This window comes from Choristoneura fumiferana, chromosome 12, assembly GCF_025370935.1.
Source record: "Choristoneura fumiferana chromosome 12, NRCan_CFum_1, whole genome shotgun sequence".
Lineage (NCBI taxonomy): Eukaryota > Metazoa > Arthropoda > Insecta > Lepidoptera > Tortricidae > Choristoneura > Choristoneura fumiferana.
The window spans coordinates 15,824,897-15,969,075 of record NC_133483.1 but is presented as its reverse complement, the minus strand read 5'-3'; the positions used below and the strand labels follow the sequence as shown (position 1 = coordinate 15,969,075).

The 144,179-nt window shown below is 37.5% G+C and overlaps 1 protein-coding gene across 4 annotated transcripts; it reads right to left on the bottom strand.

The window, feature by feature from the left end:
• Positions 1-27,322: 27,322 nt before the first annotated feature.
• Positions 27,323-128,469, bottom strand: grn (GATA binding protein grain). 4 transcript variants are annotated; one of them, XM_074095555.1, is made up of 8 exons: positions 128,188-128,469; positions 113,083-113,473; positions 89,446-89,988; positions 79,581-79,732; positions 52,859-52,993; positions 30,979-31,189; positions 29,585-29,724; positions 27,323-28,680 (listed from the first exon to the last, which is right to left on the bottom strand). In XM_074095555.1, exons 2-8 carry the CDS (start codon positions 113,333-113,335, stop codon positions 28,654-28,656), a joined length of 1,461 nt encoding a protein of 486 aa, XP_073951656.1. In that variant the 5' UTR covers positions 113,336-113,473; positions 128,188-128,469; the 3' UTR covers positions 27,323-28,653. The 4 variants fall into 4 exon arrangements, with proteins under 4 accessions (XP_073951656.1, XP_073951660.1, XP_073951658.1 ...); XM_074095559.1 differs by having other exon boundaries at positions 89,611-89,988; XM_074095557.1 differs by having other exon boundaries at positions 79,587-79,732; positions 128,188-128,468.
• Between the last annotated feature and the right edge of the window lie 15,710 nt (positions 128,470-144,179).

The window sequence follows — 144,179 nt, the reverse complement described above, 5'->3', positions numbered from 1 at the left end:
TTATCGGTATCCCCCGTGAACTTTGTAATTTTCTGAGATAAAATTATTGTATGTCCTTCCTAGGGTCTTTTAAATAGGTTCAGTGGTTTAAGCTTGAAGAGGTTTGTTTGTTTGTTTATACTCATAATTGTACAAAAAGGAAAAACAAAAAGTACAAAGGCGGACTTATTCCTGAAGGAATCTCTGCCAGTTAACCTTTGAGTGGTAGAGAAGAGCAGTCAAGAAACAAGTATCGACAAATAGAGCAAAACATTTGAATAAATTTAAATGCATATGTAAACCACAAAATACCTATATATCCATACTTAATATTATAAATGCGAAAGTGTGTGTGTTTATATGTTTGTCCGATAACCGAATTCCACGCGAGCGAAACCACGGGCAAAAGCTAGTATACAATCAAAAACAACACATAAAACATTACGTTGCAAAAGGTATCAGATAGTCAGACATACTTTCGCATTTATAATTTAGTAAGGATTTGTAAAGGGATACAAATATCAAAAGTAAGGTATACTAGTATAAAACGAGTACCGAAATACTTTATTCTTCACATTATTGTTGATTAGCTTGTTACCCGCGACTCCGTCTGCGTATAATTCGTTTATCGCTATCTCGCGGGAACTATGCAATTTTCCGAGATAAAGCTATCCTATGTCCGGGGCTCAAAATATCTGTACTTATACTAAATTTCATCTAAATCAGTTCAGTGGTTTAGACTTGATGAGGTAACAAAAAAACAAATAACTAAACAGACTTACAAACTATCGCATTTTTAATATTATAAAGTGGGATATAAAATGGGATAGTAGGATTTATTTCGACCTTTTTTGTCCTTAAATACGGTTATATGCAAGACAAATGTACATAAGCGTGATTTTCAAAATCTTAGCTTTATCCACCTATCTCATATAAAATTCCTGTAGTAAAATTCTTTAAATTATACGGAAGGGCTCAGCTTTAATGGAGGGGAATTTCTCCCACGTTGACTTATAAAGTACCAAAGAGGAATTCTCTAGTTGAAGATGTAATGCTACGTGTAGAAATGTTTATGATACTATGTGTAGATGTTTAGGGCTTGTGCACACTAGGGGAACGCGGCGAGCACGCTGCGGTTTCTCCGCGATTATTTTCCGCTCGCGTGACGCCGCTGTGACGCCGACTGTATATGACCGTACGTGGCTTCCACGCGACGGCGCCGCGGCGGCTCGCAGGCGGCGAATAATCGCGAAGATACCGCAGCGTGCTCGCTGCGTGCACGCCGCGTGCGCGCCGCGTTCCCGCTTCGTCGAGAAACCGCCGGCAAAAAACGCTTTTGGGTGAATATTTGAGCGTTTTGACCGCTCGGTTAAACATCATTAACATCTTACGTTTATTAACACAAGCAAAGGAAAGACTAGTCGCAAGAATTTTGATGACACTAATTCAGCATCAGTATTGTCTTTACTCTTCATAAAAAATTAACCCTGAGCATCATCTCATCAAGGTCGCTCAGCGAAGTATGGAGCTATGGAGCTATGGAGAGCTATGGAGAGACAAAGGTGTTTCTTTGAAGGATAAAATCCGAAATCACAATCCGATAAAGAACAAAAGTCACCGACGATGCTCAGAGAATTAGTTCGCTGAAGTGGCGTTGGCCTGGCCACGTCTGTCGCAGGACTGATGAACGGTGGAGTAGACGGAGTCCTCGAATGGAGACCACGAACGGGAAAACGTAGTGTAGGGCGTCCTGAGGCACGGTGGACGGACGACCTTAAGAGGGTCGCTATGGCGGCGGATGGATGCAAGGGGCTGAAGACAGTGTTGTGGCGCGCCATGGAAGAGGCCTATGTCCAGCAGTAGACTGCTGTAGGCTGATTTAGTAGCTAATTTGTAGGTATTATTTCTATCCCACTAATATTATAAATGCGAAAGTTTGTTTGTTTGTGTAGTTTTATTATAATTTTCTTTTACAACCACGTCGTCTCATTTAACTCTCCGAATGGCTGCTTACTCGTCGGCATACTTCCCTATACATACGTAGGTTGATTTTAGTTTTTATATCTACCCACGGTTTTTATATAAAAATATACCTATACCCAAAAGGATAGACAATGTTAATGACGTGAACTTAAAAACATATTTTTTACGGTTGTAAAAGGATCCTTATTAATTTCCTAATAATTTCAACCTTTTCCTGAGAAAATAGTCATTATAAAACGATGCACAGACGGATAACAAAGTGATTCTAGGTCATTTTACTATTTGAAGCACGAAACTAAACAAAAATCTTACCTCCGGTTCTAGTGATCATTGTAACCATTTCATTGCAACACCAATCAATATCTGAAACAACAAAGCGTGCATAAGTATATCTGAAGGGTTTGATTTATTTCTAGGTCCAGTAAAAGGTTTCAGATCTTTTTACACGCTCCGCTGTGTCAGATTAATGCAAGTGACTATACCTAACATTCACATAGCAGGGTGTGAAGTCCGTAATATTGTTTTGGATTAGTATAACAAGACGCGGCACAAACTAGACAAAGCTGACTCATCGGGGACTCAAACCAAACAATACCCACTCTGCCGGTCCCACGGGCCCGCTAGCCCGCGAACTGAACCACAGTATAAAACGTAAGCAATCTACAAACAACGAGGTGATTTTGAACCAGCAAATAACCTGCCAGTTGGAAGTTGAAAACCAACTCTATATCAATTTATCGTGTGATAATTTTGAGGGCTCATTTTTTTATTTTTTTTTTTTTTAATTATTTATTTTATTTATTTATTTTGGAGAACCAACAGCTTAAAAATACAGATTAAAAATAACAATAGATACAGAAAGCCAATTACAGGTTCTCGTCGGTAATAGCAGTGTAGGTACAAAAAATAGCAGAATGCCCGCACAGAGTTCAGTTGGGCACAAAGAAAGTACCTAACACTTAAGTAATGACGAATTGACAGAGAAGAAATATTCTACTTAAATTTGAATTGAATTAATTTACAGCATAAACGACAAGAAAAGGTCTTAAGGCACGCTTTCAAAATAATGGTTCACCAGAGTACATCTCAAGCTACGGGTGTTAACATTGAACACGTCAATATCAAGCTCCCTAGTAAGGTTGTTTAATTGTCTACTTGCACGTATACGAAAACTGTTCCGCCTATAGTTAGAAGATCCGAGAGGCACAGAAATAGGTGGCACATGTCTTTTCGGTCTGGATGGAGTTATCTTTATAAATATCGTGCGAACGAAAGAGGTATACTTAAATCTATTTATTGCAGTAAGTAGACCTTTAATTTTTATTTACTACGATACAAAAATACAAACAATTATGAACAAGTTTCAAATAGTATTTTCATTCAAATTTAAAGTCCGAAAAATACGGCTTCAATCTTCGCAGGAACCTAAAAACTTAAAATTTCAGGACAAATCCAGAGATATTGCAACCCACCCGTATGTACATATTATACTAGCGCACTCCTCGATAAACTGTTACGGTCTATTCACAAAAAACTCAAACATTGAGGCATGTGTTAAACTTTTTGTTCCTCGGTTGTCTTATTTGCGGACGTGCTTAGTTATTTCTGTATACTGTGACTGAACCTTCATTTGCAAATAGTTTTTATTACTCATTTAAATTGAGATAAAAAGTATTCTAAAGCGATCTATTGAAGCGTAAAAGTATGATAAGTAGATAAATCTAATCTCCGTTATGTTATTGTCAATTGGGGTTCCGGAAGGCTAACAAGGTCCGAATAGGTTGTTTGGGCAGTTAAAAAACATACGTGTCCGTTAGTTTAGACTACTCTCTAACATATTTATATATTTATTTATTTGCCAATAAAAATTACAACATGACAGTAAAACCTGTAAAATTCAAATTAAGTATAATTTTTTTTTTCATTTTGACAGACTTTAGACATTTACCACGGGGATTTTTAGACCTAACAAGTGGGTGTTATAACGGTTTTATTTCTTGCATTGCTGAACTAATGTAACGGTAATTTAATTATTAAATACTACCTATTAATAAGCATGGTCCAAACATGATTTCTCCCGCACACACACATACAGTGGCCGTATTGTTTAACGTACGGGCGCATGCGATTGCACCATCACCACCATCCACAGCATCTCATCGCCATCTCTTTCTACCCTTAACCTATACCGTGTGAGAGAAAGAAGTAGTCAAAACTATTATGATTCCGAGTGTGTTACACAATAAAGCCTCTGGTCAAAATCATATTAGTACCTAAAACAATTAACATATTTCATTCCCATTGCACTAAGTTGGCCTACTATTCAGCAGTCAATTATGCTTTCTTTTGCCATAAATCAAGGTCGGAACTGCCCAATAACGTGTCACTAGTGGTGATAAATTACCGATTGTCCGAGGATCGATAGCGCTCTCGTTAGCTTTATCTTCGGGGCGTGCGCGAGCGCTGCTTCGCGGTGTAATGTAATTATCCGCGACGCCATCGCCATTGCGCGTTGCGTAGGATGGGAAGTTAGGATGTATGAACTTATTTCGGGACTTCAAGATAGTTTTATTCCAATACTAGCTGTTACCAGAGACTGCGTCCGCGTAGAAGTATGAAAAATACTTTACGTTCTATTCTTAGACCTACCGAATATATATAAAGAATTTCATAAAAATCGGTCAAGCCGTTTCGGAGAAGTTTTTTTACGAACACTGTGACACCAGAATTTTATATATTTCATTAGAAGAAAGAGATATTACTTAATCGTGAAAATTACGTGAGTAAAAAATAGAATGAAAAAAAAATTTAAACTTAAGGCCGGGTGAAAAGAAAACCGACGGCAACAATTCTTTAAGATTTTGTAAAATTCTCGCACAAAATACATACGAGTACCTACATACTTACTTATATCAATGTTTGAAGTGAAAACCTTTAGCTTTAATGGGTTCCGATTACACCGTAAATCAAAATCACACTATAATTGGATTTGTTTTAAACTCAAGCTTAAAAAAATGTTTTCAAATATTTTTTTTGTTATTCTGGGCATTGTCAACTTAAAAACACTTAAACACCTGCAATATATACATTTGTTATTTTTAGTGATTATAGTAAAAACTCGTTCATTTACGAATTACGAAAATATTTGAACAACAACAACAGCGAATTATCTATCAGTAACAACAACTTCAACTTCTTATTTGTTTATGGCAACTTGTTGCTTTGTGTTAACAACCCAACTTGTCATTATTTTTTCGAAATCATCCCAATTCTGAAAGTACCTACTCGCGTCTTACAACGTCTCACCCACCTCCAATACCTTCCCAAGTTCTCGTTTCGCCAACAGACCGGAGCTTAACTCTCCCAGCTCCGCCTACATTAAATTTTCGTACGCAGCTTGTTTATCTCTTGTGAGGTGATTAGTTCTGGGGATTGTTCAATAAATAACGTCTCATTACAATGGCAGCTCGCGGCTGCGGCCGGTATTTCACGCGCCCTCCGTAGGGCGACTCGCAGGGATGTAGTTAGTTTATCCGCTTTTCTTACACATATATAAATTATAAAGTTTTTTCTGCATATCTAGAATAATATTAAAGTAAAGATGTAGAGATAGTAGCCAGTATTGTTATAAAAATAGGTATCTGTAATTGCATAAGGTGTCAAAAAAACCACTTGGGAATTTATGTTTCTGTAGCCACACATTCATCATCCGTTCTTTTTGCTTCTCCATTTGTGATTGAAATAATAATAATACTTAATAATATGCTATGGTATAGCCAGTTAAGATGCTCAACAACAACAAATTCTTCCTTCCTCTTTCGGGTTTGGCGAATGTTCGCCAGATCATGATAATGTGTTAGTCAGATCTCATAAAGATAAGTTATAAATTATGACTAGGTGCACTTAAATGTCTCAACAAAGTGAGCCAAAAAATATATTTTTAATACACGTTTTATTTCTGACTGTATTTAACAGTACTAAATTATAAGTCAATCCGAGCACTACGATGTAATATTAGACTAGCTAAATTTAAAGCCAACGTACATGAATGCATGCGATAACATAGAACGTTAAGTAAAAGCTGAAAATAATGGCAGCCCATACTCTTTTACCTCTGATACCTACTCCTCAACACAACTTTTGCTACCTCAATCTCATGCCACCATCGGCCATAATCCGCCGTTTCCCCGATCCGTTCCTGGCGGGGCGTGGCGGTCGTGCGGGCCGCGGGCGCGGGCGGCGCGCGCGCACCAAACGGCCCCCGCCGCTGGCGCATGCTCTGCTTCGCGCACCTCAGTGCCTAAACCCTAAAAGCTAGTTCACATTAGGTCCACCGACACCTTTAACATAAATACGAAGGTGTCCGATGCATCCTTATAAAATATAATAAATTCAAATATGAGCAGTTATGTTTATTTTTTACGCTTTCTCGCTTTAAATATACAACCTATCGTGACAAAATTTAGTATAGAGATAGTTTGTAACCCTGAACAGGACGTGGGATAGTTTTTTTCCCGGGAAACAGTATAGTTACCGCGGACGCACGATAAATGAATATTCTTCGGTGTCGAAGTCACAGACAATAGCTGTTAGCGTAAGAGAAGGGTTGTGTCCAGCAGTTGGACGTGTAGTATCTAGGCTAGAAATAACAGGAACACAATTTCAAGGACGATTCATGCCTTCATACACATGCTTACTGATTAGAAAGGGGTGTACGCTTGTATCACTAACAACGTATATTCAAATAGCTCCATTGCGTGTTCAGGGGCGTCGGCTACTTTACTTAAGCAGTATCGTCTCGGACTCTAAGGACTCTAAGGACTTTTGAATTTGTTTATCTAATACAACTCTATCAGAAAACATAAACAACACTGAACGTACATTCCCTGATACTCGCTCAACCATTCGGTGCAGACCGAGTATTAGATATCTAAAGTGAGAACGTGATTTACTTTTATTGCTTGTATTAGATTATTGCTTCGGGATACATAGACAGGAGTAACCTGTTGCGTGCCGTACTTTAATGTACTTTACTTCGTAATAATTTTCACGATATGAAAAACCCACTTGGCTTACTAATAATATTTGCACTATCTGCTAAACAATCGCGTTGAGAAAAGGATTTTATCTAAGTACAAAATAAGTGAGTTTAGTCTAAATAAGTTTAGTTGAAAAATTAATGTGGTGTATGTATACAATCGGGATAGTGCTCTTTTTGGGTTATCATTGTTTTTATTTAGGTTTCTATTACTATCTTCAACGCTGACAATACGCTTAAAATGAAATGAATACCTACAAAATAAATAAATGAGCTTCAGAGGCGAGTAAAAGCCAATAGGTTTTTTGATTTCTGTCAAAAGCCACAGTTTTCAAGGTACAGTCAAATTAATTGACTCCCAGTTGTGTTACAATAGAGAACTGTATGGCGTGACATTTTAATATTATTTAAAGTTAAAATTAATTCCTGATTTACTGTAAAACCTTTTTGACTTTATCTTTCAAAAGGTTCTACAATGAACCACAATTCAGTTGATTCGATAGTACATGCCTTCATTCTTAGTGTTCTTACACGTGTAACTTTATGACACTAATATTATCATTGCTTTTTACAAGAACTTAACACCGACTCGCACATATCGGCTTAACACGAGTACACAGTAGGGTGTGAAATATAATTTCTTTCTTCATCGAACACTTCAGTCGTTAACAACGATTCGTATCGATGGTATTATCTGCGGCCAGTACTGAGGTGCGTCTGGTTTAATAAAAGGCGATAATTAAATGTTGTACCGGAGTTGTTTATGCCGCGTACGAGAAGGCCCGCCCCCGTCTTGTTGCAAGGGATTAACGAGTTCGACAGCTACATATGAATCCATGTACCGTTGGTGTTGCGATTGCTGACGCGCATGGGCTTCTATTGCCGATCCTTATATTTTTACTGCCGGGGCTAAAGCTTTAACCCTCCAATCATCATCAATGACACCTATCGCTAGCGAGGAACCTTCATCATTTTCGTTGTTTAACCCTGGGAGTAAAAGAATTGTGAGTTAGGTTTGTCTTTACATGCCACACCCCGCAATTGGTATACTCAATCTGCCGCCCTATTATTAAAATAGTACTTAACGATATCGACTAAAAGTTAACGCAAAGCGTAAGATACTGTAGCTAAAGACTGCCTTTTCACAGATTCACAGATAATCTTGCGCGAAATATCCATATTTTTCTGTCAGATCATTATTCTATATATCTATAGATAGGTTGATAGCCGCCAAATCCATAAAAATATCTGACTTTTGCACCGCATTGCTGATCCAATTATGTAGTTCGCATTATCATCTCCGCCCACAAATGAAAATAGATTCTCGCAAAAACTCAAAAAACACGAAACAGAATTTTTAAGTCATTTCTGTTCCAAATCTTCACCATATTGCTAACAAATCACAGCGAATGGGTCGTTTAGCCGCCATTTGTTGGCCTCGAGAGACGCGAGCGTATACAGTGTACAACAAAACGAAATGTACAAATGGCACCAATAATAGCCCTTGCTACCAAGTGTTAAAGGATTTCCTTGCTAAGTAATTTTACAAGTAATAATTTAATACTTTACTACCAATTCACTACCCTTTCCGCTCTTTTCCCGTTATGTATAACATGCTTAGCGCTTGTTGCCTGGCAACATTTCCTCTTCTGTAAGAAGGTTGTAAGCATAAATCCTGCATTTAATATACAAACGTATAAAATGCCGTTTATTTATATAATGCAACAATGCTAATGCTCATAAAAATTAGGAACTTAAATTAGGACCTAATGCTGCTAAAGTTTATTTTTACAATTTAAGACGTTTGAGGAGTATTTTTGCTGTAAGTTTGTCTGATAGTAAATACAGTACGACAAAGATGTTTCTGGACGTGAGGGCGTTTTATTTAATTAAATTATTAATAATAGCTGTATAATAATAGTGCTTTAATCTTAAAATAAAAACTGAAAACCACGAAGAAAAGATACAAACAGCGATATTCACGGCGAACTGTAAAAAATTTAGTTTTGTAAAATACAAGTAGGTAGTCACTTTAGTTCTGCTTTTTGTCACGTTCACTACGATCATTGTCGTACTTTAGGTATGAAGATTAATTGTCTTCATACAATTTTAAATAATTGTTAGGTATTTCTAAGTATTAAAAATATGCCAAGGAGAACGAAGTCAACGCAGCAGAAACTGGTGTCATAAAGATCTGACAGATAATCCAACATTTTCTGCATTTCTCTTAGTTACGGTTGTAGTTTGATATTGTTTATTTCACCAGATTTGTTAAGTAAGTGAATTGATAAAATTCCTGAAACATTTCAGTGAGTTCACGAAACACGACTAGAATGAATTTTGTTTAACATAAATTTAAAGTCAAAATACTACAAACGGGACTTATCACGCTAAAACACACGAGCAATATTTACCTCGACGTTTCGACCACATTACAGTGGCCGTGGTCACGAGTCGAAACGTCGTGGTAAATATTACTCTTGTGTTTTAGCGTGATAAGTTCCGTTTGTGCTATTTTGACTATGAGTGAAAATCACGAGTTATATAAATTTACAGTCACCAATAACTTGCTTATTTTTTGCTTTGTTAAAGATGTTATCCAGTAATACCCCGCTGTATGCTCATCGGAAGGCAGCATCCCTAACGAGCTCGAACGTTCCATGAAACTCTCGTAAAAAAATAATAAACAATTTACTTTCCTCGACACGCACAGCTATTACCCTGCATTAGCCATCAGGGATTTTTCCAAGCGGCATGAAAAACATTTGGTTTTCTTAGGAACGAACGCGAAGGTAAAACTCCTATTATTATGCTGTACTGTATGTACTTAATGGAATTGCTACAGACTTGATTAATTAATCAAAGCTAGATATCATTTGATCTTGTGATCATTTGATCAATGATCAATTATAAAAATTGTGCTAGTAAGATATTAAAAAATACCAGCAGGACTACATTAAACATTAAAAGTAACCGATAAACGTAAATTCTATACATACGAGTATACCAAGAAAATTATAATGAATTTAAAAGTAAAAAGGTTCCACCCTGGTATGCGATTTAGTTTCCACGACGACACTGCTCGTACGCCATATTCAGTGACTAAGCTAGGTACGATTTTTCCATTTATAATTCGCAGTTTAGGGTCCGAAGGCCCCTGAGCATGAGGGCACCGGTGCACGACACCGCCTAGCCCTCCGATAGCTGGGTACGCCACTGATCGACAAGACTTGTATTGTATTGTCCAAAGTTGCTCCATTTTATAATAATATTTTTAATAACCTAATACGGTATTTGACTACTCCTGATTTTGCCATATCTTAATATTATTATGAAAATATAGATATATAGATAGTGTTTAGCGAAGAGAAATTTTTAATCGGTTGTAAATTGGATTTAAAGTGATTTTTTGTAAAATCTATATACCTGTCTCTTTCACAAACGCTTTTCTCTATGCAACAAGTATGGCGGTACTGGCGTGTGACGTCACATGCCAGTATGTCTTTCTCTGTCTTATCTTGAATTTGAAACGTTTATAACTTTGTTATTTTTTAATGTAGCTTAAAAAATGGTTTTCTATTCGATAACAATAACAGGCATTGTGTAGTTTTAATTAATAAAACATATACAAAATAGTCAAATACCGTATTCTTTGGCCTTAAGGCGACTCAACCCTCTGGTGTTGCAGATGTTTATGGGCGGTGGTGATCTCTTACCATCAGGAGACCCACTTAAGATTGGTTTTTTGGAATCTTTTTGTATTTTTTATTTCAATTCCAAATTTTTACTTTTACGGTCATCCCGTAAAACCTAAATTGAAAATACAAACTGAAATATAGATGCACAGAAAAACCAGAAAAATAAGACCATCACTGGAAATCGAACCCAGGTCCTCGGTATTCCGTACCGCGTCCTATACCGCTACACCACGGATGGTCAACGGTACCGAAACGAATTTCCCCTATGCACCTCATATCTCAGCTTGTTTGTTTCTTATTTAGCCACTTAAGCAGTGACGCTAGCGACATCTATGCCGTAGCCCTCATCGAGAAACTTTTTCGGCACTCCATTGGAACTAACCGCTCACCCGGACAAGAGATATCGTTACTAAGCAATCAAAGATTGGTTTTTTGGAATCTTTTTGTATTTTTTATTTCAATTCCAAATTTTTCGTTTGCCATCCAGTCGAATAAAAAAAAAGTTTTTGATTACGTGTGTGCTTTTTTCTCTTTGATGATGAAACGGCTACACGGATTTTTATGAAATTTTAGCATGTACGCAGTAGTATACCTAGATATTGGGAATAACACATAGGCTATTTTTTGTTCCAATTTTCTCACACGTGAACCACTGCTAAGTCTTCCTCAGATATGTGGCACGAGTTCATGCAAATTTTAATGAAAATCACTGCGTAGGATATATTCAAAGATGCCTTGAGAATTCCACTGCTTGCTTCACAAACCAAGAAATGATTTGATTAGGTTATTTATTTTTCCGAGTCAAGTGATACAAAAGGAACGAAATACGTATTCAGAAAAAAACAATTAAACTACTATAGTGCCGTACCAATCCAACACATGTTAGTTAGTATAAAATCATAAAACCAACATAATAAACGGTAAACCAGAAAAGAAAAATAACTAAACATCCACTTTCCTATTAAAAAGGCAGATGTTGCCAAAGATACATTAGGAGTATTAACGACATAAAAAAACTGTCCCCATGCGACTGCAGCAAGTGTATAATTCTCAGAATACCTAACAAATGTTAAGTTTTTTCGTCGTCGAGGCTACATGGCCCAATTAAGGGACACCGGCGGCCGAGGAACGGACTCTCTTATAATTTATTCGCTGTGGATTTTGTTTTGTGCCACGTTTTTGTCTCGATTGAAATCGGGATCGTAAACACCTTGTTTAGTCGTCCCCGAGCTTTGTTGCGATGATAACGATAACAGTTTTATAACGATTCGGATATTAACGAACAGGAATTTGAAGAGGTCCGTGCAGTGATTTGTAAAAAAAAAGTTTGAGAAAACGCAATGCGAAGGGTCGTCAGCCGGTAAAAAGACAGTAAAAAAAACTAAGTTGTTCCATATTTGCGACAGCAGGAAATGACAGATTAGCCTTAACCACAAGAGCTAGAAAATTTAAATTGGCTGAGTACGTATGCTCCTTGAGGATCATACCTAAATCTTTATTATAAAACAAAGTAGTGTAGTTACATCATTTATAACTCAGGAACTGCCGGATCAATTTTTATGATTTTTGTGTTTTTTATTTTTCTTCGTCAGGAATAAGTTAAGAGGTATTAAAAATATTGGAAAATTGACGAAAAAATAAAATGAAATATTATTTTAATGTAGTAGCGTGTTTTTTCAGGAAGGACGTTTGCCGGGTCCGCTAGTGTGAAATAAAAAAAGGTTTTTTGGGATTCACGCGAGAGAGAATCAGCCAATTTTCATTAGGTATTTCACGGAATGTATTTCAGTGGAGGTATTTCAAGCAATAGTAGGATAAAGTTAGTGGTCGATAATTAAAATGACAGCGGACTGCAAATGGCAACCAAATCGACTTTACATTTCGATTAAAAAATAAACCAAACCACTAAACATATTAAAATACATTTGTATATTTCTTATGTATGACATTAATTGGGACTTTAACAATTGTTATTTTTTCATGATTTAACGCACTTATATTATTTTTGTTAGCTACCCCGCGTATCGCGCCCGACTGCGTCCGCGTCGCTTCTCGGAACGCTTTAATTGCACTGCAGCGCAGATCGAACGTTTAAAATCGATTTTTTATTCGATTTATTTCATCTGAGGCAAGCTCGGAATCTTGTTTTTGTTTTGCGTTTGTGTTTATGTAAATTTTACACGCATGCGCTGAAACTACTCAATTAATTAAGGAGAGTGTTGGGAAAGCTTGCCAAATTGCTTGATAAGAAATCATTTAACGTCATAATATAAGTTGTTAGGTGAGAAGGTGCTTATCGTTAGGTACTTCGAACTTTTCGGTGGCAAAATGTCTTGTTTTCTAAGACGGAATTTATACCTTCCGCCGCCTAACTTTGCCTAAAAGTTCATTGCCACGACTAGTACCACAAAAACTATAAATGTATAATTCCAATAATTGAATAGGCACTATACCGTTAAGCGATTCGAACACAATCCGGGAGTAACGTAAAGACGTCGCATGAAAAATGTATCTCAAAAATGCGTCAAAACTGAGTATTAAGTAATGAACTTTTAGGCAGATTTTTATGGCGCCTGGTATATTCGCAGTTTGCGAGTGATACAAAAAAATACCCGCTTGACATTTGCAATGAAAAGGTTCCATCCTGGTAAGCGATTCAGTTGCCTCGACAGTACATGGGCTTGGCTTTAGAGTCTAAGAAGCTCATTATTACTGTCACCTAGCCTCTGTATCATCTCCAAATAGCTTGGGATGATTAGTAGGTAAAAGACATATGCGTTTTTTGAGCTGTAATAGGCACACATTTACAATCTAATCGCCGAGAGTTAATAAGTAAGTATATACTGTTACGTCTCGGAAGTGCAACTATCGCATACTGTACATATGAAGGGCGTCGCTTCTCACCACACGCATGAGTTTCGTGGTAGGTGATCATCAGCCATTCAATTCTTGTTAAACTGGCGCCCGAGCGAGCGAGTGAACCGAGCGAGTGGACCATTGTAACCATTTCGTTCTGAAATTTGCTTTGAGTGTGTGTGTGTGTGTGTGTGTGTGTGTGTGTTATTTGCGCATTTTCTGTTTTATACAGTAGAATGCAACTGACATACTTAATAACTAATATACTTTTAGTGTAATGTCACATATTTTTGAGAGAGAATGAATGAAATAATTGATGTCAAGAAGGTTGACATCAATTATTAGTGCGATCCGTATAGTTGTGTAAAGGTATAAAGAGATATTTTAATTGGAGAGGTAAGACTAAGCACTGGGCCAGTGCCAGTATGCCGATGAGTAGAATTGCCGCATTCCCAAACGGCATCCCAGGCCCGCGCGTGTCTTCACATTTTAGCATTACAGAGTATCCAACACTTATTAAAACTACTATTAAAACCTTTACACAACACCTTAGAATTCAATTCTGATTGCTCCAAACTTACCAATAAGATATACAATTTCAGAGCTCGACTTTAACACTTTAAGTCTAATTTTCTTTACGAAGATGTTTGCAGCCAGTTTGATGTAACACAAGTTTAAGTAAACTAAATCTTATACACAGAGTTTAAGGTGTCTTTTGGATTTTAACGATTTAATTTATCATCTGAAAATTGACTATTGGCGATACCTATTCGTGCGCGTAATGAGGTGAAACAATTCAAAACGGCGAGGCAGAATATCTGTCGAGGGAGTTGCTCTAATGTGAACCACAGCCACAGGTAACATTAGCACATTTATTAAATTGAAATGAATAGCTAACAAATAGCAGAAGGGTGATTTTTAATCCCCGAAGCAAATATAGTGGTGTTATAAATTTGACGCCAATGTCTGTCTGTCTCTCTTTGGCATCGTAACTCAAAGAAATGAACAGCTTTTGATGCGGTTTTTTTTTACTTGAAAAAGAATTTCTTTGCGGTGGTTCTTAGCTACGTTTTATTTTAAAATAACAATGTCGGGGGTTTTTAACTTTTTAACCCCCGACGCAAAAAGAGGTGTTATAAAGTTTGACCGCTATGTGTGTGTGTGTCTGTCTATGTGTCTGTCTGTGTTTCTGTATGTGGCACCGTATAGGAGAGTCATTCATGATGACGCGTGCCGTGATTCTTATTACAATGTCATTAATGTCTAATTTTGACAAAATCACGCGTCTTCGTGGATGGCACTAGGTATAGCTCTTAAACGGGTAGACCGATTTAACGGCGGTTTTTTATTTAAAATCAGGTTTTCTAGCAATGTTTCTTAGACATGTTTTATCAAAATCAGTTAACCCGTTTTTTAGATACTGAACTTTGAACTGACAAAGTTGGGGGTTGGGGGTTTTGTAACTTTTTGTTGGTTGGGTTATTAAGTTGGTTAGGTAATGATCTTTGTCTGATTCCTCTATTTTTTTCTACATGTTCGACCCATAACAGTTGGCCAGTTTCATAAATACCCTTCGGTATGCCAGTTGACATGCGAATGTTGTGAAAAAATCACTTGTAAACTTAGACTTTATTAAAAAAAAAAACCTACGAACATTCATAATCAGAGCCCTGTAGAAGCACTCAGAAACTCAGAAACGAAATGAGATATGGGGGTTGATTTTGAAAATCATATCTGCTACATTAGGTACTTGAAAGTGGAGAAAACCCGTCTTGAATTTGTAATGAAAATGGAGTAAAGTAGAAACAAATCACCTCCCTAGTTCATTTTAACGACAGATCAAAATTTATTTTTAAGTTGTAGCAGTGTGTTGGTTCATGTAAGTGATTTAAAAGATCTGCCGTCACGTATAGAAAACTGAAAATGATGTAAATATAATATAAAGTTTACCAGTCAAAGTTTAACCGATACCATCACATACGATATATATCGTAAATTAAGCTTTTATTATGCCAAGAGGAAAAAATATGTCCAAAGGGATGTATTCACATATCGTACCTATTCTTCTTGATTACCAACAAACCCAGACCTAGATCTGGATGATATTCGACGGCACGGAGATCGAGGATGGATGAGACTGGCACAAGATCGCCAAGAGTGGAAGAGGAAAGAGGCCTACATTCAAGCTTGGATTACCAAAAGGCCACCATGATGATGATGATGACCAAAAAGCCATATTTTTTTAATTAAAATATAGGTAAACACGAGCTAAGCTCTTCATGGCTTGTAGTGCCAATAGGCTGACAAATAATGTACTTAGTGTTTTTTATTATCACGCACGTTTCTACTCTTTCCAAATGCCGCAATGAAATCTGCATGTCCACACTATCCAAACAATGCATGTATTTCCACAGTTAAGGTCAAAGAGATAATCCTCAAACGTCCGTTAGCCGTATAACCAGCGGCTCAGCTTTACATCCATCCTTTATAATCGCCATTAGCTGACCGAGAGACAAAGACAAACGTCTCGGACAAAGCGAGAGACAAGGACAGGTGCGCCAACCGCTCACATTCGAAGCAAGGTGCAACAAAATCGATCAGGTGTATTTGTTTAAACAAGGTGCTCCATAAACGTCCAAGGAACTGTCATAAAATTAATAATTTGCTTTCTGTGTCGGACCTTTAACAGACAACGAATTAAAATGATTTTATGCCGCTGTTACGGCAACCTTTGCCGATTACACTTTTCATTTGAACTCCGTTTCATTTTAAAAGATCCTGTATACCAAATTATAATCGTGTATAACTTTTATTGTGCCGTTTAACTGTTATTTTAATTAAGCTTAATGTAAACACTAATTAATTCGCTAGCTCACAAATCGGCCGGCGTAAGCTATAAGCACTGCTTAAGGCTCTTATGAGGAAGCTAAACGGGCACTTTACTCCAATCTTTATGCTGATTACGATTATAAGAAAACATTACGATATTAGCTTGAGATGTTTTGATGATTATGGTAGTTTACATGTATGTCGCGAGCGTCGTAGTCCTCTGCAACAGTGTAATTATGGTTAATTCCTTTCTTATTGTTTGCTTATCTCTACGTGCGAATTTCTCCCCATTAACATCAATCATCATTATTGAAATATCAAATTTAGACACATTTAATTTGCTTTTCAGTTTTCAATTCCGCTTTTAACAGACTTCAAAAAAGAAAGAGCTTTTCAATTCGGCTGTATTTTTCTGATATTAATTGATACACAAATGTGTGGAGAGTGCGTGTTGCGGTAGCCGCCGAGTCGCGTGCTCCTGAGAAGGGCTACGAAATAGCCCGAAACATGTCGAGCAGAACTCGGTTTAAGACGTGAGTTATCCGTTACAATATCATATAATATGAGTGAGTCTCACGGTAGTTTCATGTTTAAAATTGTATTTTTCTGATGATAATCTGTCCAATACCTCAGATAAAACCGTCATTTTTAATTTGATTTAAAAGTTCAATTTTTTTATTCGTGTGGTGGAGTAAACTACCCGCCAGGTACCATTTTAGTTTAAAAAAATATATATGAACCCCTAGGGAAGCTTTTAAAGTCACTTTTGTTTCGTTAAAATTATTCGCCGAGTAAGTATATACTTTATACCTTTTACGCCTTGAAAAAACGCAAATAAAAATTGAAGTTAGTAATTCAAGATTGGTCCTACGAGTATCAAGGTGTAGAACCACGTGTGTGACATCAGAATCAGCCTGTACGTTGACAGATCAGGTGCGCGTGCGCCGCTGACGCGTGTAATCTCGACGCGACGTATCACGTTGCGGTCATCGTCTAATGTCCTGCGGTTAATAAATTCCTATTATTATTCATAATTAGTAGAAATATTTATAATTTTTGAACCTTTTATTAGACGTAAGGAGCCTCGGTTAATGTGTGATGCAAAGAAAAATGGAATTTTAAAATTATTCATGTAATCAATGTTAAATGGTAGGTACTTGTTATACCTATTGACTAGATTTGTTTTTGTTTATCACTTGTTTAGGTATAATCTTTATACGATCATAATTAATTATGACTCAATTTTGTTTGATTATTCTTGAAGTTGGCTAACAGCACAGACTTAAGTTTCCATCTCCGAAAAACGTATCTGCAAACATACTACATGTGGTGGAGCCTTACTGTAACCACTTGCTAACTGCAGCATGAATGGGCCGGCTCGACCGGGTTAGTACCACACTCCCACAGAATACCGGCGTGAAATAGTAGATTTGCTTCTGTGTTTCGTACGGTGAGTGGGAGATCCGGAGGCCCAACTAGCCTTACCCTTTTTAGTCCCCTCCCCCCTTCCCCCCTACTCAATCCCCCTCCCCTTTAGGCCGGCAACGCACCTGCAGTCCTAATTATGCTGTAGGTGTCCATGGGTGGCGATGATCGCTTACCATCAGGTAACACGCATGCTCGTTTGCCAGCTATTTGATATTTTAAAAAAATACTACCGAACTAACTGAATCATGACCAACTGTGGAATCTTTTCGTAAAAAAGTCATAGTAAGTATCATCACGTTGCTTGACAAGAGAATTCATTATGAAACTGTGAGAGCGTTCTACGGGTGGGGCAGGAATCAAAGGGTTCGACTGTATATGCAAACCTAGATGTGCCAAGCAACTAAAAAAATTAAAATACAAAGTAACGATCTTGGTCTGCATGCTACAAGTCAACACTCATCATCATTATCATCATCCAGTTAAGTCCGGTCAGTCCCGCCCCGCCACATTGCTGGGCAAGCGTTCTCTGGCAAGGCAGTATGACAAGCCAAGTGCGAAATGAGGGCTATCGCGTATGAATTCGCCGCTAGAGGCGCTAGTGTAGCGTGAGGTCTCCGAAATGTCAAATCTCATAGTTTTTGGGTGAGCTACGCGGGTTTATTTATAATTAGAATAATTTTGTGAATATTTTGCATTACCTGAAATTAATTATGGCAATTATGCGATAAGGGGCAATGAATGTCTGTTTTGAGACAATTTTGTCTTTCGAAAACTTTTGTCCTCCCTTTTTTCCGAACAAAATGGGACTACGCAAGACTGTGGTTGGTCTATATTTTTATGGTACGGTTTTAAGATGTATTAAATATGATTTTAATCTAAACTTTGTTTTCACGCCCGTAATGACAGACTTTGAAAGCCACACTTAAAAACCTCACGCAACATTGGCGCCATCTAGTAAGACAAAAAACGATAGCCCTCATTGGAAACTTCACAAACATCCTAGGTCAACTTAATTTTCGATTATGTTAAGGTGTGAGCTGAAAATGCCATTTTACAAGCTTTTATTTAACATGCCATGTGGTTTGTATGTGTTGATTAAATTTTGGAAGTCGAATCTAACCCATCTCTACTAGTAATCGGATTGACTTAATGTTATGTAAGTTGGAATATAATGCAAGCACATACTCACATATAATATTGCAAGAACGTTCTTTTAACAAAAACTAGGGACCCCCATGCACTTATACATGGGAATATGGAAATAAAAATTAAATATTCTGTCATACAACTATATTAGTCCTTACATGGATATTAATTACGAGGATTACAAAATGTAAAAAACAATCGTAGAATTAATATATTTTTTATGAAGTTGTATATAATCAATTAAATAGATTATCAAGAATTATGCATCGAACAACATGCAATTCTGTGATAATGAAAACACTGTAAGTAGATATTCTTTAATAACGAGTTACGTACTAATTTATAATTCTTAAAATATTGTGTACCTAAGTTTTATATGAATTGAAATGTTGACCTAAGGACCTACTTGTTTACATCTAATGTTTAAAAACACACCACAAAAAAAAATTATTAACACATCAATTACCAAAATATGTACAATAATTTAAACCAGTTCATTAACTTTTTCTGTCTTTGTTTTAAACTTATTGTAAAACACCCGTTGCGTCTTCAAAGTCAACAATGTTCATAAAAAGTTAGATTTTTCCATGGGGTGATTATAGTGCCACAAATGCACGGTTGGAGTCGCAGCGATAGGCGAGCGTGCTAACTGGAGGAAATGGCTACATGAGCTAACGCAAGGGGTCTCACACGCTTGGTTTTATCGCGGACATAAAGTAAATATCCTTTTCTACCCAGCAGCGTGTGTAAGGGACGGATACATCATGCGTTTACTAGTCTCAGAAACGTAAAACTTTCGCGAATTGACATTAATATATCCTGCCCTATTGTTTTAATTGCTGTGCTCGTATTTAGTTTAAAAATTGTGCTTTTTAACGACTTGTAACATTAAAGGAGTGTTTATAATTATAAGATTTTATGTTTCTGTATTGAGTTAGACTTTTAAGGGTCGTAAGGAATATGTTTACGGCAGTTTATCTCAAATAAAAAACGCAATCCTTGTAGAGTCACTTTAATCATCTATCTGTCTGACTGAATGTCTGTCGCCCCTATTTTCTCAGGAATGGAGGTATCGAGTTTAAAGTAATGTAAATATTAATGCGTAGGTATGACACTTGTACCAATATAAATAATTACGTATCATAGTCCATATGACCAAAAATATATCCTTTTTAAAATAAACTTTAATTCAAAAATCAAAACTTACAGAGTAATAGGTAATCGTTGATATGGAAAACAAAACATAATGAAAAGAATCCAAAATGCACCAAAATTTAACTTTTAAGCAATCACACGATTATTCCCATAATATATTATATATTTGAAATGATTCTAGGTAAGGTATTATTTTATTAAATGTTTTGAAGCAAAACACTACTTTATATTTGTCTATATTTTCGTAAGTACCACTAAATCACTATAATTCTCAATTTTACCTTTCTTTATCTTGTATGATACAATTATCATATTTGGTAATAATAAAAAAATATAGTATCATAGTTTTTTTCATTAGGAGTACAATACAACATACATGATTAATTTATGGCGTGTAATTAAAATTATAATAAGGTTCAGACTAACTAATGAACGTAAGAATATCTGGATCAATGGATTACAAGACATATTTAAAACAAAAGCTTCACTACGCCAAACCATTATTAACCTAGCACTTGAAATTAATATAATACTTAAACAGTAAAAGGTGCGTAGTGCAGGAAATACTTGCAATCAGAGGCAATAAAATCGTGCGCAGCTTTCCGAACAGGTGCCGCAACGCCTGTGTTTAAAAACTTTGTGGACTTTAAACCTTTGTTTTTAGATATTACTGGTTAGTTGCCTGGATAATTAGGAGCTTTGCATTGTTATTAGGATGGTGGGTTGTGTTTTATAGTGGAATTTGAATTTGAATTATTTTGTGTTTCTCACTCTTGTCTAGGTGAAGAGTTTTTAAACCTATGGTTATTTGTATTTCAGTATCTACCGGGGTACTTTTAGTCAACATAGAGGTATTTACAGGTAAGTGACACTGTCACTGAATGTTTGTTTAGGACAGCCATAGTAGACGAGGTATATTATTAAATTATTAGACTAAATCATTGTTTAAGGGCAAAATATGCCAAAATACTAACTTGATTAGCTTCAGTTTAAAACTAGTGAACGTTCGCGGCTTTGCTTCCGTCGCAGAATTTCTTATCATATTCATAAAATATTGTATTGTTAAAATATTTTTGTGTAGAAACGTAATTTTCTCTGTTATTTAGCACAGAGAGAAAGCTAGATTGATTAAACGGACAACAAAGAGTGGGTCAAAATAAAATAAAATGAAAATAAATTACTAACGAGTTTAAATGCGCACCCAAATTTCGTCAAATATACTGTATTTACACTATATATTAAGTGCATTACATAGCCATATACCTTAACATGACCATAACCTAATAAAAGGTCAGGAAACTACGAATAATATAATGTAATATTATTTATTAAAAGGGCCAATTTTTATGTTCTTGTCGATATCTTTATTTTCTCAGATTTCAATGCAATTTGGTGAATTGGTAAAGTTGCTTAATCTGACTATGGTAAACCCAATTTCACACTACGTTCTACAAATTTTTCCATTGAGTGACACGAAATGTAAGGAAATTTCGTAACTAAACTGAAAAATATAAATCATGACAGTGACAAGTGTTCCTCATACAAAAATAAGACATCCTATGGATTGTACCGATGGCCAGTGTTAGGCTCCGTTTCCACCAAACATGTGTGAGGATGTGTTGCTAGGAATGTGTTTTTCATGAACCAATAGAAACGCTTCATTTAACAGAATCCTAGCACAGCACATCTCTAGTGGAAACATCTGAGCGGAGCGAGGCGGGGTAAAAGAAGCGTTTCTATTGGTTGATGAAAAACATATTATTATTCCTCGCAACACATCCTCGCACATCTCTGGTGGAAACGGAGCCTCAGGTACATTCAAAAAATTCCAAAAGAAGTCGTCCCCCATATTTTGTCCATCCCAGCCTATTTACGTCCCACTGCTGGGCACAGGCCTCCTCTCAGAATAAGAGGGCTTGGGCCGTAGTTGCCACGTGGGCCCAGTGCGGATTGGGAACTTTAACATACCATTGAAATACAGGTGTGTTGCAAGTTTCCTCACGATGTTTTCCTTCACCGTTAAGCTCGTGGTAAATTTCAAATGTAATTTCGCACATTAATTTAGAAAAACTCAGAGGTGCGAGCCGGGGTTTGAACCCACGAACCTCTGCTTGAGAGGCGATAGGTCAAATCACTAGGCCACCACGGCTTTTAAATCGTCATCATATTTTATTACGAGTACAAGCTTGTATTTTAGACCTAAGCGTAGACAGACGGTTTTTGACTTAAACACGCGATGACAGACCAAACACAGTTACCTAATTAAAATTTTATTAGACATCCTTACGTTCTGTAATGGCCAAGGAAACTAAGATGAGAGTGCCGAAAGACATTAAAACTTTGTCATCGACGAATACCTATTCATTATTTTGAAATTATTATAATCGTTGCGTCAAGTTCTTGTTAAACACGGCTATAAAATAGAAGGAGAAAGAACACGTTATAAAATTGACCTCCTTGATTTGAGTGTTAAAGATATCGTATATTCTGTCCATAGGTTCCGTACCCATTGAGATTGTATTAGGACCTATGGCTTTTCTATATACGTCCGTATCTTATCTCTTAGTCCTTATATACTATGTAAGTTACATAGAACTTAGTAGATACTATGACCGTGATAATAAGGTTGATATTATATACAAGGTGGGCCCTGTAACAGGAGCGAAAAATTAAAAGGCTTCCACTCTTCATCTCGAGTTAATTTAGTTCTACAGCTTTTGAAATTGTATTGTGATTTTTATTATAGTTTCAAGTTTAATTGGACTAGCATTGTATCGCGAAATCCTTCATTTTGTTACGTGACAGGCAATGTCATTTAGGCTATTGGATGTCGTACAGTTACCAGCACCAATATCTGACACAACAAGCGGGCATAAATATCTGATACGACTCTATTTCTAGTGCCGGAAGGATGTGACAGATATTTTTGCACGCTCCGCTGTGGCAGATATTAATGCTGGTGACTGTACATTGAAAATACCATTCAATTTGTTTGGAATAAACATAATGATAAAATTACTTAATTTTTGAAAGTTGCAGAACTAAAGTCATTTGAGTAGCAGAACTTGTGTTTTAATTTTTTGCTCCTGTTACATGGGGCCCACCCGGTATACACATTATTATATACTGAATCATTATTTCGCTGGTTTTCGTAGATAAAATTGTAGCCTTTTCGACACTGTTTTATTTTGGATCTATTCTATTTTCAAACTAGTTTTTTATCAAAACCTCTGAAAATTAATAAAACAAGCAGTCAGAGACACTTTCACAGCTGTATTTTTATTTATCATCGGCTTATAGGTGATTACAGAATACAGTATATTTCCCACTGCTGGACCCAAGCCTTCTGTTAGAGTCCGAGCGGGAACGGTGTGGACTGAGAACTTCACACCCACCATTGATTGTCTTCGCAATAGTTTGCCGGTTAACTCATGATGTTTTCCTTACCTCGTGGTTTTCAAATCTTATGTCGCTCATAAATTCCCATAAATTCAAACATACCAGCCCACGATTGAACTTACGATCCTTGAGGGTTGGGTTAAACAACCAGGCGACCACGGCTTTATATATTTGTTTCAATCAGACATATATAGGTACCTTTAGGTACAATTATTCATAACTCTAAACAAATGGCATACAATAAAAAACTTACGTGTTCATTACAAATTCGTATTATGGACTCATTAGGGGTGTTAAGGTTTTAAGGAATAAGAAACCCATTAATGTAACAGCTATGAATATTAACACCTAAATATGGTAATGTATTCTAGCCGTGATGTTGAAGGATTTACTTACCTAATATTTTGGCAGCTTTGGTCACGTCATGGCTGGTCGCAATGAAAACTTACCTTGCATTCTGTAAAATCTATGAGTAAGATGTGAAAGTTAGTAAAATAATGACTTTCATCATCGTCATCATTCCATTTACTTACTCGTAACCTATATCGGCTGTAATCTGGTCGAAACGTTGTGGTAATTAATCCAAGTGCAATAGAAAACTTACTCTTCCGCCAATGCAAGCCTGCCCGCAATGTCATTTAAGGTACTTAAATAGGTAATAATATTTTTTTAATATTTGGCAACGTTTAATGGCAAGTTATAAAAGAAACATGGTGCGTATTTTACGTTGAAATACTAATTTCGTTTAATCAAAATTCCATTTCTTTCCACATCACCTGTCTTAGCCCTCTACAGTCCCTACAAGACAATTAGCATACTTTAACTGTACAAAAACTCCTACCCCGATACCTTAATATTCAATACGGTTACACCAAATAATAATTACAGCAGTTCGTCTGCCGAATGCGTTAAGGGTCGTTTTCTCTGTATATATTATAATATTAATGTCGGACAGGGCGCGGGCAGGTGGACAACGTTATTAAATTACTGACATCTAAAACCTAACACACTTTATTATCAACCGCGTACGTAAATAAAGTATTATAACACGTATAACTTACACTCTTATAATCTGTATAATGCGGATGTCGACGGCTCTTAGTCTCAAGTTTTTTGTAAATTTTATCTGTAAATTACTCCAGTGTAGGATTCCGTTGGACCGGTAAACGTTCCTGTTTAATTTGAATCTTTGATCTGTTATCTAATAGGAGTAGTTCCGAGAAAACAAAATCTACGATGCCAGAATGTGATACCACATGTTTCGTCATTATTTTATTAGTTTATTAAATAACTTCCAGCCGAAACACGGTTATGAAATAATTTTAATTTTCTTTAGTTTGTATTTGATTTCGATTTTGATATTTGTTTATATCTGGCTTGTTTTGTGAAGTGTTAAATTCATCGTATATTTTAATATCTGCATTATGACTTTGTTAACTGTTATTTTCATATGTTCTATGTACAATAAAGGGTTATACAATACAATATACTTAAACCTTATTTTTACAGCATTTGTTTTCTGACATTGTTGATCTGGTGCGGGTCGCAAGAATCCTATGGACGCGGGCGGCGCAGGATCGGACATTGTAACGTTCTTTGGGAGATGCCTTTTCCTTTGCTGGATAAAGGACGTATTACGGGTTCAGTAATGTTTGGCAACCTGATTCATTTCGCAACTTTTAATTTCGCAACTGTTTAATATTTCTGAAACTAAATATTTCAGGATCTTCATAAAACTAACCTAACCTTATCTAAAGGGCTCTACACAATGGCCCTGAAATAAATCCTGAAATAATTACAGTTTTAGAGTTTGCGAAACGAAAAGTTGCGAAATGAATCAGCTTGCCAAACGTTAGTTGCGAAATGAACGGATACCCGTTTCACGGCTGACAATGACGATGATCAAGAATTCTAATGTTCTTCCCATCAAAATCCAATAATAGTACTGAAGTCATAAGATCGCGATAAAGAGGCGTTCACACTTGATTGAAGCGTGATCCGGGTCCACGCCGGGCAGCGGAACGGCACTAACTTGCCGAATTATGACCGGATCACATGCGGAATACACTTCCTTCATATTTACCGCCAATACGTATGCTTCCATTGTTATCAATAGTAAATGTAGGTTTTATAGCTTGCCATTTCTGAAAATTTCTAAGTCATGTTGTTGAAGTTTTTATCCTTAAATAAGCTTTAGAAATATATTTTTTATTTTGTGGGACTTCTGTTTTTTCGTATATAATATAGATAGGTAAGATTTTATTACTTGTCAGTTATCATTATTTAGCCTACTAATACTGTACCTACCTATTTGTAAAGTTAATATAAAAATGACAGAGCGTGTTACTAAGACGCATAAAATATACTGAGCGCCAAAAATCTGGCTCTCAAATGTATGCAGTAATAGGTAATTTTGTATGTAGACTGGGGTACATTTTGTGCCATTGAGTATATATCAATATACTTCCAAACAACCTATAACCCTGTAACGGTAGTAGCCGACATCACGCTAGACTAAGCAATTCACTCAAAAAGCACCAGCCCAAATTCGAAAGCAAATCAAACGCGTCGTGACATTAGGTCCGGCGCGGGGTCAGCGAGATAAGCCCAAGGTAAGTCCGAGATTGATTCCCGGATCAGGCGGATAGTCGCACTCGCTCGAGTGTAGAAGATCCCTTACTCACGACCCGCTGCTCTCTATGACTGGCTTCTTAAAGGATTTGAGACGTTATTGACTCGGACACTTTAAATCAATAACAAGTTTCGGGCAACGTTTCGTTTTGTTTATTCATAGCAGTAACAATCAATCTCAAATATTTGCGCTGGCCGAGTATTTCTGCGCTCCGAAATGCCTGCAGCGTTTACTTACTCGTAATTTAGCGAAGTGCGAAGTTCCGTCGCAGAGGGGGGCACGTGCATTCCCTCGGGTGTGAAGAACATCGCGTAAGTCTCGAATATTCCGAGTGGCCGCGCTATAAATCGCGTAGACTGATGGCGCGCTTTTTGTTGTGGGACATTTTTTCCCGCGCTAGCACCGCATATATCACGCCGGGACGAGGTGACTTATGCGCCAGTGTCTCAGCTCGCCTGCTTAAAAATATCCCACTATTTTTGCAAACGCTTGCTTATCTTTTTTGGCTGCAACTTTGTCCCCTTCAACCTTCATTCGTTTACTATTATACGGTCACGTGCAAAACGGAAGTTTGATGTATAGAGTAGAGGTAGGTACCTATAATGTTTAAGAATATGGGGAGTTCAACAATTGGTCTTAATCCCGGTGATCATAGTGCTCTGAAGCGTGATTGCTTACAAAGTTACCGTAACCTCAAGGAATCAAAAAGACCAATTGCAAACATTAATTGTGTCGCACAATAGGGCACCCTTGGGATCCGGTCTGTATTAAACCGCAAATAAAATCTCAAGCTCACAGCGGAGCGGGGAGCGTTTTACGTTTATCCGATGGCTATTCTTCTGAAATGCGATTAAAATTGAATAGGTCCATATGTCGCAGGCAGCCCGTTGCGTCACAATCACACGGCCGACTGCATTTTCAATTTGCCGCGAGATAAGCGCGACTTTCGGACGACTTTTTCTGCAAAATGGCGGAATTGATCCGGTGACTTACGGCGACGGAGAAGGACGCCGTAATTGGATGGTCAATTGATTTGCTTTCTGGTTTAAAGCTGTTCAATGCATTTGGAATCACTTTGAGCGATAGGGGACCGTTCACACCCATCTCATTTCATTTAATGCTCCGAGCAATAACATTATATTAAATAAGTTGTGTTGTTGTTGTCAATAAAACGTACTGTTTAATATCAATATTGATAATTTATTCACATTTTATTTAAAATACACAACTTCACAATGTTTTGTTTTAAAAACTAAAAACTTTAGGTACTGGATATCGTTACAGGCTGTTTGCAGTGACCACTAATAATTTACAAATTTATTTCTGATAGTCTTATAATGATTCCTTTATTTTTTTCTACAGGTTTCATTTACAATTCTTATTATGTACATATTTTGAAAATTCAAGATCGAGTTTGTGAATGGAACTTAGTTTTTTATCTCTTTGGTCTTCAAAGTGTTTCTTATGGACAAGCACTTCACTAGAGACGTAGATAGACTATTCATTCGTTCACATACTCGGTCTGAACATAATTTATGGCCACTCAATTTCTTAATTTTAACAATGGTACGTAGGTAATATGAAACTTTACGATTCACGTGAGATATACAATATCGTTATTTAAATACCAATGAGCTAGTCCGATCCAGTGGCCCGTCGCTTACGCGCAAAAACTCCAATCAATGATACCCATAAAAATCAGTTCTGAAATACGTCACTAATTAAAACGGCTATTATTTACAAATTGCATGATTTAAAACTATGACATAAATTACTATTGCATTTCATTCAATATCGACTATGCTAATAAAATGTACAAAAGAAATCTCTGGAATAACTTTCTGAACACATCACAATTCCTATAGCGAACTGAACCGTTCAAATTAAATATAAGAAGGAAAACAATTTATACAGGAACGAAATATAACTTAATAAGAAAGATATGTACAAATACACATGTGTTTCTCGAACAATACTTAATAATTATATAAATCATCTAAGCCGACTTCTTACCGACCTTACCTATGTTATAATACTGTACAATTTCGCTAGTCACTTCATCATTGTAAAACAACTTATTTAATACTCGTAGGAAACTGATAACGGAATATCAAAGTCTTTTATTGGGCAACTCGCGTCGGGAGCCATCGCATCAAGTCCCGGGTTCCACAGTATACTATTTATATTTCAAATCGAATAAAGTAGCGAGATATCTTGATATTCGTCGACGCTTTAGCGCCGCCCTTTACTAGGAAGTATCTTGTTCTCTACCAGACATCTTCAATTCAAACTGCCGTATAGTTTGTATAAACTGACAAATCAATTCTGTTTACAGTCTTATAGATTGTGTGATGTGCTGAAGTGTCATTTTGTAATCTACTTTGTAGTAGATCGTGAAATCACAGCATGTTTGTGTTTCCTCTACGAAGGTCAGGCCCGCCAGGGGGCGGTGGTGTATTTCCTTGATCAACATATCTCATACATTAGCAGGCTTGGATTTGGTTGACTTATCACGTGTACTCACTCCTCCAGCCAGTCTGTAAAGAATAAAATGTCAATGTTAGTTACTTTCAGGAACTTCAACGTGGCATACATTTTCGTTAAATTTATTGTAACTTGTGCTCTTGAAATTCAATTAAGTAATTTCTGATAGAAAACTTTGCAATGAACCGAATATAGGTAGTTCCTATGCAGTAACATTAGAATATAAAAGTAAACTTGCAAACAGTCGACTCTGATTGTGACAAGAATCGATTTACTTGCGATTATTCTTTTATATTAAAAAGCTTAAATTACCAAGATATTGACATAGCATAATTTATCTAGATTGTAAGTACCCTAGGTACCTAGTTACTAAATGTTATGAAAACGTGTTTGATTCAGGCGTTTCTTTCTTTACGGAAGTTCCTATTAGTGAATTACAAACTTTTATCTTTCTTTTGCAGGGAAATGAACTTTATGTAGAAGTGTACAAATACTATATCGAAAATACAAACTGAGACATGGATGCAAAGAAAAACCAGAAAAAGAGACCAGCACTGTTTTGAACATGAAACTACCGTGAGACTCACTCATATTAAATATATTGACCCGGATAACTCACGTCTTAAATCGAGTTTAGCTCGACATGTTTCGGGCTAATCCGTAGCCCTTCGTCTTCAGAGCAACGCGACTCAGTGCGCGTGTTGCAGCAGCCGCTGAGTCGCGTTGCTCCGAAAACCCCTTCGGCTACGGATTAGCCCGAAATATGTCGAGCTAAACTCGATTTAAGACGTGAGTTATCCGGGTCAATATATTTAATAAGACCAGCACTGTCACAAATACTGTGTCTGTAACTTCTGCTTAAAATGCATAATGTGTGTCGTACGTGCACGTTGCATGTGTAGCGGAGTTGCAAGTAACATTTTTAGTTATTGAAAATTTATAAAATAATTATCTTACCATAGAATTGAGCTGGGCGAGGTGGTGATGGTGGTAAGGGTTGTGCGAGGAGGGAGGCGGCGCAAAGCCCTGGTGTGGGGCTCCGTACCAATGAGACATGTGCGCCGCCGCCGGGTGCACCAGACCCACTTGGTGCTGACCTGATGGAGGAAGGTACAGTTAGAAATTGTCTATTGATATTGCAATACAAGATATTTTGAAATAAGATGACGGATAGCCTAGTTGTTAGTGAACTAGTGTTGTGTTGTTTTTGGTCATTTTTTGATGATGCTTTGTTTTACTTTTTAAGGTCTACATCACAACATTTAACGCAATAGGTAAGGAGCTGAGTCTGAGTTTGATTTTTTTAAACCGACGCAAAAGAGGGGTGTTATGTTTGATGCCAATGTTTGTCAGACTGTGGCCTCGTCGCTCTCAAATGGACCGACTGCAATGCGGTTTTTAGGGTTCCGTAGTCAACTAGGGACCTTTATGGTTTTACCATGTCTGTCCGTCTGTCTATCTGTTTGTCTGTCTGTCCGTCCGCCTCAGAGAAGGTTAGTACTAGAAAGCTGTAATTTGGCATGAATATACAAACATAGCAGTCACGCAGAGTCACGCCGACAGTGGTACATAAAAAAAAAATTTAGGGTACCTCCCATAAACGTAAAGTGGTGGTGTTTTTTTTTCTCGACTAACCCTATAGTGTGGAGTATCGTTGAATAGGTCTTTTAAAACCATGGGGGTTTTCCGAGACGATTTTTTGACTCAGTAATCTGTTTGCGAAATATTCAACTTTAAAGTGCAAATTTTCAATAAAATCGAGTTTCCCCCCCCTCTAAAATCTAAACTGTCAAGTAGAAAAATTTGAAAAAATTCAATATGGTAGTAAGTATATCAAATTTTCGAGGAATATTATAACAGCTAAGATTGCTTGAGAATTATTAGTAGTTTAAGAGTAAATAGTAGCCTAAGGTATAAAATATACACAAACTTGGAAGATTCCGTACACAATACGAAATCCTTAGAAAAATATGACTTGATTTTTTCGTAATGGCTACGGAACCCTATCTTGGGCGCGTCCGACACGCTCTTGGCCGTTTTTTTTTAAGTGAAACCGTTCCTTATGGTAGTTATTTGCTATGTTTCAGGTTCAGCCGTTTTTGAGATATTGAACATTGAAATGACAATGTCGGGGGTTCCAACTTTTCTAAGTTGGTTAGGTTATTTACTGGTACGGTCAAGGACTTTAATTCAGAGCAATCATGGAACCTTTTCGACGGAAAAGGCATAAAGATTTTTCTTGTTAATTAATGCGATGTCACTATGACGTTTACTGTGAATTATGATTCCATGGTGGCTCATGAATTAGAGTCCTTGAGCGCTATGTGAAAATGACATTAACCGCCACTCACCGAAATCCATAGCAGACGGGAACGCCGATCCCCCGAAGCCTTTAGTGGCGTCCCCTAGCGGTTTGATCATGTCCCCCATGACGCCGCCGAGCGAGAGCGCGCACGCACCTCCCCCCATTCCCATGCCCCCCTTCTTTTTCTTGCTCTTGCTGCTTAGCTTGCGGTTCCTTGTCTGGATGCCCTCCTTCTTCATCGTTAGAGGCCGGTTTACCTGCAACAATGGGAAAGGGAAATGAGTATGGATTGTTTTTTGAGACAATCGTACGGTACGACCTAATTTAAAGAAGCTCTTTCTGCTTCATCCGCATGGGTCATTGATCTATTCTTCTGAATAGCTAGAATATTAGACGACCGGATGGCTAAGTGGTTAGAGAACCTGACTACGAAGCTTGAGGTCCCGGGTTCGATTCCCGGCCGGGGCATATATTCGTATGAATAATACGAATGTTTGTTCTCGGGTCTTGGATGTTTAATATGTGCAGGTGGTAGGACCTTGTGCAAGGTCCGCCCGGATTGCTTGTTACCACCATCTTGCTCGCTAATCCTGCTGTGAAGCAGCAGTGCCTGCACTGTTGTGTTTCAGCATGGAGAGTAAGACAGCCGGTGAAATTACCGGCACTTGAGATATCCCATCTTAGGCCTCTAGGTTGGCAACGCATCTGCAATACCTCTGGTGTTGCAGATGGTTATGGGCGGTGGTGATCTCTTACCATCAGGAGACCCACTTGCTCATTTGCCATCCAGTCGAATAAAATAAATGAATTATCTATATAAGTATATTTATCCGTTGTCTATTATAAATACGAAAATTTGTGATCGTGTTTGTTTTTTACTCTTTCACTCTATATATATTGCTAGTTAATCTTAGTTTGTTAACGACGGCATTTTATTTTTTAAGAGATAATTTTCCCTTTCGGTGCCTTTTTGACAAAAGTTGTAGTCTGTATTCAACATTACAATGACTAACCGACTCTTAAACTAAGGACATAATTCTGTATTTTACGTTCGTACAGTGAATACCAACACATGTTTCCTCAATGAAGTAAAACATCACTCGACAATAAATCGCAACCGGCTCGCATCATGCGCAGCCGGCATTATCGTTGACATTTAGCTGTATGAAAAAACGTCAGCGGCACCATGTTAGAATGCTAACTACAAGTATAAAGGCTTGCCGGGACCATAAAACGCGGCCACAATAGTGCGCGCGAATATTTAGCAGGCCCTATACTACAAAGTGCAAAATTCTAACTTCGTGTCTTGCTGTCCCGCTGACGCTAATATTATTTAATACGAGAGCGAAAGGAACGGTACGATACGAACTTCGATTTTCGAATTTCGTAGTAGCCCCCCTGTTTGGCAAGCGTTGTCAGCGTGTAGCGGTGCGCTGGTGCATCCCAATTACTGCCATGCACTGTGCACTTGCTGGGAATTGCCGGTAACCTTGTCGTCTTTGTTTGAGGTTATAGTCCTCGGGGATTGTTGACAATTTCTACTTCCTCTTACATAAAAAATAGATTGCTATTTTTTTTTGAGAAATGTCGAGGCAAAACGAGCAAGTGGATCACCTGGTGGTAAGTAAGCACCATTACCCATGAAGACCCACACCCGCAACACAAAAAGATTACGGAGCGAGCTTAGAAGAGTAGGATTTTAGAGTTATTACTAATGTGCGACTAATTTCGCCGATGGTCTTACCCTCCACGTCGACACACAGCTGCGCGAGTACCTACTGTTGCTTGGTGCAAAGATTAGCAAGTAAGACGGTAGTAGCAATTCGAATAGACAGACATTGCACAAGTTCCTACCACCCTCAAATTAATATGTTTTCTCAAACATGCTCGGAAATGTATGCGTTAATGTCACGAAATGGAGACATGAAGTTTCTCATTTATGGCTCCCTACATAACTTCTTGGCCTAGAACAAAAATATGAAATGTATGTATGTATGAAAATCCATTATGGTCCGCTGCTCTAACTTTTTAAATTTCACAAAGGAAAAATTACAAACAGCCAACCACCATTTGCGATATTGCGATGCATGTTTGTATGGATGGATGGATGGATAGCAAACTGTTTACATTAAGTGCTGCTGCTTAAGTAGCGTAGTAGAAATAAGCAACCTGAGATATGTATGCATAGGAAAAATTCGTGTCTAGATTCTTGTCCAGCGGTGGTGTAGGGGTTAAAGCACGCAGCACGGATTGCTGAGGACCTGGGTTCGATTCCCAGCGCTGGTCTCTTTTTCTGGTTTTTCTGTGCATCCATGTCTCAGTTTGTATTTTCGATATGGTTTCAAGGGTACCCGTAAAAAGTAACAAATTTGGAGTTGAAATAAAAAATACAAAATAAAAAAACCAATCATAATGTTTACATTTAAATAAACGTAGTAAACACTACACAATGATCTATTACAGATTGTTTTGATTTTCACTAAGCATAGTATATACCAGTGGCATGAGAAAAAATTCGGTACACACGCTGGAATATTGCTGGAATAAAGACCATTTCTCAAAAAGTTGACCTTTTTCTGTTGTCCACTAATTTAAAAAAAATCCTGATGCTATTTCAACACAAAATATAAGTAATATTGTGTGTAAATATAGACAAAACCTTGTGGTAAAGGTGATAAAAAGTCAGATAATCTTTATTGTTGGATCCAATACAAAGTTTCGAGGTATAATTACAAAATTACGATTATTTCCTCAGAAGATTTTGTGACGTTTTCCTGACGTCAAGGAATTATGGTGTTTATCCCGTCCTTAGTGTTAATAATTTCTTGACAAAAAGATTTCTTGTCAATTTCCTGACGAGACAACTTTTTGAGAAATACTCTAAAGCGAAAAATAATAATACCATAGATGCTATGGCATAGAGTGAGAGATGGGGTCAAATGGAGAATTTTCAGGCGATTCGGTAGAAATTGGGTTGTTACCACTCGTATTTACTATTATTTCGTGTTATAAACAAGACAGTTATTTCAATTTCTTGTGACCGCCGCTTCCTAGCCCGCAAGATGCGTGCATCACTTAACATCCCGCTAAATTTCTTTCATTTCTCCGCCAAATTCTCGGGTCAAGTGTGCCGGTCACTTTCCGCACACCGCGTTCGGCGAAGCATGCGTCACGACGGACGGACGGACAATGAGTTATTCATCGCGTTCAAGGAAGGCGGCATGAGCCCTAAACGCACGATTTGATTGCACCGCCATGCGCATGACCTGATCTTGTTTGTTTTCTTTTTGGACATGTGCAATGACTGTTACGCTGATACAGTTTGATGTGTTCATGGGAACGTTGCGTGATGAAATAATTAATGCTAATCAGGCCCTAAGCGGCCTTGTTTGGATATTAAATGATAATGAAATATCCGAAGTAAATAAACTTATCATAGCTTAGTTTATACCAGTGGTTCCCTATGGTATCTGAACAGTAACTTATCTAAAATAGTTACAAAGCTCGGAACCATATTTGATGTTTCACTTCAGTGATTATAGGATAATTTTACTAGGAGGACATTCATAAATGCATACATTGCCTTTACAATGATTTTCGGCAATGCTAACGTACACAGTAGTAATGGGTCCAGTGGCTTTCCCTATGGCATCGGCTATCGAACAACTGATATTCATTAGTAACTTCTTCGCCCTTGACATCGGTGGTATCATCGAAAGTATCGATGGAGCTATATTTCCAAAAATGGAATTGAATTAAATGTCTAACATAACGTAACTAACCATGAGACATTTAAAACTGATCCAATATGTCAAAGGATCAGATCAAATGCATATTAAAACTTGATCCTTGATACGTACATACAGAAGGTACATTACAACACCCTGTGCCCTGTAACCGTTAAAAACAACTGCATTATGCTGAGAAATAACTAATTACCCGCCAAACCCCCTCTCCGACGCCACGCATCCTTAGCAAGTGCACAGGACCAATTCCCGTAATGCGTTCCCGCGAATCGCCCACACATCGCGGCGCTGGCGCATACCGCGCCGTCGACTGCTCCAATTGAACCAATATAAAATGCATTAAAACAAGGCAGACTGTCCATTGGGGCTGAGAGATTAATGAGTGTTTACTCGTGGAAACTTCAACTGGTGAAGTCGATGGACTATTTAACCGTTAGTCTACCTTATTCTACTTCATGGTGAAAGTCTATTGCAGTTTCAGTAAAACTATCATAAATTGGAATTTTAGAGCACCCTAGTCTAAGTCACGGTGAATGCAGGCCACTTTCAACCGAAGCAACTGGAGATAGGGGAGGCTTATGTCCAACGGTGGACGTCCTACGGCTGAAGTGATATTATGATGATGAGTCACTATTTAGGCCACAATAGAGCTGTCACCAGGCGACCGTTGCCTGTGTACTGACGTGTTAAACATGTGTATGTTGAACTGTTATCTAAGTTTTATAAAAACAAAAAAAGGTCTAAATCACAGCACAGATCAAATCAAATAGAGAGGACCAGTTAAGACATTGGCCTTGGATCGGATTAAAAAAAAAAGGTTTGATTGCTTCTTGTAACTAAACGAAGGCGAGGGCTCTGATTTCTGTTAAGCTATAAAATAATCTAAGTTATAAAAAGTCGTTAAAGAATTTATCTAAGTAGGTATTAAATACATAATCTTGCTTCCTACTGTAGGAAAATTACGTTAACTTTACGTACATCCTACATCAACGAGGATGGCCATATGTCTCAAAAACGGTCAAAGAGAATCTTTACCAAAAGGACATTCTTCCTTCGCTACACTTCGTGCACAGTGGATCTCCTCCTTTACTGATCTAGCAGATTCAGCCCAAGCAAATTGGGTCAAAGAACTTCTATGAGGTTTTTCGCGATTGCGGAGGCGAGGAATGGCCGGCCCGCGGTGCTAATGGCTAGACCTAATTCGTTAATGTTCCTTGCTAAGAATAGGACCATAAAGTTGATATAAAACGGTGTCTACGGCTCCGTGTTCTATAGTACTTATGGCCTATCGGTTGGAATTTGCTCTGACGTGATGCTTTGACGCATATTAAAAAAAGCCTTTATGGCACAAGAATTAAACAAAGAAACACAGCTTTACGGACAAACATTAAAATGTGTACAGTCAAACCATTTGATTCCTGACCCACCGTAGAACGTTCTCACAGTAAGTGTCATAATAAATTCCCTTGTCAAGCAATGCGATGTCACTATATGACTTTTTCTACGAAAAGGTTCCACAATGGGTCACGATTCAGTTGGTTCGAGTGTACACACACAAACGTGAATTTAGCCCTTTAAAATATTCCTTTCCAGTTAACCTGCCAATTTTTAAGCAGAATGTTTATTAGCCAACTCTAACAGCTAACTTTACTACTGTAATACAAAATGTTTGCTAAACCTTTGCTAGTTTAATTTAATTTTGTTTGTCCTTAACTGTCACTTGGATGATGTTAACAAGCTTTTATTTAGCTTGTCCTGTTTGTTGTTGTTTTTTGTTCGGGTCAAATCTTGCTAATTGATTTTGACCAACTTCCAATGGTCGCAATGACTTGAAATTTGGTAAACATTGGGTTTCCAGGTTAGATGACAATGTAAGTACTCTCAGCGTAAAGTACAATCAGCAAAAAACATGCATTAAAAATGAAATTTAATATGAACAAGGAAACATTTAACTAAGGTAGCACCAAGATCCTCTCATAATATTAAAGGTTAACAAAACTCGTATCTAAAGGACTGTCAAATTATTAGCTGGAATGCGATAACTTTGTAAGCACCATAAGCGTACACGGAAGCCACGTATATAGTGCATGCTACATGACATAAGGCATCCGCCATGTTGGAACAGAAATTGCTTAATAACTGGCCATTATGTCAGGTTAATTACATCGCTGCCTGTTCCCGTTCTATTCTGCAATGTGTGTGCATATAGGTACATTGCATGTATGTATATCTGAAGGAGATTGTACAGGTATGTGTGTGTGTGTAATTCGTGATACCGGCACAGACGTAGTACACTTTCAGAAATATTTTGGGCACTGCTGTAGGAAATCAAATCTTTGAAAGCATACGCCGGTTAAATGTAAGTAACTATACTGAAATATCCTTCTACTTCGAATTTTGAAAAATGTTCATAAGGGTTACTGAACATTTGACTAGTTTGAAGTAGAGTTTGAACAATTGAACTTACCTACTCTACTATTATATACCTTGCATTAAACATAATATTTTTACGACATTGAGTAGGTCAGACTTTTCAGTCACAGAATTTGTCCTACTTAGAATCACAATCACAAGAATATCCTTTACAATGAATACACGAAATCCATAAAAGACAGTTTGATGCGAATTCAACCATCAAACATACTCATTAAAAGTTAAGGTTCGCGCAACATCAACAATCATAATTGCGGGAGAAATACGTTCATAGCAAGCAAGGCAGGTTAACGAACACGCACTTTGCATGCAGCATTCCGCCCCCGTGTTATACGTGACGCGGGGAGCTTGCATGTGAACGGAGGACATAGGGGAGGCGGCAGCGAGAGCGGGCGCTAACGCGGTCGCTGATGCGGTAGCTGACGCGAGTTGCTTTGTAAATGGTTTATTTATTAAATCGTGCTAAGAAATTTAAACTTGAATCCTGAAACTCGTTTGGTTATATTATCATGATCAGGGATATTTGGAAATAATCCAGATCCAAATTGGAATTATTGTGGCCTAGACTAGACAAACGTAATCCAATCTGTTTTGAAAAAACATCTATTTGAGTTTCTTGGCGGATTCTTCTCAACAGAGATTTGTTCGAATCGGTGCTTGTTATATATAGCCTAAATTGAATTAAGATATTTTGACTATGAGTTGGACTTTGAAATGGAGTAGCTTGACCGGTATTGAAAAATATGTTTCATTTTCAAACTACATTCTTAATCATTGATTCCCATATGCGATTTTTAGGGCTATTCAGTCAAACTATCACAATGACCTGCTAAAATATTGAGGAATAATTTGAAAATACCCTTTATGAATTATAATAACCGCTTCCGCGTCCACTCAGTCCTCTCTACACGCGAACAGCGCACATAAAACAGCGCTATTGCCGGCTTGTAAAACCTCTAACTTTGCAGAGATATGTGCCGGCTGCTTTAAACTGCGACCTAATAAACCACCGACTTTGTGCAGTTTTTTGCCGTGAAAACTTTACCAAATTAATGGCTTAGGTTACTTGTAAATTGGAAGTGAAAAATCCGTGCAAAAATTATACCTTACTTATACCATTTTGGTAAGTTGTACATTATAGTAACTCATAGAATATCGACTTTATGTGGGCAATTTCTTTATGAATCCGAGCTACCTTCTATGAATTCAGGTAATAAGTTGGATCCTGTAAATAATTCTCTAACTTCTTTGTAAGTTTAATTTGTAAATTACAATATTACTTAATGTGATTGCAACTTCCGGTATGCCAATTTAAAACGGTAAATATAATTCTTTTGAAAAATAATTCACACAATCTTCAAAAAAATTTGAACTAAAAATACCTCGACACAATGCGCCTCACAGAAACATGAGTACATACATTAATTTAATTTTAATTGATTCAGGAAAACCCGCTGCACCGTGGCATGAGGCAGTATCGTGTGCAGCCCACATTTCCCTGCCCGCCCTTACTCGTATCACTGGGTACGTTTACCCACAAATCTGAAGGATATTCACCAGCTTTTGCTTGCATTGTGACCCATATTATTGTAGCTTTTGCACGGTGGTTTTGCACGAACGATTCGCAGTTCAGAATTTTCAGTAGCATGTTCTGTATTAGCGTCTCTTTGACGAGGGCATGTGTCAAAACGTTTAAATAGTTGTATCAAAGGTAATCCACTTAATCTGGCAGGAAATTTTCATATTTACTGGTAACTCCATAATAATTTTCGATGTTAAACCCAATACCACCTAATACCAAATACTTAAACTTTAGGACCTAAAGCATGTCTCCATGCCATTTTTGAGTAAAATGAAAAAAAAAGCAACTTGAGAAACAGCAATATTTGTACATAACACAACTTTCTTCACAGTTTCTGGCTTGTTAATAAGGCTATAACTTACTATGAAGGCTTCAGTTCACAGACTTGACTTTGATTAAATAATGCAGGTATGCTCAATTGCTTTACAGCCGTCAATTATGAATATATTACCAACTGCCCTGGGAAAAGCCAACAATACTTTCATAAAATACGAAACAGCGTTTTCTATCCGAGCTTCGGTTGAAATAAAAGTGCAGATACTTAGATACGCGCTGCAGAACATTTACAGTGTGTAGTTTATGCACTTGCGAAATCAAGTCATAAAAACTCATGTGGGCTCAGTTTGAAACCAAATGCTCGCGAAAACATCGCTCGAACGAAGGCAGCATTCGCGCGAACACGTCGCTGGTGCGTTAACACCGCTGGCTGCGCCCGCATCGGACGCGAGACCCGCTCAAAAGAAACGTAATGAACTCGTTCCAAAATTAAAGTTTCGCAAATGCATCGCATTGTGCGTGCGAATAATTGCGTTACATTTCTAGATGCGGTATCGGGGGCGCACGAGTTATTACACTATCATCGCCATCTGCCCAGCGCACATAAAACCGCTCGAATGGGAAAATAACAGGCTCACTCCACAATGCCATGGAAAATGTTGCACACGGTACCATTTTCCGAGCTAGAAAGCCTGCATTAATTATAGAAAAATAGTTGCAGCCTTGCATTGATCATGATCATACATTCTTCACCACTGTGAATGTAATTTACAAGTCAGTACTTACTAGTAAATCAATCGAAAACCGCATATTATAATTAGATACCCATAGCTCCTAAAACTCATATCGTGAGATAATCATCAGATGGTTTAGACGGCGAGTTTTAAATCCTCAATGAGCAATATAAATTAGCAACCAATTATCGGGTAAAAAGTGCACCTCCATTGTCGCGCAAAAAATCCATTAAATTGCTCTATTGAAACTGATCGTGGCATTATGTGTGAATTCGTTTTTGTGTGATAACTAATAGCGGTGTATTGTCATAATTCCCATAAATGAGAAATTATTGCATGTTGTCGCGAGAAATTACGCGGGAATATGTATGAGTGTTGATTTCCTCAATATAAAAACACATGCGAGTGATTGTTTTATCTTTGACTATAAACTAGAGAAAAAACATTGATACAGGCTTTTGTTTATATGTAATGAGGGTATATTAAGCTGGCTTCAAATCTATCAAGTGGACATTTCGCTCACTTCAAATAGACATGCGAATTTAAGTACGATCAACAAAAAAACTTGTGGAAAATAATGAGGAATCGAATGGCTCTTTTCTTTTTAACTAACAAAAATTGGAAACTTATTGCGTTATTTTATTTGCGTTATCTTCTTATCAGTTTTGTAAACTTAATTAACAGATGCAATTAGCAACTGTCTCACAGTTACTTCAAACCCACTTAATTTGTGACCATTGTTCTGAGCGTCTATTTTCATTTTGTCAGCGACACCTCAGGTGTTGCGTGCGGTTAGTTATACTTCTTTTTTCCGCTACAGCACGTTTTATATGTAAGCTCATTATAAGTGAGAAGTCTGTGGTTGAGTCTAGATTTTTTTATCGCTCGATCCACGAGAAGCAAGTGGCAGCTAGCTACTATAGTTATTTTACAATTAGATATTAAATTGTACCTTAACCATTGATTATTAAGTAAAAAAAGGCACCAAATTGGAGGTTCTAACCTCATGGACGTCGAAGAAAATGATAACCGTGTTAATTTCATAACGCGAGAAAAATGGACATAGAGATCAAACAAAGTGAATCCTATGGCACTTAAGTACATTCCAAATATTTCGACAGTCAAACTTGACTATCAAAATATCGCGTAAAACTGTGATAAACTAAAACATTAGTTTTAGTCGTAGTCACGACCAGACCTCGCCAGTCGGTAGAATAAATTGGATATCGAATAGATTTAGAATATAGGGAAAATATAAAGAACAATACGCATTCGGCGGCAGCTAGTGTAACTAATATTCATGATTTGCCAATTTTTGTTACTAATCTCGATCACCTGTTAACACAAAAAATTACCCAAAAAAATCGTTGGTCGCGCGACGGGTTAAATATTGGATCGATGTTGGGATGTGACCGGCGCAGCACTAGTCATTATAGTGTTCTTTTTAACCCCCGACGCAAAAAGAGGGGTGTTATAAGTTTGACCGCTATGTGTGTCTGTATGTCTGTATGTCTGTGTGTCTGTGTGTCTGTATGTCTGTGTGTCTGTCTGGGGAACCGTAGCTCTCTAACGGGTGGACCGATTTGAATGCGGTTATTTTTTGGGGAGGTTTATTTCTAACAATGGATGTCTTTCGGCTGACGATGACGATAAAATATTGGAATAGACAGAAATAGATTACTGACGAAAACCAGCCGATAATGAAGCTAAATCAAATTTTTATTCTTCGAAAGTGAGACAAGATAATCTCACAAAAACAGTGCTAAACAAAGCAATTAAAATGCTTGGTCGAGACGGGGTAGATGTGCCGTGCAGCCGGCAGCGACGCGTGCGCTACGGCCACACGCAGATACAGCGAATTGACAAATCTGTCACTGCATTATTTGAGGGTAATTGACGAAAACGGTGCTCAATTTCACAAGAGCTTACTGTTCGTATGTTTGTCTGAGTCAAATCTCGGATGTAGAATTTAAGAAAATTTCTGTGGTGGGTTTTTTTTTATTTCTTGATTTATGAAAAATAATTAGCAAATTTGATTGTGAGTTATTCGGAATTCTTAATTACTGAAAAGTCGTCTCTGTTCTGTGTTTAACCATTTTAGTAACGCAAAAAAAATCAATTTATTTTGTACCATCTAATGCTATGAATACGCTATATATGTATGTTTACTACGCCCATTTCAGCTGTTCGCGTCACTTCAATGAAATTCAACCAACTATCACCGAAAAGGGTTCTAGTTGATGAGTTTAATATTCTTAACGCAGCATTAGTTAAACGCTTTCGTTGACGGGTGTTGACAAAAAATGATTTAAGTAAATTAGTTCCAGGCAGTTAGCATGCATGTAAATCGTGCGTACAGGCGCCGGATTTTTTAGATAAAACATAGACAAATAAGTTTATTTTTAAACATCTTTCTCTTTAAAGTAAAACAAAATCAGTCTGATGTCGTTCATATTTTGAATCCGTATTCTTTTTGAAGGTAGGTAGGTACTAAAGAAATTAATTTTCCATTCAAACATGGTTTTCATGTTCTATCTGAATTGAAACTAAATGAATGGTTAATTCAATAATAATGATGGAAATCTTCATTCATTACGGCTATGCAAGCTAATTTATCTAATCTAATAATAATATATCTATCTAATACCTTTAAACGAGTTATTCTTGTATAAGTGTAAAGGAAATCGGAATCTTGGAAACGGCTCCAAGGATTTTGATCAAATTTGGTATGTAGGGGTTTTCGGGGATGAAAAATCGATCTAGCTTGGTCTTATCTCTAGGAAAACGCTTGGTAGGTACCTACCAAGTTTTAGCCCGAGCGGAGCGCAGTCACCAAGGTACTTGAATATTAATTAACATAATATACTTTTTCACTTCACCAAGTGACTTTTGTTAAAAACTGCTTAAGTAAAGCCAATTTAGTTGTGGCCAGTCATACAAATCACAATATTAAAGCACGGGTTTTTAAACTTACGTTGTTATTCGAAAGTTTTTTTTGTAAGTCCCCAGGATCATTTTAATAAATAAATAAATAAATAAATGATACCAAATCTCAAGATCCCGAGCGATTGCATTTCCTTTTGAAGTCCGTAATCCTAAAAACAATTGATTAAGCTTCCGTGAATACCCCCAAAAGCTGTCAAAGCTTTTAAATAACATTTTAATAATTAAGGATGCGCTCGAAGATGTCGATAAAACACTGCGGTTTTGATGTGTGGCGGATGATTAAAATAAATACTCGTGCGGGAGCCGCGGACAGCTGCTCCCGGGGTAATTGAAATGACGATTTATACGCCGCCGAATTTATCGACATCGCTAATTTATAGTGCAGCCGTTATTGCGTAAGTTAAAAAAAAGAAGTTACTTTCGTGGACAAACTACCTAAAGTGAGTTTATAAAATAACGTTAGTACATTATTGATAATTTGACAAATAATACCCTTAAAATCCCACTGGTGAATGAGTGATCCGTCCGTATCACAAGTATGGAAACAAAATTACTACTGCGTTGAAAAGTCATAGGTACACATAACTCAAACTTCTTGTCACCTGAGTTTTTTGTACCTAGTCTACAGTCTATATAAAAATATTTTTTAATGCTGCTGGTTTTTATTTAGCTATCTTCTCACTATTTTATTCCAAGTACTTAATTAATCTTAAACAAAATTGCATCTCAATCATCACTGGGCGATTTTATGGCGTTTACTCTCAGATAAACTGTAATCGTTTATCTTCACGATTAAATTTGTTTTGTTCATCACCGTTAATTAGTTCTCACGTATCGATACAAAGCAAGTGTTGACGCCGACGGGAGCTAACGTAAATCAAATCTGATTGATAAATTGTTTCTGTATTGATGCTGCGAAAAGTCGATAAAAACGTATCGATGGAAAACCCTTTTTAAGTTTTTAATCGCCATTTAATTTAAACCACACATATTTGCAACTTTATCTCTGTCGTCTTGCAACAATTGTTGAAATTCATACGAAAACAATTTAAACGCACACTTACTCAAGTTACTTGTCGCTACTGTTAATTTATTGCATAGAGTACCTATGCAGCTATTTGCAATTTAATAGGTTGTAAATAATAATAGTAACAGACATTTTGAAATAGTGAACGTTAACAAGGAGTGAAATATTTGTTTCAAATATCTCCACGATAGTTTTCTAACATATTTGTAATGAAGATAGTATATGTGGCGGAACATCACTTGGTTCACATCTCAAAAACAATTATGGAAAACAATAAATTTAAATGTTTTGCCCGTGGCATCGAACCCGGTCCAATTAGAGCTGGACCGCGTCCGCACTAAATCTCGCAGTGCTACCATGCTACACTAATTCATACGAGCCCGCCAACGACCACTCATAACTGTCGACATCGACACAAACTAAAACAGCTTCTCGATCATCGATGAGTTAAGCACTACACTAGTCGAGTTGGTAGTTTTGTTACATTTGATTAAATAATATTTGCAATTTGAAATAGGTACTATTGCGTTTAGCTGGAGATTGTTTGAAACAATTTTCGAAAGAAATAAAAAGGTGTAGCCGTGCAGTGCAATTATTGCTTTAAGAATTCAACTTCTATGGCTATGACTAATTAAGTAGGTTACTTACACATAAAATTAAAAATTGCAATATATTTTTATTATTAATAAACGCTATAGTGCAGCGAAATACAAGGACACGAATGTGCATGTTATCAAAAAATGTGCATGTGCCTGCGTGGCATGACAATCTTGCTTTTGCACCTTTTCGAATAATTAAGCTTAAAATGGTTGGTATTGATGGTTTATTTCGTAAATGAAGATTTTTATGTCTTCTTAAGTTTTGGTAGTGAAGAATACCTAGAAGAATAATTTATCATTACAGTCTGTAAAATTACATCCTCAGCTGGGCGGCTAGGCAGATCTGCTATTAAGTAGTGAGGAGAAGCGTGGAGTGAACCTTTTCATAATAATGGCAGCCTGGAGAGTAAGACAAGCGTAAGTTATACAGGTGTTTCTTCAGAAGCAACATCTCGAAGTCAGTCTAGGTACACAATCTTTGCAATACCTATCATCAATGATGCTACGTAAAAAAAATTAGACAACCCGCTGGCAATAATGTTGTTACGGCGCCACACCATTGCTAGCTAGTACCCAGTGCCACCAATAGCATCCGCCTGATATCCAACACATCATGAAAATTTTGTAGGTTTACAGACAAAACTGAGTGCCATAGTAGTTACTTGACACTCAGAAGTTAAATAAGATTCAAACTGGACTTGTAATAATTTCATTTAACTTTTGTTTTACACTGATACATTTGTCCGAAGTAGCGACGGGCGCGGCCGGCGGCGCGTGCGCCGGTCGTAGCACCTGCTCTAAGTCCCCGGTAATTATTCCACCACTTATTATATGATTATAAGACTTTTTTGGTGCTTTCAATCAAATTACACCTTGACTTGGCCACTTTGTGTGAGTGAGATGTCATAAAAGTTTTTTGTACATTAATTTACTTTTGACGGTTACGTGTAAAGCGAACTTTTTACTGCCCGCGCACAAAGGCACCCCACTTCACCCTCGCTTCATTGGTTTATCCGAAAACTGATTGCGAAATCTTAGAAATAGAAAACAAGGGCTTAGAGAGAGGATTAATACGAACGTTTGTTACTTACGAAGGATTAAACATTGTTGCAAACGCATCTTATCTTTGTGTTCGCAACATGGACAATGGGCACGAAGCACTTTCAAATTGAAAGCTTTGAATACAAGTAAACAGTGGCTAAAAAAATTGTATATCTTAAAATCCTTTACACAAAAGACATTAAAAAAACGGAATAATACCTAACTAACGTAGCTACATTTGCACTAATTTCAGCTGTCACCGAGATCACCTAGATGATAGCGCAGCTCCGATTCTAAATTTAAATTGGTGTAAATCAGAGCTCCGCAAAGTTTTGCACTCAAGCGCATCGATGGTATGATAGGCGGACATAAATAAATAATTAGACGGAGCGTCGAGGAAGTAGGGGAGCGAGGGGGCACTCGGATAGTTGGAGATAGTATCTCTCGCAACCGCGCTTTGTGTCAAACGTCAGATGCTTATCTCGAAGATGTTTACAGATGTACCGGAGGGGTAACGGCCCAAACTCTCTCGTGGACGCAATCAGGCGCATAACACTAATAGGTTGGCTGGCTTGATAGACTGTGAGTTAATTACTTTGCTTTGTCTCGACGTTACTGTTCGATCCGACTACTTAAGAGGTTAAGCTTTTTAATTTGGGATGTATTTTTGTTGGTATAAAAAGTGAGCGCAGTGATTCGGTCGGAGCGTCCGTAGATCCCGCTAGATGGCGCTGATAGTGTGGCGTCGGGCCAGATCTGCGATCATCTCTGCTCGTCGTCTAATCGCCTAATTACCCACCGCCAGCAGTAGCCCGCTGTTGCTAGGTACACCACTATTTAAGATAAGCCAATATATTAAGACCACGCTCGTGTGAAATATAGATTTAACAACGTGATATGTTTCTGCTCATTAAACATCTCCCTGTACTCGACCCACACCCACTCGCACTTGGTCTCTCTTAGATAGAAAAGGCTTGTCCTGTACTTCCCACGCTTGTCCAGTGCGGATTGTGAACTTCACACGCACCACGGTTTGTGTGAAGCTCGTGGTAAATTTCAAATGTAATGCGCATGAATTCCGAAACACACAGAGGCGCGATCCCGGCTTCGAACCTATGACCCTCTGAATGAGAACTCATAGATCAAATAAGTCAACTAGATCACCACAGCTGTTTTTAGCCTGTTAGGTATTACTAATGTTGGTATTGTTCTATCACGCTATTTTTATAGACGTAGGTAAGTCAATATTTGTGATTTCCTTGTCCGCGTATTGACAAAATCTATATACACAACCGTATAGTTAAAGTTAAATCATTGTTTCAGCAAGAACCTCTAGTCGTGACCGCATGCATCTGTCAAGACACAACGGTCTTTTCTCAAGTATCGATATCAAAACCTAAATCTCCATTTCTGGTGACAAAAGCTTGTGACAAAGTGCCTATTGCACAAATCTTGCGCGACCTAAGCGACATAATTGTTTTGTGCAAGGACACAGTGTTATCGGCTGGCTGATCAGGGCCAGGCAGGCAGCTGCTATTTTTATACCTTTTTTATTTAGAACCCACTGCATGTAAGTTATAATTGGAATAGATTTGTTACAATTGTGCCAGAAGAGTGGTTTCGCAGAATATAAGTACGAGTACAAGTCACTCACCTACTAAGTATATAGCTATTTAATTTGATATTTTTGGAATTTAAGAAAAGGTTCCGTTTCAATTACAATTCTAATTAAAATCGGATAGTTTCTCGAATTGCGACGCCCATTTTCTGAAAATTTATTACTAAGACAGTAAATCAGCTGGGAATCGCTCACTAAACAGAATGGGAGCTTAAGACTCATGAATAAAAACATTCTATTTAGCGGTCCGTTCGCCGGCCGCCGCCCGCGCCGAACGACAAGTCGCCCTAAAGTATTGGACGAAGAATCACAATTGCGTATAAAGGTAATCGGACATATTCGGCTATGTGGGGCAGCTCTACGCAAACGCATTTCCGGCCAAACGCTGCCGGGAAAAAGCCATTTAAAACAAAAAGAAAAAAAAATAGTAACGCGCCGCGCGCCGCGCTCGGACACTTCCGGTGGGCGCCATTTTTTCTGTATTGCCAACAGATAAAATCTTTCCGGCCTACTGCGCGAACACCAGCTCTTATTTCTTTTATAAAGGTTTTTACGCGATCACTTTTTGGCAAAATTAGGTGTTTTCTTAATAGAAAAACTTTTATCGCTCAATCGAAATTATGACTTCCCCGGTGTTACACCAAAGAGTAATATTAAGATTATGATACTATTTTACTGTGGATTTTACCAAGGGCTACTAGATTTATAAATAAAAAGAAATGTTTCTTCGTTTATGGTTAACAAATGCCTGTGCTATATTGTAAAATACTACTTATTGAATTAAGCTAATGAGCTACTGGAGCTGTGCTAGATTATTTGAAACCCAACCCAACATACGATCACGCGAAGTAAAATTTTCCACATTCGAACTCGCAAAACTCGGTAACAATGAACACCACAATTAGTGTAGCGAGCGACATTTGCATCGCTACAAATTCAACGGCCGAACTTATGTAAATGAGATAGCTGTTCAATGTTGAATATTCAAATTGATGTCATTATAACATACGCCCAACGAAACGGCCGTTTGGCCACTAGCCAGTCTCAATGTAATGTAATGTAATGAGGAAATTTAACGCTATTTAATTTCATTTTAAATGTGATCACATTTCCCAAATTAAGTATTCGTATTGTTTCCTCCGCTAGTACGTAGTTATTGCGATCAAATAAAATAAAAGAGATTTATTTAACCTTTAAAAAATGCGTCCTCCTAAAATAATATTTATTAATCAATACCTGTTATCCGTTCGGAACGCGTGATTTATTTTTGTATCCATAACCTAACATTAAAAACCTAATGCTCCTTTAGTGCGACTGGCATAAAAGAAAAACACGAGAAAAAACAGTGACTGTCAAATTCCCTCGGATGCTGGCTGAACAAAACAGCACTTTAGACGAAATAAAAAATAAAAAAGCGAGCTAGAAGAGCGTTCTCGATTCAAAAATTGAATTGATCGCCCCATTGTATTCCAAATGTATCATTTGAGCTGTTATTATGGGCGCTCTCTCTAGCGCTCAATACAAGTCGGTAATCCAATACTTTTGTATGGGAGGCACTTAATGCATCCAGCTAGTTTTAAAATGTCTCGTGTGTTCTAATTTGTTTTATGCTTTTAAAGGTAGTAGCTATGTTCCAATTAAGCATTTAGAGATAGTAAAATCACAGAATAAGTTACTACTTATTCTGTCATTTTACTTTACAAGGTAAAATGTGATCAATTGGAATGTTTTTTTTATATAGTCAGGACGTTACTTTACATACCCATAAATTTACAAGCATTGTCATAATTTTAATAACAAGGATAAGCATGTCGATATAGTGAAATCGAAAACAATCGAAGCTTCTAAAAAACTTAAACGCCATTTCATTGGAAGATTATGGAGGTCGTCCAAAAAAAATTGAATAGTTACAAACCACAAAAACCTAATCGAGTATAGTCGGAGGAAGTAACGAATAAACGAGCGTGATAAATTAAATAAACAAATTTATAAAAACTTCAACAGACGGCCGGAGCTTTGTAATGGCTTATTGCGGTCGGCTGACGGGAATCGAACCCACGCACCTACAGTAATCCTATTACCCATTGTGGATGGCCAAATAAATAATTTATTTTCAATCGCTTTCAATTCATACCTACATGATAAATATTCCCAGGACGATATCAAAAACTGCATCGTCATAAACGTCCTGTAGATGTGACTTTAAAAAAATCGCGTTTGGAAGGTATTTTAAGGGACATTAAATATCTGCATAATCATTCCTAACTAAAAGTCAACTCACGGCTGAATGAGGTGCATTCCCATAGCTCTTAATAAAAAGAACTAATCAAATGTTGTTATTAAAAACAATAATATAAAAGAACTTGGTCCTTGAGACAGCTTGGGGCAAGTGGCGCGTTCGAATAGTTTCAAATCGTAGAACATTTTCAAGGATATATTTAGAGTAAACATACTTGAGTGCATTGTCGGTGTAAAGTAGTGTGGCGAATTAGTTTGATCCTTGGTAAGGAAAATGATATCTTTTTTATTTTCAAATTTAACAATAAAGTACGCCTATTAAGAAAACTATCGTGGTTCTTTCAGTTTTATTCTAACAAAGTGAAATTATTTATTTTTTTTTTTGCAAAAGATGTCAATTTGTAAGTCTGAGAGGTTGTTTATTTGTTTTTTCGTGCACAAAAAGAATGTTCACAATATTTCAAAAACGTTTTGATTGATTTAAGACACAGTTTTTTGCAAAAGATTGTGGTAATTCATCGAAGATAGTTCTTACACAGATATATTATGGTGTTAACTCGCTAGAAGGCACTGCAGTTGATATTTTTCTAACTAAAACACATTTTTTTACCCAAATACGGTACTATATTAAACTTAACATCTATTGCATAAACATTGTCTACTAACTTGTTGCACAAACTATCGCAGACTAGCGAAAAATTGTACTAGATTATAATATAACAAACTAACTTAAAATTGAAGTATCAAGACGTGGAACGAGGCACAACAGTGACGTCGGCATCACAATGCGCTCGTGCTTTGTTGTATGAATTGCGTTTTTTGAGTGAAATCGATCACGATGTATCCGCCTCGGACCCGACTTATTATACTGTATTTATTTACACATTGTTAAAGAAATTTACAAAGTAAATCGACGGGATTGATTCTTGTTTTGTTTTGCTTTGTGTGGTTTCGGTGTTTGTTTGACAATTTGTACGCTCAAATTGATTTATGAGGTATCATTACTTTGATTTTGATTTTATGAAGGTAAGGTAGGTATATAATGCAAGGGAGAATAGAAAAATAATCTAGGCCTGGACTCACGATGTGCGTAATTTCATCTTTACTCTCTTTTTTGTATCTATTCTAAATTTCTTTGGTGACCTATGATGAGCAATTTATTTTTTAAAAGCGGTTTTAGCTTTACAACGTCGTAATTATTCTGATAAATGCCATTATTTTATTTTAACTATTTACTGCCATTCAAAAATTTATCACAGTTATGTGTCGTATTTAATATAAAACATATCGTTCACTTACTACCTAAATGTGCTGGCGTAATTTACTGCTTAAGTCATTCAAAAAAATGTAGCAGTCAACGATTATTTATTGAGCATTTAACAAACGTAATGTATCATTTCAGTGGCGAATTAAAAATAGTCGTCGCAATTGTGCAGCGTACGACGCAACCTGTATAAATATGTATGAGAAGGAGGCACAGCGCTACTCTACACGCCCGTCATTATGCCTTTAGCTTCTGAAGTAGCACTGCCATTGCCTTTGTAGCTCCTTCCGAATAATTATACCAAACAACAATACACAATATCCAAGTATACATTTCAACAGAAAAAAATCTCGAGTGCCCTCCAAAAGGTCCCTTTGACAGTTAATTTTTGTCATTGTTGCTTTCCCGCCCTGTATTTGATATTCTTTCGAATGGGCCTGGATCGAGCGATTTTCGATTGTTTTTTGGGGCCCTAAGAGCCGTGAGAATAAATTGGCTAGTATTTCATTTATTGTTTTTAATGTGGCAGCACAGTAAATTCTATTAATTTCACAAAGTCTTCGTGCTTGTTAGCTAAGCTTAGTGTAAAAAATATAGTACCTAAGCTAAGTCTAAGTCCAGATTAAGTAAATTAAAGTATAGAATTTATCTCCGTCATAAATAATTGTACGCGTATTGTTTGTTGTATCTTTTTAGTTTTAATAAACGATTTTAATTTTTATAACCTGTAATAATCTATGACCCCTTGTAGATACTTTAATTAAAACGTGTCCCCGATACTTTATTTAACGTCTGATGTTATCCACGCGGCAGTAATTCATTTGAGACAATCGTATAGGGTTTTATGACACATTAGCCGGGCTCAGGGGTGCCCCGTTTGACTGCGGACCCCGAGTTATCTGTCACCAAGATACTGTCAACTCATCCCGAGGGAGCATCCCTAGGGGACCGAGCATTAACTAAACTTGGGGACCGAAGCTTTTTTAAAACCATTGACAGGGAAATTTGCGTTAAACAGGTGAAAATACAAATGCAAGATAACTCTAATTTTGGAATTTTATTACTTGAGTAATGAATAGATATTTCCCTCTAAAATTATCTGTATTTACATACCAACTGTACAAACTAGATAATAAAAAGAAAAGAAAAAAAACTGAAACTAACTTATTCTAAACCTTAAACCAACATTTTAATTTATTTTCTCTAATGTAATGTTTTAAATAAACGTAACAGAGGTTCCTACCCCGTGAGATTTTCAATAAACTCATTGGAAATCCTTATCCATAATCATAAACAGAATCTCTCTGAGCAACATTTTAGGATTCTAGGTTCAATTCCAAAGGCGCGTCGATGTGTCAGTCAGTCAGGACTTTTCTCTTTATGTATAAAAACTGAGCGTATTAATATTAAGAAAGATAAGTTATGGGTATTTCAAAATTTATTTATGTATTTTCAGAAAACCAACAGCTATAAATAACAGAAGTAAGTTAATTCTATAGTGACGGCATCTATTTTACTTTTTTTGCGTTTATCCAAAACAAAACAAACTGTTATACCTACCTATATCTTCTCTTGATGATTTGTTAACAATAGCTGGAAATTTCTCTAATTAATTGTAGTGGATAGGTATAGTAAATTTTTCTAAAGTTTAATTTCTGATATTAATTCGCGTATCGCTTTCGAAAGGGATCTTTAATTAGTATCTGTAATTAATTGTATTTAAAGGCTAACCTTTAACTTTCAAATTTGTCTAGGCAAAGGTGATAGCCATTAGTACTCGCATAACTTCAATTAATTAAAGGACAGACATATTGTTGTTAACTGACGCTATCTTTTACTTCACAGGTGTTTACTTTTGTTGCAGTTGTATGTTTATTATTACTATCTATTGTATTTGATTAATTTGAGTAACTACAAAAACTTCAATGAACGAAAGGATGAAACTTGCGATTTAAATATGAGCACAGCAAATACCTATGTGGAAACAATTTGATTTTTTACCGGTATCATAGAGAATGTTCTCGTTCATTGTTTTTCTTTCCTTCATTTTCAAAAGAAAATCTTACTATTCCTAGCTGTAATTTTAATCGTCAGAGTAATACCTCAATACTAATCTCGGCAGGGTGGACTGCCTTATTATACGACGCTGGAATTTTCTTCATAAAGGTTCTAGACCGGTGTTATGTAATAATAAATAATAATCAATGGTTAATAATGTTATTGTGATTGTGTCATTTAGTATTGAATAATAGGTAATTTAATTTAATTTGTTTGAATGACCGAAATTGTATTTAATGTATCTAATGTCATGGAATTCTACTGAAATAGTTGTAAGATTTAATATTACTAACCATCTATGGACACGTGTTTGAAATAAAAGTAAAAGTTATTATAAAAGTTCTTGTGTGTTGTAGGTACTCACATTGTGTAATTTGTAGTAGAGTCCACACGCGTTGCAGACGGGCTCCCCGTTCTGGTTCCGTCGCCATAACGTCGTCGTCGTCGTCTTGCAGTTGGCGCAGGACGTGCCAGCCCGCCGCGCTGCACTCTGTAGCGACTGTTGACAAATTGTACAAGCTATAGTCAGTCAACTATAACAGCGTTACTTGCGACAACAATAACATTAAAGGACCCTTGTTCCCCATGTATGACCACCTTACATAACGCACTGATAAGGGCCATATTATTTTCTAAATAAATTAGGTCGCGCGTTTTCTGGATGCAGTTGTAGCTAACACTCCTCCTCGCATTGCTCATCGTCGTACCAAATTTTTCGATACCTAAATTGGCGGTAAAAGTGACCAAATACATGATTAAAATCTGTTTTAAATTAGTAGATATTTGGCCCTTTTCAGTACTGGTTATGTAAGATAGTTATGTACCGGGAATAAGGTTTACAGTAACGATGTACAACATTATTTACAAAGGAAAGTGCGCAGATCAAGCGGACCAGTAACAGTTACATTTCAAATCTAGTCAGGTGCGTTAATGTCTACACAAATAACTGACACGTCCTACCGACTCTAGAAATAGAGCCGTAGGTATCAGGTATTTATGCACCTTTGTTGTGTCAGATATTGGTACTGGTATCGATATGGTATCAGTATGGTTTACATGTTGGTAAGATAGTGGTAGTAATTATTGAATTCATTTATTGAGGCAGAAATTATGTTAACTGGCACACACAAATTTAGTACAGTCGAGTTCATAAACTTGTGAGCAAAAATTTAATCAAAAATATCTGAACACGCTTCTACGCCGTTAACAATAGAGTCGTGTTCAGATATTTTTGATTAAATTTTTGCTCACATGTTTATGAACTCGACTGTACCTACACCATTAATATTGAGTAAAACGATCAGCATAAAACATGACAAAATCGAGTCGCAAAAAGACAGCCTGACAAAAACCATAGTCGAATATCGAATCTAAAAAGCGAGGTAGCCATCGCCGGCCTCTTACGCACCTGCCCATTACTACCCGTCAATCAAATAAAAAATATCCACGGCATGCGGTGGCCGTTTTATACAGTCCACAAAAGTGCCTCACTCAATTAAAAATGCATTCGTCCCAACCCGACACGAAAATAAAACGAGAGAACGCAATCCAACTCATAATAAATCCATTAATTTGTCATGTCATTTTATCGAACAAAAAGTATTGAGGTCGTGAAGCATCACAAGGCACACTACTCGAGACATATCGCTTCTTGCTTCTCCATAACTAAAATCGAGTACCACTGCCGATCCATATATCATCGTTCACTCCAATACTACTCTGATAGTTGTTGATAGAGCCTCTTGCGCTTCGTCCATATACACTTTAGGATATTTCCAAACTTACATGTAAAGAATCATAACATAAGTGTAAGATATATAGATAATAAAAACGAAAAGTAGGTGTGTGCGTTAGTAGCGTACACGGAGGAACAGCTTTATATTGGAATATCGAAATATTAAATGGTTCGCGTTAGTATTCGCCTCGTCATGGCAGCTCCTTTGTGTCGGAATAAGATTAGAGCTCGCCATATTAGCCGACCCATCCACTGACACTTTTTCTTCCCACTGCCACGAGTAAATCGAATGGATTCCGTGTACGTCATTGTATATACCTTGTTCCGATTAGCCATGAGTTAAGTTGCTGTTACTGGCCATGGACACAATTTTTAAATAACGCGTTTTATATACAGTATATCAGATAATGTAGAAATTAGGTCTCTAGATTTTATGACTCAATTACCCGAAACCGATTTTATAATCTGCAGATAAGGTTTCTCATCAAGTTATAACGGTCGGCGTGCATCATCCCGACCCAGGGGAGACCAGTAAATCAGAGGGCTCCGGCTAAGCCGATTACAGGAGTCAACCGGCGGCGAAGGGGGCGGTTTTATTTCCGTGGAAAAACGGCTGTTTACTCGTAATTTTATGGGCGAATTACTTTCTCTCCTCAAACGCTGAAATGGCTGGAAAACTCGTAAATTTTACGACAGAGATTATTTTTTATTTGGGTCATTCGTTATTGGAGTCACGGCGCGGCGCGCCGGCTAAAGGTCATATACGACCGAAAATCCCTACTACAGGAATCTAGATAAGGAATGCCGAGTATGCGTGCACTTGTGCTGCTCCCGAAGAGGGTTATTAATTGTTAAACCCATTTCACTGTCAACAGCATTCCGGGATCGATATCACGCAGACGTAAAAACTATAAAACATACCGACAAAGATAAAGAGAGCCGATCCAAGTGTACAAATAGGTAAATCCAGTGCATATTGTTGTGTTGGTACTCTAATTTTCAGTGTAGTGTAAACTCAAAAGCGCATGCGCTGTGACAATATCAAGAGCCTCCATTGTTGGGTGACGTGGACAAAAACAGGGCTTTGTAGCTGCGGACCGGCGCAAGGATTATAATAGACACACGACCCTATCAAGTGGACAGTTTACGTGTCCTTGCAATAGACGTAAATCAGATAAATGTACGTCATTGTCAGGTACAAAAGAAAGCTTTGTAATGCCATTTATTGGTCTTACGAGTACAGTAATTAGGTCAGACGTGATTTAATTACATTTACGCATACATATATACAAGAAGAAATTGACTGAATGACTGACTGGCATGTATCAACAAATAGCCTAAAGTACTGGAATTAGGAGCTTGAAATTTTGTTTATGGCTTCCTTTTATCTTGTAAGCGTGCGCTAAGGACGATTTTCACGAATATCTCATTAGATAGGGAATAAGAACAATAATGCGACGTGTCTTAGTTGTATAATAATACAAATTAATCATTATTGAACCATTCAAAAGACACCTACGTCAAAAGAGCAGCCATATTAGCACTTAAATAGACGTTAATTAGTAATTATCGAGAGCAGTTCAAATGCAATATTCAACTTGTAAATTTCTTCACGAACTTTATCACCACCAAGCACACAAGCAGATTATCGCACATCACTTAATACAAATTCGGCTAATTCAATAAAGCACCCACATTAAAAACATATTTCCATAAAGCCCGGCCCTCCCGCGATCCAATCAGCCTTATCTCCCCCGGCCCTCAGCAAACACCTCCTAATCTAATCAAATCACAGCCTCCGTCTTCCCTAATCTATCTACCTATCTACGCCTAAACATAAAATTATATTGCAAAAAGGGATGGTTACCGACATCCCCTCATATATTCGCAAACACAAGCAAAATTTAACCTACCCGGAAGCACCTCTCTATGTTCCTGCCTACCCACACGCGGACGCAGTGTGGCGCACACGCACACAGGCGCGGCGTCGCGACGCACACCGCACCGCGTATCAGCATATCTACGCCATCTAGATCCCACTACGAGAACCCCCAAGGGGGAGGCAATCCATTTACCAGCGCGGTTTCTGTATCCAAATTTGCCTCTTACTCGTTTAAGTTTAGAGATGACAATCGCACAGCAAACGCGCTGTTTTTAAAGGTTTACACGGCCCCTAGCAGTGAAAGCGCGGAATCGATGTAGCCTTTACCCCTCGCCCCGCACCAGTTTTTCCGGCACTCCGTCCTTATCTGGCCGAAGCGATTAGATAAAGAGAGATAGAGCGTGAAAATAAAGATTTTCATCGTGTTCACTCACACCACACTTGTTTCAGGAATACGGCGATGTAGTGGTTTCGCGGTGTGAGTGTCATTTAGGTATAAAGGGGTTAGTTATTGTGGGAGGAAGGCTCTTGGAATAGAGCGAGGGTCGGCAAAAGTGATGTAGTGACTAGACTCTGAGCACTTTTTATGGTTACGTGTATCTTTTCGTACCATTATGTTCAAACAATCTCAACAAAAACACACCAAATGGCATTGGGGATATTCTATGCATTATAAAAAGTTAATAGTTCACACATAAATTTAACTCACGACGGTCTTAAATACTGTCTACCCTCTTACTAAAAACAAAGGACATCTCAAAATTCCTGTATCGACGGCTGTCGATCGCGTCGCTCGGAGTTTATCGCCTCGCCCGCGACCGGTGTAGCATCGAAGCGATCATAAAAACAAAGGAGAGGCTCGTAATTTTTCAGTTTCCTTGCCAAGATGCACCGCGCCGCCCCCTCTTCCCCGCGGCTGCGGAAGCCATGTTGGGAAATTTGCTTAACGATTTATTTGTTTGCGAATGAATCGTAGACAACACCGCAGCATACTCCGTAACTAAGATACCTAAGTCTTTATGATCCAGGAATTTACACCCAGAAGGTTCAAAAGTCAATGGCTGCCAAATCGAAGCTCAGTTTCTTTTGCCTTTTTTTACAAAGTGACTCGTAGGTAGGTCACCGGCTAGTTCCGATGCGAATTCAAACTTGGACATCGAATCATGAAAACGTCAGCGTTTGACAGCAATAAGAAAGTTAGTCGGTATTGTCCGTTCGTTTTCGGTTCATGGGCCGTCGAATTTTATAAATCCGTTAGGATAACAAAGCGTGGCGGTTGCCCAATAGGAGCTATCGAGCGATACCGATCGACGCGCGGCTCGATTGACACATCAAACCGCCAGCCGCTCGCACGGAGATTACCATCGACGTACATTCGGCTCGTAATCAACACGCCGCCAAGCCGTCGAGTCATTCGTGATGCTAAACTCCTGCTCCTTTAAGGAATTTGACAATGTTTACGACGCTCGTCATTTGTTTGCGAAATGCGCCAAAAACAATTGACACTTAACAAACCTTAGTCCATGGACAGTGAAAATACTGTCAGCTCTATCGTGGTTGTATCAGTGGTCATCATCATCAGCTCTAACTAAAGTGCAAAGTGATCGAGTTACTGTGATCATAGTTATGTATACCAACACAAAGAACTTAGCAGAGATTTGCCTTGAGTGCTGCACTAAAAATGCACTAAAAATATGTCACAGTTTTCGTGGTGTGCTAATAGACCATTTTGGCTACATTCTAGAACGACGTTACTAGGTAGAAACTCTACAAACAAGAAATGTCAATTCGCTACAATTGCAACGGCCACAAACTAAAAGCTTTGCAACATACGATAATAACTCTATTCTATTGCCACTAGATAAAGGCAGTTCTATAATTGTGCAATAAAACGTTGAATAAAAAAATCAATAACGCGACTACATAGTAATTAGTTCACTGGGACTTTGATGGATGGCGCCACTTGTATCGTATCGCGATACCCGTGCTCTCCGCCGCACGGAACTGCTTAACCGATGTTCAGCGTTTATTGTACGTACATATCGTAAATTTATTATAATCATTAATATTCTATTATTTTTAATTGGAATAATTTATATAGTTTTCTATAAAATCATTGGCATGTCGAGTAATGAAAATTTGAAATTGCTAATTAATATTTATGTTTTGCAGTCGTAAAAAAAATTAACGATTGAGGTAACTTTAGATTAATGATTTTTAGAAAATTAAAGTTTAATATTTTTTCCACTTTACATGAAGTCTCATGTAAGGAGTTTAAGATTAACAATATACCTACTCTATCCTCGTAAGTCCTCGTGTACTTCATAGTACAAATCAATTGTAAGAATAACTGCTAAATGTACTGTGTTGTTCAAATTTTTCAATGAAATGAGAACTGTAAATACATTCTATACCTTGAGGCGTAAAGGACATCTGGGCGTAAAGGCACTCTCTCCACACAGTTTTTTTTTCTTACATAGTTTTTTTTTCTCTATCGATCAGTAGGTATAACCAACGTAAGGAAATTCGCTCAAAAATGTCCTTTACGGGACTTTAAGGACTAAAACAACACAGGCGGTTGTTTTAGTCCCTAAACACATTGATTTTCAAAATTTAGGATATAAAGAACAAAAAAAACATTGTATAAGTAATAATCAAGGCAGCAAGTATAAAGTATGTTAAAAAACCGACCAAGTACGAGTTGGACTCGCGCACGAAGGGTTCCGTATCATTATACGAGTATATTATACAACATTAAACATTCAAAAAACCAAAAAAACAAGTTTCTGGTATGGGAGCCCCCCTTAAATATTTATTTTATTTTAATTTATATATTATTTTTAAAGTGATTATACGCACTTAAAGATTCTATGAATATTTCAAGCGTCTACCTGTTGCCGTTATTAAAATCAAACAAAACAAAAAACGGCAAAACGATCACGGTTGTTGTACCGATATGGGAGCCCCCTTAAATATTTATTTTATTCTGTTTTTAGTATTTGTTGTTATAGCGGCCACAGTAATACATAATCTGTGAAAATTTCAAGTGTCTCACGACTCAAGAGATAGAGCCCTGTGACAGACAGACGGACGGACAGACAGACAGACAGACAGACAGACAGACAGCGGAGTCTCAGTAATAGGGTTCTGTTGGTATCCTTTGGGTACGGCACCCTAAAAACACCGTTATTAAAGCGACAAACATTTTTACACTCTTTATTACCTCGAAAAAAATGGCATACGGCATAAAAGCTGTAATTTATTCAACTGCCCTTCACCAAAAATTTCACCGTCAATTTTGATTTCTTAAGACCGCAGCCTAATGTAATCAAAAGTATGGAATAATAAGATTTTTTTTGCTCTCGGAAACGGCCTATTATTTCCATGAAAAGAAGTAGAATTTTCCTATACGACCCATTGAAAGCAAAATTTGTGATGATGTTACCCTTAGGGTGTAGGCCTTTTGAACCAAAATAAGTCAAGTTTCGCGTCTGCAATACCCCTGGTGTTGCAGATGTTATGGGCGGTGGTGATCTCTTACCATCAGGAGACCCACATGCTCGTTTGCCATCCAGTCGAATAAAAAAAAGTTTACTAGGTCTTAAAGTACATCTGGTTCAATTCTTGTGTTTTCACCAGGGCGTATAGCGCACGTATCCCTTTAACCGTAAAGTTAGCATCAGTTTGGAGTACATTAAGAAAAACTACAAATAAAAAAATATTTTTAAATTTATTTTTTCTAGTTTTTAGCTTCTGAAAAGTTGTGTTTTGTGCTTTACGCCTTTTAAGCCCCAAGGTATTATCGTATGTTAAGATGATTTCCATAAACCTAGAATTCATGGCTCGGTCGGTAGAACTATTGTATAGTAAAAAAACTCAGGACATACGACGCTATGGGATCTTTACATTTTTGGGGGTACCTACCTACCTCTGAGCCCAGTATTGAACTTTTAAATAATGACAAAAAAGCAGCCAATTTATACTCAATCTCAGAAAAAATCGGGTTCAATAGAAATTACTAAGACTCACACTAATTTTATTTTAAAGCAACGTAAAAATATTACGTTTTTTTTTCATTTGTGACCAAGGGAAGTAATCTTTCAGCCGTTACGAAAACAACAATTAACAGTCATGCCTACCTCAGTCATACCTTAAAATAAAATTAACTTATCTCACAAAAAAAATCTCAGTTGTAGGTATTGAAGTTTTGCTAAGCAAAAGAATAAAACAAAACAAATAGCATTAAAGAAGAGCTATCCCAGGGCTAAAGCAATCCGAATTTACGGTAATTAAATATAATCCTAAATTGACTTACTGGCAATATCTATTGAACTCGTTTAACGGTGTGGATATTTATGCTTTTAGAAAATGGCGTTTTATACGTAAAACAAGAAGATAAGTGGGACGCTGGGCTTGATCGATGGAGGCGAGGTGCGCAGGAGATGCATGCATCATCGCCTGTGCCCTTAGGATCAAAATAGGGTAACTATATTCAGGATACATTAAAGCATACAATTATTTTAAAATACTGGCCAAAAATTTCAAAAAAAACGTTAACAAAAGCAAGGACCTTAGTGTATTTGGCCCTTATGGCGACTCTACGTAGTTTTGGAACAAAAATTGAAATTAGTCATATTATATCTTTTTATTTGAAAAGTAGCATGATTTAGTTAGCAAAACTTTTTTAAATTTTCAAATTGTCCCTACAAAGTGATCCCATTCGTTCATCCTATAAGACCCCACATTGCGTACATTTTGCATACGAGCCGGGTTCTGCTAACACTGGATATTCTTAGATACAAATTGTACGGAACCCTCGGTGCACGAGTTCGACTGGCACCGGGCCGATATTTTTTCCTAGCTACAAGATCCCCAGACTTCAATGTACATTTGTGGTTAGAACAGTGTAGAAATTAGTTTTTCTTTAATAAAAATAAACAAGTGGTTTCACCACAAGGGTTGGCTCACCCACCGCGGCCCTCGCCGCCTCGGGCGACGCTTATTTAATTCGTGGAGCGTTGACTAAAGTTTTTTCCATCCCCAGGACAGGTGCATGGATTACACTATGTCCCTACAATTTAACTTCAGAAAGAAATAAACGGTCCCTAAATTACACAAACGAGGCGTGAGTTCGGTAAAATTATAAAGTAACTCGAAATTATGACCCGGAGGCGACTAAACGTTGATAATTCTGACTCGAATCGCTTCTTATAACGTGTGAATTTGCATTGAATGGCAACACAGCTCAGGACTCTGGGGGCGATACCCAACGGACGACTCGCTGCGGACTCCGTGTCGGTTGTCGGGTGATATGTAGCTTATTATATCAGTTACGCGAGCGCCGTGCCGAATGGGACGTTAATTGGAATACCGGAATATCCGCAATATCTAAAACTAGTAGCCTGACGTGATTACATATTTGTAACATAAAGTCATTGCAGCTTTATATAGAGTTATTATTTGTATTCAAGGAACTAATCATGCGCTTTACGGTGAAGGAAAACATCGTGAGGAAACCTGCATATACCTGCGAAGTAATTCAATGGTGCGTGTGAAGTTCCCAATGCGCACTGGGCCCGCGTGGGAATTACGACCCAAGCCCTCTCATTCTGAGAGGAGGCCTGTGCCCAGTTGTGGGATGTATGAGAATAGACATGTCACGTGTGTTAAAAGCGCGAGGCGCCTATAAATGTTTATTGTCTCTATCAGTCTGTAACGAAGCGCCGCTCGAGTTATTCCTCAACAACATAACCAACTTAGCAAAGTTAAAAACCCCCGACATTGTCTTGTCATAGTTCAATATCTCTATGGCTAATCCGATTCTAATGAATCATAGCTAAAAACTACCACAAGGACTGCTTCACTGCTTTCACGTAAAAAACTCGCATTGAAATCAGTCCATCCGTTTGAGAGCTACGATGCCACAGACAAACAAACTTGCAGACATTGGCGTCAACCTTATAAAACCCCTTTTTTGTCGGGGTTCAAAAAATGAGTTTGCACGAAATTGTGCTGCAACAAAATTGACTAAATTTTACTGCTGAAATTTTAGTAAATTCTATAATAACACAAAATAAATATATACGCCATGAAAGGGTGGAAACATCGGTCTTCGAGGGAATTAGAAACGATGACATTTCTGTTCCTCCTGTTAGCTCTGTGGCATCAGTGCGCTTTTTTACACATTTAATACGATTTCGCATCAATGCAGAATAAACGACTATTATACTGGGTCTTGCAGGCGTGGGGAGCTGTTCGATTATTATGACACTGCGATTGGCTAGAACAATTAATCAAACGTAACAGGTGCACAGAACAGTGCAGTGAATGGTTCCACAGTAAAGCTGCGCTGAGGGAAGTCGTAAATACGACTAGCAGCTGCCTACTGATACACTTAAAGCTATGTAGACGTTCGTTTGGTAATCTTCTACATTTATTGAAATTACATTAATGCAGTTTCACTGTAATCGGTTAAGCACCTATTTATTAGTGATGTAAAGTTTCAACCGGTGTTCAAAGTTTGTTAGTTTTGAAGAAGCTTGTTTCAAACAGAGGCCGAGTTGTCCAACGCGTTGAGGTTCGCATTCGCACTCACCGTCTCTTTCTACCCTTGTGTTATACCATATTACAGAGAGATGGTGAAAACGATTGTTATTTCAAATGTCTTAGATAATAAGGCCAGACCATATGGTCTTTGTGAGCTCTACCGTCTTTAGATCAATTTGCAGTCTTGAGAAAAACCGGTTGAAAAACTTGATCTCAAACCTCAAACTTCAGCTCATATTGCACACCTTGCGATAGAGTTTTTAATACTAAATTCGGTCTAGCAAGCCATATTAGGGCTCACGCTAGGAAATTAGTTATTCATACGTAAATGTTATAATTATTTATAAAAGTTGTTTTAGTTTAAAGTATAGTCGGGGTAAGAAAGTCGGGGGAGAAAAGGTTCGTCATTTTTCAACTCTAATTCAATTACGTTAAGGTCCAAAAGTGATGAACTTTTTCTTTCCCCGACTATACCTCATTAGGGCCGCAGTCATCAAAATCGTATGGAAGACTAAAGTTTTGCTTACAAAAACAACTGCAACGTTAAATATTTTGATAAGAATGTTCAGAATTTTAATCATAGTTTCTCACGGGTTAATATATGCAGGCTTGTATGTCGAAACAGCTTATAAACGCATGTTTGCTGAATAAGTTATTGGGCGCACGCAGGAGTGCGAAATAGCAAATGCGCTTGCGATGGGAGCGAGGGTCGCGGGTCAGTCCGCGGTTTAGCACCGCGTCATATTTATAATTATCGCGCATGCTCATGCTAGGCTCTCCCGCGCAGCGCTCGCGTCGATAAATCAAAATTTTAAATCACCGGTGGGCGTACCGGCCGCTCGCCCGACGCCGAATAAAATGAATTAAAAATAAAATAACGCGAGGGGGCCGTGCGCGCCCTGAGAAAATTTAAAGATATTCGCTTTAGTTTTTTTAATTAATACCTTGTTAAAATTTAATATTGAGAGCGCATGCGTTATTACAATGGGTGTGCGCGAGATTTTTAACTCGCTTTCGGTAACTTATTGAGGCTTCGCGGGCCGTTTAATTGGATCATTTTTTTAACGAGAAATGATAAGCGTCGATGAAGGGTGAGACAAGATCATTACACGGGCCTCTCGTTCTTGCAAATTAATTGTGCGAGGTAATATGACGTTGGTGGCACGTCAATTTTAATGGAAATGTTTCTGGGAAGGTCCTCGTGGCACGGAATGCGAGGTTCGGGTATGTTCGGGTCCCGCTCGTGACCGCTCGGAGTAGACGAGCGTTGAACCACTGTCACGTCAAGCTGCCAGGGTGACAGCTCGAGACGTGACGACCGACAGACGGAATCTTCTTAAATGATACGTAATTAATTTGATATGGTCAAATATTTACTGACTCCATAACTTTCGACTTAATGAGCAAGAAAAATATTGAATTGCCTCTAAATAGTAATAATTTTATAATATATTACAAATTACTAATCTTGACCCACGGTCTCGCCTGTTGAACTATTAGATATGGCAGTAGAATTTCCCCAAAAATCCCCAAATATGCTCAAATATATATATGTACATAATACTTTTGTAAATGTTACTAGACTGAGCTGAATCTATGATATTTATAAAATAAGAATTTATTTTTTCAAATAAGTAGGTAGATCCTCTTTTTAAATATACCTACTTCGCGCAAATCCAAAGACCACAAAGACGATTAAAAAAAGTGACTGTATTTGACAGCGAGTAGTTTTAATACTTTGTAATTTTCTTCTGGTGAATATTTTCAAGAACACCATCATTAGGTACATAATCTCACACCACACTATCTTAAAGTAGTATTTTATTTCAATTATCGAGATTCTACATCAGCTGAACCACTTTTCAATCTACCACGAAAGGTCACGCACCCCGCAACCTATCTATACTCAAGTATAACTTATTATAATGTATGCTATATGCCTACCGAAAAGACGAGATGTCCGACAGTAGTCGGCAGTCAGCTCGCTCTACTGACAGCTCATCAGACTGACGCATTGCTATGCTATACACTTTTAATTCCCTTCATCACGCCGACATTTTATTACGTATTTATTTAAGACAAATCTTTTGGAGTCCGTAGTTTCTATTATATAATACACCTATATAAGACGCACTTATACGAGCCATCTATTTGCTAGTATTATTTAATTACATTTTTTATCTAAGTCTCAATGCAATAACAAAATCCTGCCTCAGCTTGTTTGGTCGGACTTATGGTGAGGGGGGGGGACATATAAATATAACGTGTAACTGAGCTGTGATTTAATTAAGTAGCCCAAACTAACTAAACCATACATTGTAATTCATTTGCTACATGTTGTACACTGCAAAGGTACATATACATTCATTCACGAACTTCAGAAAACATCATGTTCCTATACAGAGGTTGTGTTTTGTTTTTAATTTACTGAACACTGCTATTATTACAAAAAGGCAACATTAAGCATTCAAAACTCGTTCCTCTTTGAATCGTTTACAATATATCAGCGAAAGGCAGGTGGGCAGTATAATTTTCATTCCAATTTCAAAAATTTTGTTACCAGTCAGTGACATTTATCTAAAGTTCTACTAATGGCCGCCAACATTACTTAGTGCATTTGGACGTGGTTTAGAAGTCGTATATCTGTAGCAGGTGCGACGCATGTCGGTTGGTGGATGGCATTTTGGCCCATGTTTACCATTTTACAGCCAATAAACTGTGCGAAACTGACATAAAGCAGTTTGCACTTGACATTTTAATACATCAGCTACGTTCTTAAAATTTTGAAGACCTGTTAAAGCGAAATTTATCTAAATTAAAATGCAATACTGAGTCATTCTATTCGCCAGTACAACCTGATATGAAAAGTAGAGTTTGTATCTAAATCTGCTTAAAGGATTATGACTAAAATTAACACTTAATGATAATTACCGTGATAGTTATCTTTTAAGAACGAATTATCTTTACTTTTCGCATATATATTTTATTTGTCCGTAGATAAAAACATAATTTAGGAAGAACAAACACACAGTAGTCGATAAAGGCCGCTGGTTATGAAAAAACGTAATTACTCTGTATACAAGTAGTTAAGCACATTACATAAATAGAGCAAATATTAAATACGCTGCTAATTATTCATAAACAGATTAAATAAGCATTTTAACACCATTTTAAAAGGATTCCTAAGCTTACTATACTTAAGTAAGTGCATAAATTAGTTCGCTATTTTACTGAAGTCAGCGTCAGCAAAAAACTAATGCACGAAGGAGGCGATATAGCCCGTCCAATTAATTACTGCCCGACTCCACCGCCCTAAGTGACCGTGAAACGACATTCAACATGGAAAGCCATACATTTTTGCAAAAAATATGCATTTTACTAGTTTTTGTCTGAACGCGTGATGGCGCGACAAATAACTGCCTCATTTCAATTAATGGCCAAACTCATTAGCTTTCATTTAATTCACAAACTTCTTTCATACCATTTACGCTAAGCTTAACTGACTGGGTGCTATCCAATTTACATTACTTACTAAGTCTTACATTGTATCTCTGTAAAATATTGTGTGAACTGCGGAATATATCAGTATTAATTAAAGAATAATCGTAATGACCTTACTCACGATACAACAAGACTTATAACATCATTAAACAGCAATTAGTTGAGAGACGAACGACCTCGGTATTGGTAAACAAGGGTGGGCTCTCTCATTTTACAATGCGGATTAATTATCGGCCAAAATCGACGACTCAAATATACCTGTCACCGTGTAGGACGTCGCGGCCCAATTTATAAGGGCCCTGAACAATGGTAAAAGCGGTAAACACAATGCCAAAAGCACGCAAAACGAACAGGACGCCGGCGGCAGGAGCTATGCCGTACGAGACGTATTATACCCTTAGCAAATTCAATAAATGCTACAAAAAAAACCTTTTTAAAAAGCAGATAATTACGTAGACTTAAAATATATTTTTTTCACAAATGCTGGACTTGATAAGTTTGTTTATCCGTTGCCTAGTATCCATAGTACAAGCTTTGCTTAGTTTGGGACTAGGTCAATTGGTGTCAAGTGTACCATGATATTTATTATTATTTTATTATTTAAGGGAGCTTTTGTACATTTTAACGTTTACGAGCATATAGTATGTAAATCGGCAGGACTGAAATACATGTGAACGGGCGCGGCGCACGCGCGTACTGTGACGCGTGGACCACCGGGCCGCGGTGACAACCCTGATTCACGACCCGGGATTTAGGGTTGCCAATAACCCAGTAACATACCAAATCGTAAAAATTATGTGTTGAAAAATTAGACGAAAAAGCCAAACCAATCCGAATTTGTTAAACTGTGATTTCCGGTGCAAAATTTGAAATTGATTTATTTCAGCTCCTCAACTCTCAAGGTGGTTGTGAGGTTGTGACTACCTTGCGTGTTGACGGGGTGACAATACACCAGAAAAATCAAAAATACAACAAAATAAAATCGAAGTGTCGCTATGTAACATCAAAATAACAACCATAATTAATAACAATAACAGCAATTTTTAGAAATTTTGTATGTCTATCTGTTGGTTCTGGCTAATTGCAAATAAAACTGATCCTGTAACGTCAGCAGCAGCAGCCCTGTACAGACGTGGCGGCTGCGACAAGCGTAGCATTGTTAGGCGGAGGCCGCCCTGAGCCCTGAATAAATACATTCATATTGCCGCTCTAAATATCTGCAATCGATTCCTTCTACGCTCCTCCAAATGCCGACCACCGCAAAAACTATACGATCAATATGAAAGCAATAAGGTAAAAATACAAAGTTATCACAATCGATCAACATAAACGTCATCTTATGAAATTTAATTGTAACTGACCTGCAATTGCGAAACAAGGCTCGCACTTAATGCGAGCGCCCACAGACGTCAGAATGCTCGCAGTCGAGGTGTTTACGAAAGATTTAGACTGTTAACATTAACAACTTATTCCTATCGACCTCCCGGGCTTAATCGCACAAAATCTACCGCGTCGCGTCGCATTCGGCGCGCCGAAATGTGCAGAAAATGGAAAAAACATGGCGCTAAACCGCGAAACTGTATGTATTTAAACGCCGAATTCGAGATTCCGATACCCAAAAAAAGCGGCCAGCATTCGGTCATTTAAATTTTTCCAAAACGTGAACACAATGGAACATATACAGAAAGTTCGTTAGTTTTTGTTTTATTTTCAATTTTAAATATATAAAAAGGAATTCGTTTCGGCAAGGCCTGTCACATCATTCCAGCGCTGCTAAGTGACGCCGGACGCACGTCAGTCCCTGGATATGTTTTATTTTCATACGAATCGAACTGACTCGCCGCGTTTTTTGTTATCATAGTCGATGTAACCGAGGCTCGTATATGATTGCTTTTATAATCGTTTATCGTTCGGTGGAAGCGTAATACAACTGGACATAATTTATTGCGATGCTTTGCTATTTAGGTAGTGATAACTGGAATGACTTGCTGCGGCCCGTCTACACTAGGTATTTCTTCAAAGTTTTTTTTTTATAAACCTGTAGTTAAGTTAACACTGACTAAAGATGTTTGAATTGAAAAAGCATAACGGTTAACCCATATATTTGCAAATAGGCAGTGCGCGTGTTGCAACAGCCGCTGAGTCGCGTTGCTCCGAAGACGAAGGGCTACGTATTAGCCCGAAACATGTCGAACTAAACTCGATTTAAGACGTGAGTTATCCGGGTCATTATATTAATTATGAGTGAGTCACACGGTATTTTCATGTTCAAATTTTTTTGAAAACTTACAATTTGGCGCCAAAAATCCGCCATTTTGATTTCTTAAGAATTTCATGTACCCAGTGTCACTCGCGTTATTAAGACGAATCCAATGACGTATCATTTATCAAAATCGGTTCAGCCATTGAGTAGTTACGAGAGGACATAGGAATAGACATACATACAAACTTACATACATACGCGTGAAACACCCTCTTTCTTCGCAGTCGGGTAATAAAAAGAGTAAGTAAGTATAGATATTTGTTTAGAGTTTGAGTTGAGATCGTCATGATTATGGTTGTTAGCCTAGCTCTGAGGCACAATAAGGGCTGTCGCACACCGACGCAGCAATGCTCGGGTGATGTCCACGTCTGCGCGATTGACGTCCGTCCACATGACGCTAAGAGGTCTATTGTATACGAAAGGCTCGTTACGGCTCCAGGCCCAACCGGTCTTTAACACGATCGGACAATGTGATCACTCTATACATAGCCGTTTATCTTCCCGGGCGGTAAGAACATAGCTCGGTGTTAGAGACATTAGCACGAGACCTGTTTTTATGTTGACCATTAATTTTATTGAACATATATGAATGTTAATATCATTAACAAATCGTTGAAGTTGTTTAACAATATAACACAAAAGGTGGTGTTAAGACGTGGGATCGTTTGCATATTTAGCGCAGTGTTATGTTAATAGTGCTCATTACGGGTTAAGGTGGTCGGTGGATAAGGCTATCGCATCTCGACGCGTGATCTCGCGGATATCGGGATGCGATTATATAATCGCGTGTCAATTACGACTGATCGGACGCGATCGCGTTGCGTTCGTATGCATGTATGCGGCAACTCGGGTGTCAAATGTAGATCGGTACATTGTGCGTTTATTACAATAGGGATAGTTTATTTATTTTTTTCAATTAAGTGTTTTTTTTTAGTACATCAGCATGTTTTTTTTGTTTATACATTACATCAATTTGGGCAAAAAAGGACACAATGATATTTAAAATGCATTAAAAATCAGTGCCTTTTAGAAACCACCATTTAGAAACCAAAAGAAAATGTAGTCATTTGGCCTAGGTGTTACACGTTGTGTTGGTGGGTTTAGTGGAAAATCATGGACGCGGAAATGACCGGGATAGAGCCGGGGCCGCGGTGGCGTGCGAGCGTGGGCGACGCGGTGACAAAACGCAGCCCATTTGCTTTCCCACTCACTAACTTACCCCACGATATACCGAAGTTCAAAGCTAACTAACTAAAAATATATATCATTCTATATAGTAGGCTATCTTTATCTAGCTGCACTCACGTCCAAAAATGGAAAATTGGCTAGCTCTTCGACACTGTCAGAAATGTGAAAAATCCCTTTTCATCTCTGAGTAGGAAGTTAAGCCATCGTCGTTCACCTACTCGTAGGTACTATTAGTAGAGACGTTTTACGATGATCCCTGCAATACTTGCAGCGATAGGTCTTGTAAGACGATCGTCTTTTTACGAAAATTGAAGTATATACTAAGGTATATGTATGGACACGACAATGAACGGTCAAGGACTAATTCATGTCATTACGATTTTCTTTGTTAATTAATGCGATGTCACAATGACGTTTACTGTGAAATGGTTCCATGGTGGCTCATGATTCAAAGTCCTTAACCTTACACCGCAAATCAAACGATATTTCTTGCACCAGCTAAGTGCATTTTTATTTACAATTAAACAGATTTATAAGATCTTATAGCAAATATAGAGAAACCTCCATTATATGAACCAACAGTATACTCTAAAATGTTGTCTATTGTGCCACAAACCACTAAGTATCGCCAAAGAAGTCATTGAAGAGCATATTATGCAAGCTCGCGGCATATGTTACCGATATCAAATATTGAAAGGCTAGCTGATTAAATATGCTTATGATACGTTAGCATTGTGCACCGCGTCATTAGTCAGAGACAGTCGGACCCGACAATTTGAACGCGCGGCGTACTGGCCGAACGCCTCAGTAATTGCTGGCTGCCACCTCGCACCGCTCCTTTTATTTATTTGTATTTATAAAGCATTCGAGTCCTAATTATATTGGCGGTGAGTGTAGGCCGTGATTCGTGTAATGCTTTTCGGTGGAACAGTTGGCGGTAGCAGCGCTGACGGGTTAATGACAGCCCGAGCTTCCTGCTATGTTAATTGTGAGGAAGTGGATAGACGCGGGCGCATCGCATTATTTATTAGATCGACTTTTGGTCGTGTTGCGTTCGTTGCGCCACTCGGTAGCGGCCACTTATCGCACTGTCAGTCCCGGAGAAGCTCAGACCAGATTACTTATAACGTAATACGGTAGTGTGCTTGTCTCAAATACGCCGATTGCTTAACACTTTAGGTCGATTCGATGATCCGAAATAAAACGGCAAAAAATCTGCGCTTGATTCCTCTGTCAGTTTAAAAAATGTTTTTAATTATTGTGAATATCGCGTTTTTGATGGGTCACTCACAACAGCTGAAATTTAGCTACTTATTCTAAAATACGTGCAGTCTCCAAGATTTTCTCTAGTCCGTTAATAGCATCGACATAATAGTACACAGACATAAAATATAGAAGTGTTGATTGTACACGAACTTAAATCGAGAGCGGGTAGCGTGCAATTTGAGGCTTTAAATCAGGGAGGACGTCTCGGAGCTACCGATAAATAACCGCCGTCGCGGTCCGTGCGAGGCGATTTGTTAACAAGAGAGTCTCATTGCGATATTTGCGATGCAAGCCTCGAGGAAACAGAAATACGGTACTGAGTCCAATGAGTTCGTTAAAAAACAACGGCTACAGAAGGCTTTTTCAATCGCCTGCTTAGTTAATCAAATTTTATCAGAGTGAAAATTTATTTTCAGGCGTTATAATAAGCGCTTAACTTATAGGTACTTAAGCTGTTAGCGGACCAATAGTAATGGTTTGCAACTCTATGTGTCTATCTATCGTAATTTATTTTTAAACATATCCCGCATACCTCGGTACCCTAAAATCCTTAATTAACATTTGACAGTTGACATAACAATTTGACGATGCAGACACGATGGAACGCTCGAGCCATCGCAATCGATTCTCCGCGGGCGCGTGAAATCGACTCGCTCTGCTTTCGATCGATCGAAGCGATTCGATTAGCGCCCGCCTCCATACACGCGTATTCTATTAACTATTCGGGTATCACACGGTGATTAGGTAAGCTAATAAAGGTGATTTTAAACGGTGGTTTAAAGGTTTTTTATAGTATTTTATTTTAACATGAAGTCGGTTAAAGAAACCTTGTAGCTAAAAACTGTATCCAGTAATAATTTTACGTTTCCATTTATCTGATTTTAGAAGAATGTGTGTCATAATGGTTAAAAATTAATTATTTAAATTAATATAAAAAACTCGGGACCCATCACACATTTCTTCTTGTTTTATCAATCAGCGGGAAAATCGTACAACGCAAATACTGTGCCAACACATAGTTTCAACCAATATCAATAAATAAACGGACCAATAGATGCGATCTAACCGACAAAAAACACGTAACATTGCAGTCGAACGTAGTTCCGAGAACATAAAGAAACATCGAGCCATATTTTAACAAGTAAATAAAACAAGTTCTTTGCACTCCATCATTAGAATTTATGGAGTCCGTGGTTGCTCGTTTCCTTGTTTATTAATATCGACATTAATGCTGTCCCAATATCCTGCAGTAAATGTCACCGTGGCGCCTAGCACAGGTAGGCCACCGAACTATAAAAACACCAACACAAAAACATTCAATTTTCTATACGATGACTCAGAAAAAAAAAGCCTAAATTTATAACACCTCCCGCCCGGCCACCGGTATAAAATGCTGAGAATTGTAATTTTTCTTACAAAATTTAGTGATATGTCAAACCTGTTCGACGTGGCAAATAAAAACGTACGAGACAAGGGTGAAAAAACAAACTAAAGACTTTGGGTTATTGCTAAAACAAGGGAAGGTTACCATATCAATCAAGGCGTTGACAAAAGTCGGTTTTTTTTTCCCAAGCCCGACCGTGGGACGAAAAAGGATCGGTGTTTATGGAAATGCAATAAAAGGTTCCAGTTGCGCCAGTCCATAACCACCCATAGCTTCACTATCAGTTAGGTAACATTTTATTTTATTAGTAACATAGTAATCTATTTATTGATCATGATCATAATTATTAACTACCTACATTCAATCAGATTCCTACCGGTTGTATTTCTATGCATTAGTATGATAAGGGATACTTATGTATGTTAACATCACCGATTATGCTAAATTTTACTTCATTGCTATCATTAATGTACCTACCATACCAGATATTGGTCGATTCTTATTGGGTTGTGTATTTTTTTTACGTGACGTCAATGATGACAATTAAGCTTACATACACTATCTGCGAAGATATACCTAGCTCAGCTTGATACATTATAGTAATAAGTTTAATGTCAAATCAGCCATCAAAGCTCTCATTAGTAAATTTCTGTATGGTGAAATTTATTTAAAATAATTAACTTAGTATTTAGTACTCGGATACAGAGTAAATTTCGAGTTGCAAAAATTTACTTAATCGCAGAATTGGCCGCTGGTTTTACATGGTTATTGTTATTATAGCTAGGATGCAAACTCACACTCATTACTCGCAAGTTTTAAGAATTCAATTCCAATGCCTAACAATACTCCGAACGAGACGCAGCCAGGTAAGCACGAGTGCGAGAATGGTAAAAATGTGAGTGCTCCCCGCGGCGTAGAGTCCCGTGTGTCACTCACTGTACGGGGTGGCCACACGATCCACTGCCACGGGAAAAAACAACTAACGTCATAATTCTAACAAAAATAAACGACGGACCCATCATCATTAAATTGTAGATAAACAACATTTTTTTCCTTTTTTTCTGCTAAGTTTAATTCTCATCACGGATTTCATCATATTTTCGCAAATCAAATTAAATTGGAATTTTCGTTTCGTTTTCGTGACTGTCGGTCGTAAATCGTGACATTTTAATCAATATTAGCATTATTAGTCAAACTTATATTAATCCCGGTTATAAACAATAGGAAAGTCAACACATCGACCTGGCCCTAATCCATAACGGCGAGTGATCAGTGTCCGCAAAGCGTGCGTTCCAAACGCGCTGTCACTAAATCATTGACACAAAATGAGTCACTTAGCACTTTACGCTAATAAGAACCAAATAGTGTCCCTGTACCTTTTTGTGTGTGCCATAAGCATCAGTATAATGAGTATCTTTATTCGGTGATAAAATAATAATTTGACACGTTCGTTTTGACTTCTCATATAAAAGCGTCAAATGCGTTGGTAGGATGGAATAATAAAGTTTCATAATTCGTGTAAGTTTTGAATTGATATGATTTGAAAATTAGGATAAAACAGATTAGGTAAAAATCTTACTTTGTTATGTTTGTTTTGTTGTCATTAATATAACTTTTTTTTTTATTTGACTGGATGGCAAACGAGCAAGTGGGTCTCCTGATGGTAAAAGATCACCACCGCCCATAAACATCTGCAACACCAGGGGTATTGCAAATGCGTTGCCAACCTAGAGGCCTAAGATGGGATACCTCAAGTGCCAGTTATTTCACCGGCTGTCTTACTCTCCACGCCGAAACACAATAGTGCAAGCACTGCTGCTTCACGGCAGGATTAGCGAGCAAGATGGTGGTAGCAATCCGGGCGGACCTTGCACAAGGTCCTACCACCTGCAAAACTCTTAGCTGGACCAAAATTACCACCAAGCGCTGGGTTTCATCAATGCCTACCTATAGACTTTCTATAGTGGTTTTCAAGTTGTTTTTGTTAAAATAAGTGTGTGTGTATGTATATTTACATTAAAAGAAATTATAACAAAAACTAAAACGACATTACTATGAAAAAGAACAATATTGCGAAAAAAAAAATGAGGTTAAACTACCTACGCCTCTCTTTTTGCACGTATGCGTAGCCCAACTAGTAGTTAGCTGGACGAAGTTTGGTTGCACCAATGTATCTACGTGTAACAGTACGCGCATAGAGAGTTGTAATTTAATCGATTACACAATGCCGTTCGCAGAACTTCTGCTTTACTTTTTATTTGGACTGAAAAATAACAGGAATAGAAATGTCGTTCTTTTTTCGAGAAAAAAATTAACAATTTTTTGCCTCTAGGTACTGTTTTTAATGCGTTCAGCACGTTTTACGAATTTACTTAATTACGTTACTAGATGAATTTCTGTCAAATGTCCCAACGTACAGTCAACTACAAAAAGATCTATACGGGCAAAGTTACAAATATATATATAATAGGTATACAAGACTTTATTGCCTTCACGTTAAGATCTTGTATACATATTTTATGTAACTTTGGTCATATCAATATCTTTATAGTCGGCTGTGTGTATTTATTTATTTATATTTAGTTTTGTGGAGTACAGCCAGTGACTTGGGCCATACATACAAACACGATTTATTCGACGGCGCGCGGTGATCGATGGCCAGCAAGCCTGTCCCGGCCACCGAGGCAACACGGTCGACGGGTACTGTACCGAATTTAAAATAAATAACGTGTTCCAAAACTTTAATGCCACTTAATTATTTAATTACGTTTCTAGAAGCTTTGGTCGCCAACACGACGTAAGTTACCCCTCACTCAACTATTTACTTCTCGCCAACTATCATTTTGATCAAAAATAAACAAATTAATAAGTTTTTGTTAAAAAAAAACTTTTAAAACAAGCTTCTTTGCTAACTGTACTTTTTGTTGACTGTACTAGCATTGTCTAATTTGAAGTCAATATCCGACCATGAGAGCCGTGGTGGCCTAGTGGTTTGACCTATCGCCTCTCAAACAGAGAATCGTGGGTTCAAACCCCGGCTCGCACCTCTGTTTTTCGAAATTCATGTGCGGAATTACATTTGAAATTTACCACGAGCTTTGCGGTGAAGGAAAACATCGTGAGGAAACCTGAACAACCTGCGAAGCAATTCAATGGTGCGTGTGAAGTTCCCAATCCGCACTGGGCCCGCGTGGGAACTATGGCCCAAGCCCTCTTGTTCTGAAAGGAGGCCTGTGCCCAGCTGTGGGACGTATATAGGCTGGGATGATGATCCGACCATGGAAGTTGGTCAAAATTAACTTGCAAATTTCAAGTAAACAAACAAACCTACCTACGAGGTGAACTTAAATAAAAGCTTGGAAATAACATATATAAAGCTCAAGTAATATATATAAATACTAAGAAAAATAAAAAAATTAAGTCGCGTCTGACCTACATTAAAGCACTAATATCTATTAAACCACCACACTGATGTCAGAAATGCCAATTTTATTGCACGTGAAAGGCCGTAGTAGGATAAGGGAAGAAAAATGCCATTTTTTTTCTACATATAGTTATTCACATCTAGTAGTACAATTGTGCCAAGTTTTGTTAAAAATATCCCAGTGGATCAGCTGGGATAAAATAAAATCCGAATTCATGATATTGGTTAATTAGATAGTATATATGTCCTGAAGAAAATTGAGCCCACATAGCAAATTTCGTCGAAATCGTTAGAGCCGTCTCAGAGATCTCCCATATTAACAAATATATAAGCAAATAAACATACAAGAATAGCTCGTTCAAAGATATAAGATATAAATTACATCAAATACCAGTAGCTAGTATTGTCAAGCGAACAACCACTTAAACTTTCCACCCGCTGAATTAATTTGACAGTCAAATTTAAGTAATAAATAATGACATCATAACAATTATAAATCAGGCAGTTAGTGTGAGACCGGGTTGTGTCAGCGTTTATGGCTACAGAATTCTTATTGTAATAGTTTATTTGGCACTGGTCGGGCTTCTGCATGCCAAATAGGAAAGTTCCATGACCGCCCGCCATGTGCGATAGTTGCCTTAAAAAAAGATATATTGGGGACTTCTTAGTCTAATTAGTCATAGAGATAAACTGAGCGTGTGTATGATTCTTTTAAATTATTTGTCATTCGGTAGTTCACCTTTAAAACTTTACCATAAATTGTGATATATTTATTTAATGATTTTTTGATAATCATGCTACATGTTGAGACGGCGTTGTTGTTTTCAAAATTCCGGATATGAACGGACATATAGCCTCCTGGGTCCTCGCGTACTTTATAAAGTACAAATTGTTCATTGAATAAAGAATTCTAAGAATTTTGAAATAATATCCAAAATAACAAAGCAGGTCAACCACGTAACGTCTTAAGCACTAAGTTTGTTAAAAAATGAAAGAAATGAGGAGGATACAGGCGAAACTTTCAGAACAAGACACTTACCTAAACTGAATCTGGAAATTACTACTTACAAGTTAGTGGGTTTCTTTAGAAATAATCATGACGCGAATAATTATTATCATCGTAACTCCTATCAAAACTTAAAATACCTACTTTAATGTAACCAACTAAGTCTCAAAATAAAAAATCTGAAAATATTGAAAGAATTGTTATTTCGTTCAAAATTTCATATATGCAAGTGTATTAGCTGACTTTATAAATTTGTACTGGCCTTGTCATTCAAGCTACACCCGTCCTGATTTTCAAGTCAATCTGATCGCAAAATTTGAACTTACAAACATTTCAAATTAAATAAAGCCTGTACAATATTCGTTGCGATCTCGAAAACGGCCCGGGAGCAACGTTATCGCAGATCTGTAGAGAAGCAGCGTTTTCCACTACAAATATAACATGAAACGTGTTCTCACGCATTCCTTTTTCTCTGCCGGGGAGAAATATATTATAGGGCATAGCTCGTAACGCATACCAGTGTTTATAGCCAAGTGTACTGCGTTTTATTGCCCAGTGGCGATGCTCAGGATTTCGCACTATCTCTCTTTATAACAAGCTACTGTAGTATCCTGTCACTATCAGATAATCTTATAAGCTTATCGATAAAAACAGCAATAAAACAATTTATTTAAGGAAGTGTTCTCCACGCTCAAGCTTAATTTACATTAAACGCAAGATCATATTTAAATGAAGCCTGTCGCTGTTACTCACTAAATCACTTTCAACTTTTAATTACTTAAAAACCTCATTAATATTTAATCCAAATGAGCACGGTTTCATAGAGCAGCTTATTAGATCATAATTATTTTATAAGGTGCGACAGATAATTACCCAACTAGCATGTTTCAGGCGGCGATGTAACCATTTGTATTGTCCGAATATTCCCACTTCATCTGAATCATGGCGAGAGGGTAATTGGGGTAATCATAATGGAGATTAAGTCAATTGTTTGTTGTGCTACCTTTAAGTTGGATGCATTGTCTAATTAGTTTGCTTGGACAAGGTCGCGGTGTGTTAACGGCGGCACCTAATTGCCGTGTACTAGTTTTGGACTTTTAATTAATTCGGCCGCATGTGTTGATTGACGCAACGACACATTTTTTATTATTTTTCTAATTGGGTGAGGTTGGCGTTCGAAATATTATACCTACACATAACACTACCTACCAAAGTTAGGTTAAGCGTAATATTTATAAGCTATTAGCTATTGCTCGCGACTCCTTTTGCTAATAAGTCGTTTATCGCTACCCCTTGCGAACTGAATGAAATTTTAGGGGAAAAAACGACTCCTTGCTAAATTTTCTAAATATTCCAGTGGCAGAGTTACACTCACAATTGTACTATTAATAAGTAATTGTAGAGATAATAAGTTATTTATAAAAGATAGTTGATTATGAGTCACTGAAGGCCACTTGCAGTGTAGGATTAAGAAATTAAATCGTTAACCAACCCATGCTGTTAAAACAGTTAAGTTGATAATCGAAAACCCGCATTAGTGGATTAAAAGTGAATTTAGTAGTTAAACTAGCAAGAGTAGTAAATATAGAATACTGGCAACGGTTTATTATTTAAATGATTCTGATATACCTTCATTTAATTGGGAATCTGATTCAGCCCAAAAAATGGTAAATTCAATTCGTACATTCAGCTTAAACGTGATTAATAAAAGTCACCGAAACGTAACGTTGCGCACAATAATAAATCGTCCATACAAGCATCGCAATCCTGCTTGTGAAACAGCCGTATGTGAAAAAATTGAGTCTGTCTAAGTGTCTTAAAGAAGTCATTAAAACTGTTAATCTCTTGCAGGCAGCCGCATATCGGCGTTGCGCGCATTCTTCAGGATTAACACACACCGGGACGCACATTGTCTCAAATTTCCCACAACGAAAATAAGAGTGAGTATTCAATCTTTTGCAGTGCCCCGTCAACGGTACCTCTCCACAGTACACCGAGTTCAAATATTAAAACAACGCTACCAACATCCGGGTGCCCGCCGTGACTCAACATCGCCATCAACCAACCGAATAAAATAGCTTTTTTAATTCATATTTTATGTACAACTACTAGAATGTAAATTATAAAGCGAAATGCGGTTTATTGTTCAAATCGGTGTAATTTAAAGAGCCATGACGCGTACAAGATTGCTAATATAATGGATAAAGTTACCAATGAAGCTGAAGCACCCTGAGGAGCGCGGGTGAATGGAGCGGGGTGATGCAATGCAGCCGTTAGGGCCATTCCGCTAGTTTATGTGCGCGATGCGGTATTAAGGTAAATTGTACAATTGTGCGCACGGGCCACTCGTTAGCCGCCTGCCTAACGTGACATCTCGGCCCGAATGTCGCATTGTTTCGGCCGCGACCTCAGATTAGAAGTTTAACCGCAAGATTTATGACGGTCATGGGCTAGCCGAGTGGACGTCGAGCTTTTCGTCGAAACGCTAAACTTTTCTTACGAGCCCAATTTGTGTCGTTTAATGCGGCGTCGTGCCCGGGCGTGCATGCTCTGCCATTTTATTGGTGTCCCATAACTGTAAACATCACCCATTCTGCTGGCTCGGCCCGCCTCCTTGTTCATAAGCGCGATTGTACGCAGATAAACGCAGTTTTGAAATGCCTGTCTTATATCTTGCCAAGTACTCAATTTTTAGTAATTGAAATGCAAATTCCTACCATTTTATACGTTTATATAACTATTATAATAAGTATACAAGATAGAGTACCTATATTCAAATGATATTTTACATAATTTAAGCGTCACCTATTTCGTTTCTTAGACGTTTGCATGGCCGTAAGCAAATTCCCTAGGTGTTTAAGGACGTGTACACAAATTGGTCGGATTCTTACACTCACCAATCTTCGCTTGGGCTTGATGAGGGGTCGGTTCTGTCCGTTCATCTTGTAGTACAACCCGCAGGCGTTGCAGAGGTAGTGTCCGGTGCCGTCGCGTCGCCACAGCGGCGTGCTCGTCGCTCCGCAGTTGACGCACTCCCGACCCTCTGCCATACAACATATACAATTAATTCCTGCAACAGATTTACTAAGACTTTTGGGATACTGCAAGGACAAACATTGCCAAAAGTTTAAAGGCAAATTCGTCTTTTGTTTGTATAATTTTGATGGCCGCAATGGCATTTTTAGAGAAAATATAATAGTAAATATAGTGTGGAATCTAAACTACTAGAGGCTTTAATGTATTTTAAATAGGCATATATGTACAGTGTCATTTTAATGTACAAACTGAAACGTAAATAATTAATTAGAATACTAGTAAGGGTTAGTACAATAATTGCATTTTAAATTGATCGATGAAAAGTGGAAAAAAACACACAAGCGAAAATAAACCAACACACCACAAATAAACAACAGTTTCACAATTTTCAAAGTTATAGAAGCTATTAAAAGTGCAAACAAATTGTTAATTAAAAATCAGTTATATGTTAGTGTTCAATGAGTGATTTACCTGTCTCCTGGCAGGCTGGGAGATGAGAGAAAAATCACATTCAGAAACATTACCAATCGAATTTCACTAACAAAGCATGCAAACACACAAACATTACGCTATTAAACTACATCAGCGCAGATTTACCTCTTGAACATTGAAAGTAATTGCAATTACTACGAAAAATAAGTAATATATTCAATTAACCAGGGAAAGCGAGCCACGCTACCGGAGGAAAAATTATATCAAGATTTTTTACACGCGAGGAAAACAAGAGAAAGCTACATCAAGAGCGAGCACACAGAACGAGTGGGCTACCCTTCAAATGGCTTACACTAAGTATTCAAGTTTTTTTTACCATTCACGCTATAAGCCTAATTTGAACCATTAACACTTGTCACATGTACGAGTAGTAGTTTTTCTAAGACTTCAAGAAAATAATGGTAATTTTATTAATTGCTATTTAGTCGACAAATAATAAAAAACTAATGCAAGTCAATAACTACACGGCCATAAAATAATTTGCATTTTGAAAACTGCAGTATAACAAAAGCTAATCGCTATAAAAATAAATGATGTTACAAAAATGTTCTAGAGCGTCTAGCAGGGAAACAGAGCGGAACCAGAGCTATAAAGTAATGTATGTACATGCTGATTTTCGCAATCTGTATACGAACACGTCTAAAATAATATTACACTGAGGCATAACATCTCATTTGTTGTTAATCTATGACGAAAGAACAAGCTATACCTGCTCGTCTAACAGTATTGGCAACATCATTGCTGTAGGTACTGAAGCGAAGACGTTTCATAAAAATACTTAGATCAAAAATGACTCATGCGACGAATTTCTAATAAAATCATGCGATGGTAAAAATACATTTAACCCCCAGGATGAGTCACCCTCCGAGGAGTTTTGTTTGTGAAATCAGTTTACTTTTAATGACTCAAAGTGATTACCACCAAAAAGAGCATAAATGAGATACCGTATTTACATGGCCTGTGAAAGGATGTGCCTGATATTGGATGAGCGCCCGCCCACAATCTTTCTCTAAACTCGATTACTCGACCGATGATTTACCGAAATCTAATTTTAGAATCCCATACAACCATTTTGGCTCAAGTGCACAGTAACTGTTACTACTTGAGGAACGAAAATAAGTGACAGTTACTACACTGCACGATGACCAAATGTATATATGGGATCGAACGCGATACCCTGAAGTTTAACCCCTTCAGGTCCTAACTGAAGTACGCACAAATTGTGACCTAGTAAATTGTATATTGATATCAATAAAGTCACAGTCGTATGTTTACTAACAGACAGTAATAGATTCAATGATACAAGTTTATTGCCCTAGAGATGGTATCGCAGATCGTGTATCGGTATCGCTATAATAATATTATGTATCTAGATCTGATTATTCACGTCCCGGGTAGACAACGATCCTCTGCATAATTAATATTCGTAAAGGACGCATCGCAACGAGAAGGTGAAAGTGACCGAATACCCGATAGAAAAAATAAGTTAAACGAACCGAGAATGTTTTACGAGCTTTAGGCAGAGCAGCCATTCATCTTTTTTATGTAAAACCAGATCACAACCGGCAATTAAATCGCCCGGACCTTATCGAAAACTTATTGCGATCGAACCGACGACTCACTTTTTGGACTAACCCTTTATTTTTTGTTATTTGTGTCGATAAAGCCTGTAATTTGTTCCGAAGTTTGTAATAAATAAACACCAATAACGATTATTAGGAAAAAATAACAGGATATTACACCGAGCGAGAAGTTTTATGTTAGTGTTTCTCGCTTTGAGACTGATTTAGTCGAATAGTAACGTCTCTATTTGGTAAAACTATGGCCGTTTGTGAAAGTCCGCGGCCGCGGGCGCGCGCGAGATTTACCGCCGCCTGCCCCATACATCGATATTACACGTATTATTAAAGAGAGCAGTGTTTCTGATTAATTACCATACGATATAATTGTTCAGTCCGGTTCAATCGGCTCAATCGTCACGATAACTGTTGTTAAATTAGTTGGCATTGTGAGAGTTACGTCTTTATTTCCATGATCTGCCTTACAACAACGAGGTTGCACGAACTCGTTTTTGATATTTAAAAAAGATATTTTGACCGTCAAGAATAAAGCACCAACCGCAATTTCGCAGAAAAATAGTTTTAGCACAATTTCCAGTGTTTGTTCAAAATTAGAATGCGGTTCATTCGCTTTATTGCCCGGAGTGACGCGCGGTCGTGACGCAGCGGCGCTACGTGACCGCGATAAAAGATTTTCATCTGCCATATTTACGTAGCCGAGTGGGCGGTTTTTATTTTTCGAGAGTCTTCGGGCGAGCGCACTCGGCCCGGAGAGCGCAATGTTTTCACACGCCCTCTCGTATGGGGAAAACAACTCCAAAATCCACGCAGCACTTTACGAGTGCGCCGCGGCTCGAGTGAAGTTGACCCCGCGGCGACAGGGGATGGAAGCGCTACTATCGATGCGTTCCCAACGATTGAACATAGCCCGTTACTCCTCAATGAAACCACAGCATAAAAACTAGACCATAGTCACGTATAACCATAATGTGTACTAGGGTAATGTAATTTAAATGAAGGACTAATTCGTTCCCGTGTACCGTGACGCGCTCTCTTGGCGCATCGGCCCATCAACACGTAACGGTGAGGCTATTTTGCATACAAACCATTACATTATTGCTCAAAACTTATTCTTTGTTGCGCCACAGAGGCTGTTATTAGGCCTTAATTACATGCCTGTATGCAAATAGAAAATTTTAATGGAAGCCAATGATCTCGTGCGAGGTCTCTCCTTTCATTAAGCATTAATGTGTCTGGAAATCCTGTTCTTTTTTGTTAAGTCATTGGTCTATCATTATTGTGTGCGGTCATTAGAATCTGCATGTGTCTTCTCGCATGCACGCGTAGTTCGAATTCAAACATCTAAAGCCTAGTTTAGACCTGCATGAAAAATCATGCAAGTTGCATTACTGCGGCGCTCGATTGACCACTGCAAACTCAATGGCTTTACGACCTCGCAATGTAATGCGACTTATACGATTTTTCTTGCAGGTCTAAACTGGGCTTAATGTTATCTGAAGTCTAAAGTACTCCTGTGGCCGCATTATCAAACACCCGAACGCTCACAATCGCATTCACCATCTTCTACATCGTATGACAGAAAGAAGTGGTGAAAACGATTGTGCCAGGGTGTTTCTTTTGCAAAGGTTGTCCATCGCGGTTGAATGGGGCAACGCGGCAAATGTATTTTGGCCCTTTTGCGCCTAGTAAGACGCGGGGCGGTTTATATGACTGGCTGTATTTTGTACTATTTTATTCTTTTAATTCTTGTAACTTGACATTTATTACTTGAATAAATAATTATTAAATAAATGTATAGGAATGACAAAAAAGGGTTTAGACAATATGGCCTCTTATGGATAGTTCTGCTCCACAAATATTTAGAGACCGATGGAGAAGGATCGCGAAGGCAGCGGCCAGTGACGGGCGACCCCTCATGACCACGACAACTATGTCAAGTGTCCGATTTAGAAGAAGAGAGATAGTTCTGCTAGCTTATTTCGATTCAGTAGCGACTACTGTCGCAATGAAGCCATTCTTCACGTTCCACGCTCCACGCGCCGGCTCCGAGCGGACGTTCGTATTTGCATTCGTTATTACGGTACGGAGATAATTACGTGTGACGAGCGATGCAGCGCTGCACTGAACCTGCGGTAATTGCTGCCGGACTAGCCGTTCGTGCGATGACGAACTTGAGCATACTTAATCAGATTTTCTATAGTCTTAAGAATGACACAAACACAACTCTTAGTCACCTATATCCAAAATAAAATGTGTTTCGTATTCTTGGCAACCGAACGGATGGTTCGGTGTTTTTGGCTTTGAGAATGAACTTGTAGAGAGTTTGAAACGTGTTAGTAATTTATATGTTTTTTTTAATTGTTGGGCATGTGTAACACATGTATGGTTTTACGTGGACGTGCAGGTGAGCGAGTTCTGCATGTAAATATATATGTAGGTATATATCGCACACGCACATACGTACCTGTAGTAAGCTAGTAGGTACACGTTTGTTAGCGGAGAAACAAGTTAAAAATATTGTAGTTTATTGATATGGTCCTCTGAAAGGTAACGCCTGAATCAGTAATGTTGATTCCAAATCAATAAAGCAAAATCTGGCTAGATACCTTGCAACCAAATTAACACGTAGAAGCTATGCATAGGTAGTGCATATTATTATAGTGAGTGGGCTGTAACAGTTGATACAGTTCTGATGGCTTACTCATGACGATTACCATACCCCGCCCGAAACGGGTGAACTTTGGCACCTACATCAAAGCAAGTTTCGAGCGTCGCTTCTGACCGACAGGATTGTATACAAAGCCCTATTGTCCTTCGTTATAATTGAATTAATCACTAAAGTTCCGCAGCTTAAATAAAATGCAAATTTCGGAAATGCATTGTATCCCACAACACGAGCGGCGGACCGCGACGGACGTATGAGTACGTGACGTTATATGTGTGTTACACAAAAATATTCATTAGTAACGTGTACCCAAATTCACTTGCGCAAACGTTATTAATGCTTTAACTTTTCTGTACAGTGATTAACTAGTTTTTGCTTTTTAGCAGCAGTATTTTTCTGTTAAATTAAAATTGGTAGAATCCAAGCACTTTTCCACATAAAACAAATAATTACTTAAAATGTAATATTTGGTTCCTATTGTAATTAATAAATGTAAAATAGCAATCTCTGTTTTTTTAGTGCCTACCTACACCTATTCAAGAAAAAGTTATTCAAAATAATGGTACTATTTTTTTATTAAAAAAATAAATCAAAGTTAAAATGTATAAAATTGCGACATGCAAAGAATCAGCCGATGCAAAATAATAACATATTATTCGTCGGGACTTCATTCCTAGCGCGCGGCGGGCCGTGGCGCACGCGCACGTACGCCCGCTAATTGGTTGCGCAACCGCAACACTGTCGTTGCAACTTGCAATTTACCCCCGAATATAATATCTGAAACTACAAGAAAAATGTGAGGTTAGTTTGCTTTGAGTACGCCCACGAAGTGGCATCCTATCACTAGATCACGGACGACACATACTCGTAGCAGTGTATCCAGCAAGCGTTCGAAAAAAAGCCGAGCGACTCTATGGTGGAGCATATTCGCAATTTACAGAACCCAATTAGAGCGATTTTTGCTACCCCAGTAATAGTTTTCTCAGTACACTTATCGATATTTAACAATTATTTTGTAATATTAATAATCGAATATAGCTTCATAGCATCAAATCAAACCCATTGAGTATTAACCAACGACCTGCAGAAATATCCTTGAAGAACTTTAAAATTTGGCACTGATAGCTCATTACGTATTTATTCCTCCGATCACCAAAATGTGAAATAGTCAAATCAATCCCACAAAAATATTAATTCATGGAAAAAATACGGCTTGGCCATTACATGACTGTAGGACAGATATCCCTAAGACTTAGGTTCGGGTTACAGGTTTTCAATACTGTCATGAGCTGGTTGACAGTTTTCAACAGCGAATTTATATGAAATGTTTTTAGTAGTACTAACAATAATACAAAACATTATCGTTATGCGTTGAAACCTTTACTTTTATACCTACTCCTACTAAACTTTTTTTTTTACGAAAATATAAATCTTTCATATTTGATTCAATAATATACTATTTTAACTCCACAACGATATCTTAGAAGACGCATAATTAACAGTAAAGTATGACTCTTATCAGTTTTATTAGTAGCAGTTTGTTCAATAAGTAAAGTACTTATATAAAACCAACCGCTAACTTTCTAAGTACAAAAATCAGCTATAGCTACCATCCCCGTAGTTATGAGTTTGTTGAGATAAAATGGCAATCACAGTAAACCAAAGCCAAGGAACCGGTCTTAACGTTAATTAATTACAAATAAACAGCTAAGAGTAAATGTATTGGCATGTATGTAGCGATGTCATCCGGACCTTAAGAAGCTATCTTAAATGTCGTAGGTGAGTGCGACACAGGCCCCATTACAAAATGCTCTCTAACATATTGAGTTAAGACTGGAAATTGCTGACTTTCGTTTACCATTGTCCAGCAACCGCTTTGTATTATTTAAGAGCTGATTATTAAATTGTTGGATTGTTTAATTTAAATGCCATTTGAATGAACGGAGTAGTTTTAGAAAGTATTGAGTGGAACGGTTGAGATGTAGTTGACGGTTGCGGGCCATTTGTTTTAAATGCCCTTTCCATGACATTCCTTTATTCGTGCATAGCTATTTAGTCAAGTTTTTAGTCACGATTTTTGGAACACCATTAATTGTTATGTTTTATCCGAAATCTGGGCGTGATTTGCTATCCGCCTTGAGTGAGACAACGCGGTCTTATACTAAATTAAGAACCGTGGTATTTGAATTACAGCTATAGGTATGCATGTATCTTAGTATGCCGCACTGTGAATTTTTGCGTGGAGTTTGTACTGTGTACTCGTAACATAATGTAGGTAATTAAGAACCTCCGTTACAAGGAACAATCAAGTAGTTAAACAACGAAGTATCGTTTTTATCAATTAAGTTGTTTTGGTCGTGGCATCCCCTAGCTTTAATTTGGATACAGATGCTCCTATGAAATTTAAGCTTAAATCGTATAAATAGAATATTTGAGTGCGCAGAATCCTAACAGAATATTATGGAGTAAAGATGACGATGTTGAATGATAGAATGAAGAGCTTTAACTTCTGAAACGGTGTTCGATAGGAACGCTGGGCCGAGGTCAAGCGATCGGCAACAATGGAATGGGCCGCATCCGGCGGGGCGAATTATCATATAGCTTCCACAGAATCGAGAACTAAAGCCTCCATCTCGAACAGATTTATTCGCACCACGTTTTGAATCTAAATCACCAGTAATGAAAAAACGATCAATTTAGTTTTACTGCCGCAACTTATGCAAATAAATTCATTGTATTAACTACTGATCAAAATAACGCATATTTTTAAATGCATTAAAACCACCGTTTAGGAATATTAGCTTACAAATTAGATAATTTATAGTCAGATATTTCTACATTCTTAGAAGTTGTGCGGATAAAAATTCTGAAGAATTTTCCTGGCGCTATTAACATCTGCAAGTGCGAATATAATTAATGTGGTAATACAAAGTTTAGTAAGTACAGAAGCCAGTTCTGGTTGTTACTAGTATGCATGGCGAACAGTGCTAATTTTTTTACAACAATTAACTTGAATACGCTGGACCGAACAAAAACAGGGTAACGACGCGTAAACACTGTGTAAATTGGATGCCAGCCGAGTTTAATTAATTGGATAGTCTATGGCTGAATCTTTCCATTTGCCTCGAAGACAAATTGATAGAACAAACCTACATAATGTATCGTATTTACTTAACTTCTTTTTGTTAGAACTGGACCCAAAAATTATCTGCACCGATCACATATGCGTGTGACTATTTGCATAATATATACGCAAGAGAAAATAATTTATGAGGTTAACTTTGACAAGTGAATTGTCTTCGGATAGTTCTTCCGTGTAATGCATTTTAATTAACGCCCCGTTTTCATTCGCTTTCCTGGCCGTAATCTTCTGGGAAACTATCTCTATCTAGTGCTGGCAGATCGCTTAATCGCGCTCGCGTGAGATCGGGCCGCGCTAATGCTAATCCATTAGAAAATTCACAAAATATTGAACCCGCAATTGAAAAGGCTTCCTATTCAATGCTGCACGAGGCTACAATGTTGCACATTCATTACTCGGTGAGACAATAAAGGACAGCCATTTTTGGTTCCCGTCCATTGTCAAAGCTTAACAAGTGTGAGAGGCTATAATTACATTTTTAAATATGTATGAAATAAAGCAGTCGCATTATGTGGTGTTAACACAATTTACTGTTGAGTAATTTTTCTTTATTATATGTACCATAGCGGGCTGGCATTGCGAAAAGTTTGCATCACAATAACCGCTCGCAACAATGCACGCATTAGTGCAAAGGTCACGACGAACAATATCCCAATAAACGGGCCTTAGGTGTAAACGATATTTTTACTAATTACCTATCCATTGTAACTGAGCTGCATATCACACGCACTTTAAAACTCCTATCATCCTAGCATCGCCGTCATAAAAGTATAAACAATAAACTTCCAAAACTACAGCTTTAAAACTGTCCAGTGTCGATACAATAAGTAACAATGTCCATTCTTAAAACCGAGGAAAGTGAAGTGAATCAACTTGGCAATTAAACTCTAATTTCGAAAACGGTCTTGAGAATTAATAGAAATCTACTTAGAGCATTTGTTTAATTGCGTAAAAACAATAGTAAGTTGCAATTAAGTAATGAGAAACAGTTGGTTTGTTTGGTCAACATCAAAAGAGCCCGCGTGGGTTCACATGCTAAACGTAACAATGAATATTGTGTGGCCGCGCAGCTAAAGGCTCTCGAGAAGGGAGCAGTGACTCGGCATGGGAACATCCAATGACTTGATTTCTTTACTTCATCTACCCAAATCCCGACCACCTAACTTACCAATAACGTCAGAAGCATTCAGCGTTTTTAAACACGAGATTTTCCGTGTACGTATAAACACCTAATCCTAATCGATAGAGCTACAGAAATGTTTATGAATTAGGAGTATTTAATTAGTACATCCTCCACCAATACCTATTAGAAGTTAGTAATGTTAAGGTAAGCGTTAGACTCAGTTAAATGAACAATCCCAGTAAGCGATCCGTGTACTGTATCAGACAAACGTGTGGCGCCCAACCCCCGGCGCCCGGTGCAGGCTCCGCGCTTATCCGACCACATCGACCACTTCCACAATGACATTTGGAAATAACTAAATAATAATCTCAAAGTGCTTATCGAATTAATAAATCACAATTGTCGAATAGATAGAGCTGAGATTCTAATTACGCGAGTACTATCGCGGCGGCCATTTTGTAAGGCTTCCGATTAACGAGCCTTGAAACGCCTCACAGGCTATTTGATTTAGATGCCGATTATAACGACTATGAATTTAGTAAGTGAAAGCTGTTAGATAGGAAGATAAAGAGAGCAGTCGCGTCTTCGCAACCTTTTGTATCTAGACATGTATTGTTAGGTTGGTTTATTCGCGTGTGATCGGGTAAGCGCGGTACGGCGGTGTGTGTGTCGAGTGCGCCCAGCGAGCGGTGCAATGCGAGCGACCCCGCGGACTCACCGGCGCTGGTCCGCGTCTTGTTCGGGCGCGGCTTATTCTGCTGTTGCGCCCCACTATACCCCTTGCCCTGGTAGTTGTAGTAGTCGCCGCCGGCGGCATTGTACTGAGCGTTGTACTCCCCGGAAGGCTGACTCGACTCCTGGGGACACGACTCCGGCTGCGCACCTTCGCGTTGTTTGGAAGGCGGCGCGCCCATCATAGGCTTGACGTCGCCGCAGAGCGGCAGCTCTTGCTGCTGCTGCATGAAGGCGACACTCATGGCCGTCGCGTGCGCCACGGCGGCCTGGTAGTCCTGCTGGCCGAGCGCCGCCGCGGCCACGGAGTCCGGCGTGGAGTCCTTCGGCGGCGTCGGCGGGAACGAGAACAGCGGGTGGGGGTGGTGGTGTTGCGCGGGGGACAGGGGCTTGTCCGAGGGCGCCGCCTCCTGCTGGAAGCTCCCGCCCCACGCGCCGCTGCCCAGCGCCTTGGACTCCAGCCAGGGGTGCAGCGGCGTGTGGAAGTGCGGTCGGCACACCTGTCCACTGCCTCCGCTTAGCGTTCGACCTGCACACACAATGTCATCATGTCAAACCTGAAAGACCCAATACATGTTAAGTACAGAGCCTAAAGAATCACGATGAGCTAAAGTCATAACTAAACTGCTCGATCCCATTAGCATCCGTAGTTTGATTCCCTTAACCTCTTCGAGTTTACGAGCGTTTAAGTAACCATTATCGTCGCGAACAGAGATCTACCGATAGGAGAGGCATCGTAACACGAGCCCGGAACATCAAAACTTGCCGTCATTAGGAGGGATAATTTGAAGGCGTTTTGTTACCCCGCCTGCGCTTACCTAAATTAATATCATTTGTGTATAACAACTGGTCTTTCACACGACATCTTCATCCTCAGATACAGTATTGTTGGTCATGAATATTCTCGTGTCTAATGCGTATTTGATAAACAAATAATGGGTATAATTCGGCGCGGGTCCGGCGCGTCCGTGAACAAAGGCCGCTCTTTTCCGAAATGTTTCAAAAGCGCCGTGTCACAACAGCGAGCAATTAAAATAGTAGGCCAACTGGAAATTTCATTAATTATGTAGGTACTCGACTCTGATTATACAGCGTGGTGATTTGTTTGCGTACATGGTTAATACGTGAGCTTACGTACCCATAACAAAGGAGTTTTGGCGGAAAAAAATACTAGCATGCATGCAGTGATGTGACGAACAGTGAGCTCGTATCCGCGGCCCCCCCTTTTTAATTCAATTGTCAATTATTTAAAACGTGAAAGCGAACATATGTACCGGTGTGTACTGTGCAGTTGGGAGGGTGGTCGGTTTAATGACGTCTGGTGGCGGGTTTGATTGGCGGACGGTGGCGGGGGCTGCGCAGGGGCCGCTGGGGTCGCTGGGGCGCCGGCCTGCTGGTCCCGGCGCCGCATGCCGTGCGCCGCGGGGCACTAAATATTGCGTTACTTACGGTTAACTCACTCTGTAACCTATGTTGGGTGACGATTGTGCTTTGATTCATGTTTTCTTGATAGTGATACTTATATTGCCGAGACCCCGAGTAGCTATACCTAGCTAGCAATTTTATGATAACGGTAATAATTATGGGAGCAAACTCATCATTGTGTTACCATGATTTCTTTATTATTAAAGAGCAAATCATAACACTGGTATAATTTTTCAGGTGTGTTTCAGGTTTGGGTAAAAAAAGCAAACAACATTTAGGTATAGAAACATAGTGCAACTGAATGAAACGAAGCCAGCACAATTTACATTTGTTTGCGACAGAGCTCCCAAATTTAGGGGAAATTGATTTTATGACACACACGTACACAATAGGCCTGCACATACTCGTGTACATGCCCGCATACATGGCCAGGTGTCGATCGCAGTAGAGATTGGCTATCGGAGATTACATCGGAAGGCACACGTACATTGCTCATACACGGATAAGGCCATAAGTGACCTATCAAAACAGATGTTGTGACAAATCTTAGTTGCAATAATAGAATGATTTAAGCGTCACTTTAAGGAGGTCCATATGAATGAATCTCCTCTACCATATTCCTCACTCTGGTAGCGAGGAAGCAAAGTTATAGATAGATCAAACCTGAATAGCTTTCTATTCTGATTAAGTTAGCAAGAAACAAACGAAGAAACGTGGATCCAGTGACCCAGCTATCGATGAAAAACCAAACGCCAAATGCTGATAAATTTATAATCCATTGCCTAGGTAGGGTTTATCACAAAAAGTATCTGAATTACACTTGTGTCTTCAAAAACATGTACCTACCAGTGATATCATTAATTGAAAGCGCACACTATCGACTTTACCCGAACAAAATACCAATACCCCGATAACAGCCACAATCGCGGCAATCTGCCAGTCATAGCGAATACCAAATAGTAATTATAGTAAATACTATAAAACAATAATCAATCCGTGGCACATTAGGCGGAGTGCACACAAACGTTTTGACAGGGTCCGCGAGCCACCCCTCGCGTTAGGCCGTGTTCACAATAGCGGGCGATGGCGGGCCGATAACGCGTATGAATAATTCGTGTTATCGCCCCATCTGGCCACATGCCCTACCTGGCCGGTACCACGGGACCTCAAATCAGCAACGAGCGACAAATGCTAAGGGTAGTTTGAGAGCGACTGTATTCTATCAACATACCTACGTTATTTGCCAATTGTAATAACGCAAATTCATCACTTATTTAATAATGGGGAATAGATGACATTGGAAAAACGAATCAAGGTGTCTTAACGATACAACCTCATAATCAGATTTCTGCATAGATAATCATTTTTATAAGCTATTATTTAAATTAAAATGTTTGCTTGTTTATGTTTGTTAATGTCAAATTTAGTACGGAACTACATAGTTGCTTGCATTAAAAATTTCATTTTTATTATTTTCAAGGTCAATTAAATTTAACTTTTATAGTATTCTAGAAGAAACTTTGTAACCAATACGACTCACGGATATATCATGCAAAACCAAAAGAGAATCGGAGTACAGGGTAATGCTTTTTATTTAAAAGACCTTCCGACCGTTGTACTAGATACGCCCTTTGCGTCACTAAGCCTTATTGAAAGCTAGCACTTCAAATTTGTGAAAGGCAAATGAAAGCATATTGTCCCTTTCTTATATAACAAGGTAGAAGAGCACAACATGCTCAACAATAAAATAAGAGCGAGGACGTTGTACATTTAAGCAGGGTTAATAGAAAACAAAAAGTAAACGAATAACGCACGGAAATTAAATTAGGATTCTGGTAGCGTTATCTGAGGAAATCTTCGCATGCATACATAATTTGAATGGCCCAGAAAGTGGTCCATGCAAATAGGATGCTAGTTTGTAGAGGTCTCATGATCTCGAATGTTTGTGTTTATATTCAGAAACTTCGTAATATGCCAAACTGGATTTACAGCGGGTTTGGTGTAGTTTTGCACTGTACTCACCAATCACCAAACTTAAAAATTGTTTATTCAGAAACAGTGACATGTATTACGAATGAAAAATGTGGTAATGATAGTGGTGCGTACAACTGCATACTGAGGCTATGTAGGAGTTGGGTAATCTCTAATTTTCAATATTCCCTTTGCAAAAATTAAGCAATAGGAAAAATGATAGGTTGATTTATTGAATTCTGCAGAATCTAATCAAAATCAACAATCTCACTAAAATCATAAACCAATCAGGCAGCCGTGCTGATTCTCACAGCGCGGAAGCGGGAACGGAACCCCTGCCCCCATGGCAGATGCTACTCCAGATCTTATCACGCCACAGGGCACTGCTAGTGTTGTTAAATTCACGAGCTACGGGTGTTTGCTCTCTGTAACGGTTTTTTACAACCCTTTCGCATTGACGAAATTTTTACCTTTTGTTCAGCTGGTCTATTTGACACATGGTCATCATTTATTCGTCTTTATTCTCCTGTCTAAAAAGTTACACAACAAAATATGCAAATATTCAGATGTTTCTCACAACATTATTCAGTAAAAATAATTTGGAAGCCCCTGAAACACGTTTCGCTGCCAAATAAGTTATTCATAAAGCTAATAGGTATTAATGAACAGTAAAATAATACTTTGAGTTCATTTAACCGCCCCTTACTTCCACATTCACAAACATTATAAGGCGTGGTTAAATCGAAAGTGAGCGCCCTCCTTTATTCCTTATAGCTTGCGGCGAAAATGGCCCCTTTCGGTTTAAACTGCCTCGTAACTAGCGTATGTACAGAATACCCCTAATGTACGCTGCCCTGCGTTCTGATGCGCCACGCAGCATGACGTCTTCCGGTAATAAGTGCAATTACTTCCCCCTAAGTGTACCAATTTGATTACAGTACAGAATTGTATCGTGGCGCTTTGTAGGAGCGCTGTATTAGAACAGAACGGTTTATAGGAGAGCTGAGGTCCTGGGCGAGGCATGGGAGCCGTAGCATCGTGAGAACTTTTCCTGGGCTGGCAAGGTCGCCAGGCCGCGTCGGCCAGTCTGCCGCGGTTTATTTGCAAGCCGTGACATCAGCCGCATCCGCATGCGAGACGGCGAGCCCGTGCGTGTGCTGCTGACTTTACAACTTCACGCATGCCATCTTATCCCTTCCACTTATTGTCTTTAGACGTGTTATCCTTTGTTACAGGGACATATCATTACGTGCTCAATCATCGGCTAGTTGACCTCTATCGTGTTGTAATAAAGATTACGTTCCCTTGGCGAGCTCCCCTGTGAAATGTCCGACGTGTTAGCGAATGATAAATGTAGGCGTCGGTATCGCGTATCGGATCTCGCCGTTCGCACGCCGAATTAATTTTAATTTATTGATCGTCGTATCGACGCCGAGTATTTTAGGTGCCTACTAAAGCTGAAACAATCTCTTTTTTACTTTTATAATAACAACATTAGCTACAGTTGACTGTATTCAACGCAGACGTATGTATTGAGGCTAATAGAACCGTCTCAAATTGATCGTACGGTAGTCATTTATACGAACGTCCTGCTCCGTTCTCCTGAACTGGTTCCAAGTTTTCGTGTGCTATTAATTATCCGATCATTAAGCGTATGAGACAATCGTGACGGATCAGCGGCAAATATCCATCCGCTAATTAGACGGGTTCCCTCAGCAAAGCGTTCAGAGATGGTTCAGAGCTTCGAAGAACCCGGCACCAACGCGTGACAAGACAGATCCATAATGAATATACAATTGAAACGATGTGTGTGTCATTGTCTCCATTTATTCCTAATACATTTTAGTGTTGTATAGTAACAGCCGAAAAATATTTTACGATCTGCTCGGTCGCGGGCCGAATGGTAAATCGAGCGCGCGGGCGGTCACACCTCGCGTTCTTCTGATTGGATTATAATGCTTTTATATTACAATTCTTATTATTGTGCTACCGAGCAGCGTGACAGGTGACGTCAGGAATAACAACTAGTGCCCGGGAACGGAAAAGCTGTCGCGTCGCCACCGGCGACAGCACTGTCCTTCGGTTCGACTACTACTAATAACTAAATGGGAATCGAAAAGCAATTTGCCATCGAAAATTTTTAACTAGATAAAATAAAAAGATTTGTCAGTTGTGATCTTATGCCGCGAAAAAATATTTTTTGGCCGCGAAAACAAAGACAACTTCGACTCCAAACTTCATGACTTGCCGGGCCATGCGTATTATCATTCATACCTATACATCTTACTTTTATCCAAAAACATAATCGCTATTTACATATAAGCTACTTCAAATAACGTTTTATCGGGTGTTTAGTAGGTCTCAAACTAAAAACAACTCTGTTACATAATAATCGTGCACGAATAAACTGTACAATTAATAAGTCACGTTACATAAAACTAGTTTGTTTACTTCCCACTCCAGTTTTTTCGAGTACGTCAAAATCGATATTCGTTTCGACAGGAGCCGTTAAGCCCCAGATTAGTCGACGAATAGTCAGTCGATCGTCGTGGGTGTCTGCTAGTGATTTATAGCCGCGCTATAGAACGGTTATGGCATTACGATAACACCACTAAAACACACAGAGTTTTGGTGATAACCAATAATTAATCATAGCTCTTAGTCGCCTGCTTCAAAGGTGAAGGTATCCTTTCGTAATTGTGAGCGATGCGCAATTTTTAATGAAGCAGGAAAATGCATAGCTCATTCCTGTGCTTAAAGTAAATAATATCAATCGTTAGTGCACTCAGCAAAAAGCGTCAGTGGCTTCGTTTGCATGCACGTACGTGCACAGCCCCGCGAGCATACTCGTAGTTGCAGCGATAATATAGTATTAGGTAGGTATATCTAGGTACGCTCATACCGCGAACATTTTACGAGGTAACCTAAGTCGCGTATAGTAGCCACATTGTTAAAGATGATAGGACAATTTCTTCTCGGTCGCTACGATGCCATGGCAGGAATTTCTTTGCATACAGGACATGTAATTTTAAGTGCATGCGCCCTGCATACCCAATGCACCTTTGGAACCTACATTGTATTTTTATTTTATTTTCGTACGAACCCATCACTTCTCATTAAGTGGCGTTTGGAGAATAACTTAACATTACTAATGTCCGGACACGAATTTTATTGTTATTGCATTTTAATAAATTTTTCATTGTTCGAGTTGTCAATGGACGAATGGCATGTTTCCGAGACAAGAGGAAGGAAGTACAACTTTTGGTTTCGATGAAAATCCGATCATGTTTATTGATTATTTAGATTCCATTGTTAAGATCCTTGCGAGATACAATGATTTTTTTTATGAAATATGAAGAAGTAATTACAGCTAAATCTCTATCATGCTAGAATTAAGTGCGGCGTCGCCAGCCGGTGGCCCAGGAGGGGGACCAAGTTGACATGGAAAATGAGAAAAGTATGAATTGTAGGTATTTATTGGAATTGGTGAATTCATTCGAGTTTCGGTTTCGGCGTACGGGAATGATCGATCAAGCAAGTCAAGTCTAAGACTTGGGACTTTGCTTTAGTTGCTTTACATTTGGCAACTTTTTTAGAATCTCTAGGGGGGGCAGCTGCCCCTCCCTGCTCCCCCCTGGCGACGCCCTTGGACGAATAAATTTTGTCTAATATTATTTTTAGAAGTTTGATTCTATACATAACTATATAAGTTTCAAATACTTTTCAAAAAAGCCGTAGTAGCCTAGTGGTTTTACCTATGGCCTCTAAAGCAGAGGGTCGTTGGTTCGAGTCCGGGTTCGCACCTCTGAGTTTTTCGGAATTTAAGAGCGAATTTACATTTGTAATTTATCATAAGCTTTTCAGTGAAGGAAACATCGCGAAGAAAGCTGCACATGCCTGCAAAGCAAATAGTATGTGTGAAGTTCCCAATCCGCACTGGGCCCTCGTGGGAACTATAGCCCAAGCCCTCGTATTCTGAGAGGAAGCCTGTGCCCAGCATTGGGACGACAATAGGCTGGGATGATGATGATGATGACTTTACAAAGTAGCAGTGGCAACAAATTTCCTTCCTAATATACTAAATCCTCAACTTTTCCAAGCGAATGCAATTGTATTTCTCTGCTTAGAAAGGTAAGAAAGAAATCTAATCTACCACCCGGTATTGTATCAGCTTTCTTGGACAAAACTACAGACGTCCAAGCAACTCCTCTCAGCCCAGTAAACCGTTCAAAAAACCAAGTTCATAGACGCGTAAAACAGTTCTGGTAGTGGTCGACCGCAGCTCGGATATGTCACGTTACACTTGTGATTCAGAGATCAAAGCCGCCGGCGCAGCTTTGCTATGCCGCCGGCGTGCGCACTCACTGCCTGCCAACACAAAATTTCCGCTCCACTTGACGCTTCTTGAGTTTTGCTGATAAACTGGTTAAGGCCCTGGATAGAATGGTAAAGGAGAGCGTACGAACGAAACAATACCAAAGAACTCCTTTATAACGAGATGTAAAACATGAATGATGTCACCAACGCTAGAATTGTGTGTCGTAGCTGTGCATCTGTTCCATCATTGAACCCAGCGCCTAGGCATTGAACTTCAATGCCTAGGTGGTGCTTGGTTCGCTACGTTACAACTAGCAGTGCCTAACCTTTAGACCTATACCTTAATGTTGTCTTAAGACGTTCTTCTTGATGTTCTTTTAGTAATATTGTCAACTTTAGTTTTAAAATAACACGACATTTTCGTGCACTTGATAAATTTGGTCAGCATTGCCTTATCAGCGTGAAGTTTCGTGCCCAAAATAAACGCTTGGAAACATTTGTTACCGTAACTGCTACTTAAAGTGACGCTCCTTAAATCTTATCTACCTTTACACGCGAGCCAACCAGTAACATGCTCATAAATGACTTAAGATTTCAGTAAATGAAACCACAAACAACTATTCCGGCATGCGTACAGCAAGTCGTTTGAGGAAAAATAACATTTTTCTTAGTGAATGGCAAGGCGTGCCCTAGAGACCGGCACGTTCCGAGCAGGTGAGCCAGCTACTTCACGCAAATAATACTTACGTCATTGCATTATGACAATTCCAACCTCAGTACGTACCTACCTAGCATAGCGTTAGACACGACATGAGCAGAATATGAGTCGTCATAATCATTTCCATAATTAATAACCGTGGAGCGGTCACGATTCCTATCATTAACCGTGATATAAGACGCGAGAGCTCCTCTTGAATTTTCAACGTAAATTGTTTTACAATCTACGATTTATTGGGTTACAGGAATAGTTGTTGCGAAATTACAAGTTGGTTAACGTCGGGGTCTCTCTGACCCCACAATCTTGACAATGGCCGGGCGAGAGAGCGAGTGTTCCTGCAATAATGCCTATAATGACGGCGCCGGCCGGCAGCCTGCTTACATAACCGCTCGTGACTTGCGCATTACGGTATCGGGAGAAAAATACGCCGAGGCAACGTGCAGGGTCGCAATGACAATGTGTATTTGCCAAGCAGTAATATGTAATCCACGGCTAGTAAGGATACCTGATTATAGGCTAACTAGCTCTGGGCCAATTACCATTCATCCCAACTAACTACAGATAAAATAGAAACAATAGAAGCTCATCATTTGATTGAAGCTGCGGCTTTACAACACTGGAGCTTATTATGTGTTTTTTGTGAAATTAAACCGGAAATAAAGTATGATACGTTCCACTGGTTTTTATAGCTTTATCACAATCAAAGAAACTGGCAAACTTGTAAAGCATTATATTAATCATTTTTAAAAGCATCATAAATCAGACAAGCCGCAGCAGATAGCAAAATTAATTAAAAGAGTAAAACGACGTTAAACGCTTTTAGTTTATAGAACGACGCTGGGTTGCAAAAACGGAGTAGCATCACGCGATCTGGCGCCAATGCTTTGACCAGTGGGCAGAAAATAAAATATAATGGTAGAAGTTTGTCTTGGCGTTAGTTTTGGATTAACCGCCCAGTCCGGACCTGCGCTCGGGCACGCAGCGCCAACCCGTTCACGGATCGTCAACAACCTATAACTTAATCTCACCTTCATAACCGGGGTCTAGTAACCTTCAAACTATTTCATAACAAAGAAGTCGATTATTGCACCCATTAAATTAAACCAGCAGGCTCGACAAAATCAAACAGATTTTGGTCACGTACCTAGTCACATTGAGATTTGATTTTAGCCAACCTTTTTCTTGAATACAGTCATACATTCAGTTAACAAAAACTTTTATTCACGCTGCAATGTTGCATTGACATCTTCATTAAATATGCTAATTTATATCTGCAGATTATCGCGGCAGTTTTTACTTTGAACACCGACTACAATTTTCATTAGAAGCTATAATTGTTTTACTGCTATCAATAGTTCATCGGAGCGTATCATTCGGGTAGGTTTGTTTTGTAATTATTAACTGTCTGTTTAGATATTCAAACACGTTTGCTCAAAGGGATAACTAGAACTTAACAACATTAATGTACGTTTTTGCTTCTATAGCAATTTAAAAAGTTTAGTTTGCAACGACGTTTCGCTGAAAGTAAGCTCTGACCTATTTCTGTAGCTCTGACAGTTAATGATTTAATTCTTTATATTGCCCGTGATTTGGCACGTATAAACCATCAGCATCTGGTAGGTAATTGAACTGAAATTTAGTGATTTTAGGTACTTCATTTCTATAATTTCTGTTGAAGATTCGTACAAAATTTCACCTGTCTAATGCTAGCGGTTGTTTTTGTGATTTTTACCCCAATCCCGTATCCGTAATCCCCTTTAAGTGTGAAAACATAAGAAACAAACGTACTCACTTTCGCATTTATAATAATTAGGAATAACCTTTATTATTTATGCAGTGCTTAGATTTCTTATAGCATCAAATCTAAGCGCCCCAACTTCCCATCTATTCTGGCATAATTACAAACTAGCGCACTTCACGTGTAAGGTTGTAATCTGCACTAATAAATCAACCAGCGCAAGCCTCGCTGTGGACTTAATCAATATCATTACGGTACTCGATGACAGATGACGATCGCGCCATGCCACGTGCATAGAGATAAGCGAGACCGGTATGACACATTACATCGGAAACTTTTTTTGATCTAATTTGAACTGCGATGATGATGCAGATGATCGTGGATCAGAGTCCGGATTTCCTGAGTTTTTTTAGAATTACACGTGAAATTTATCATGAACTTTTCAGTGAAGGAAACATGCATACACCTGAAAAGGCATTCAATGGTGTATATTAACAAAGTTAACTGCAAATCTAGCCATTTCAATCTTAGAAAAATCATATTTGAGGAAGCTTGTGTGTGGATAAGATACATAAGACTGAAATGATAACAAATACTCGATGACAGATGATGCTCGCGCCTTACCGCGTGAGTCAAGATAAATAAATAATAAATAAATAAATACCACGGGACAATTCACACCAATTGACTTAGTCCCAAAGTAAGCTTAGCAAATCTTGTGTTATGGGACTAAGCAACGGATAAATATAATTATGGAGATATAGATACATACTTAAATACATATTAAACACCCAAGACCCGAGAACAAACATTCGTATTTTTCATACAAATATCTGCCCCGACACGGGAATCGAACCCGGGACCTCAAGCTTCGTAGTCAGGTTCTCTGACCACTAGGCCAGCTGGTCGTCTAAACGTCTAAAAATAAACGTACGGTAAGGTATGAGGTATGACACATTAGATATTACATCAGAAACTTTTGTTGATCTTATTTGAGTTGGGATGATGACATGTTTACTTGCAACTATTTTAATAAAAAAAAATCCGTAAATCCAAGGGACATTAAGATTAAAACAAACAATAAAATTGAACTTGGCTATTGAACAAGTGACTATCTCCATAAATCCACCGAATTCCTTGGAGATAACATGGAGAAAGAAGTGCTAAGATCATTCCCGGTATACTCTACACTCAAGCTGAAGGTGGTTGAGGGCTCGAAAAAGTGAAAGAACTTAAAGTCACGGTGAGACCTTGATATGAATACGACTAGTAAGATTGGGAAATCGGTCTAAGGAAAATATTAAATTTTCAATGCATATTTTCTTCTACCTGTACTTTTTGTTGACTATACTTACGTAATGAATAGAATACCAGATATATCAGGTCATCTAAAAACGATACGTTGAACAAAATTAACTTTAAAAATTTGAAACAAACAAATAAGTAGGTAAACGAATTGAAGTCAAATAAAATCTTGTTAAAAATGTAAGAGGTCCACTAAGAAAGTTAAAATATAAATTGAAAATACAAACTGAAATATAGATGCACAGAAAAACCAGAAAAATAAGACCAGCACTGGGAATCGAACCCAGGTCCTCGATATTCCGTACCGCGTGCTATACCGCTACACCACTGATTTTCAATTTAGGTTTTACGGGATGACCATAAAAGTAAAAATTTGGAATTGAAATAAAAAATACAAAAAGATTCCAAAAACCAATCTTAAAATATAAAGTTCATACAATATAAACCAAGTCGGGTAGGACTGGAACGAAGTGCAAAATTACGATTCCGTACACCTTGTATAGTTGCCGCATTTTATATGCTAAGCCCATTTATAAGTAAAATTATTTATATCATGTTGTGTGGCTTTACGTGATGGATTAATTAAATTGTCATACTTATGCTTATCCAAGTTCTGTTCAACTCGTTAACTTCATGATCATTTATACTTTGTAAAGAACATGGCAACGTAAGTAGCTAACGACACGACACGACTTTTTGTCAAGAATTATGAAAAAGAAAGAAATAAAAACCAAACAAAAGGCGTCAGTTGGTGTCGTGGTTAGACACACCTGAACTTTCACAGAAAGATAAAACTTCACCGATACACATGCCGTGGGAGCAGGGCGGATGTCTTGATTGGAAAACAGTTTTGAATTGTTAAATATAGTTTTTTAAACCAATGCTTAGATTTAATAGTTATTTAGTTTTATACAAAGTCCTTTGCGTACTGCGTATATTTTGCTTAGGAGCAGAGCTTAGCGTAATGTAAGCACCAGATAGTCATAGATGTCTACAAAATTGTACAGAACCCTGAGTGCGCAAGGTAGACGAACTTAGCCAGTTTTTTAATGATAGTTTCTCTTATTCAAATCACGAGTTTGGCGGTTTTGTGTTTTTTTTTTCTACAAAGTATATTATTTTATATTATTTATAGCTTGAAACAAAACTAATTACAAAAAAATAATGGCACATAGGTACATTTTAATATGAAATTGTCATTTTTAAAACATATTTATTTGCTGATCGTACACGTTTGCTGCTAGCTGCACTAGCCCGGGCTATCGGTTGATGACGGTCATTTGACCTGCGCCCGCGCAAGCCTATACAACAAGCTCTACAATAATTATGTTCTCATATTTTCGCGGTAGTTGAACCTAAATATATGTTTACGTTCAGTCTTAACCTTATCTTATAGTGTTTGTCAAAAAATTGACAAATAAGATGATAAGTTAAGTCTATTTATCATCTGTCTTCATCATCATATCTGCCGGAAGACGTTCTCTGCTGGACAAAGGTCTTCCTCAAGAATTTCCTGGACAATCGGTTTTCTGCTTGCTACCAATATCCAATAGCTTCTTTTGGAGGGATTACTTTTTGTATGTGAAGCAAATGTAATATTTATGTCATTGTTGATTTTTATTTATCTCTTTCATTCTTGTAAACTTATTTTTAGTGGCTTTTCAGTATTTTGCATCCTAATTTAAAAAGCTCTTATCTGATCTTTAGATCGGAACTAAAATCTAGTATTTAAATATTTCAACAAGCTAATATGCATACAAAAGAATTAACAATTACCATGGTTTTTATGTTAACCTTCTAATCCACCGTAACTGTTTATTCTAGGAGTTTAGTTGCGAGCGAAGTGGGCCTATTGGTTGAAGAAACAAGCGCACTGGAAATCGGTGGAAAGCATGAATACGGTAGTGAATATAGGGCTTATTTTAATTCGATAAATTTGAATACAAGAGCTCCGGATCGAAGCAACGGGAAGCAACGGACCATGGAGACTCGCACAGACTAACTGTAACACGAACAGAAGGGACATAATGTGCTATTTAGCGTTGGACATAAAAGTGCATACTTTATGACCTAAAGTCTTGGCAGTATGTACGATAAACTCATTTTACATCGATCCCTGTGATACTATGTACGTGAACCTTCGTCACAAAAAATATTGTCAACTTTTGACGTTATTCTATTATATAGTAGAATAATATAAGAGAAAATGTCACAAGACTTATTTGTATAAAATGACTCTACCATGATTATTATACAAATAACATTAGCATGTTTTCAAAACATAGAAATTTGTCATTGTCAGTTGTCAGTATACAAATGCAATTATTATAATTGAATCCTTAAAGAGATTGATTATAATTTTAGCCCTTTACTGGGCATTTCAGTAAAGAAATCAAAATAAAGTAGCAGATAAACCGCAGGACCGATGGCTATCGGCACTCGTAACAAAGAAAGACAAATGCGATATCTTCTTTCTTAGCGCGGAGTGTCCATTCTTTATTGAGGGCTAGTAATGAGTCTGTGTCGCGGTAGCGGCACGGCGGCCTATAACTCATGGCGGCCAGGAAATCATTCATCCTCCGTAATGTGCTGCGAAAATAGGTTTCCATTCGGTACGCCGCTTAACGCCGTTTACGGTCAGCCCTAATGTTTAAAAAAGCAAAAATGTTTATAGCCTTAATGAAAAAAATACCTAAATCGTAATTTCTCGGCGATTTATAGGTGTAGCGTTTTTGGACGTCACCACGCAACTTATGGCCCCGAGCTCCAATTTACTCGCCGCCTGAATGTTTGCTTAAAATAATGGTATTAATTTATACAGCTTTTTCAAATTTAAGCACCTTTTTACCGAGAAGTCGGCCGTTGGTCGTTAGTCAAGTCAGCCGCAGCGAGGCTGAGCGCTCGCCGGGCAGAGCCTCGCTCCAACGTCAAAGTGAACTTTCCTCTGCACGATCTCCATTAAGCGAGTGCTTTACAGCATTATCAATTAAAAGTGGGTAATCTATCGGTACCCGGAATGATCTTTCCCATGGCATGTTTCTCATAACTTCTGCTTGTGTTAGAACAGGCATCCTCGAGGGATACCCGTAACCGCAGCCCGATGTATGACAAATCGTGACAAAACCACCGACTCATCTACACTACGTACATCTTGAGCAACGTTAGTTCTTCAATTATTAACACTCTGTGCAAACAATGTGTAGTCTTATTCCTGAATGATTAAAGGTTACTTTGTAAGGATTATGTGTGCATTGTCTGCGAGTTGGATGTTGTATTTGGTACACGAATTCATGTGGCTGGGCCGCATGCCTGCGCTACCTTCATCCATCAAGCTCGGCGCGCATCACCGTCACCATGCCAACCAACCGGAAACAATGTACACCCTACCGACCTCTAAATTGGACGGTGACAATTATTAAATACCTGCCCACTATAGTTCCTCACTAAACTGGGGCCCATTACCTGTTATGTTATACAATCATTTCCTATTCAACAGTAACTAGTTAAGCCAACTGAAACGTACTCTATCTCAATTTCAGCTTATTGAAAGCGGCATCAAAGTAGTTTTAATCATATCGATGTCAAATGAAAGCAGATTATTATTTTTCTCGTCCTTCCCTCCCACGTGCAGCCTTGCATAGCCCCGTCTCGCTCACGCAGCGACGGTCACAGATTTTAATATCAAATATCAATATTTGGATGCAATCAATCAAACTTAATCACGCGAAAGCTATAAAAGCAAAATGAATACATTAAGTTCTTTAGTGAACGGGCGTCGGCGCAGTGGAGCGGGCCCGGCCGTTTTTTATATTGAACCTAATAATGAGCGATTACAAAAAAAGTCGATGGGAACTGCAGTCATTGTATTAAGTACGCCATAGTGACGTACGCAACTTTGAGATTGTTAATTGGATGGAATTAAACGTCATAAGGGCGGAAGATAATTAACTAAGGATAAACAAACAGGCTGCTCTCTTTGTGGTTGTTTTATTTAATTACTCTTATTGTTATTAGTACACCTGCCCGCTTATTTAACTTTTAATCATCTTACTTTTGCAAAACTTAAAGGCAACAAAGTTTAGAGCGTCTGAGTTCCAAGTGTGCTATAATGTTGAATTTATCAAGCATTAATCTAGGGGCTGTTTCATTCTGTAATTAAGTTTAGAGCAAGGAAATATAACTCAATTTAAATTAAGTGAACTTTGTTCTCATAAGTTAAAAATTAAAAGTCTTACAAGATTCTTCTATTAAACATTAATTAATACAAACTCACGTTACTAAATACCTAATACAAAATTTCGTTATTAGACAAATCCTATGCCATATTGATTTAGCCGCTGCGTCTTTTGTGCCCGACCGAAAAAGAGTGGTAGTTTGATGTGCAGATTCATATATCTGTGTGTGTCTGTGGCATCGTAGATCCCAAAGGGATATAATTACTAATTCATATGTTTTTATAGAAAGCTAATTTGATAGAGCTGGTTCCACTGCTGGACACAGGTCTTCTCTCAGAATGGTCTGTAGTTTCCGGTAGTTCCGATCTGGACTCAAACATACCACTGAATAGCTTCGGTAGTGAGTGCACATTTTTTATCAGCAAGCTTAAATACAGCAATTTTGAACGCGCTTTTGCTTAAAAGGTGTTATATAACTCCATCTCTATTCAGAACTAAGCTCGATGATTTGCAGGGAAACTAGAACAAAAGTTGGTTGTAAAAGTTAACTAATTAGGTCACCTGCTAGCTACGATCGCGAAGCAGGAACTTTCGAGTAAGCACGGGCAATAAAACTAACCGTCGTTTCTCTTCTATTCGGTAGCGATCGATTTTTCTAATTGTAAGCTACCGCTGTTTCCATAGAACTAACAAACCAAGGTTGACAACCGCTGATACTAATTTTACATAAAAAAGTTATTTACCACATATGAAGTCAAATATTTTTATGTTAGATTTATCATTAAATACTTTAAAACATTTGTTCTTTTTAAAAATTGTGAAGATAATGTGTAACTGGAAAAATGGTATTGACAAAGTCATATAATGTTTTAAAAGGCTCGTCCAATGACACCCTACACTATGGATAGAGACGAGAAAAAAATCATCCCCACTTTACATGTAGGTAGTTATCTAATAATAGTTATTCGTCTAAAGAAATAACTATTTAAAAAAAAATTGTATCACTTTTTACACATGTTTTAACTATAGTATCGCATTGAGCACTAATAGTGTCTATGCCGTGGTCGAAGACACACCTGACTAGTTTACAGCTAAAGCTTTTTAGTAAAATGAAATCAAATCTTTAACCTGCTTATTGACAGATACACAACTGCCGAAAAAACAAACTGTTCATTTCAAAGTTATCAAAGGCTATTTTCACAGAAAAAAACGAGCAACCCTACTGGCTTCTAATCGATACAAGCGCCACGCGCGGCCTTACTAGTAAGTAGCATGTTTACAGAATGCAACAAAGGAATAAAAATAGCTTATGGTTTCAAGCATATGGCTACCTTAGCATGTACAGCAATACCACAATCGGTTGACCCGTGGCTCATAGGAACAGACCATATACTTATTCGATGATGATGATCACTATCTATGTCGAGTTTGCTTCGTTTGATTAGCAGCAAGTCTTAAATGTTGTTTTCTAGTCTCCTGATTTTACCTTCTGAGTAAACCTCCTACTCTTACAATACTTAATTATTTATGTGAAAGTAGTTTTTTATCCTATTGGAACATAGGTAATATCAACGAAATGTTGAAAACAGAACAAATTGAAATTCAAATTCAAAATACCTACTTAAACATGATTTTTTATTTTATTTATTGAACCAGGCGTTGCTTATAGGCGTTGTTTATATTTTTTATTATAAAACTAGGATGGTGTTTAAAAAATCACTTTGCATAAAAAACCAAGCTCGTCTTCGAGTTCCATGTTTAACCGACACCGTCTAAAAACGTTGTTAAATGTATTGTGACGGATAGTAAACGGCCGTTCTAATGACTAACGGTCCGGCTTAGACTTAATCGCGATAAGTTCCTGCTTTAAAATACTTTCGATTTTTTACCGTCACTTTTTAAATTATCAATCGAAATATAATTTTCATACTATAACAGTCAAATGTAAAAAATAAGATAAAACGTCGCCTCTCTTTCCCACAGTGATTTTTATCTACTGCTAGTGGTTAAAACTACAAAAATATTGTAATCGAACTAATGATCCCCATGATTGCCTGAAAGAGATCGCTATATATAGAGATAACGCCAACCATTGCTTAAGGACCTTCTAATTATCTGAATTGTATATAATGTGGTGTTCAATAAAGAGTCATTTGTATTGTAACGACTCTAATTCATCGCAATGAGTTTCGACGTTCAGCGAAAGTTGGAAAGGTTGCGTTTGTCTGGTGCCAGCAGTATTCGGCTGCGTCTGGAAAGTTAAGCAATACCCCATTTCCGTTCGCGTGAGCTGTGAAAGTACCGGCGAGCGCGCCAGTGCTTTGGAATTAGGTTTTAAATTCATATTTTATAACCACCGATCCGACATTAAATTTGGCTCTACCTCTATGATTTCAAGCTGACAGAGATTCTTGCATACAAACATGCTAATGAACAATCAAAAATAAAAGATAACTTCCATAATGTCAGTCGTTTACTTCCCAATAAAATGCACTAACTCTTAGACAAATTCTAAGTCATAATTTGAGTTATGAAATTGCGATTTATCACGGCTCTAGGTGAGCAGATCAAGCTATTGCCTTTTACCTTCATAAGAAAGAGAGCCTAATGAATTTGTGTTTTGTTTTTAGCACCTGCCATCACACCAGTACCCACGCCCATAAATTGGCGAAGTTTAGCTCATTGGTGCGTATTGTCGAGATAACTTCTACCTACATGTGTTTTAGCGGGTTCGTGTTATTTCATTACACTTTCAGCTTTGTTTCAGCTCCGTCTTTTGTTTGTGCATGCCAAACACGAATACTTTCAGTCGAGGGATTAATTTAAAGTGATTTATGAATTTGGAACTTAGAACTTGAAACATGGATTTATTATTTTGCTTGATTAAATGTCACTATTAGTTACAGAGCCAGCGAACTGAAATTTACATTTTGTTGGAAAACGAAGAAACGTATTTTTTGCTTATAATTAGGTAGGTATTATTATTAGTTAGTAGGTATTTCATGGATAAGTAAAACAAATATGGTGTTTGTGTAGTTCCCGATCCGCACTGGACTTGCCTGCCAGCCTGCCTCTCTCATTTTAAGATGAGACATATTGACCTGCAGTAAAACAAAATTGTAGAGATTTCATGGATTTACCTAATCTTTATCTACACGACACACCTATGCTTAGGTATTAAGCTATATTAATACCTTACACATATGTAAATCTGTAAAACTTACTTATTTAACACGTGTGGTACCTATTTCACTCACATCTCACATGAGACACAATTGTGAGGAGCAGACGAAAATCGATTAATTTAAATATTTAGCGTTCCACACACACAGCGCCAGCCAGGGAGGAGATGTCGCTGCGCGCACGCAAGCCCCGCCCCCCGGACTAATTGCACCAATCTGCGGGTCCGTACGCACGCACACACTCGCGCACGCACCGTGTACGTGTGACACGCACATTTGCCAAACGGCCACAAAGGAGCTAGGATTCATGATCCCACGATGGTCCTATGTAATGGGACATTGTTAGTGCCCTATTTAGACTAGTTTGCATTTTAATTCATTGTTGGGATTCATTTCAGTTAATGGATGATTTGTATGGTCTTGGGGAACGCAACACAACTGCTTGTTTAGATAACTTGTATTAGATAGTAAGATTAGTAAGTAAAATTTGAAACTGCAGTAGGTATGTGTATACATCATTATAAATAAATATGAATAAATAAATTTGAAACTGCAGTTTGTGTAAGTACCTATACATACCTACCTACTATAAAGTACGGATAGTTGAATTGCATTAATGGTCTTTGTTTGTTTCTACGTAGTAGTTTTTTTTAAGTAAAATAATATACCAATATGATTGAATTAACATTTTACTATAATTTTTATAAAAGCAAATTGCAAAAGATAATCATTTTATAGCTACGCAAACATTAATTTTGAACTGGTAAGTGAGAATGCGCCTAAAACATATTCGGATCATGTTCACTATTTGAATAAAGTAATTGTTGTGTTTTAGATACGTATTACTGCACATTTGTTGACCTCATTACCTAATTCTTTAGTTTGTCCAATAAAGCTGCGCTGCTTTAAAAGTATTTATGTAATTAATTAAAGACGGATATTATTTTCTCAATGTCGCCATGACTTTTGCCAAATCTTGATAATTGTTAACTTGAGGCCATTCAAATATCTCGACTATTTGATTTACGTGTAATTACCTAGACACAGACCATTGTGTAACCAAAATGATTGATTGCTTTTACTATGTTTAATTTCATAGTGTAAATTAAGAAGGTAGGTAGGTATGTTTTTATAACGGTAATAAATTTATTTTCAACGTCTAAAAAATTGCTAAGATTGTTAAGAAAATACTCAATTTAACTGACGTGAACTATCAATTCACAAAAGCAAAGTGCCAATGCACTGTGCAGCTGCAGATAGTAAGCCAATGGCGGTGATGAGCCAGACAGTCTGTCTTGTAGGTACCGCAGACGAGATAATTGGAAAAATCTCATTTGCTGTCTAGCTAGTCGCCCAAACTTGTTCGGGGTTTAAAAAACAACGATCGTCACTTGTTTTCCCTCTTTTAGTTTCAACGACGTAGACGCGCGCAAATAAAAAGACGTTCTCAATTTGAGTTTTTTTTTGTGCGTTTTCTATGCTTCAAGTTCTGACATAGGTACCTATATGTAGCTATCTGTACTGGTTGAAATTTAAAGCGTGACACAAAATTTGTGTTTCGAGCTCAGTTAATGCTGGACAGTATATTTAACGACTCATTTGTAAAAATTGGTCTGATTAAATTTGGGGTTTCCATTCATTGAGTTTGTGATTTAGGTAAGCTCAACAAAGTATTTGAACATCCATACAGACACACAGTCACTTTCGCATTTATAATATTAGTAAGGGATTAAAGCATTAGCAGCGGTGTAGATACAAAAATACCTACGTATCTATGTATATACCTAGCTCTAAAGATACCTATTAGCATAACGCAACTCTAGTTTCTCTTCCAACGGTCTAGAGGTGTCACGTGTCAGTTACACCAACAAAATAAAACTAGCAATAAAGTGAATCGTAAACTGAAAAAACAAATACCCATCCACCAAATGATCAATCGGGTGGCTGCATTATAAATCAAACGAACGTGTCAAATGGAGGACTCATATCGAGTTACCGAAGGACCGTTCCCACAACAACTTTAAAAACGATTCCATAACACTTCCACTGATTTTAATTTTACTTTCTTAGTACAGTCAAGTGCATAGATATCGACACGGCCAAAGTTACAAAAATATGTGGTAGGACTTTATAGGCACTTATCATTAAGGTCGTGTATACAAATTTCTGTAACTTTGGCCGTGTTGATATCTTTGCACTTGACTGTACCTTTGTATGTATATAATGTAAACAGGTGGTAGGACTTTGTGCAAGGTCCGCCCGGATTGCTACCACCATCTTGCTAGCTAATCCTGCCGTGAAGCAGCATTGCTTGCACTGTTGTTTTTCGGCGTGGAGAGTAAGACAGCCGGTGAAATTACTGGCACTTGAGGTATCCCATCTTAGGCCTCTAGGTTGGCAACGCATCTGCAATACCCCTGGTGTTGCAGGTGTCTATGGGCGGTGGTGACCTCTTACCATCAGGAGACCCACTGGCTCGTTTACCATCCAGTTGAATAAAAAAAGTTGAATGAGAATGAGAGGGCTTGGGCCGTAGTTCCCACGCGAGCCCAGTCCGGATTGGGAACTTCACACACACACCATTGAATTGCTTCGCAGGTTTGTGCAGGTTTCGTCGCGATGTTTTTCTTCACCGTAAAGCTCGTGTTAATTTTCAAATGTAATTTCGCACATGAATTTCGAGAAAAACTCAAGAGGTGCAAGCCGGGGCCCACAATCCTCTGCTTGGGAAGCAATAGGTCAAACCAATAGGCCACCACGGCTCGTTATCATTCATTATTAAGATACACTTATTTCTTTTGACGTCAGTATCCTAAAGTCTTCCTACGCTTGGATCTATTCGAGGAACTATAATTACGTTTAAGTAAGTTAGAATACTAATGTACCTACTTACTACGAGTCAATCAGATTAAGACGTAGGTATTTGACAGTAGACAGAGCGGAGACTATAGAGCCAGTACTTAACACGAAGTGCAAGGGCAGCAAAAATGCCGGTTGAGTACTATGAACTTAGCAATTAAGACTTTAATACTAGATAAATAACCAATTACTTCAGAGATAACTGGAACTGGTTTGAGCACTTGACTAAATGAATCGAGACTTAATTTAATTATTCAAGTTTATTTCTCATTGAAGGTATAGCTGTAATTTTCACTTTGTTGCACATTCACGTTACTTTTTATATACCAAGCACCAATAAACATTAGATGAAAAAATTAAGTGTTATTAGGAACAGGAAAAAAGTCTAGTATTTTATGGGTGAGTGTCGGAGCAAGCTTGAATTAAATTTAACCGGTGGTTAGTTCAGTTTAGTGACTATGTTTTATGATTGTAAGTGCCCATTACGGTAATAAAATTGCGTTTAACATTTATAAATAAATATAGCTGGTATAAGTCGGCGGCCGGCGACGGCGCGTCTCGCGGTCGTAAAGTGTCCGCGGTGAAAACGATCCCCGTTGTCATCGTAACAAGTTTATGTGCACCTCAGTACACTTAAAACTACGGTTTACAACCGACGAATAAAAATAACCAATGGCATAATCCGAAATCTAAAGAAATTTCAATGCGCCGGCCCGTGACCGCGAGGGTTTAATTAAATGGGATTTGACCTAATCGGTTTGTGGAAATCAATGTTTCGAACGACGTAACGTGTAATGGAGTCAGCGGTCTTGCTTCACAAATGAATCCACCAAATCCAGATGTAATCAGAGCGACAAGGAGCCGGACACTCGACACTACACGATAACGCGTACAAACCGTCCCGCCCCGCATAAACCAACACACATAACTGCTGTGAACGCGACGAAATCAATTCCCAGTTCCGATTCCGAGAACTGACACAGTTTCTTAACTGTCACATCACTACCGACGGCCCGCTAAATAAATTCTAATCGTCCCCTCGCCTCTCGCACGCCACTCTGGCCCCTAAGCACCCCGCTCTAGATGAACTTTCCGCCGCGCCCGGCCACTCGTTAAACTATAAAGAAGAGCCACCTGTCTCCACGAAAAACTTTATAGCCGCCATAAAATTAAACCTCAAAAGAAAAAAACAAAACGCATCTTTTTTTAAGGGACCCGGGTCCATTTTAGATCGTGTTTACCTAACCTGTCACCTACAGAATGGCGATTTTGACTTGTCCGGCCCGTTGAATTAATTGTGGAGTTTTGAAAAGATATAGTCAGATGGACGATAAGATGAGATAGACGGTGCCTTCCGTCCATGGGAGCTACCTACTGACGACAGCTCGTCGCGAATTAGAGGTCGAATAAATATTTTAGCTTGTGACTTTCATGTGGGTAACTTGACAGTCCTTGTTAGCTTGAGGACTAAATGCATGGTGACTCATTCTGCCTGTTTAATATAAAAAAAGATAAGTTACTCTTTGTGATAGATATTAAACTGCTATAAATACCTAGATTTTGACTTTTAAAACTTACAGAAGGCAAACATGATTTTTGATTAAAAAGTAATGTCAATACAGGAGCTAAGTACATACATAGGCAACTTTGAATCTACTTATAAGAGGACATGTAAGGAGTTCTACGACAAAAATAAATCATAAACAACTAGTGGTTACTTTTAGTTCTTTTAAAAATGGTATTTTAAGTTTTCACAACCTCTAGTACAAACTAATTTAATTCACATGCTATTTTAATTTTATTTTTGTGGCATTTGGAAGGTATTTCTGTCGTTTTTTTTTACTTTTTAAGGTAACCTCTTGACAATGTAAATATTATAAATTCTTCTGATTTGACTCTCCTATGTAAATTAAGTATGATGTATTATACTCACCATGCGAGCTGACCGCGGCCGAATAGGAGGGGTGCATCTGCTGATGGTAGTAGCGGGCGCGGCTATGATGGCCGCCCTCCAGCGGCGAGTGGAAGAACCCGTCGCCGTCGCCGCCCGAGTTGACGTCGCCGGCCGCCGGGCTGCCGTTGACGCGGCTCTCGTACCACCGCTGCTGCAACGCGCCCGCCCCCGCGCCCGCTCCGCCACCCTCACCGCTCATGTCCATGACCGCAGCTCCGACCTCACAAACCATGCATCGCTTTTACACTCACGCACTATAAGTCCGCTCCCCTATCCGCATTTCAACAGTCAATAGCGAAATGGATTACTGAATCGTAACCGAGCTCAGTGTCAACATCGTTCACGCGGCCCGTGCCCGGTCCGCGAGTATCTGAAACAAAAGATATCACTCGTTTATGTAACTGCTCGCTGCTGCTTTGCGCAACTTCAAAGGGAACTGAATATAATCCACGGGTCGGTGTTTTGTCAAAAAGAGACTATCAATTAAGATAATACAGGTGCGCTATCGAAAGTCGTCAGCGCTATCGACTCGGTCGCACTTTGATTAACTGATTGCGCGAACAACACTCGATATCGCCGCGATAAGCGATAACCGCGCATTAAACGGTGTTAGCCAACAGAGCTGTGATTTTTATTACCACTAAATTCCTCGAGATATCTGTGGGCAAGGGAATTTGTAATGCTGATTCGGTGACTGAACTAGTTTACTTTTTAAATGCCAATTTATAAGCAATTAAGCTTTTACTGGCCACTAACCCAAACGGAACGTTTGAAAAGCTTCAGACAATAGGATACCCAGCTTAATAAAATTCGTGTACACAGATAGGTTGGTCAGAGTATTAAAATAATGAAAATGGAATGAATAAGAACAGCTGATGAGAATTGTTCGCATATTTAATCAGCAACGCGTACAGTAGGTACATTAAAATAAGTGGCGTATTTTCTTGCATTTTACCTAACTTTAAATTAAGACGATCTTAAACATCAGACCTAAAAAAGCAGTGTATGTACGTAATATTTATTTTTTCTTGGTTCAAATTTACTATCATTTGTTCGAGACTTTATCTGCAAAAAAATCGTTTATTGAGATCCCGTAGGAACTCGGTTAGGTGTAAAATTTTTGGTATTTTAATTATGATGGCTCAAGTCCAATTTTCTGTTACTTAGCAGATTGTAGATTTTGATGGTTGATAAAAATGATACTGACATAGTCATTCCTTTAAATATGTGTCAGGGTTTTCAATAAAAAAATACTTAATAAACGTTCAATGGGACATGATTAGATAATACGAGTCACATAGATATAGAAGTAAACTACTGGTCGAAACTGCACCGGCCATTTACTTTGATTAATTCAGGCGTTATTTTCTGAACATCCATATCAATGAACTTCAAATATTTGTAAAAACTCGCACCTCTACTACTACTTGAACATGCATTGACTTTTATCATAAGAGAGCACCTAAAACCATAAGTGGGTATTGTAAGTACAACAAACTGTCTGATTTGAATTCATTTTTATCAGTAAACTTGAACCCGCGCTAGGAGATTTCTCCATCAAAAATCACAATTTTACTGCAATTTCATCAAGGCAATAAATAAATTCAACAAACAGACAATGCATGCACGAAAATTGTTTCAAAGAAACATTGAAAAAATACCGAAATTCAGTTTTTAAAGACGGATAAAGTTACATTCACTCCATAAGGCTAATGTAACCCAAAAGGAATGTTTTAGTCGTCTACCGATGGCGTGGTGCCGTAACAACTGGCAACGATTATTACGCCAGGTCTAAGTTAGTAACTTGGACCTACGCTTATCCAAATTCCATGCACCTGACAATTCTGAAGACACCCTGATAACAGCGAAGTCTGGCGTTATTTACTGAAGATAAAACCCATTGATAGATATGTGAACTAAAGAAGCTGAGCGCCATTCATTGGTGACCAAATTAATGAATACAATTTTTTGCCATACACTGTGAATGTGTAAAGCGTTCCTGAGAATAAGTTATAGTTAAAAAATAATATTTTGGCTGACTGTATTTTCTGTTGACTGTAGGTACCTACATGCATTTTCGTCACTACACTTTTTTTTTTCAAGTCGAGAGACGAGTTCCGTCCTGTGGAGACCATCTTGATCAGAACGGAGTTTGTGATTTAATTTTAACAAATAGACTAATTAAACCGGCCGGGTGAACCCGATGGCTAAAAGGTTAGAGAACCTGACTACGAAGCTTGAGGTCCCGGGTTCGATTACCGTCCGGGGCAGATATTTTTATGAATAATACGAATGTTTGTTCTCGGGGCTTGGATGTTTAATATGTACTTAAGTATTTATTTATCTATATAAGTATGTTTATCCGTTGCCTAGTATCCATAGTACAAGCTTTGCTTAGTTTGGAATGTCACTACTAGATTATTGCATTGTCACGCGATTTACATAAGTATACCAAATTTCAAGTCAATCTGACTACTGGAAGTTAACTTGCAAGATTTGACTACAGACAGACAGACTGACAACGGGACAGGTGAAACTAAATAAAAGCTTGTAAAAATAATAGGGTAGTTTAGGATTTTGTTAAAGCCTAGTTAGTGTGTCTTTAATTTTGTCTGAGAACGGTTGTGTGATCAGAGTAGCTTTGAGAGTGAACTAGTATGGAAATTGAAATACGTTAGCATTTTGTATTGTGTTTGTGTAAGTTGAGTCTATGTGACATGACGTGCTGATTTATATTGATGGTAGGTATCTGCATGAAATCTCTTAAGTGTCGCACAGACATAGCTGCCTTGCACGTGTAGTTGTCGATAAGCAAGGTAAACCAGGTGAATGAGAGAAAAAAACCAGCAATAGAATGATTGCGCTGAGTTTCTGTCAATGAACTGAGGGCCTAATCCGAATTTCGTAAATCGAAGTTCGTATCGTGCCGTCCCTCGCACTCTCGTGTTAAATAGTACAAGTGACAGAGGGATGGAACGACACGAACTTGGATTTTCAAATTTCGTAGTAGCCCCATTGAATCGTCCGTCGAAGTTAACAGAAATCCATAAAAACACGTGCATAATATTAGTAGGATAGTAGAGACCGCAAGTGGAGCAACTAGAGGTCTATGGGGGAGGCATAATCCAACGGCTGAGATGATGATGATGATGAGTAGAGACCAGGCTATCTAGTAGTTATTGAAATTGTTTATCTATAATAGACATATCTCCATAAGTAGCTAGAAGACAAAATTCTCATGAGATCCATATAGATATTTACTAATATTTAGGAGATAAGGATCTAGAGCTCCCGATATGACTATTGACGCAAATGTGGGTGACATACGGCAATCTGCGCACGCGATGCAGATACTACGGAAGATAGTACAAAATCCATTTTTTTCCTGTACGTAATGAAGTATGCAACGAGATAAGGATGCAGTCCTGTGAAAGGATATTTTTGTCCAAACTCGCAACCTTCCATCCCATCCCAGCCTATATACGTCCCACTGCTGGGCACAGGCCTCCTCTCAGAACAAGAGGGCTTGGGCCATAGTTCCCACGCGGGCCCAGTGCGGATTGGGAACTTCACACGCACCATTGCATTGCTTCGCAGGTTTGTGCAGGTTTCCTCACGATGTTTTCCTTCACCGCAAAGCTCGTGGTAAATATCAAATGTAACTCGCAACCTTAGGCTTAAAAAAACTGCTCGTAAAGTTCGTATTTATGCCGGATCTAGGCGACATAAAATAACTTTTTATGCTCTAGTGCATAAAGTAAAATCTTCGTACCTAGGTAATCAAGCGCCAACTGTCACGAACAATAGTAGATTGTACAACAAGAGCATAAAACGAGCTATTTTACCCGAGACGTTCATATAGCCACCCGAGCCATGAGCCATGCTCATAAAATGTTACTTTAGTCTGCATATATCGATACTAAAGCTCCTTTTTATTTTATATAATGACCCGGATAACTCACGTCTTAAATCGAGTTTAGCTCGACATGTTTCGGGCTTTTCCGTAGGCCTTCGTCTTCGGAGCAACGCGACTCAGCGGCTGCTGCAACACGCGCACTGGCACATCGCACTTAAGACGTGAGTTATCCGGGTCATTATATAAAATATGAGTGAGTCTCACGGTAGTTTCATGTTCAAAACTCCTTTTTATTCTCTAGGAATTAAAGTATTTTTTTTAATTTACGTTGGAAACCCCTAAACAGCTAACACGGTGTTTGTGAATGGAGGATTTTTAGGGCTTGGAAATAACCTCAAAAGACAACTGTGCAAAAATATTAAAAAAAACACGATTTAAATTCGTAAAACACAATTAATGATTACGCGTCACTTCATAAACAATAAAAGAAAAGAAAAAACAGCGCAACCAATTTTTTTTGCTATTAATTTTTGAACAGATGGCCTGTCCATTAGTCGAGCGTACGTTTTTAAAAAGTAATATTGTAATTTTGAACAGAACCAGAACATTGTTCTTTTTCCTCGGATTCAAAGTGAAAAGTAGAGTGACGACGCGAGACTAAACAACCATAATGCCATTAGAACTATAGCCACCCTCGCTCTGCTCGGGTGGCTAAACATCTCGTGTCATTATGGCTTCTTTTAGTCCCTTGTTGAACAATCTACTATTATGCCATCTAGAACATGACCATGAGAATGAAAAATGTGCTTATATATCTTGTCATCACCTGACAGAAGTAAGTACTTTTGTCGATAGTGCGTTACGTTTGCCTTGCATGTAGGTAGGTATGTACATTCGCTAGACACTGATTTCTGGTGACACTTTATTTATTTTTCATCGTCATAAAATCAAATCTTAGTACCTACTGTAGTCTTGTCTTTTGCAATACCTATGTACTAATATATTCAAAATTTAAGGGATTCAAAACCTATCGGGTACTTCCAGTTGTCCTAGAAACTTGAAATTTTGTACAAGGTATCTCTTACAGCACAATCAATCAGAAAAGTCTGAAAATCTTAATTTTTCCTATCTCTCTGCTCGATGTCAGAAACCACAATTATTCTTATTCAATCTAAAACGATCTCACACAGCGTACATTTTGCTTAGGAGACGGGCTCTGTTAACACTGGACATTCATTTACCTACAAATTCTATGAAACCCTCGGTGCGCGAGTCCGACATGCACTTGGTAGGTTTTTTTCATAATTTCTTATAATATTTTAGTAATAAAAATCAGATTGCGATAAAATTAAATTTTTCAACTAACAATAAATAAATAAATAAATATCATGGGACACTTGACACCAATTGACCTAGTCCCAAACTAAGCAAAGCTTGTACTATGGATACTAGGCAACGGATAAACATACTTATATAGATAAATACATACTTAAATACATATTAAACATCCAAGACCCGAGAACAAACATTCGTGTTATTCACACAAATATCTGCCCCAGCCGGGAATCGAATCCGGGACCTCAAGCTTTGTAGTCAGGTTCTCTAACCACTTGGCCATCCGGTCGTCAAAACAATGTATGTTTATAAAGAAAAAAAAAGAATATAATATGTTCTGAAGAGACTGTTGCTTTATTTTTAATGAATTGCCTACTTTTAGCAGAGAAGGTTTAGCAAAACTTCTATTTGTAATACAGCAGCTTAAGCTCTATAGATAACGATATCGAACTCACCAATATTATTAAGATTGGATAAGATGATTTAATGCAGCAAGATAATTGTAATCCTATGACAATTTAAAACAAAATTAAATCAACACATCACAACCTACTTAACCGTTATCTGGCCTTCGACTGAAAATGAATTTGCAGATAAACAAAAAAGAAATCACATATTTATCGCAAATTACATTTCTGGAGGTGATATCTTTGCGATATCTCCGATAATATTGATAAATGCTCGCATCAAAAGGAAATTATGCATTGTTTGGCTATGTTCATTTTAAAATTATTTTATGTCATTTAAATATTTGACGTTACTCCTCTTGATAAATAATGTGTGCGTTAACATCATAAGATAACTTTAGCTTTTCTATTAACAAAACAGAAAAATAAAATAAAAATGCCACTGCTTTGCCAGGTTTTTTTTAAAGAAAAAAAAGAAAAGAATAAATTTATTCGCCAAATTTCGGCACAGCAAAAAGAAAAAAAAATACAATTAAAAATAAGACAACCTTATTACATACTCTTACATACTAAAAAAGAAAGAAAACGAAAAAGACATTGTGCCGAAAGAAGCATTGGGCCATACTCAGCGTGTTGCCACGGCAAGCCGCAGCGCTGGTTTTCAGTATGACCCTTTTACTACTTCATTCTTAAAAACCAACTTTAAAACAGCCTCTTTCCCTCCTGCTATCTCCTCCTGTCTTCTCAAATATCGTTTTAATTTGTCTGGAAAATTTTAGAGTCTCTTTAATTTCTATGATTTGATTAGTTAATAGGTATACCTCTAGTCTATTCATTCTATTTATATATTCATTTATTTTGTTTATTCATTTTATTTTATTTTTTATTTATTTCTAGTCTAGTCTAGTCATTTTATGATTGCAAGTCAGTCCTAAAAGCATATTCAATAACTTGGACTTATCATTAAAGCCTAGCCACCGCGTAAAAGCCGCCATAGCTGTATTTACCCAAGCTTTCGATCGTTCAGTGATCGATGCGTACGCGCAAGATATCGCTATCGGGATGTGATCGTGATCAAGCAGTAGCCCATCTCGCTCCATAAATCATCGTTGATTGCCTATAACCCGATACAATGATAAACATTGTGATTTTACACCCACTGCCGTAAGTCCATTTTATCAGGTACATTTATTCTCTCGCTTTTAAGCGAAATGGCGCAGGAGTCTTGCTTTTCACGTGGAATATAAGAGATGCAGTCTATTTGAAGGGAAAATACCACATACATTGTGATTTTGAGCATGAAACTACCGTGAGGCTCGCTCATAATATTCAATAATAATATATCGGATAACTCACATACATCATTTACATACATTGTGTTTTAAAATTATCCCGAACAGTTTAACAGACCCTGCACAAACCTGCGAAGCGATTCAATGGTGCGTGCGAAGTTCCCAATCCGCACTGGGCCCGCGTGTGAACTATGGCCCAAGCCCTCTTGTTCTGAGAGGAGGCCTGTGCCCAGCAGACGGACGTATATAGGCTGGGATGATGATGATGATGAGTTTAGCAGATAGTTGTCTTAGTTTGACTGAACATATCCGCGTAAATGCTTCGCAGTTTTTTTTATTGCGGTTGAAAGATGTTTCGATATATTGGTTGATGTGATATTCAAAATGTACGGCCTCAAAGAGGCGACTTTATGTCGACGTTATAGTGGTCGCCACTCGAGGACCTTTCTCTCCGAACTGTTATCTGTTCGTCAAACGATTGCCCCGCCCATTGCCACTTCAACTTGCGTATTCTTCGAACTATTTCGGTGAATTGTAAAATTAAATATGTATTGTTAATTAATTATTGTTTATTTTCTATCGTTTTCGGTGTGTTTTTGAAGGCGCAGTACAAATTAAAACTTGTATAATGTGTTGTAGGTATTTATGTGTAGCATTCTTTTGTATACAAATAAAGATTTTTACTTTACTTACTTACTTATCGCAGAGTTAGTGACTGATCAGTTAAGAAAATTGACGATTACGTATAATATAAAATACACGCTTTGTCTTTAGTCTCTCCCTAAATCATAACACTACCTTAGATCTTAATTCCAGCCAATTAAACAAAGCCGATTAAAATACGAGTGTTCCAAAATATTGTGAGCTTGAAGAGTTTACAAATCACTTTCCCGCCGCGTCCTGGACACGTGTACATCGTATTAAGATTAGGGCAACTTCCAATTAAGATAATTGATCACCCACAGACCTCCCAGAGAAGGGATTAAAAATAGACCTGTTGTACCTAGACAACATACTTCAAGTGTTTTTATATGACATTTCGTATGCCTTGTCTACTTAAGAATTGAGTATTAAATCTAATATCAATTAAAGTGATAAATAATTTTGCTATTTCAAAATAATGGCGGACTATAAATAATAGAGAAATAAAATAATCAACGCCCAATGAAATAAACAAATAAATATTATCAAAACAAAACATATAATATATTGGAAAATATTTTACAACCCAAGTTGCCATTGTACATCCAGTCTAAAAATAATGCGATCACTAATAAAGAAATCAAATAGTAACAACTTTGTTCCATTCGGGGTAGACCTTAGGTCCGTGGGGGCCCAGTGCAAAAATTATCTTTAAAGAATTTTCCAAACGTCTCTCGGATACCACAGGGGACCGTAGAGCTGGCAGCTTCCTCGCACAACGTATCAGCATTGCTATACAGCGAGGAAATGCTGCCAGCATCTTTGGGTCCATGCCGCGGGGGATACTTTTTCAAATTTCTTTTAGTTATTAGTTTGTTTCACTTTTATTGATATTTTTAAATTAGTCTACTTTTAATTTCTTATTGTGTTCCATACTTAATTATAATTCTAAATATTGCTACAATAAACGTGAAATATTGCAACAAAAAAAATAGTAACTAAAACAATAATTTGATTAGGTAATTCAGGCGTTACTCTGCGGAGGTCCAATGAACTAAGGTATATACTCGTACTGTTCCTAATCTAAAACTTCAAGTAAAGCCTATATTGATAAGTTAAGGTAGGTATTATCCACTGCAACTTGCCTTATTCTATTGAATTCTATTTAGGTACGTGTAAAAAACATGGAAATGGTGCAATAATTAAACGATGGAGCCAATATGGAACCTTGTCGTATTTTCAATTGGCATAGTGAACAATATAAAATTGTTATGTTTAAAAACTCGTTTCTAAGGAATTGGCAATATTTGAGATAATGGTGCTCCGTTTATAACTTTATTTGAAACGTTATTGATATTTATTTAGGTACTTATCCCAATACATGACAAGTTACTAAACTTAAAACAAATAACACAAAGGTCAAACAAATACAAAATCAGTCAAAAAACCGCCTCACGTCATACCTGATGCAAAGGTGCCCATACACTTAACTAACTTAACTGTAAACTAGACATATTTTACTAGCTAGGACTGGTTAAAAATCAAGGAACTCTAAATGCTACTTAAGTTTATATCTCTCTTTGATAAGACCCTTTAAGGTTGTAGTCAACTTAGAAGTGATATGGCTTGATGGATGCCTTTTAAAACAAATTGAATAATGTATAACCCTATGATTTGTTTAGATATTGAAATTACCTGACTGATGTCTAACAAATCGTTTCACTTAATTTTATGAAGGCGTAGTTACATAAAATGATATGAAATGAAAAAAAAATATTTTCCGTCTACGACATTTAAATAACTTACACTTAGTCCGGCGTCATTTTATTTAGAACGGTAAAAAATGGCTTCTTTTTATATTTTGGAAAGATCGGGACAGATATTTCTGGTCAGAGTCAAAAGTGCTACCAATTTTTATATGGGAAGAGAATTAAAAATTTATAATTACTATCCATTTTGTTACCTTCAAACACAAAAGTATCTAAGTAAAAAAAAATCGGGGTTAACATTTTTTGTCGTTAAAAAGCTCGTAATATTCCTGTTTCTGAGGAAAAACCCCAAAATTTCCAAAATCGGAGAAAAAAATATCAGGCCACTTTTGTAATTGCCCATTTATTGGTTGACCACATTTGGCATTTGTACCGTTTAAAAATGCTCCTGTAATTGAGATTTTTTACTGATATAGGCCTTAATGCAATGTCATTCTGTATAAGCATTTTACTTACAAGGTACCTAATGCCAATCACTTAGGAGTCGTCAAGTGGAAAATGACAAAATATTACCATTTACTTGACAGTTCAGGCAATCCTGCGCTGTCACTTGGTGAGTGAGGTTAACGTAATCTAACTTAATGTTACCATTTAAATAACCTAACGTCTGTATACCGAGTGTAGTTAGCCAGTTACAGGAGCAAATAATTAAAATACAGGTTTTACTCATAAAACTGCAAAACTCTTGTTCCGTAACTTTTAAAAAATATGTTTTTTTTTTTATTATTTCAAACTAATTAAATAATGTTCTTAATGTACGTCATTCTAAAGCCTAATTGGCATTACCTGTCACAATACCAATTTCAAAAAAACTGGCCAAGAGCATATCGGACACGCCCAAGATAGGGTTTCGGAGCCATTACGAAAAAAACAAGTAATATTTCTAAGGATTTCGTATGTGTGTGTACGGAATCTTCCAAATTTAGGTTATATTACACCTTAGGCTGATATTTACTCTTAAACTACCTGCTTATTCCTTCCGTGTAAATTTGATATACTTACTCCTTGCATCCTGTTTTATTTTAATTTTTCACCCAACAGTTTAGATTTAAGAGGTGAGGGACGCTCGATTTTAATGAAATTTTTCACTTTATAGTTGAATACGTCGCAAACGGATCATTAAATCACTAAAATCGTCGTGAAAACCTGCAATAGTTTTTAAAGACCTATCCAACGACACCCCACGCTATAGGAAAACAAACGAAACGAAAATCACGTTTTTGCCATTTTGGCTACTGAACCTTGAAAATAAATTCAATATAAGTATTCCTTCTTCGGACAAATTTTGTTAAAAGTCAGAAGCATAAATAATAAATTCATTAATAATCCAGTATTTAATGTTTATTCACTCAATATATCCAACTCCTTTTGAAGATTGCAATTTCTTACAGAAAATTAAATGGAAGATTGGGTCACGACATCTCAAAGTCTGTAGCTGCACATTCAGAGCTCGATATTTTAAGACCATTGTCATTTTAAGGATCCTCCCCCCCCCCACACTCCTTGCTATAAAATCAACCACCTATATAGGAAAAGGGCCCATAAATCTTGCGTGGACTAATACTGGTTTAAAAACCAAACACAAGAGAATTTAGTTTTTTTTTAATAATTAAATAGCGATGGCGTCTTTTTTATGAGTGGCCAGTATTCATAATCGTAGGTATGTACCTATATCCGGCGGACGTTTATTCAAACGTTATATAACACACGAGCTTATCGTAATCTAATCGATCGACGTTTGCGCATCTCGCGGCGCATTCAAATTTGGAACTCCGGCTCTGACCAATACCAGAGCTCGAACCTTACTGGGTTCTCGGAAAACCGTGTGGGATGACATTGACATTGGCATTCGATATAGCTTTTACATATCGAGTGTTTATTTATATCTGACTCGCTGTTCGCATACAAATTTTTTGAATTGTTCAAGATGAAAGGTTGTTGTTACTGTGCTTCTCTACCATTTTATTGAAACACGTTATGCAATTTTTTTCTATTATATCTATGTATGTACAAAGGAAACAGTGATTTCAGAGCGTTCTTTACAAAGTAATTTTACTAATATCAACCATACAAAGTAGTCATTTTGTGTTTTTAAAAAAAAAACCCGACCGCAAAATCATTTTAATCATCTCTCCTATTTTGATGTGTAAGAGTAAAGATAAGAAAAGATACGAATATACGAGTACACTTAGACATCTAGACAGACTTATCATCATGATTGATCAATAGTTATAACTACTTTACTATAGAAAATCTATAGGTACAAAATTACATCAGTTTGGTTATCTTAAATAATAATGTAATCAAATGCTTAGTCCTGCCTCTAATCGATTCTACCCTCGGTTCTTGAGCAAAGTACTTTCAGGCTTCTATTTATATAATTAACATAAAAAACGATTATCTGCGAGTAGGCCGCGAAGGGCTCTTTTTATCCGACTTCAAAAAAGAATCACCTTTTCAAACAAATTGGTTGTATTTTTTTATGTGTCACTGTTTACAAGCTTTTCTTCAGCTAGCACTTTATGTTTATTTATTTTTTTATTTGTTTGGGTCAAATCTTGGAAGCTAAATTTAACCCAATACCTGCATTCGGATTGACTTGAGGCCTGATCGTCAATCCCCAGTCCAATCAATGGAACCAAGGAAGTATGCGTGATATTATGCATACAGGTTATCTTATGGTAGGGACAATGGAGCATTTCACAAAATTACCACGGGATAGAGAAGCTACTTAGATAGATATCATTTAATAATATTGTAAATCTGTTTAAAAAATATACCTCGTTGAGTTTCTTGCCGGATTCTTCTCAACAGAGGTTTTTCCGAACCGGTGGTAGATTTTTTTGACATTCATAAGTGCTTAAATTGAATAAAGATATTTTTTGACTTTGACATTGCACATACGAAGAAATAATTACTTGAAATATTTCTGTAAATTTAACAAAAACATAATACGAGATCAGGAAGACTGCAATTTTTGTAATTGTTCACTAGCATGAACATTGTGTGATGTTCCGTATATTATGTATTAGGTACTTAAACACAACATATCTATTCAAATAAATCCGTTTTAGTTACAAAAACCAATTGTAAACCAAATTAAAATCCACAATAGGATTTGCCAGAAAAAATTTTTTAGACGGAACTTAGACTGAGAAACCCACTGTGCACCCCCCGTCAAGCTAAGCATAAAAATAGGCTCATTTGGCATGATTATATTAGGATGTTTATGGCCAATATGGAAAAATGTAAATTACCTGTAAACTCTTTTATTGACTAGTAAACTACCTATTTATTATATTCTAACTGGAGATCAAAATAAATTTAAATTTAATTTAAAACTAGCTGTTTCTTGCAACTTCTTCTGCATCTCGCGGGAATTTTTCACTTTCACACGATAAAGTAGCTTATGTTTTAGATAGTGTAGCTTTCTGTTAGTGAAAGAATTTTATAAATCGGTTCAGCAATTTAAGATGACTCCTAGGTACATATAAACGAACAATCAAATTTTAGTTTCATACTTCTTTATTATTTTAAATATAAGCATACAGGTATATGTACTAAATCCCTGATCTAAAACTTCGCCTAAATGTAGAACCCATATTGTTAGGGTAAAGTAGGTAATTGTCCATTGTAATTTATCTTATTCTTTTAAAATCTAGGTATGTGTATAAAAATTAATGACTAAAAGTGTTATTAAGTGCAAAACTGAACGCAGCTTTTTTAAAATATTTTTTGAAACCGAGGAAAGTTTCTTAGGAAGAGAAAAATTGAAAAAAAAAACATGATTCGCGCGCGAGATAGTATACGCCTACTAAGTACGCCTATACAATTAGACTGTGAAAAATTTCAAGAGCAAACTCAAAAAAACAGCATTAACAAGGGTGGTTCTCAAATATTGAATGATTGAATCTAGCAGATTACCTACAGTAAACTACCAATCCCGTCACTAATCTTATCTCTAGATAAACTTATGCTCCAAAAAATGTAGACATTATGTATTTTGAAATCATTTAGTATCATATAGTGAGACATAGTCATTTTAGAGATTAAATTTCATGAAATGAGATAAGGTACATCTAGAATAATAATATACCAGTGAATACCAATTTTAACTAGGTATATGATTGAGTAGATTGATTGATATTGGAATAACGATAGCTATTGATGGTTCATGATTAGAGGTACGATGCAAAATCAAAATCTAGCCAGTTGTGTTTACTGCAATAACGTTAAATATCTAACATAGCAAAGAGATACGAGTACCTTATTAGCGACTTATATCAACAATTGTGCAGCAATGACCAATATCCCTTCCCACCCGTCCATAATATTTTATACCGGCTGCACGCCCCCGTCTCGTATAAATATAGGTATAAAATTTAAAAACAAAGTAAACAAAAGCAAGTACCCAGAGTCTTTGGCCCTTACGGCGACTCAACCCCTAAAAAATGGTAGGTAAATATGTCAAAATTATACTAAGATTATTTTAAATATATTATTGCATTAAAACCATGATAGGTACTACGTAGTAGAGCTGTAAGTCGTTTATTTTTAGCTTCGGATATATCCTACGTTCCAACTTAAATTTGTTTTTTTTTAACTAGTTAATTTAAGCTTTGTTAAGAAGTGTAATACTTTACAGTAGGTAAATTTTAATTTTAATGAATACCTAGTGCTAGTGTTATCATTTTGATATCTACCCGCGAAGATAATCGTGGAAGATAGTACCTATTAGCTTCGGTAAGTACTCTACTAACATGTAAGTACTTTTAGGTAATTATTAAGTGAGTCAACCTTACTGATAAATGGCTAACCAAATGACTATATAGGTAAGTGTTATATTATTTTTGAAGGCTTTTTCCACACGTTATCTTGTTTGTCACTAAACCGAAAATCTATTTGCGTAAAAGGATATCTTTACATCGCCGTGATTTTATTTGATACCTATGCATAGATAAAAGTATTTATTTTATCTATTTTGTGCCTTTGTGCTTCCAATTGGCTATCGAAAGAATTGACTATCTTGTCGCTGGACAAACCGAGTGTCAATTGTTTATACATTTTTTTTACTTTTTATAACTATTTATTTCAAGCAGAATTTATAAGAATACCTACTGCTGGCGTTTTATAAAATAAATTATTACAAACAAGTAATATTGTTGAAGAAAATTGTCCATCAGACCCAGGTAGGTACTGATATAAAATATGTCTTTGCCTTACTTAAATTTCTTCAAAATATATTTATAGTATTTTTAACATACATAATACTACTTGTCAATGATATGCCTAGTAAGTATTAAAGATAATTTTACTATTTATAACACGCCACTTGTACCGTCGGATCGCTCTACCTAACCTAAAAATGAGAAAGGCGAATATCACCCGGCTCTGTGGTAGAGCTCTTAAGCATCCATTAAATTGCTTTTCATTCGCATATTTTAATGAATTTTGTATGCAGATTCAATATAATAAAGCATATGATACATATGTACTTAGTACTTGTATTAACAGTGTTGCCATTAAAATGTAGAGCCACTTTATTCACTGTTAAAATATAAATACCTATCTAACTGTAATCCAAAATATGTATATTTCTGTCATTCAAATTAATGTAATGTTCAAGTTCAACATAGGTAATAAATCATGCAGATTTGATAAAATGTAGATCTGTCATCTAGTTCTGTTCATAGAGCTATTACTGATTCTTATCAGAAGATAAAATCTCTTACAAGAAACATCACTTAATCTACACACAATTATTAGTTTTGTAACATAAATACCTTAATTTCCCTTATCAATAGCGTATCACTCGGTCGATCACAATCACTAGTTATCACTGAGTATAGAAAACACACTGAAATCATGCGCTCCATGCCGTTGGCAGTTTCATTTTAAAATTCATCACACACAAGTACCAAGAATGTTGGGATTTGTTTGAGCCGTTCGTAATTTGGATTTGTTGTAATATCAAAACAGTGTGTGCGCTTGCGCGGCGCTACGAGCGGCGACGGGAGCAGCGTCGATGGGACGCGACCCGACACTAAACCAAACCAGTCCCAACACTTTTTGTTGTTCGCGCACGATCGGCCTCTCTCGGCTCTACTCGGCATTTCCAACGGCCGTTCGGCTGTACACGCGCTCTGATTGGCTTACTTGATCCGCGGGCGGCCTGTGAGGGCGGGGCTTTGGCTTGGAATGGGAGTGTTCGCTTTTTAAAATTTTCTTTTTCTCTTTTTGGGCGGGAGTGCGATGGTGTGCGTTCGTTCAGTCGCGCGCCGCGCGTGATGGATACTGGAGGGTACAGTACAATGGCAGTAGTATTATAATTTATGTCATGGAACCGGATCACTCTTGTTATGAATGAACCACCATGCAAATCTAGGAACTGATGCTTCTTAGCCTATAGATGTTTTTAATTTTGGCAGTACCTCAATATTTGTCATCCAGAAGAAAAACAAATTAAAGGAGCATAAGTAGTACACAAAGTAATTTGTGTTTTCTGTGTAAAATAGGTGTGATCGCAGTAGGCAAGCATAATTCAATCAAAGAATTCCTATTTTTCCGTGTAGGACGTTCGCCATACCTATGTAGGAATATAATCTTAAATGTATTTGATTCGGTATTTCTCAACAATAAAATGCTTGCAAATATAGAAACATAAATACTCTAGTTAATATGTAATGTATTTAGTACCGTCCGAATGAATTTTAAAACACCCTTGTATACGTTGTATGCACCCTTATAGTACACACCACAAGAGAAATCTTTTTCTTGTGTACAAATAGGTATACAATTATTTATTGTTTATAGGGCATATTAGGTAAAGCTCTGCACAGGGGGCGACACTAGCACAAACCTCCATGACAACGTCAGTTCTCTTTATATTTTGTCGCCATGACAGATCATGACCAAAGAGTATTAGTACCTACCTTTAGAAATCATGATATATTTATTAGTAACAAAATAACATGATATTTACATCGATAGTGACGATAGAGCTATAGGTATTTCCAAAAATGTATTTGAAATAATATGATATTATGGCATTTAAGATACTCAAAAACTGTTTAGGTACGGTTTTGTGCTAGTGCTGCACTCTGGCGGCAGAAAATTGCAGTAATATTACTTATCAATCAATTGGTATATTATGACGATCGGATATCCTAGATCCTGGCCCTAGTGTATGTACTATGATGAATATATGACTTAAATTTTGATGACTAAAAAGTTTATAAACTTTAGTTTATAATATAGCTCAAACTGTACATTATAATTAATAATAAAAAAAAAAAAAATTACTGTTACCATAAGTATTTCAGTTTATCTATAGGTACAAGTAACCGTTATTTAGTAGGTTTCTACCTATATAATTATAAACTTTGTTCAGTTTTTGTATTTGTTTTATTTTATTAATATGAATAAATAATTAAAAAATCGGAAACAACTTCTTTTGAAGTTGACATTTTATAGTAGAATTATTGATAATTTGCTGTGCCATTGCTGTGTCCTTACAGGGTTCAAGTTTGCTTCTATAGGTACTATCCCAAACTGATTCATGTACCAGGGTGGAGCCTTTTAATAATCAATTTCACTATGATTTCCTTGACAAAAGTATGAATTGTCAACATGACATTAGTAGCACATAGGTCCCATCTTGGTACATGAGTCAGTTTGTTTGACTCTACAATGTGAAATGCAAAAAAAATGAATTATTATTTCATTATATCTTAGTACACGAAACTCGCCGCTTACAAAGTTATGAGATAGGTATAAAGCTAGCAATGACTTAACTGAGGTAATAACTCCCGGACTGGAAGTTCTACAACTTTTAATACAAGATTAACGTCTTAAAACTGTTTAATGGGAAGAAATTTGTTTTATAAATATTTAGTTATTGCCTGCAGCTTGGGACTTGGACATGAACGAGGGAGGAACTCTTTAGGAAATGTGTAAGTATATGAACATAATCGTAAAAACTTTATAAGTAAAATATAGATTAGGTACCTAGGTATAGGTAGTGCCACGAGAGTTGAAGTGAATTACACAAACAGCTACATGAAGAACTGATTGCATAAAAGGAGAGTGAATGATTTGAATGAGTGAATGACAAAATCCCGCTGTCACTACATGGCATGTTCTGACGTCAACTCTGGTGGCACTCAACACAAATTACTCAAACTATCGCGGTCATTACTAATTTTATGAATCAAGAAACAAAAAAAAACTAGAATCAAACCCGAAATTAAATTATAAAATCTGGTGGCACCACCTACACTTACCTTTTGGAAGATTATTATAATACTCGTTTTAAATGGATATATCGTCGCTAAGTCTGCCAATGCTGCAGCCAATGTGAATTTTAGGAATTTTCACGAGAGACCAAATACCAATGCTATGATGCATATTTTTTTAAGTTGCATTTTTATAAAATTTACCAAATTACAACTTAACCGATTCAGTAGGTAGGTTGTAACAGAGAAATTGATACACCACCTATAAGGATTTAATTTTTCCTTTTCAGTTTAGAACCAACAAAAAAAAGAAACAACTTCAATCACACCTAAGCTACGGTAAGGTCGGGGTACTTTTACTATTGGAGAGTTACTTTGGCCCATATGAAAACCAAATAAAAACGTAAAATAAAACGTACCTAAAATAAAAAACCATAAAAACGTGATCGACCAATTAACACCAACCACATGTCAGAGAGCCATATTCTCAAAACAATAATAAAACCAGGACCGAGTTAATCCCATGGGCCAAAGTACCCCGACCCTTCGGTACCTATTTATTAATACACTTCAGAGCTAGCAACACTAACGGCTAGAGAACGTTCTAGAATACATTTTCCGCGATACATAAAAACCCGCCCCACTAAACTCGAGACGTAAGACGCAGCATCCCCCGTGATTTATACACACCCCTATAAATCTGTCTGGCAACACTATCTCGTATGCTAGCTATGCCTTAGAGCATTAAACCGACCAGAGAGGTTAACGACGAGCGCGCCCCCTGAAAAAATATACGATCAGCGGTCATAATCTACCTATTGCATCGAGCTAGATGCTGCGTAAGTGTGATTGTACCTACTAATGCTTAACAATTTCGTGGTTTCTTCACTATCGGCGTGATCGAGAAAAGCATTTGTATCTTACTATTTAGATTTCGAATTCGTACAACCACCAGCACCAATATCTCACACAAAAAAGCGTTGGTATTAACTAAATATTAATCTGATACGACTCTATTTCCAGAGCCGGTATGATGTATCAGATATTTTTGCACGCTCCGTTGTGGCAAATTATACAGGAGACTGTACCTACGCTGTCATGCCCCCATTGAAAGTGTAAGGTTTATTTTTGCAATAGCTATTGCCCGCGACTTCGTCTGTAGACAATTTGGCTATCGTTATTTTCCGGAATATTTTTATAAATCCAGATTAGGTATAACCTATCGGACTGCCAAATTTCATCCAAAACCGTTGAGCCGTTTTGCGTGAAGGAGTAGGTACCTAACAAACATACAAACTTTCGCGTTCTAATATTAGTATTGGACCTAGCAATTACTTAGGATTACTACGATTAGTAGGTTTAATTGTACTTAATATTGACGCCTCCGTTTGTCTTAATACTCTAAGTTAGGCATACGTGTTAATGGCGTAACAGCACTAGCTAATGTTTTGTTCAAGTTTAGAAGAGTAAGACAATACTGCACTTGCTTGTCTGGACCACTCATAATAACTGAACGTTATTACACTTGCGAAAAGATTAAACAGACATGTTAAACCAGAGTAGATCAATTTAAACAATCAATATAAAACAATTTGAAATTCATCCATCCGCTCCCGCAACTCTTACGATTTGAAATTACTTAGTTTTAAAATAAGGTGCATTTATTAACATGTTACACTTGGCATATTCAGAAAAACTTTTGAAATTTCTAGACGCCCTGTTATTGCTCCTACATTTTCTTTAAACATCACTTAGTTGTTTACACAGTGTAAGTAATGCAATGAAACGCAAAAAGATTTTTTTAATTCCACCAAATATTTTTGAAGATCAAAATTCATCAGGGCGTCATTAATTATAGAGGTGAATTTGATTACTTGAAGGCTGTTCATTTTAATACTGATCTTGACGATTATTATTTGAGGAATCAATAAATTAAAGTTATATAATTATGTAAAATTAAACATTAATATAATTAGCAGTATTTGTAGGTACCATATTTAATAAAGTACATGGACTATTACATAGAAAACAAATTCCAAACGAGATCCAATCTCTAAAGTAAACCGGAAACAATAACGTTGTTTACAGGAACAACTTCTTATAGGTACGATTACGTTGGGAGTCGAAAACAAAAGCTCATACCAAAAATAGAATATTTCCCGGTCCCCACGACACCCACTCGTTTTCTAAGCGGCGAGCCAGACAGTCTGAATAATATTTAACCCCTTTGAAATGTTAAAGCATTACAGAATGAAAAAACAGCACTTATGTACCTCCCGATGCAGATAAACCATCTCCCGTACAAAGCGCACAAAGATACAATGCCTCTGAAAGGGTTCAAGAACGCACTTTCAAATTAACCGCTGTTGAACGCGAAACAGCACAACTCACTATTTTACTACACACCATTCTAACCAATATAATCTCGCTCCAGCACTTTTACGAAACAAGATTCGCTTGCGACGAATCCGTGATATAAAATATTAGCTGCCGCAATGGTCCTATTTTAAATAGGGCCGTTTACATTTTTCCTTTTCATGTCATTGTCTCAGCGCAGAGAGCGCTTGCAACCGTCACATTCCAATTTTGAAAAGTGTCGGAACAAAATGGTAGTCGCTTTGTGACATGCCCCCGCTCGCTGCTGAATCGAGTTTGGTAATTTAGCAGATGTTCTACGACCTTTGATGTTACGCCTGTAGGAAATATACGGGAACAAATCTACACGGCGTTAGAACTGATTGTTGAATAGATACCATCGTATAAACCTAAACAGTTAGACAATCGCACGGCTAACTTGGAACATGAGTCAGAAATATTCACACAGCATACCGACGTCAAAAACATCATCCGGACATGAGAAAAGTCATAGATCCCTATAACCTCCCATCAGCAAAGGCTGGTAACCAAATTGGAACATCACCGTGCCATGTTTACAGCTCAACAAAAAGTAAAAATAACAAAGGAGCCGAATTTAAATTCCAATCGAACTTTGACACATGTCTGCCACCATAAACAATGGAAATTCAAATCATCGTTAGGTTTGAGAGCGGGCAAGCTAATGCGATTGTGGCGCGCTCCGTGCTCTATGGCTCTTCATCTATAAATAGGAGCCTTTTCTCTCGCTTTTTCCTCACAGAATCTGAGTCAAGATCGGCCGATAAGCTATCTCGTGTGAGACGGTCTCAATATCCACAGATGGCCTTGCTCTCATGTAATCTCTGCGCTCGACGTGGATATTTTTGTCATTTTTTGCTGTTGGTTCTTTGAAAATCTCGCTTTGTAGTCTAATAGGGACATTATTATGACGTGAAGCACGCCGACTAAATATGTAAACACTGATTGAAGATAGATAAGTAAGACAAAAGGGATTCGGTGATGGGACAGGACAGTTTTTGTAGCTTTGCGAATGTGGGTAATGCTCGGTGAAGCTTTATGTTCTAAAAGAAACTGGCAGCTGTTCATGCGGTTGAATCTCCAATGGCTCAGATTTTCCAATTCATAATTTTTGAGTAGGTACTGCGATGCCTCCGCAATCGCGGCTTACCTTAACAAAGTCTGCACCGTTTATTATGTTTAATAATTATTGTTTTGTAAATGCACTTATTTATCCTCGAATTGTTTTCGTTCAACGAAAAATTAATTTGGAGAGTTGATCGATTTAGATCAATTCTTTTAAAAGATGATAAAATCATATCTCATGTAAAGGATGTACATAGGTTCCTACTGCTCAGCAAGAAAAAAATATCAAGTTGCTATTCGTACCGACGTTCGAACGAAAGCGCGAAATATTGTTATAGGATTTTGATTAAAGTCTTCATACCTGTAATGCAAAACTATTTTGACTTCTACTTTGAAAATGCGACCGAACTAGACTTTATTTAGTTCCATGCCTTAAAAAAAATGTAAAATGTGTGTGTGTGAAAGGGCACGTATGAATATCGAAAATTGAAATATCGATAATTAAAATATCGACGGTCAACCTATGTTATACAAATAAATCATTCATTCATTCAAAATATCGAACCTAACCTACTTTCAATATTTTGATCGTCGACTTTTTAATATTAGAAACGAGTATATTCATTTTCTATATTCAGATACGTCCCGTGTGAAACGGAGTCCTTATAAGATAATTTCGTTGTTCATCCAGCTAAAAAAATTTGACACTCCCATGTATCACAAATAACGTTTGTGAAAAATAACTTTTTAGGTATTTCGTCAATCATAATAAGCAACATGATCGCTTAAAATTTTAATTGATTACTTGTTTAAGTGTTTTATTATATTATAATTCTGTTACTTTGCCGTTACGTTAATGACGTCAAATTTAAATTTATACGTATTATTATTTTAAAAATTTCGCCACTACTTAAAACATGTAGACAAATCTTCATACGTACCCTGCTGGACCTTAACTCAGATTACAAGGGCTTAGGCTGTGGTTTCCAAGTAGACCCGTGCGGATTGAAGCAGCATAGAATTTCTTTGCAGAAATATTATAAATATTTTAAAACAAAAAAAATCACATGCCTGTAGACAAATATTTGGCGGTAGGTACAATACACTTATTTAAATCGACTGTTTGTAATTAAAGTTCAATTATTAAGTTCAATCCACGTGTTCTTACTAACTAAAGACTATCACGTACCTATTAAGACTATCACGCTTTTCATTCTTTAAACTTTAATTTAAGTTTAATTTTTAGTGGCTTATAAGGACTAAAACACGTAGCATTCAACTTCTTTAACTGCCTATTAATTGAAATACGTACCTAATGAATTCCACAAAATCGTATCAACTTAAAATTCCGCTGTCCAGCAAGACAAAGGGTCCTCCTACCGCACTAGCCCGTAAAGCAACCCCTTCGCAATTTATTTCAGTTCCCTCCATGGACTTGAGAGCCCCGAATAAATCTCGGCCTCGGAGAGAATTCCAAAAATTCTTCGCTTTAAACAGGAAATGTTTTATAATCAGTTCTACAATTTATACTTTGGAACTCGAATCGGGAGTAATACCTGGGTCATACCTGTGCCTATCGCCATTTATATATTATATCGTCAAGTCCACGTATTTGCTACCGATTTTTAGTTTAGGTATTTGGAAAATTGCCAGGGGCCAGCTGACCAGTCTTTTATTAACTATTTTGTACACTAGTGCGTTTTAGATTTTCTGTGGTTTGTATCTTATGATTTTCCATGTAGAATTCTAATCTAATTGCCCTAGAGTTATTGCATTTTTGCATTTTGTTTACCTTACCAGCATAAAAGCTTGAGTTTTATTTGCCGAGAAGGACAAATTTGTCGTAGAAATGGTTGGAAGCTGACGCAGTAGTCATTTGAAGATTGCTTCAAAACAGCGAGCTGCATCAAAGTAGACCAAAGCCATTTAATTTAAGCAAGATGACTTGGGTCGTAGATACTTACTTACTGTTATTATACCACCTGAAGTCTGAATTGAGCTACCAAATTAATGAACTAGAACGTTTAACCTGCAAGACAGCTACGTCTGTAACTCCTGAACACTCAAAATATTGTAGCTTTGAGGATGAATTTATACCTATAGAGTTTGAAACGCGTTAGCGTTGAGTCTGTGTGAAAAGTAGAGGACGAAGACGACGTAGAATTTTGCTTGAAAACATAAATTATGTCTTTTCTCTGCGGTTGCTGTTCTCGTAACATTTCTGTGGTTGCCAAGTAGCAAAGTAAATGGTTGTAATGATACGAGTATCTCGGTAAGTAACGCCTGAATCGATCAACTACCTAATAGGAAAATTACTTAATTCATCCCATATTTTTCTTTAAAGTTTACACTATTTTGTTGCTGCTGAGTAAATTATTATGAACTCCACCGTCTGCAAAGGTCATCGTTCGGTGGGAAAAGCGAAGATCATTCCGTACCTTTTCTGTATTAGACCGATTTAGACCCAACATGGTAAAGAAAAGTGGCGTGACTATTGGTGCTAAATGGTGCGATAACTTAGCAACGGCATTGCACTGGACTGCACTTATTTATTAACTAGTGTTATTTATTTTGACATAGTTTCACTTCAAGTAAGCAGGCTAATTTGAATGGAAAAATTACCGCCAATAATCGCCAGTACGCTCGCCGCTGATCGCATTTTCATACAAAAGAAGTTTCGGTCTAATTTACAAACAACACACTGAAACAAAATAAAATTTTGCGAGTATAATGGGAGCAGCTATTTTGATGCTTATAAGTTTTCGTTCATATTCAATGTAACGAAATAAAATCATATTCATTTTAAGTTTTGTATGAGAAATGGAAATTCTTTATTGTGTTTTTTTTTCGTTACATTTCATTTTAACCAAACCTAATTATAAGCATCGTAATGGCTGCTCCCATTATAGTTGCAAAGTTGCGTTTTGATCAGTAGTGCTGCTTGTAAATTAGAACGAAACTACGTTTGTATGGGGACGCGAGCGTACTGGGGACTCTTAAACGTCACTTTTCTGGATTACATGATCTATTAAATAAAATTACATTTGAAGTCAAAACATTGATCTAGTTTAAAACTAGAAAAGCGGTGTAAATGCTTCGCAATTTAGCTTCGTTCTGAAAACCACAATCAATTCTATCATAATCAGGTTCGGAACTGTACCTAATGTTCTTAAAACAGCCTTCATATCTATTAAATTTACATGTTCTGGTATGGCTACCTCCAGCTACCTAGTCACTAGAGATATGCAATTTGAATATTGAGAGACCCTAAATCTAACAACGAAATCAAATTCGGATGACACTAGTGGCCTAGGCGCGCTATAGAAGTATAGGCTTGTACCGAACGGGAGCAGACAATTTCCGTACCTATCCCTTATCTGTGCAACTTAGCAAACAAAAACATCGCAGCGGACAATAAGCATAAAACAAAATCGTTTCGACCCCACACACGCCGACGCCCGAACACTTGGAAAAATCCCTATGGATTTTCCGCGAGGGGAGGCGGGGCGCGGGAAGGGGGAAGGAACGTAAAAGAGAAAAGCTGCGAGTTTTTATCTCGGCGCCATAAATTTTATTCGTAGCGTGATTTAGTGCGCAGATTGCCCCCCGCGCCCGCCCGCGCCTACGCCTCCCCGGTAAGGCTGCTAGTCATTGTCAAAATTATTGCACCCCTATCTACCGAAGCTTTAAATATATGTCCCAACTCGGAGATGCCTACAACCCGTTCACCTGCTAATGCAAGGCGACTTAAATGTCACAATTGTTACTTCATTTGTTTTTCATAGATTCATTTACCTCTGAAGAACATATAAGATGCCCCGACAGTATCAGCATCAACGTAATACGCTTCTTTAGAGCTTACTTACATATTTCTTATGCAAGCTCTGGAGAATTCCATTGAAATTAAAGTTTGTTCTCTCCCTTGTTTATTCCACCGGGTCGTTTGTTGCGCAAACTTCACTTTCGTCGGTTGTGAATGGCTTTGTTTCCACTTGATGTATTTGCAATACGATCTGTTGTGCCCACGCCGCGCAAGCATCGCGCCGACTGCACTCTGCATAATGCAATGCCAGGCCGCTGGCGCCAGCACGCCTTAGCAAAGCCTAGAAAAAATACTCCGTCCGCCATCCTAATCCTCCATTATTTTTAGTTTAAAAGTAAATCTTACTTATTTGTCAATACCGAGCCACAAAGGCGCCCAAATATCCTTACACTGGCTGAAAGGGCATAATACACGCCTCATAATACTGGAGCAATTCAGAAACTGTTAAGATTATAATGCGCTTTTGTTGGCCTTTTGACAGCTCACTTATTTTTTTCCAACAAGGCTTACGCGGTTTCGAGTTGCCGCGGCTAGTGCGTATTCTCGCGCGAAAGTGACATTTTTTTCTTCACTATTTCTGGTGAATCCTCGATCACTATCGCGAACGTATTTTATGTAAACACGACAAATTTCGTGGCAGTGATGGAGAATGGAGCCCGCAGATGCGCCAGCATTATTTTTATTGTCTATGGTGGTGCGAGATCGGAGGCTCGCATTTGATCCGGGACGCTCTACACTGTGTCTTATCTCAGATCTGGTTTTATGAAACCCTAAATTTACGACTGCGGTCGAGGGTGGGGGTGTATTAAGCCGACTGCCGACGCTTCGCTGCCACAGACACTTTTGTCGTCGACAATTCATGGCAGAGCACGTTCGGTGAAAAAATTGCGCGTCAAATTTCAGCAACCAGCGGTTGATTGATGGAGAGATTAAAACTCGAATCAATAAGCAGACTCCCGCTTGGGACACTTCACAACTGGGAAAAACATATGAACGCTGAAAAACGCCGTATTACGCGGCATGTGGTTCTTCATAATTTACTTCGTACAAGGATCGCATTCGACAATCGCAGCTTAACCTTCTCTTCTACATCTTCGCACCAATCAATTCTATTTAATTTTTTTCGCCAGCGCAAAACCTAATTTGATAAAATTAAATCAATATTGACCAAGGGTTTCATTATCTGGTACCTGAAGCGTGAGTCTTAATTGTGGCCGCTAGAGCCGGCAGGGTTAGCCCAGATACAGGCGGATCCTCTATAAATTACGGGAATAAATCCTGGGAAAGAAAAATTGCCCTCTGGAGCACATAATTCTTGCCTTGTCACAAGCCCTCCTTATCTGCAGCCAATACCGGATTACAATGCGATTTTTATTTCATGCTGTAGATACGAGTACTATTGCTATGTCTTCTTCCGGATGTTTACCTACATGACGCTGATACCGATTTTCGCATTCGTGACAACAATTTTCTTTATTTGATTTATAGAATCCTATAAATTTAAAAATTTCTTTCGCTTTTTAATGTTCAAAAATTATATTTAAAACAATGCATGCAATTCCACCGTATTGGTTGTTAATAGATGTAATACTATAAGATCTATTATAATCAAAATATTAATTTAGAAAGATGCCAATTAACTTATACTAATGCATATGTTCCACCTAAAACACAAAATAATGTAGGTACCTACATATGCTAGCCAATATGGTATACCTAACAATTTCCAACAATATCATCTAATGGACAATGACAAATGATTCTCTTTGTATCCATATTGAGATGTCACTGTGTGCATTGTCAGGTAACAATTGAACAAATTTCTCTAAAAATTTAAAGAAAAAATCTCAAATTCAACGAAATATTTTGACAAGATAATGAATAAGCAGAGGGGCGTAGAATGACAGCTAATGATCTCTTGAAAGCGAAACAGCTCAAATTTTTTTGTATGGCTTTGAAATTTGCAAGTTAGCGTGTATGGTTCTAATTTTCACTTTTGTTGCAACCCATTTAACTTTACCTGTGTTTCTGCCGACGATTAATAGGTGGTGCTTAAATTCTTACGATTTGATATAACTATTACAAACATAACACGTTAAGTTACCTTCCATAATATATGCATCATATACTATTCTTTTATCGAGAATACTTATAGACCTAGACATTTTTTCTTGACACGCGTTTGACCTAACACTATTCCTAGCACTTCGAATACGTAAATATATCATACGGTGTTAATTTTACCAATGTAGTAGTACTTATTTGCATACATCATGTCCCATATATCCATAAAGTGTTGTAAGAGTCACCAAAGCTAAACTTAACTTGAACCATTAATGATTGTACCTAATCAATAAACAACTAGCATTTCTTTTATCTCGCTTGCAATTTAACTTTATGCATGAATCGTGACCACGTTATTATTCGGTATATGCGATTCTCATTTCAATTGTCAATATTATTGCCTAATTCTCCCAAACTTCACGCCCATTATGTATTAATAATATTTTTCATAAATTGCATAACAATTGCGATGACACGTCGCTACGGCGATTTATTGGTTTCTTTTGTTGCAATAGCAACTGTAAGTAATAGTTGCTTTGCCAATAATATAACGAACAATCACGGCTGTTTATTTTGGTAACGTTGGTAGTGATTATTTATTTATTTGAGGCTCCTTGTATTGTTGTCGGCTCTTTGTGGCATCTCAATGGCACTTCGCGTGTTTGTCAGCCTCTGGTGAATAGTTCAATAGCAGTTAATTTTAAATTTGCCAAATAAAAATGTTTTACTAAGTTTTCAACAACTTTCAATTCAAACGCTATGTTTGTTTTGAACCATAAAGTAAAAACTGGCCAAGAGCGTGTCATTACGTCGTAGCCATTACGAAAAAATCAAATAATATTTTTCTAAACATTTCGTATTGTGTACTGAATCTTCCCAGTTTATGGTATATTTTATACCTTAGGCTGCTATTTACTCTTAAACTACTAATAATTCTCAAGCAATCTTGGCGTTTTTTTCGGGGGTAAAAACCCGAACCATTTAGATCCACTTTTGACCTCCTCATAACTCGAAAACTATTTAACATAAAAATGACAAATTTGGCTTATTTATTGAGACTTGTGAGATACACACGTGCTCTAAATTTCATAAACACACCTCAAACGGTTATTTAAATATTAACATCCAAAAATCGACATTTTTATCACTGACTCACCTATAGATCAAAATTCTAACCCAGTTCCAGATGACCTAGACAGTTCAAATTTGGCATCCAGATAGGTAATTGGGTGAATACAAAGGAATAAATCATAAAGTAGTAAATTTTTATCATTTTATTATAATGTTTAAATTAAATTCTGTACAAAAGTAATCACATCCCATCAAAACATAAATGTGAAATGAGAGCCAAGTTCAATATGTCTTGATTTTTTACTTTAACGACAAAAGAAGTGAGATCTAAATGGGTGTCAAGTGCCAAGGTGCCAAGTTCAATGGTCAGTCCTGAAATTTATTTATAACAATATAAAATATTTTATAAAAACTTAAAATATCATTTCTTCTTATAACTTAGGATAAAGCATTGAAGCCTAAGGTCTGACTTGGCTAGTTCTTATATACGAATTATTATTAAGTACCTACTAAAACAGTCATGGAAGAGCCCTATGTTTGATGGCTAATTTCTACCAGCAAGCCAAATTTTCGGAAGAATAAAATAAGAACTTACAGCTTTAAAACTTAAATTGCGAAGGCTATAATATGATTCGTATATGAAACTAGCCAAGTCCGACCTTAGGCTTCAATATATGTATTAGGTATCCTAAGTTGAAATGATATTTTAAATTGTTATAAAATATTTTATATTGTTATAAATAAATTTCAGGACTGACCATTGAACTTGGCACCTTGGCACTTGGCACCCATTTAGATCTCACTTCTTTTGTCGTTAAAGTCAACAATCAAGGCATATATCATAATATTGAACTTGGCTGTCATTTCACATTTATTTTTGATGGGATTTAAATTTGTGCAGTTAGTCGCGGTCAACGCTTGGAAAGGACTAGTTTTTTATTTTGATCTTTAAAGTATCTTTATTCAATTCATGCTTTAAAAATTCATGAATTATGTATGTACGTTGATAAATCTACCTACCAGCGGTTTGGAAAAACCTTATTGAGTTTGTTTTTTCTGCATGTTCACCTTCTGCTCTGCTTCTGCATCTTGTTCTGATGTGTGCTGTGTTTATCTACAACTATCTTATCAACTTACCCGCACCGCAAGAGTCAAGCTAATCAGTAACCTTACAGTAATCCAATTTGTGTTGCATATTTTTACCAAAAAAAAAAACATGTTTGAAAAGTACCCAAACCATCAGACACCCAAAAAAATGGCGTCGCAAGGTAGCAAGAATACGAATACGAGGGACAGCGCCACACAGCCCGCCGGCGATTGCACGCTCTATTACCATTCGCCACGGTTCGCCTTGTTGCCAAACAACAAAAACACACCCACATTTATTGCAATACGTACAAATTTAACGATGTGAACTGTCGCCCCTCCAAGATAATTCGGTCAAAGTTTAACACGTTGACAAAGATTACAGCACTTTCTAATCGTTCGGGCGTGATGTTGTTATTGCGATTTCAATTTTATGTGCGGTTTAATTGTGAGAAACACGGAGTATGACTGCGTTTCAACTGATTACTTCGCAATAAATTTGATAAATGGAAAATAGGATACGCATTAATTACTTATTGAACATAAACAATTGTTTATGGTAATTAATACGTCTTGGAAATATGTAGGCAAAGTAAGACTTTCAAGATATTTAAGGATTGTGAACCATGTTATTTTAGTAAACTCAGTTTTATAATTTATATCAATCATATAAAAAACTCACGCACAATAAATGTGAAAAAAACTGAACAGCGATCACTCATATTCGAGGGTATTCTGGCAAAACAGAATAAGTGCATTTTTTAAAATATTTACATTCATAGGCATACTCAATTTTTTCTGCTTTGTTTATCTAGCAAACCGTGTAAGTAAATACATATTGTGCACTTATCCGGTTCTGCCAGAATATCACGTTGTTAGCTAAAGTTTGACCCTTTATGTTTCGAACCAGTGAAGTATCTATCTATATTCCATTTGACACTTAACGGTAAAATTTGTCACACGTTTTTAAATGAAACAACGAAACTATTTAAAATTGTGTTAACTTCTATAGTAAAACATAATAAATACTGCTAATAAATGTACATGTATACACTTCATACAAAGCCCACTCCGCTTGTAGTGGAAACTGGGCTTATTACTTTTATTTTTACTAGCTCTTGTCCACGACTTCATCTGCGAAGAATTTGTTTATACATTCTGGATCTTCTCAGGATCTTAAACTATCTCCATAATAATTTCATCACGGTTGTTTGAGTATTTTAGGCGTGAAAGCGTAACAAACAAACATACCTACTTACTTTCAAATTTATAATATTAGTTAAAATTCACTAATAAATTTACTGCATGAAGAAAAAACATGTCTGCATTTGACTTTTACAACTGTGACGTAGCATGCAACTGTGATATTCGAATTGTACTTTTTTCACGTAAAGATTGTATCTCTTCACTATTTACGTGTGGAGTATACGACTGAATTGTATCTGGACCGATGACCCTGCCACTTTAATTTGACTTTGACAAGCTTGTGGTATAGACGTTGAATTAATAACGTTACCACTTCACCACAGATTCAAAACGGAAACAATGCCGGTTCTAGACAGGTCTAGTATGCATGTTGATAAATTTATGGAATTCTACTAGGTATTTGATTTTTTTGTGCGAAATACAAAAGAATACTTATAATTTTACAAGCTTTTACTTAACTTGCAATGTAAGTATGTACGTACCTATGAATGTCTGCGGTTCCTTCCAGCGGTTTATTTTAACTTTAATTTACAGCTTTATGTGGTGTTTTTGTTGCAGTTTTTTTGAAATAAATTGTTAACAGCTTTTTCCGCAACTACCCGAACAGACCGGGTACTTGGGCTCCTAAAAGATCGAGCGTCATCTGCTTACATCATTTCGAGCTATCTTGTTTCGAAGTGTACTTAACAAATTAAAAAAGAAAATGTATTGTATTGTAAATTATAAAATAAACATGATCATGAAAATTATGTTTGTAATTACGTTTTAATCTACTGATAGTGTACAGTCGCCATCTCCACATGAAGGACAAAGGACATACTTACTCCTCAAC

What these genes read in the sequence shown, in the direction of transcription:
- grn (XM_074095555.1), bottom strand. Translation starts at nt 113,335, where the DNA reads ATGGTTTGTGAGGTCGGAGCTGCGGTCATGGACATGAGCGGTGAGGGT. An exon ending in GGCCGCGGTCAGCTCGCATG is followed by an intron (nt 89,989 to 113,082) that starts GTGAGTATAATA and finishes TTGTGTGTGCAG; the next exon opens with GTCGAACGCTAAGCGGAGGC. An exon ending in CCAAGCGAAGATTGGTGAGT is followed by an intron (nt 52,994 to 79,580) that starts GTAAGAATCCGA and finishes ATTTGTCAACAG; the next exon opens with TCGCTACAGAGTGCAGCGCG.